The sequence below is a fragment of the Leptodactylus fuscus genome, chromosome 9 (assembly GCF_031893055.1).
Source record: "Leptodactylus fuscus isolate aLepFus1 chromosome 9, aLepFus1.hap2, whole genome shotgun sequence".
In the NCBI taxonomy this organism is placed as follows: Eukaryota; Metazoa; Chordata; class Amphibia; order Anura; family Leptodactylidae; genus Leptodactylus; species Leptodactylus fuscus.
The window spans coordinates 12,505,147-12,631,670 of NC_134273.1; the positions used below are offsets into that span (position 1 = coordinate 12,505,147).

General features: G+C 49.6%; 2 protein-coding genes across 5 annotated transcripts; one reads left to right on the forward strand and one right to left on the reverse strand.

The window, feature by feature from the left end:
• Positions 1 to 80,255: 80,255 nt before the first annotated feature.
• On the forward strand, positions 80,256 to 86,280 carry MRPL37 (mitochondrial ribosomal protein L37). Its single transcript, XM_075287297.1, has 7 exons — positions 80,256 to 80,640; positions 83,181 to 83,364; positions 83,890 to 84,005; positions 84,345 to 84,530; positions 85,227 to 85,381; positions 85,515 to 85,718; positions 85,892 to 86,280. The coding sequence occupies exons 1-7, from the start codon at positions 80,307 to 80,309 to the stop codon at positions 85,967 to 85,969; spliced, it is 1,257 nt and encodes a 418-aa protein (XP_075143398.1). The 5' UTR covers positions 80,256 to 80,306; the 3' UTR covers positions 85,970 to 86,280.
• Positions 86,281 to 89,247: 2,967 nt separating this feature from the next.
• SSBP3 (single stranded DNA binding protein 3) lies at positions 89,248 to 120,112 on the reverse strand. 4 transcript variants are annotated; one of them, XM_075287269.1, is made up of 18 exons: positions 119,789 to 120,112; positions 113,488 to 113,560; positions 112,997 to 113,058; positions 112,566 to 112,650; positions 97,283 to 97,372; positions 96,645 to 96,722; positions 96,303 to 96,362; positions 96,036 to 96,099; positions 95,878 to 95,954; positions 94,615 to 94,694; positions 94,478 to 94,526; positions 94,321 to 94,356; positions 93,870 to 93,924; positions 93,658 to 93,728; positions 92,536 to 92,614; positions 92,412 to 92,440; positions 91,565 to 91,666; positions 89,248 to 90,441 (listed from the first exon to the last, which is right to left on the reverse strand). In XM_075287269.1, exons 1-18 carry the CDS (start codon positions 119,842 to 119,844, stop codon positions 90,412 to 90,414), a joined length of 1,176 nt encoding a protein of 391 aa, XP_075143370.1. In that variant the 5' UTR covers positions 119,845 to 120,112; the 3' UTR covers positions 89,248 to 90,411. The 4 variants fall into 4 exon arrangements, with proteins under 4 accessions (XP_075143370.1, XP_075143369.1, XP_075143368.1 ...); XM_075287268.1 differs by having other exon boundaries at positions 94,321 to 94,359; XM_075287267.1 differs by having other exon boundaries at positions 96,645 to 96,725.
• Positions 120,113 to 126,524: the final 6,412 nt, after the last annotated feature.

Genomic DNA, 126,524 nt, shown 5'->3' on the forward strand with positions numbered 1-126,524 from the left:
CTCTGACCTCTCAGACTGATTCTGGCTCTGACCTCTCAGACTGATTCTGGCTCTGACTTCTCATACTGATTCTGGCTCTGACCCGTCAGACTGATTCTGGCTCTGACCTCTCATACCCATTCTGGCTCTGACCTGTCAGACTGATTCTGGCTCTGACCTCTCAGTCTGATTCTGGCTCTGACCTCTCAGACTGATTCTGGCTCTGACCTCTCAGACTGATTCTGGCTCTGACCTCTCAGACTGATTCTGGCTCTGACTTCTCAGACTGATTCTGGCTCTGACCTCTCAGACTGATTCTGGCTCTGACCTCTCAGACAGATTCTGGCTCTGATCTCTCAGACTGATTCTGGCTCTGACCTCTCATACTGATTCTGGCTCTGAGCTCTCATACTGATTCCAGTTCTGACCTTTCATACTGCTTCTGGCTCTGACCTCTCATACCCATTCTGCCTCTGACCTCTCAGACTGATTCTGGCTCTGACCTCTCAGACTGCTTCTGGCTCTGACCTCTCATACTAATTCTGGCTCTGACCTCTCAGTCTGATTCCGGCTCTGACCTCTCATACTGATTCCGGCTCTGACCTCTCAGACTGATTCTGGCTCTGACCTCTCATACTGATTCTGGCTCTGACCTCTCATACTGATTCTGGCTCTGACCTCTTAGTCTGATTCTGGCTCTGACCTCTCAGACTGATTCTGGCTCTGACCTCTCATACTGATTCTGGCTCTGACCTCTCATACTAATTCTGGCTCTGACCTCTCAGTCTGATTCTGGCTCTTACCTCTCATACTGATTCTGGCTCTGACCTCTCAGACCGATTCTGGCTCTGAACTCTCATACTGATTCTGGCTCTGACCTCTCATACTGATTCTGGCTCTGAGCTCTCATACTGATTCCAGTTCTGACCTTTCATACTGCTTCTGCCTCTGACCTCTCAGACTGATTCTGGCTCTCACCTCTCAGACTGCTTCTGGCTCTGACCTCTCATACTAATTCTGGCTCTGACCTCTCAGTCTTATTCTGGCTCTTACCTCTCATACTGATTCTGGCTCTGACCTCTCATACTGATTCTGGCTCTGACCTCTCATACTGATTCTGGCTCTGACCTCTCAGACTGATTCTGGCTCTGACCTCTCAGTCTGATTCTGGCTCTGACCTCTCAGTCTGATTCTGGCTCTGACCTCTAATACTGATTCTGGCTCTGACCTCTCAGTCTGATTCCGGCTCTGACCTCTCAGACTGATTCGGACTCTGACCTCTAATACTGATTCTGGCTCTGACCTCTCAGTCTGATTCCGGCTCTGACCTCTCATACTGATTCTGGCTCTGACCTCTCATACTGATTCTGGCTCTGACCTCTCATACTGATTCTGGCTCTGACCTCTCATACTAATTCTGGCTCTGACCTCTCAGTCTGATTCCTGCTCTGACCTCTTAGTCTGATTCTGGCTCTGACCTCTCAGACCGATTCTGGCTCTGACCTCTCAGACCGATTCTGGCTCTGACCTCTCAGACTGTTTCTGGCTCTGACCTCTCATACTGATTCTGGCTCTGACCTCTAATACTACTTCTGGCTCTGACATCTCAGACTGATTCTGGCTCTTACCTCTCATACTGATTCTGGCTCTGACCACTCAGACTGATTCTGGCTCTGACCTCTCATACTGATTCTGGCTCTGACCTCTCATACTGATTCTGGCTCTGACCTCTCAGACTGATTCTGGCTCTGACCTCTCAGACTGATTCTGTCTCTGACCTCTCAGACTGATTCTGGCTCTGATCTCTCATACTAATTTTGGCTCTGACCTTTCATACTGATTCTGGCTCTGACATCTCATACTGCTTCTGGCTCTGACCTCGCAGACTGATTTTGGCTCTGACCTCTCAGACTGATTCTTGCTCTGACCTCTCAGACTGATTCTGGCTCTGACCTCTCAGACTGATTCTGGCTCTGACCTCTCAGTCTGATTCTGGCTCTGACCTCTCATACTGATTCTGGCTCTGACCTCTAATACTGATTCTGGCTCTGACCTCTCAGTCTGACTCCGGCTCTGACCTCTCAAACTGATTCTGGCTCTGACCTCTAATACTGATTCTGGCTCTGACCTCTCAGTCTGATTCCGGCTCTGACCTCTCATACTGATTCCGGCTCTGACCTCTCATACTGATTCCGGCTCTGACCTCTCATACTGATTCTGGCTCTGACCTCTCAGACTGATTCTCGCTCTGACCTCTCAGACTGATTCTTGCTCTGACCTCTCAGACTGATTCTGGCTCTGACCTCTCAGACTGCTTCTGGCTCTGACCTCTCATACTAATTCTGGCTCTGACCTCTCAGTCTGATTCTGGCTCTTACCTCTCATACTGATTCTGGCTCTGACCTCTCAGACTGATTCTGGCTCTGACCTCTCAGACTAATTCTGGCTCAGACCTCTCATACTGATTCTGGCTCTGACCTCTCATACTAATTCTGGCTCTGATCTCTCAGTTTGATTCTGGCTCTTACCTCTCATACTGATTCTGGCTCTGACCTCTCAGACTGATTCTGGCTCTGAACTCTCATACTGATTCTGGCTCTGACCTCTCAGACTGATTCTGGCTCTGAGCTCTCATACTGATTCCAGTTCTGACCTTTCATACTGCTTCTGGCTCTGACCTCTCATACCCATTCTGCCTCTGACCTCTCAGACTGATTCTGGCTCTGACCTCTCAGACTGCTTCTGGCTCTGAGCTCTCATACTAATTCTGGCTCTGACCTCTCAGTCTGATTCCGGCTCTGACCTCTCATACTGATTCCGGCTCTGACCTCTCATTCTAATTCTGGCTCTGACCTCTCAGACTGATTCTGGCTCTGACCTCTCAGTTTGATTCTGGCTCTAACCTCTCATACTGATTCTGGCTCTGACCTCTCAGACTGATTCTGGCTCTGACCTCTCAGACTGATTCTGGCTCTGACCTCTCAGACTGATTCTGGCTCTGACCTCTCAGACTGATTCTGGCTCTGACCTCTCAGACTGATTCTGGCTCTGATCTCTCAGACTGATTCTGGCTCTGACCTCTCATACTGATTCTGGCTCTGAGCTCTCATACTGATTCCAGTTCTGACCTTTCATACTGCTTCTGGCTCTGACCTCTCATATCCATTCTGCCTCTGACCTCTCAGACTGATTCTGGCTCTGACCTCTCAGACTGCTTCTGGCTCTGACCTCTCATACTAATTCTGGCTCTGACCTCTCAGTCTGATTCCGGCTCTGACCTCTCATACTGATTCCGGCTCTGACCTCTCAGACTAATTCTGGCTCTGACCTCTCATACTGATTCTGGCTCTGACCTCTCATACTGATTCTGGATCTGACCTCTCAGACTGATTCTGGCTCTGACCTCTTAGACTGATTCTGGCTCTGACCTCTCAGACTGATTCTGGCTCTGACCTCTCATACTGATTCTGGCTCTCACCTCTCATACTAATTCTGGCTCTGACCTCTCATACTAATTCTGGCTCTTACCTCTCATACTGATTCTGGCTCTGACCTCTCAGACCGATTCTGGCTCTGAACTCTCATACTGATTCTGGCTCTGACCTCTCATACTGATTCTGGCTCTGAGCTCTCATACTGATTCCAGTTCTGACCTTTCATACTGCTTCTGCCTCTGACCTCTCAGACTGATTCTGGCTCTCACCTCTCAGACTGCTTCTGGCTCTGACCTCTCATACTAATTCTGGCACTGACCTCTCAGTCTGATTCTGGCTCTTACCTCTCATACTGATTCTGGCTCTGACCTCTCATACTGATTCTGGCTCTGACCTCTCATACTGATTCTGGCTCTGACCTCTCAGACTGATTCTGGCTCTGACCTCTCAGTCTGATTCTGGCTCTGACCTCTCAGTCTGATTCTGGCTCTGACCTCTAATACTGATTCTGGCTCTGACCTCTCAGTCTGATTCCGGCTCTGACCTCTCAGACTGATTCTGGCTCTGACCTCTAATACTGATTCTGGCTCTGACCTCTCAGTCTGATTCCGGCTCTGACCTCTCATACTGATTCTGGCTCTGACCTCTCATACTGATTCTGGCTCTGACCTCTCATACTGATTCTGGCTCTGACCTCTCATACTAATTCTGGCTCTGACCTCTCAGTCTGATTCCGGCTCTGACCTCTTAGTCTGATTCTGGCTCTGACCTCTCAGACCGATTCTGGCTCTGACCTCTCAGACCGATTCTGGCTCTGACCTCTCAGACTGTTTCTGGCTCTGACCTCTCATACTGATTCTGGCTCTGACCTCTAATACTACTTCTGGCTCTGACTTCTCAGACTGATTCTGGCTCTGACCTCTCAGACCGATTCTGTCTCTGACCTCTCAGATTGATTCTGGCTCTGACCTCTCATACTGATTCTGGCTCTGACCTCTCATACTAATTCTGGCTCTGACCTCTCAGACCGATTCTGGCTCTGACCTCTCATACTGATTCTGGTTCTGACCTCTCATACTGATTCTGGCTCTGAGCTCTCATACTGATTCCAGTTCTGACCTTTCATACTGCTTCTGCCTCTGATCTCTCAGACTGATTCTGGCTCTGACCTCTCAGACTGCTTCTGACTCTGACATCTCATACTAATTCTGGCTCTGACCTCTCAGTCTGATTCTGGCTCTTACCTCTCATACTGATTCTGGCTCTGACCTCTCATACTGATTCTGGCTCTGACCTCTCAGACTGATTCCGGCTCTGACCTCTCAGTCTGATTCCGGCTCTGACCTCTCAGTCTGATTCTGGCTCTGATCTCTCATACTGATTCTGGCTCTGACCTCTCATACTGATTCTGGCTCTGACCTCTCATACTAATTCTGGCTCTGACCTCTCAGACTGATTCTGGCTCTGACCTCTCAGTCTGATTCTGGCTCTGACCTCTCATACTGATTCTGGCTCTGACCTCTCAGACTGATTCTGGCTCTAACCTCTCAGACCGATTCTGGCTCTGACTTCTCATACTGATTCTGGCTCTGACCCGTCAGACTGATTCTGGCTCTGACCTCTCATACCCATTCTGGCTCTGACCTGTCAGACTGATTCTGGCTCTGACCTCTCAGTCTGATTCTGGCTCTGACCTCTCATACTGATTCTGGCTCTGACCTCTCAGACTGATTCTGGCTCTGACCTCTCAGACTGTTTCTGACTCTGACCTCTCAGACTGATTCTGGCTCTAACCTCTCAGACAGATTCTGGCTCTGATCTCTCAGACTGATTCTGGCTCTGACCTCTCATACTGATTCTGGCTCTGAGCTCTTATACTGATTCCAGTTCTGACCTCTCATACCCATTCTGCCTCTGACCTCTCAGACTGATTCTGGCTCTGACCTCTCAGACTGCTTCTGGCTCTGACCTCTCATACTAATTCTGGCTCTGACCTCTCAGTCTGATTCCGGATCTGACCTCTCATACTGATTCCGGCTCTGACCTCTCAGACTGATTCTGGCTCTGACCTCTCATACTGATTCTGGCTCTGACCTCTCATACTGATTCTGGATCTGACCTCTCAGACTGATTCTGGCTCTGACCTCTTAGTCTGATTCTGGCTCTGACCTCTCAGACTGATTCTGGCTCTGACTTCTCATACTGATTCTGGCTCTGACCTCTCATACTAATTCTGGCTCTGACCTCTCAGACTGATTCTGGCTCTGACCTCTCAGTCTGATTCTGGCTCTTACCTCTCATACTGATTCTGGCTCTGACCTCTCAGACCGATTCTGGCTCTGAACTCTCATACTGATTCTGGCTCTGACCTCTCATACTGATTCTGGCTCTGAGCTCTCATACTGATTCCAGTTCTGACCTTTCATACTGATTCTGCCTCTGACCTCTCAGACTGATTCTGGCTCTGACCTCTCAGACTGCTTCTGGCTCTGACCTCTCATACTAATTCTGGCTCTGACCTCTCAGTCTGATTCTGGCTCTTACCTCTCATACTGATTCTGGCTCTGACCTCTCAGACTGATTCTGGCTCTGACCTCTCATACTGATTCTGGCACTGAACTCTCAGACTGATTCTGGCTCTGACCTCTCAGTCTGATTCTGGCTCTGACCTCTCAGTCTGATTCTGGCTCTGACCTCTAATACTGATTCTGGCTCTGACCTCTCAGTCTGATTCCGGCTCTGACCTCTCAGACTGATTCTGGCTCTGACCTCTCATACTGATTCTGGCTCTGACCTCTCAGTCTGATTCTGGCTCTGACCTCTCAGTCTGATTCTGGCTCTGACCTCTCAGTCTGATTCTGGCTCTTACCTCTCATACTGATTCTGGCTCTGACCTCTCAGACCGATTCTGGCTCTGAACTCTCATACTGTTTCTGGCTCTGACCTCTCATACTGATTCTGGCTCTGACCTCTAATACTACTTCTGGCTCTGACTTCTCAGACTGATTCTGGCTCTGACCTCTCAGACCGATTCTGTCTCTGACCTCTCAGATTGATTCTGGCTCTGACCTCTCATACTGATTCTGGCTCTGACCTCTCATACTAATTCTGGCTCTGACCTCTCAGACCGATTCTGGCTCTGACCTCTCATACTGATTCTGGTTCTGACCTCTCATACTGATTCTGGCTCTGAGCTCTCATACTGATTCTGGCTCTGACCTCTCAGTCTGATTCCGGCTCTGACCTCTCAGACTGATTCTGGCTCTGACCTCTAATACTGATTCTGGCTCTGACCTCTCAGTCTGATTCCGGCTCTGACCTCTCATACTGATTCTGGCTCTGACCTCTCATACTGATTCTGGCTCTGACCTCTCATACTGATTCTGGCTCTGACCTCTCATACTAATTCTGGCTCTGACCTCTCAGTCTGATTCCGGCTCTGACCTCTTAGTCTGATTCTGGCTCTGACCTCTCAGACCGATTCTGGCTCTGACCTCTCAGACCGATTCTGGCTCTGACCTCTCAGACTGTTTCTGGCTCTGACCTCTCATACTGATTCTGGCTCTGACCTCTAATACTACTTCTGGCTCTGACTTCTCAGACTGATTCTGGCTCTGACCTCTCAGACCGATTCTGTCTCTGACCTCTCAGATTGATTCTGGCTCTGACCTCTCATACTGATTCTGGCTCTGACCTCTCATACTAATTCTGGCTCTGACCTCTCAGACCGATTCTGGCTCTGACCTCTCATACTGATTCTGGTTCTGACCTCTCATACTGATTCTGGCTCTGAGCTCTCATACTGATTCCAGTTCTGACCTTTCATACTGCTTCTGCCTCTGATCTCTCAGACTGATTCTGGCTCTGACCTCTCAGACTGCTTCTGACTCTGACATCTCATACTAATTCTGGCTCTGACCTCTCAGTCTGATTCTGGCTCTTACCTCTCATACTGATTCTGGCTCTGACCTCTCATACTGATTCTGGCTCTGACCTCTCAGACTGATTCCGGCTCTGACCTCTCAGTCTGATTCCGGCTCTGACCTCTCAGTCTGATTCTGGCTCTGATCTCTCATACTGATTCTGGCTCTGACCTCTCATACTGATTCTGGCTCTGACCTCTCATACTAATTCTGGCTCTGACCTCTCAGACTGATTCTGGCTCTGACCTCTCAGTCTGATTCTGGCTCTGACCTCTCATACTGATTCTGGCTCTGACCTCTCAGACTGATTCTGGCTCTAACCTCTCAGACCGATTCTGGCTCTGACTTCTCATACTGATTCTGGCTCTGACCCGTCAGACTGATTCTGGCTCTGACCTCTCATACCCATTCTGGCTCTGACCTGTCAGACTGATTCTGGCTCTGACCTCTCAGTCTGATTCTGGCTCTGACCTCTCATACTGATTCTGGCTCTGACCTCTCAGACTGATTCTGGCTCTGACCTCTCAGACTGTTTCTGACTCTGACCTCTCAGACTGATTCTGGCTCTGACCTCTCAGACAGATTCTGGCTCTGATCTCTCAGACTGATTCTGGCTCTGACCTCTCATACTGATTCTGGCTCTGAGCTCTTATACTGATTCCAGTTCTGACCTCTCATACCCATTCTGCCTCTGACCTCTCAGACTGATTCTGGCTCTGACCTCTCAGACTGCTTCTGGCTCTGACCTCTCATACTAATTCTGGCTCTGACCTCTCAGTCTGATTCCGGATCTGACCTCTCATACTGATTCCGGCTCTGACCTCTCAGACTGATTCTGGCTCTGACCTCTCATACTGATTCTGGCTCTGACCTCTCATACTGATTCTGGATCTGACCTCTCAGACTGATTCTGGCTCTGACCTCTTAGTCTGATTCTGGCTCTGACCTCTCAGACTGATTCTGGCTCTGACTTCTCATACTGATTCTGGCTCTGACCTCTCATACTAATTCTGGCTCTGACCTCTCAGACTGATTCTGGCTCTGACCTCTCAGTCTGATTCTGGCTCTTACCTCTCATACTGATTCTGGCTCTGACCTCTCAGACCGATTCTGGCTCTGAACTCTCATACTGATTCTGGCTCTGACCTCTCATACTGATTCTGGCTCTGAGCTCTCATACTGATTCCAGTTCTGACCTTTCATACTGATTCTGCCTCTGACCTCTCAGACTGATTCTGGCTCTGACCTCTCAGACTGCTTCTGGCTCTGACCTCTCATACTAATTCTGGCTCTGACCTCTCAGTCTGATTCTGGCTCTTACCTCTCATACTGATTCTGGCTCTGACCTCTCAGACTGATTCTGGCTCTGACCTCTCATACTGATTCTGGCACTGAACTCTCAGACTGATTCTGGCTCTGACCTCTCAGTCTGATTCTGGCTCTGACCTCTCAGTCTGATTCTGGCTCTGACCTCTAATACTGATTCTGGCTCTGACCTCTCAGTCTGATTCCGGCTCTGACCTCTCAGACTGATTCTGGCTCTGACCTCTCATACTGATTCTGGCTCTGACCTCTCAGTCTGATTCTGGCTCTGACCTCTCAGTCTGATTCTGGCTCTGACCTCTCAGTCTGATTCTGGCTCTTACCTCTCATACTGATTCTGGCTCTGACCTCTCAGACCGATTCTGGCTCTGAACTCTCATACTGATTCTGGCTCTAACCTCTCATACTGATTCTGGCTCTGAGCTCTCATACTGATTCCAGTTCTGACCTTTCATACTGATTCTGCCTCTGACCTCTCAGACTGATTCTGGCTCTGACCTCTCAGACTGCTTCTGGCTCTGACCTCTCATACTAATTCTGGCTCTGACCTCTCAGTCTGATTCTGGCTCTTACCTCTCATACTGATTCTGGCTCTGACCTCTCAGACTGATTCTGGCTCTGACCTCTCATACTGATTCTGGCTCTGAACTCTCAGACTGATTCTGGCTCTGACCTCTCAGTCTGATTCTGGCTCTGACCTCTCAGTCTGATTCTGGCTCTGACCTCTAATACTGAATCTGGCTCTGACCTCTCAGTCTGATTCCGGCTCTGACCTCTCAGACTGATTCTGGCTCTGACCTCTCATACTGATTCTGGCTCTGACCTCTCAGTCTGATTCCGGCTCTGACCTCTCATACTGATTCTGGCTCTGACCTCTCATACTGATTCTGGCTCTGACCTCTCATACTGATTCTGGCTCTGACCTCTCATACTGATTCTGGCTCTGACCTCTCATACTGATTCCGGCTCTGACCTCTCAGACTGATTCTGGATCTGACCTCTCAGACCGATTCTGGCTCTGACCTCTTAGTCTGATTCTGGCTCTGACCTCTCAGACTGATTCTTGCTCTGACCTCTCATACTGATTCTGGCTCTGACCTCTCAGACTGATTCTGGCTCTGACGTCTAATACTACTTCTGGCTCTGACTTCTCAGACTGATTCTGGCTCTGACCTCTCAGACCGATTTCTGGCTCTGACCTCTCAGACTGATTCTGGCTCTGACCTCTCATACTGATTCTGGTTCTGACCTCTCATACTAATTCTGGCTCTGACCTCTCAGTCTAATTCCGGCTCTGACCTCTCAGACTGATTCTTGCTCTGACCTCTCAGACTGATTCTGGCTCTGACCTCTCAGACTGCTTCTGGCTCTGACCTCTCATACTAATTCTGGCTCTGACCTCTCAGTCTGATTCTGGCTCTTACCTCTCATACTGATTCTGGCTCTGACCTCTCAGACTGATTCTGGCTCTGACCTCTCAGACTAATTCTGGCTCAGACCTCTCATACTGATTCTGGCTCTGACCTCTCATACTAATTCTGGCTCTGATCTCTCAGTTTGATTCTGGCTCTTACCTCTCATACTGATTCTGGCTCTGACCTCTCAGACTGATTCTGGCTCTGAACTCTCATACTGATTCTGGCTCTGACCTCTCAGACTGATTCTGGCTCTGAGCTCTCATACTGATTCCAGTTCTGACCTTCATACTGCTTCTGGCTCTGACCTCTCATACCCATTCTGCCTCTGACCTCTCAGACTGATTCTGGCTCTGACCTCTCAGACTGCTTCTGGCTCTGAGCTCTCATACTAATTCTGGCTCTGACCTCTCAGTCTGATTCCGGCTCTGACCTCTCATACTGATTCCGGCTCTGACCTCTCATTCTAATTCTGGCTCTGACCTCTCAGACTGATTCTGGCTCTGACCTCTCAGTTTGATTCTGGCTCTAACCTCTCATACTGATTCTGGCTCTGACCTCTCAGACTGATTCTGGCTCTGACCTCTCAGACTGATTCTGGCTCTGACCTCTCAGACTGATTCTGGCTCTGACCTCTCAGACTGATTCTGGCTCTGACCTCTCAGACTGATTCTGGCTCTGATCTCTCAGACTGATTCTGGCTCTGACCTCTCATACTGATTCTGGCTCTGAGCTCTCATACTGATTCCAGTTCTGACCTTTCATACTGCTTCTGGCTCTGACCTCTCATATCCATTCTGCCTCTGACCTCTCAGACTGATTCTGGCTCTGACCTCTCAGACTGCTTCTGGCTCTTACCTCTCATACTAATTCTGGCTCTGACCTCTCAGTCTGATTCCGGCTCTGACCTCTCATACTGATTCCGGCTCTGACCTCTCAGACTAATTCTGGCTCTGACCTCTCATACTGATTCTGGCTCTGACCTCTCATACTGATTCTGGATCTGACCTCTCAGACTGATTCTGGCTCTGACCTCTTAGACTGATTCTGGCTCTGACCTCTCAGACTGATTCTGGCTCTGACCTCTCATACTGATTCTGGCTCTCACCTCTCATACTAATTCTGGCTCTGACCTCTCATACTAATTCTGGCTCTTACCTCTCATACTGATTCTGGCTCTGACCTCTCAGACCGATTCTAGCTCTGAACTCTCATACTGATTCTGGCTCTGACCTCTCATACTGATTCTGGCTCTGAGCTCTCATACTGATTCCAGTTCTGACCTTTCATACTGCTTCTGCCTCTGACCTCTCAGACTGATTCTGGCTCTCACCTCTCAGACTGCTTCTGGCTCTGACCTCTCATACTAATTCTGGCACTGACCTCTCAGTCTGATTCTGGCTCTTACCTCTCATACTGATTCTGGCTCTGACCTCTCATACTGATTCTGGCTCTGACCTCTCATACTGATTCTGGCTCTGACCTCTCAGACTGATTCTGGCTCTGACCTCTCAGTCTGATTCTGGCTCTGACCTCTCAGTCTGATTCTGGCTCTGACCTCTAATACTGATTCTGGCTCTGACCTCTCAGTCTGATTCCGGCTCTGACCTCTCAGACTGATTCTGGCTCTGACCTCTAATACTGATTCTGGCTCTGACCTCTCAGTCTGATTCCGGCTCTGACCTCTCATACTGATTCTGGCTCTGACCTCTCATACTGATTCTGGCTCTGACCTCTCATACTGATTCTGGCTCTGACCTCTCATACTAATTCTGGCTCTGACCTCTCAGTCTGATTCCGGCTCTGACCTCTTAGTCTGATTCTGGCTCTGACCTCTCAGACCGATTCTGGCTCTGACCTCTCAGACCGATTCTGGCTCTGACCTCTCAGACTGTTTCTGGCTCTGACCTCTCATACTGATTCTGGCTCTGACCTCTAATACTACTTCTGGCTCTGACTTCTCAGACTGATTCTGGCTCTGACCTCTCAGACCGATTCTGTCTCTGACCTCTCAGACTGATTCTGGCTCTGACCTCTCATACTGATTCTGGCTCTGACCTCTCATACTAATTCTGGCTCTGACCTCTCAGACCGATTCTGGCTCTGACCTCTCATACTGATTCTGGTTCTGACCTCTCATACTGATTCTGGCTCTGAGCTCTCATACTGATTCCAGTTCTGACCTTTCATACTGCTTCTGCCTCTGATCTCTCAGACTGATTCTGGCTCTGACCTCTCAGACTGCTTCTGACTCTGACATCTCATACTAATTCTGGCTCTGACCTCTCAGTCTGATTCTGGCTCTTACCTCTCATACTGATTCTGGCTCTGACCTCTCATACTGATTCTGGCTCTGACCTCTCAGACTGATTCCGGCTCTGACCTCTCAGTCTGATTCCGGCTCTGACCTCTCAGTCTGATTCTGGCTCTGATCTCTCATACTGATTCTGGCTCTGACCTCTCATACTGATTCTGGCTCTGACCTCTCATACTAGTTCTGGCTCTGACCTCTCAGACTGATTCTGGCTCTGACCTCTCAGTCTGATTCTGGCTCTGACCTCTCATACTGATTCTGGCTCTGACCTCTCAGACTGATTCTGGCTCTAACCTCTCAGACTGATTCTGGCTCTGACTTCTCATACTGATTCTGGCTCTGACCCGTCAGACTGATTCTGGCTCTGACCTCTCATACCCATTCTGGCTCTGACCTGTCAGACTGATTCTGGCTCTGACCTCTCAGTCTGATTCTGGCTCTGACCTCTCATACTGATTCTGGCTCTGACCTCTCAGACTGATTCTGGCTCTGACCTCTCAGACTGTTTCTGACTCTGACCTCTCAGACTGATTCTGGCTCTGACCTCTCAGACAGATTCTGGCTCTGATCTCTCAGACTGATTCTGGCTCTGACCTCTCATACTGATTCTGGCTCTGAGCTCTTATACTGATTCCAGTTCTGACCTCTCATACCCATTCTGCCTCTGACCTCTCAGACTGATTCTGGCTCTGACCTCTCAGACTGCTTCTGGCTCTGACCTCTCATACTAATTCTGGCTCTGACCTCTCAGTCTGATTCCGGATCTGACCTCTCATACTGATTCCGGCTCTGACCTCTCAGACTGATTCTGGCTCTGACCTCTCATACTGATTCTGGCTCTGACCTCTCATACTGATTCTGGATCTGACCTCTCAGACTGATTCTGGCTCTGACCTCTTAGTCTGATTCTGGCTCTGACCTCTCAGACTGATTCTGGCTCTGACTTCTCATACTGATTCTGGCTCTGACCTCTCATACTAATTCTGGCTCTGACCTCTCAGTCTGATTCTGGCTCTGACCTCTCAGTCTGATTCTGGTTCTTACCTCTCATACTGATTCTGGCTCTGACCTCTCAGACCGATTCTGGCTCTGAACTCTCATACTGATTCTGGCTCTGACCTCTCATACTGATTCTGGCTCTGAGCTCTCATACTGATTCCAGTTCTGACCTTTCATACTGATTCTGCCTCTGACCTCTCAGACTGATTCTGGCTCTGACCTCTCAGACTGCTTCTGGCTCTGACCTCTCATACTAATTCTGGCTCTGACCTCTCAGTCTGATTCTGGCTCTTACCTCTCATACTGATTCTGGCTCTGACCTCTCAGACTGATTCTGGCTCTGACCTCTCATACTGATTCTGGCACTGAACTCTCAGACTGATTCTGGCTCTGACCTCTCAGTCTGATTCTGGCTCTGACCTCTCAGTCTGATTCTGGCTCTGACCTCTAATACTGATTCTGGCTCTGACCTCTCAGTCTGATTCCGGCTCTGACCTCTCAGACTGATTCTGGCTCTGACCTCTCATACTGATTCTGGCTCTGACCTCTCAGTCTGATTCTGGCTCTGACCTCTCAGTCTGATTCTGGCTCTGACCTCTCAGTCTGATTCTGGCTCTTACCTCTCATACTGATTCTGGCTCTGACCTCTCAGACCGATTCTGGCTCTGAACTCTCATACTGATTCTGGCTCTAACCTCTCATACTGATTCTGGCTCTGAGCTCTCATACTGATTCCAGTTCTGACCTTTCATACTGATTCTGCCTCTGACCTCTCAGACTGATTCTGGATCTGACCTCTCAGACTGCTTCTGGCTCTGACCTCTCATACTAATTCTGGCTCTGACCTCTCAGTCTGATTCTGGCTCTTACCTCTCATACTGATTCTGGCTCTGACCTCTCAGACTGATTCTGGCTCTGACCTCTCATACTGATTCTGGCTCTGAACTCTCAGACTGATTCTGGCTCTGACCTCTCAGTCTGATTCTGGCTCTGACCTCTCAGTCTGATTCTGGCTCTGACCTCTAATACTAAATCTGGCTCTGACCTCTCAGTCTGATTCCGGCTCTGACCTCTCAGACTGATTCTGGCTCTGACCTCTCATACTGATTCTGGCTCTGACCTCTCAGTCTGATTCCGGCTCTGACCTCTCATACTGATTCTGGCTCTGACCTCTCATACTGATTCTGGCTCTGACCTCTCATACTGATTCTGGCTCTGACCTCTCATACTGATTCTGGCTCTGACCTCTCATACTGATTCCGGCTCTGACCTCTCAGACTGATTCTGGATCTGACCTCTCAGACCGATTCTGGCTCTGACCTCTTAGTCTGATTCTGGCTCTGACCTCTCAGACTGATTCTTGCTCTGACCTCTCATACTGATTCTGGCTCTGACCTCTCAGACTGATTCTGGCTCTGACGTCTAATACTACTTCTGGCTCTGACTTCTCAGACTGATTCTGGCTCTGACCTCTCAGACCGATTTCTGGCTCTGACCTCTCAGACTGATTCTGGCTCTGACCTCTCATACTGATTCTGGTTCTGACCTCTCATACTAATTCCGGCTCTGACCTCTCAGTCTAATTCCGGCTCTGACCTCTCAGACTGATTCTGGCTCTGACCTCTTAGTCTGATTCTGGCTCTGACCTCTCAGACCGATTCTGGCTCTGACCTCTCAGACTGATTCTGGCTCTGACCTCTCATACTGATTCTGGCTCTGACCTCTCATACTGATTCTGGCTCTGACCTCTCATACTAATTCTGGCTCTGACCACTCAGTCTGATTCTGGCTCTGACCTCTCATACTGATTCTGGCTCTGACCTCTCAGACTTATTCTGGCTCTGACGTCTAATACTACTTCTGGCTCTGACTTTTCAGACTGATTCTGGCTCTGACCTCTCAGACCGATTCTGGCTCTGACCTCTCAGACTGATTCTGGCTCTGACCTCTCATACTGATTCTGGTTCTGACCTCTCATACTAATTCTGGCTCTGACCTCTCAGTCTGATTCTGGCTCTTACCTCTCATACTGATTCTGGCTCTGACCTCTCAGACTGATTCAGGCTCTGAACTCTCATACTGATTCTGGCTCTGAACTCTCATACTGATTCTGGCTCTGACCTCTTATACTGATTCTGGCTCTGACCTCTCATACTGATTCTGGCTCTGACCTCTCATACTGATTCTGGCTCTGAGCTCTCATACTGATTCCAGTTCTGACCTTTCATACTGCTTCTGGCTCTGACCTCTCATACCCATTCTGCCTCTGACCTCTCAGACTGATTCTGGCTCTGACCTCTCATACTGATTCTGGCTCTGACCTCTCATACTAATTCTGGCTCTGACCTCTCAGTCTGATTCTGGCTCTGACCTCTCAGTCTGATTCTGGCTCTGACCTCTCAGTCTGATTCTGGCTCTGATCTCTCATACTGATTCTGGCTCTGACCTCTCATACTGATTCTGGCTCTGACCTCTCAGTCTGATTCTGGCTCTGATCTCTCATACTGATTCTGGCTCTGACCTCTCATACTGATTCTGGCTCTGACCTCTCATACTAATTCTGGCTCTGACCTCTCAGTCTGATTCTGGCTCTGACCTCTCAGTCTGATTCTGGCTCTGACCTCTCAGTCTGATTCTGGCTCTGATCTCTCATACTGATTCTGGCTCTGACCTCTCATACTGATTCTGGCTCTGACCTCTCAGTCTGATTCTGGCTCTGATCTCTCATACTGATTCTGGCTCTGACCTCTCATACTGATTCTGGCTCTGACCTCTCATACTAATTCTGGCTCTGACCTCTCAGTCTGATTCTGGCTCTGACCTCTCAGTCTGATTCTGGCTCTGACCTCTCATACTAATTCTGGCTCTGACCTCTCAGTCTGATTCTGGCTCTTACCTCTCATACTGATTCTGGCTCTGACCTCTCAGACCGATTCTGGCTCTGAACTCTCATACTAGTTCTGGCTCTGACCTCTCATACTGATTCTGGCTCTAATCTCTCATACTGATTCCAGTTCTGACCTTTCATACTGCTTCTGCCTCTGACCTCTCAGACTGATTCTGGCTCTGACCTCTCAGACTGCTTCTGGCTCTGACCTCTCATACTAATTCTGGCTCTGACCTCTCATACTGATTCTGGCACTGACCTCTCAGACTGATTCTGGCTCTGACCTCTCAGACTGATTCTGGCTCTGACCTCTAATACTGATTCTGGCTCTGACCTCTCAGTCTGATTCCGGCTCTGACCTCTCAGACTGATTCTGGCTCTGACCTCTAATACTGATTCTGGCTCTGACCTCTCAGTCTGATTCCGGCTCTGACCTCTCATACTGATTCTGGCTCTGACCTCTCATACTGATTCTGGCTCTGACCTCTCATACTGATTCTGGCTCTGACCTCTCATACTGATTCCGGTTCTGACCTCTCAGACTGAGTCCAGCTTTGACCTCTGAGACTGATTCTGGATCTGACCTCTCAGACTGATTCTGGCTCTGACCTCTTAGTCTGATTCTGGCTCTGACCTCTCAGACTGATTCTGGCTCTGACCTCTCATACTGATTCTGGCTCTGACCTCTCAGACTGATTCTGGCTCTGACGTCTAAAACTACTTCTGGCTCTGACTTCTCAGACTGATTCTGGCTCTGACCTCTCAGACCGATTCTGGCTCTGACCTCTCAGACTGATTCTGGCTCTGACCTCTCATACTGATTCTGGCTCTGACCTCTCATACTAATTCTGGCTCTGACCTCTCAGTCTGATTCTGGCTCTTACCTCTCATACTGATTCCGGCTCTGACCTCTCAGACTGATTCTGGCTCTGAACTCTCATACTAATTCTGGCTCTGACCTCTCAGTCTGATTCTGGCTCTTACCTCTCATACTGATTCCGGCTCTGACCACTCAGTCTGATTCTGGCTCTTACCTCTCATACCCATTCTGCCTCTGATCTCTCAGACTGATTCTGGCTCTGACCTCTCATACTAATTCTGGCTCTAACCTCTCAGTCTGATTCTGGCTCTTACCTCTCATACTGATTCTGGCTCTGACCTCTCATACTGATTCTGGCTCTGACCTCTCAGACTGATTCCGGCTCTGACCTCTCAGACTGATTCCGGCTCTGACCTCTCAGTCTGATTCTGGCTCTGATCTCTCATACTGATTCTGGCTCTGACCTCTCATACTGATTCTGGCTCTGACCTGTCAGACTGATTCTGGCTCTGACCTGTCAGACTGATTCTGGCTCTGATCTCTCAGACTGATTCTGGCTCTGACCTCTCAGACTGATTCTGGCTCTGACCTCTCAGACTGATTCTGGCTCTGACCTCTCAGACTGAATCTGGCTCTGACCTCTCAGACTGATTCTGGCTCTGACCTCTCATACTAATTCTGACTCTGACCTCTCAGTCTGATTCTGGCTCTGACCTCTCATACCGATTCAGGCTCTGACCTCTCAGACTGATTCTGGCTCTGACCTCTCAGACTGATTCTAGGTCTGACCTCTCAGACTGATTCTGGCTCTGACCTCTCATACTAATTTTGGCTCTGACCTCTTAAACTGATTCTGGCTCTGACATCTCATACTGCTTCTGGCTCTGACCTCTCAGACTGATTCCGGCTCTGACCTCTCAGACTGATTCTGGCTCTGACCTCTCAGACTGATTCTAGCTCTGACCTCTCAGACTGATTCTGGCTCTGACCTCTCAGACTGATTCTGGCTCTGACCTCTCAGTCTGATTCTGGCTCTGACCTCTCATACTGATTCTGGCTCTGACCTCTCAGACTGATTCTGGCTCTGACCTCTCAGACTGATTCTGGTTCTGACCTCTCAGTCTGATTCTGGCTCTGACCTCTCATACTGATTCTGGCTCTGACCTCTCATACTGATTCTGGCTCTGACCTCTCATACTGATTCTGGCTCTTACCTCTCATACTGATTCTGGCTCTGACCACTCAGTCTGATTCTGGCTCTGACCTCTTAGACTGATTCTGGCTCTGACCTCTCAGACTGATTCTGGCTCTGACCTCTCAGTCTCATTCTGGCTCTGACCTCTCATACTGATTCTGGCTCTGACCTCTAATACTGATTCTGGCTCTGACCTCTCAGTCTGATTCCGGCTCTGACCTCTCAGACTGATTCTGGCTCTGACCTCTAATACTGATTCTGGCTCTGACCTCTCATTCTGATTCCGGCTCTGACCTCTCAGTCTGATTCTGGCTCTGACCTCTCATACTGATTCTGGCTCTGACCTCTCATACTGATTCTGTCTCTGACCTCTCATACTGATTCCGGCTCTGACCTCTCATACTGATTCCGGCTCTGACCTCTCAGACTGAGTCCAGCTTTGACCTCTGAGACTGATTCTGGATCTGACCTCTCAGACTGATTCTGGCTCTGACCTCTCAGACTGATTCTGGCTCTGACCTCTTAGTCTGATTCTGGCTCTGACCTCTTAGTCTGATTCTAGCTCTGACCTCTTAGTCTGATTCTGGCTCTGACCTCTCAGACCGATTCTGGCTCTGACCTCTCAGACCGATTCTGGCTCTGACCTCTCAGACCGATTCTGGCTCTGACCTCTCAGACTGATTCTGGCTCTGACCTCTCGTACTGATTCTGGCTCTGACCTCTCGTACTAATTCTGGCTCTGACCTCTCAGTCTGATTCTGGCTCTGACCTCTCAGACCGATTCTGGCTCTGACCTCTCAGACTGATTCTGGCTCTGACCTCTTAGTCTGATTCTGGCTCTGACCTCTCAGACTGATTCTGGCTCTGACCTCTCAGACTGATTCTGGCTTTGACCTCTCAGACTGATTCTGGCTCTGACCTCTCAGACTGATTCTGGCTCTGACCTCTCAGACTGATTCTGGCTCTGACCTCTCATACTGATTCTAGCTCTGACCTCTCATACTGATTCTGGCTCTGACCTGTCAGACTGATTCTGGCTCTGACCTCTCATACCCATTCTGGCTCTGACCTCTCATACTGATTCTGGCTCAGACCTCTCAGACTGATTCTGGCTCTGACCTCTCAGACTGATTCTGGCTCTGACCTCTCAGACTGATTCTGGCTCTGACCTCTCATACTAATTCTGGCTCTGACCACTCAGAATGGTTCTGGCTCTGACCTCTCAGTCTGATTCTGGCTCTGACCTCTCATACCGATTCCGGCTCTGACCTCTCAGACTGATTCTGGCTCTGACCTCTCAGACTGATTCTGGCTCTGACCTCTCAGTCTGATTCTGGCTCTGACCTCTCATACTGATTCTGGCTCTGACCTCTCAGACTGATTCTGGTTCTGACCTCTCAGACTGATTCTGGCTCTGACCTCTCAGTCTGATTCTGGCTCTGACCTCTCATACTGATTCTGGCTCTGACCTCTCATACTGATTCTGGCTCTGACCTCTCATACTGATTCTGGCTCTTACCTCTCATACTGATTCTGGCTCTGACCACTCAGTCTGATTCTGGCTATGACCTCTCAGACTGATTCTGGCTCTGACCTCTCAGTCTCATTCTGGCTCTGACCTCTCAGACTGATTCTGGCTCTGACCTCTAATACTGATTCTGTCTCTGACCTCTCAGTCTGATTCCGGCTCTGACCTCTCAGACTGATTCTGGCTCTGACCTCTCAGACTGATTCTGGCTCTGACCTCTCAGTCTCATTCTGGCTCTGACCTCTCATACTGATTCTGGCTCTGACCTCTAATACTGATTCTGGCTCTGACCTCTCAGTCTGATTCCGGCTCTGACCTCTCAGACTGATTCTGGCTCTGACCTCTAATACTGATTCTGGCTCTGACCTCTCAGTCTGATTCCGGCTCTGACCTCTCATACTGATTCTGGCTCTGACCTCTCATACTGATTCCGGCTCTGACCTCTCATACTGATTCCGGCTCTGACCTCTCATAATGATTCCGGCTCTGACCTCTCAGACTGAGTCCAGCTTTGACCTCTGAGACTGATTCTGGATCTGACCTCTCGGACTGATTCTGGCTCTGACCTCTTAGTCTGATTCTGGCTCTGACCTCTCAGACTAATTCTGGCTCTGACCTCTTAGTCTGATTCTGGCTCTGACCTCTTAGTCTGATTCTGGCTCTGACCTCTTAGTCTGATTCTGGCTCTGACCTCTCAGACCGATTCTAGCTCTGACCTCTCAGACTGATTCTGGCTCTGACCTCTCAGACCGATTCTGACTCTGACCTCTCAGACCGATTCTGGCTCTGACCTCTCATACTGATTCTGGCTCTGACCTCTCATACTAATTCTGGCTCTGACCTCTCAGTCTGATTCTGGCTCTGACCTCTCAGACCGATTCTGGCTCTGACCTCTCAGACTGATTCTGGCTCTGACCTCTCAGACTGATTCTGGCTCTGACCTCTCATACTGATTCTGGCTCTGACCTCTCAGACTGATTCTGGCTCTGACGTCTAATACTACTTCTGGCTCTGACTTCTCAGACTGATTCTGGCTCTGACCTCTCAGACCGATTCTGGCTCTGACCTCTCAGACTGATTCTGGCTCTGACCTCTCATACTGATTCTGGCTCTGACCTCTCATACTAATTCTGGCTCTGACCTCTCAGTCTGATTCTGGCTCTTACCTCTCATACTGATTCTGGCTCTGACCTCTCAGACTGATTCTGGCTCTGACCTCTCATACTGATTCTGGCTCTGAGCTCTCATACTGATTCCAGTTCTGACCTTTCATACTGCTTCTGGCTCTGACCTCTCATACCCATTCTGCCTCTGACCTCTCAGACTGATTCAGGCTCTGACCTCTCAAACTGCTTCTGGCTCTGTCCTCTCATACTAATTCTAGCTCTGACCTCTCAGTCTGATTCTGGCTCTTACCTCTCATACTGATTCTGGCTCTGACCTCTCATACTGATTCTGGCTCTGACCTCTCAGACTGATTCCGGCTCTGACCTCTCAGTCTGATTCTGGCTCTGACCTCTCATACTGATTCTGGCTCTGACCTCTCAGACTGATTCTGGCTCTGACCTCTCATACTGATTCTGGCTCTGACCTCTCATACTGATTCTGGCTCTGACCTTTCATACTGATTCCGGCTCTGACCTCTCAGACTGAGTCCGGCTTTGACCTCTGAGACTGATTCTGGATCTGACCTCTCGGACTGATTCTGGCTCTGACCTCTTAGTCTGATTCTGGCTCTGACCTCTCAGACTAATTCTGGCTCTGACCTCTTAGTCTGATTCTGGCTCTGACCTCTTAGTCTGATTCTGGCTCTGACCTCTTAGTCTGATTCTGGCTCTGACCTCTCAGACCGATTCTAGCTCTGACCTCTCAGACTGATTCTGGCTCTGACCTCTCAGACCGATTCTGACTCTGACCTCTCAGACTGATTCTGGCTCTGACCTCTCATACTGATTCTGGCTCTGACCTCTCATACTAATTCTGGCTCTGACCTCTCAGTCTGATTCTGGCTCTGACCTCTCAGACCGATTCTGGCTCTGACCTCTCAGACTGATTCTGGCTCTGACCTCTCAGACTGATTCTGGCTCTGACCTCTCATACTGATTCTGGCTCTGACCTCTCAGACTGATTCTGGCTCTGACGTCTAATACTACTTCTGGCTCTGACTTCTCAGACTGATTCTGGCTCTGACCTCTCAGACCGATTCTGGCTCTGACCTCTCAGACTGATTCTGGCTCTGACCTCTCATACTGATTCTGGCTCTGACCTCTCATACTAATTCTGGCTCTGACCTCTCAGTCTGATTCTGGCTCTTACCTCTCATACTGATTCTGGCTCTGACCTCTCAGACTGATTCTGGCTCTGACCTCTCATAATGATTCTGGCTCTGAGCTCTCATACTGATTCCAGTTCTGACCTTTCATACTGCTTCTGGCTCTGACCTCTCATACCCATTCTGCCTCTGACCTCTCAGACTGATTCAGGCTCTGACCTCTCAAACTGCTTCTGGCTCTGACCTCTCATACTAATTCTAGCTCTGACCTCTCAGTCTGATTCTGGCTCTTACCTCTCATACTGATTCTGGCTCTGACCTCTCATACTGATTCTGGCTCTGACCTCTCAGACTCATTCCGGCTCTGACCTCTCAGACTGAGTCCGGCTTTGACCTCTGAGACTGATTCTGGATCTGACCTCTCAGACTGATTCTGGCTCTGACCTCTTAGTCTGATTCTGGCTCTAACCTCTCAGACTGATTCTGGCTCTGACCTCTCATACTGATTCTGGCTCTGACCTCTCAGACTGATTCTGGCTCTGACGTCTAATACTACTTCTGGCTCTGACTTCTCAGACTGATTCTGGCTCTGACCTCTCAGACCGATTTTGGCTCTGAACTCTCAGACTGATTCTGGCTCTGACCTCTCATACTGATTCTGGCTCTGACCTCTCAGTCTCATTCTGGCTCTTACCTCTCATACTGATTCCGGCTCTGACCTCTCAGACTGATTCTGGCTCTGACCTCTCAGTCTGATTCTGGCTCTTACCTCTCAGTCTTATTCCGGCTCTGACCTCTCAGTCTGATTCCGGCTCTGACCTCTCAGACTGATTCTGGCTCTGACCTCTCAGTCTGATTCTGGCTCTGATCTCTCATACTGATTCTGGCTCTGACCTCTCAGACTGATTCTGGCTCTGACCTCTCATACTGATTCTGGCTCTGACCTCTCATACTAATTCTGGCTCTGACCTCTCAGTCTGATTCTGGCTCTTACCTCTCATACTGATTCTGGCTCTGACCTCTCAGACTGATTCTGGCTCTTACCTCTCATACTGATTCTGGCTCTGACCTCTCAGACTGATTCTGGCTCTGAACTCTCATACTGATTCTGGCTCTGAACTCTCATACTGATTCTGGCTCTGACCTCTCATACTGATTCTGGCTCTGACCTCTCATACTGATTCTGGCTCTGAGCTCTCATACTGATTCCAGTTCTGACCTTTCATACTGCTTCTGGCTCTGACCTCTCATACCCATTCTGCCTCTGACCTCTCAGACTGATTCTGGCTCTGACCTCTCATACTAATTCTAGCTCTGACCTCTCAGTCTGATTCTGGCTCTTACCTCTCATACTGATTCTGGCTCTGACCTCTCATACTGATTCTGGCTCTGACCTCTCAGACTGATTCAGGCTCTGACCTCTCAGACTGATTCTGGCTCTGACCTCTTAGTCTGATTCTGGCTCTGATCTCTCAGACTGATTCTGGCTCTGACCTCTTAGACTGATTCTGGCTCTGACCTCTCAGACTGATTCTGGCTCTGACCTCTCATACTGATTCTGGCTCTGACCTCTCAGACTGATTCTGGCTCTGACGTCTAATACTACTTCTGGCTCTGACTTCTCAGACTGATTCTGGCTCTGACCTCTCAGACCGATTCTGGCTCTGACCTCTCAGACTGATTCTGGCTCTGACCTCTCATACTGATTCTGGCTCTGACCTCTCATACTAATTCTGGCTCTGACCTCTCAGTCTGATTCTGGCTCTTAGCTCTCATACTGATTCTGGCTCTGACCTCTCAGACTGATTCTGGCTCTGACCTCTCAGACTGATTCTGGCTCTGACCTTTCAGACTGCTTCTGGCTCTGACCTCTCATACTAATTCTGGCTCTGACCTCTCAGTCTGATTCTGGCTCTTACCTCTCATACTGATTCTGGCTCTGACCTCTCATACTGATTCTGGCTCTGACCTCTCATACTGATTCTGGCTCTGACCTCTCAGACTGATTCTGGCTCTGACCTCTCATACTGATTCTGGCTCTGACCTCTCAGACTGATTCTGGCTCTGATGTCTAATACTACTTCTGGCTCTGACTTCTCAGACCGATTCTGGCTCTGACCTCTCAGACTGATTCTGGCTCTGACCTCTCATACTGATTCTGGCTCTGACCTCTCATACTAATTCTGGCTCTGACCTCTCAGTCTGATTCTGGCTCTTACCTCTCATACTGATTCTGGCTCTGACCTCTCAGACTGATTCTGGCTCTGACCTCTCAGACTGATTCTGGCTCTGACCTATCAGACTGCTTCTGGCTCTGACCTCTCATACTAATTCTGGCTCTGACCTCTCAGTCTGATTCTGGCTCTTACCTCTCATACTGATTCTGGCTCTGACCTCTCATACTGATTCTGGCTCTGACCTCTCATACTGATTCTGGCTCTGACCTCTCAGACCGATTCTGGCTCTGACCTCTCATACTGATTCTGGCTCTGACCTCTCATACTGATTCCGGCTCTGACCTCTCAGACTGAGTCCGGCTTTGACCTCTGAGACTGATTCTGGATCTGACCTCTCAGACTGATTCTGGCTCTGACCTCTTAGTCTGATTCTGGCTCTGACCTCTCAGACTGATTCTGGCTCTGACCTCTCATACTGATTCTGGCTCTGACCTCTCAGACCGATTCTGGCTCTGACCTCTCAGACCGATTCTGGCTCTGACCTCTCATACTGATTCTGGCTCTTACCTCTCATACTGATTCTGGCTCTGACCTCTCAGAACTGATTCTGGCTCTGAACTCTCATACTGATTCTGGCTCTGAACTCTCATACTGATTCTGGCTCTGACCTCTCAGACTGATTCTGGCTCTGAGCTCTCATACTGATTCCAGTTCTGACCTTCATACTGCTTCTGGCTCTGACCTCTCATACCCATTCTGCCTCTGACCTCTCAGACTGATTCTGGCTCTGACCTCTCAGACTGCTTCTGGCTCTGACCTCTCATACTAATTCTGCTCTGACCTCTCAGTCTGATTCTGGTTCTGACCTCTCATACTGATTCTGGCTCTGACCTCTCAGACCGATTCTGGCTCTGACCTCTCAGACTGATTCTGGCTCTGACCTCTCATACTGATTCTGGCTCTGACCTCTCATACTAATTCTGGCTCTGACCTCTCAGTCTGATTCTGGCTCTTACCTCTCATACTGATTCTGGCTCTGACCTCTTCAGACTGATTCTGGCTCTGACCTCTCATAATGATTCTGGCTCTGAGCTCTCATACTGATTCCAGTTCTGACCTTTCATACTGCTTCTGGCTCTGACCTCGTCATACCCATTCTGCCTCTGACTTCAGACTGATTCAGCTCTGACCTTCTCAAACTGCTTCTGGCTCTGACCTCTCATACTAATTCTAGCTCTGACCTCTCAGTCTGATTCTGGCTCTTACCTCTCATACTGATTCTGGCTCTGACCTCTCATACTGATTCTGGCTCTGACCTCTCAGACTCTTCCGGCTCTGACCTCTCAGTCTGATTCTGGCTCTGAACCTCTCATACTGATTCTGGCTCTGACCTCTCAGACTGATTCTGGCTCTGACCTCTCATACTGATTCTGGCTCTGACCTCTCATACTGATTCTGGCTCTGATCTTTCATACTGATTCGGCTCTGACCTCTCAGACTGAGTCCGGCTTTGACCTCTGAGACTGATTCTGGATCTGACCTCTCAGACTGATTCTGCTCTGACCTCTTAGTCTGATTCTGGCTCTAACCTCTCAGACTGATCTGGCTCTGACCTCTCATACTGATTCTGGCTCTGACCTCTCAGACTGATTCTGGCTCTGACGTCTAATACTACTTCTGGCTCTGACTTCTCAGACTGATTCTGGCTCTGACCTCTCAGACCGATTTTGGCTCTGACCTCTCAGATCTGATTCTGGCTCTGACCTCTCATACTGATTTCTGGCTCTGACCTCTCAGTCTCATTCTGGCTCTTACCTCTCATACTGATTCGGCTCTGACCTCTCAGACTGATTCTGGCTCTTGACCTCTCAGTCTGATTCTGGCTCTGTACCTCTCATACCCGATTCTGCCTCTGACCTCTCAGACTGATTCTGGCTCTGACCTCTCAGACTGATTCCGCTCTGACCTCTCAGTCTGATTCCGGCTCTGACCTCTCAGTCTTATTCCGGCTCTGACCTCTCCAGTCTGATTCCGGCTCTGACTCTCAGACTGATTCTGGCTCTGACCTCTCAGTCTGATTCTGGCTCTGATCTCTCATACTGATTCTGGCTCTGACCTCTCAGGACCGATTCTGGCTCTGACCTCTCATACGATTCTGGCTCTGACCTCTCATACTAATTCTGGCTCTGACCTCTCAGTCTGATTCTGGCTCTTACTCTCATACTGATTCTGGCTCTGACCTCTCAGACTGATTCTGGCTCTGAACTCTCATACTGATTCTGGCTCTGAACTCTCATACTGATTTCGGGCTCTGACCTCTCATACTGTTCTGGCTCTGACCTCTCATACTGATTCTGAGCTTGAGCTCTCATACTGATTCCAGTTCTGACCTTTCATACTGCTTCTGGCTCTGACCTCTCATACCCATTCTGCCTCTGACCTCTCAGACTGATTCTGGCTCTGACCTCTCATACTAATTCTAGCTCTGACCTCTCAGTCTGATTCTGGCTCTTACCTCTCATACTGATTCTGGCTCTGACCTCTCATACTGATTCTGGCTCTGACCTCTCAGACTGATTCAGGGCTCTGACCTCTCAGACTGATTCTGGCTCTGACCTTCTTAGTCTGATTCTGGCTCTGATCTCTCAGACTGATTCTGGCTCTGACCTCTTAGACTGATTCTGGCTCTGACCTCTCAGACTGATTCTGGCTCTGACCTCTCATACTGATTCTGGCTCTGACCTCTCAGACTGATTCTGGCTCTGACGTCTAATACTACTTCTGGCTCTGACTTCTCAGACTGATTCTGGCTCTGACCTCTCAGACCGATTCTGGCTCTGACCTCTCAGACTGATTCTGGCTCTGACCCTCTATACTGATTCTGGCTCTGAACTCTCATACTAATTCTGGCTCTGACTTCTCAGACTGATTCTGGCTCTGACCTCTCAGACCGATTCTGCTCTGACCTCTCAGACTGATTCTGGCTCTTAGCTCTCATACTGATTCTGGCTCTGACCTCTCAGACTGATTCTGGCTCTGACCTCTCAGTCTGATTCTGGCTCTGACCTCTCATACCGATTCTGGCTCTGACCTCTCATACCGATTCCTGGCTCTGACCTCTCATACCGATTCTAGCTCTGACCTCTCATACCGATTCTAGCTCTGACCTCTCATACCGATTCTGGCTCTGACCTCTCAGACTGATTCTGGCTCTGACCTATCAGACTGCTTCTGGCTCTGACCTCTCATACTAATTCTGGCTCTGACCTCTCAGTCTGATTCTGGCTCTTACCTCTCATACTGATTCTGGCTCTGACCTCTCATACTGATTCTGGCTCTGACCTCTCATACTGATTCTGGCTCTGACCTCTCAGACCGATTCTGGCTCTGACCTCTCATACTGATTCTGGGGCTCTGACCTCTTATACTGATTCCGCTCTGACCTCTCAGACTGAGTCCCGGCTTTGACCTCTGAGACTGATTCTGGATCTGACCTCTCAGACTGATTCTGGCTCTGACCTCTTAGTCTGATTCTGGCTCTGACCTCTCAGACTGATTCTGGCTCTGACCTCTCATACTGATTCTGGCTCTGACCTCTCAGACCGATTCTGGCTCTGACCTCTCAGACCGATTCTGGCTCTGACCTCTCATACTGATTCTGGCTCTTACCTCTCATACTGATTCTGGCTCTGACCTCTCAGATTGATTCTGGCTCTGAACTCTCATACTGATTCTGCTCTGAACTCTCATACTGATTCCTCTGGCTCTGAGCTCTCATACTGATTCTGGCTCTGAGCTCTCATACTGATTCCAGTTCTGACCTTTCATACTTGCTTCTGGCTCTGACCTCTCATACCCATTCTGCCCTCTGACCTCTCAGACTGATTCTGGCTCTGACCTCTTCAGACTGCTTCTGGCTCTGACCTCTCATAACTGGCTCTGACCTCTCAGTCTGATTCTGGTTCTGACCTCTCATACTGATTCTGGCTCTGACCTCTCAGACTTATTCTGGCTCTGACGTCTAATACTACTTCTGGCTCTGACTTTTCAGACTGATTCTGGCTCTGACCTCTCAGACCGATTCTGGCTCTGACCTCTCAGACTGATTCTGGCTCTGACCTCTCATACTGATTCTGGTTCTGACCTCTCATACTAATTCTAGCTCTGACCTCTCAGTCTGATTCTGGCTCTTACCTCTCATACTGATTCTGGCTCTGACCTCTCAGACTGATTCAGGCTCTGAACTCTCATACTGATTCTGGCTCTGAACTCTCATACTGATTCTGGCTCTGACCTCTTATACTGATTCTGGCTCTGACCTCTCATACTGATTCTGGCTCTGAGCTCTCATACTGATTCCAGTTCTGACCTTTCATACTGCTTCTGGCTCTGACCTCTCATACCCATTCTGCCTCTGACCTCTCAGACTGATTCTGGCTCTGACCTCTCATACTGATTCTGGCTCTGACCTCTCATACTAATTCTGGCTCTGACCTCTCAGTCTGATTCTGGCTCTGACCTCTCAGTCTGATTCTGGCTCTGACCTCTCAGTCTGATTCTGGCTCTGATCTCTCATACTGATTCTGGCTCTGACCTCTCATACTGATTCTGGCTCTGACCTCTCAGTCTGATTCTGGCTCTGATCTCTCATACTGATTCTGGCTCTGACCTCTCATACTAATTCTGGCTCTGACCTCTCAGTCTGATTCTGGCTCTGACCTCTCAGTCTGATTCTGGCTCTGACCTCTCAGTCTGATTCTGGCTCTGACCTTTCATACTGATTCTGGCTCTGACCTCTCATACTGATTCTGGCTCTGACCTCTCAGACTGATTCCGGCTCTCACCTCTCAGTCTGATTCTGGCTCTGACCTCTCAGTCTGATTCTGGCTCTGATCTCTCATACTGATTCTGGCTCTGACCTCTCATACTGATTCTGGCTCTGACCTCTCATACTAATTCTGGCTCTGACCTCTCAGACTGATTCTGGCTCTGACCTCTCAGTCTGATTCTGGCTCTGACCTCTAATACTGATTCTGGCTCTAACCTCTCAGACTGATTCTGGCTCTGACCTCTCAAACTGATTCTGGCTCTGACCTCTCATACTGATTCTGGCTCTGACCTGTCAGACTGATTCTGGCTCTGACCTCTCATAACCATTCTGGCTCTGACCTGTCAGACTGATTCTGGCTCTGACCTCTCAGTCTGATTCTGGCTCTGACCTCTCATACTGATTCTGGCTCTGACCTGTCAGACTGATTCTGGCTCTGACCTCTCATACCCATTCTGGCTCTGACCTCTCAGACTGATTCTGGCTCTGACCTCTCAGACTGATTCTGGCTCTGACCTCTCAGTCTGATTCTGGCTCAGACCTCTCATACTGATTCTGGCTCTGACCTCTCAGTCTGATTCTGGCTCAGACCTCTCATACTGATTCTGGCTCTGACCTCTCAGACTGATTCTGGCTCTGACCTCTCATACTGATTCTGGCTCTGACCTCTCATACTAATTTTGGCTCTGACCTGTCAGTCTGATTCTGGCTCTGACCTCTCAGACTGATTCTGGCTCTGACCTCTCAGACTGATTCTGGCTCTGACATCTCATACTGATTCTGGCTCTGACCTCTCATACTAATTCTGGCTCTGACCTCTCAGTCTGATTCTGGCTCTGACCTCTCAGACTGATTCTGGCTCTGACCTCTCAGACTGATTCTGGCTCTGACCTCTCAGACTGATTCTGGCTCTGACCTCTCAGACTGATTCTGGCTCTGACCTCTCAGACTGATTCTGGCTCTGACCTCTCAGTCTGATTCTGGCTCTGACCTCTCATACTGATTCTGGCTCTGACCTCTCATACCGATTCTGGCTCTGACCTCTCATACCGATTCTAGCTCTGACCTCTCATACCGATTCTAGCTCTGACCTCTCATACCGATTCTGGCTCTGACCTCAGACTGATTCTGGCTCTGACCTCTCAGACTGATTCTGGCTCTGACCTCTCAGACTGATTCTGGCTCTGACCTCTCATACTAATTTTGGCTCTGACCTCTTAAACTGATTCTGGCTCTGACATCTCATACTGCTTCTGGCTTTGACCTCTCAGACTGATTCCGGTTCTGACCTCTCAGACTGATTCTGGCTCTGACCTCTCAGACTGATTCTGGCTCTGACCTCTCATACTAATTTTGGCTCTGACCTCTTAAACTGATTCTGGCTCTGACATCTCATACTGCTTCTGGCTTTGACCTCTCAGACTGATTCCGGTTCTGACCTCTCAGACTGATTCTGGCTCTGACCTCTCAGACTGATTCTGGCTCTGACCTCTCAGACTGATTCTGGCTCTGACCTCTCAGTCTGATTCAGGCTCTGACCTCTCAGACTGATTCTGGCTCTGACCTCTCAGACTGATTCTGGCTCTGACCTCTCAGACTGATTCTGGCTCTGACCTCTCAGACTGATTCTGGCTCTGACCTCTCAGACTGATTCTGGCTCTGACCTCTCAGTCTGATTCTGGCTCTGACCTCTCATACTGATTCTGGCTCTGACCTCTCATACCGATTCTAGCTCTGACCTCTCATACCGATTCTAGCTCTGACCTCTCATACCGATTCTGGCTCTGACCTCAGACTGATTCTGGCTCTGACCTCTCAGACTGATTCTGGCTCTGACCTCTCAGACTGATTCTGGCTCTGACCTCTCATACTAATTTTGGCTCTGACCTCTTAAACTGATTCTGGCTCTGACATCTCATACTGCTTCTGGCTTTGACCTCTCAGACTGATTCCGGTTCTGACCTCTCAGACTGATTCTGGCTCTGACCTCTCAGACTGATTCTGGCTCTGACCTCTCAGACTGATTCTGGCTCTGACCTCTCAGTCTGATTCAGGCTCTGACCTCTCAGACTGATTCTGGCTCTGACCTCTCAGACTGATTCTGGCTCTGACCTCTCAGACTGATTCTGGCTCTGACCTCTCAGACTGATTCTGGCTCTGACCTCAGACTGATTCTGGCTCTGACCTCTCAGTCTGATTCTGGCTCTGACCTCTCATACTGATTCTGGCTCTGACCTCTCATACCGATTCTGGCTCTGACCTCTCAGACTGATTCTGGCTCTGACCTCTCAGACTGATTCTGGCTCTGACCTCTCAGACTGATTCTGGCTCTGACCTCTCAGACTGATTCCGGCTCTGACCTCTCATACTGATTCTGGCTCTGACCTCTCAGACTGATTCTGGCTCTGACCTCTCATACTGATTCTGGCTCTGACCTGTCAGACTGATTCTGGCTCTGACCTCTCATACCCATTCTGGCTCTGACCTCTCATACCCATTCTGGCTCTGACCTCTCAGACTGATTCTGGCTCTGACCTCTCAGACTGATTCTGGCTCTGACCTCTCAGACTGATTCTGGATCTGACCTCTCATACTGATTCTGGCTCTGACCTCTCAGACTGATTCTGGCTCTGACCTCTCAGACTGATTCTGGCTCTGACCACTCAGACTGATTCTGGCTCTGACCACTCAGACGGATTCTGGCTCTGACCTCTCATACCCATTCTGGCTCTGACCTCTCATACCCATTCTGGCTCTGACCTCTCAGACTGATTCTGGCTCTGACCTCTCAGACTGATTCTGGCTCTGACCTCTCAGACTGATTCTGGCTCTGACCTCTCAGACTGATTCTGGCTCTGACCTCTCACACTGATTCTGGCTCTGACCTCTCAGACTGATTCTGGCTCTGACCTCTCAGACTGATTCTGGCTCTGACCACTCAGACTGATTCTGGCTCTGACCACTCAGACGGATTCTGGCTCTGACCTCTCAGTCTGATTCTGGCTCTGACCTCTCATACTGATTCTGGCTCTGACCTCTCATACTGATTCTGGCTCTGACCTCTCAGACTGATTCTGGCTCTGACCTCTCAGTCTGATTCTGGCTCTGACCTCTCATACTGATTCTGGCTCTTACCTCAGACTGATTCTCGCTCTGACCTCTCAGACTGATTCTGGCTCTGACCTCTCAGACTGATTCTGGCTCTGACCTCTCAGTCTGATTCTGGCTCTGACCTCTCATACTGATTCTGGCTCTGACCTCTCATACAGATTCTGGCTCTGACCTCAGACTGATTCTCGCTCTGACCTCTCAGACTGATTCTGGCTCTGACCTCTCAGACTGATTCTGGCTCTGACCTCTCAGTCTGATTCTGGCTCTGACCTCTCATACTGATTCTGGCTCTTACCTCTCATACTGATTCTGGCTCTGACCTCTCATACTGCTTCCGACTCTGACCTCTCCTACCGATTCTGGCTCTGACCTCTCATACCGATTCTGGCTCTGACCTCTCATACTGATTCTGGCTCTGACCTCTCATACTGCTTCCGGCTCTGACCTCTCAGACTGATTCCGGCTCTGACCTCTCAGACTGATTCTGGCTCTGACCTCTCAGACTGATTCTGGCTCTGACCTCTCAGACTGATTCTGGCTCTGACCTCTCAGACTGATTCTGGCTCTGACCTCTCAGACTGATTCTGGCTCTGACCTCTCAGACTGATTCCGGCTCTGACCTCTCAGACTGATTCTGGCTCTGACCTCTCAGACTGATTCTGGCTCTGACCTCTCATACTGATTCTGGCTCTGACCTGTCAGACTGATTCTGGCTCTGACCTCTCATACCCATTCTGGCTCTGACCTCTCAGACTGATTCTGGCTCTGACCTCTCAGACTGATTCTGGCTCTGACCTCTCAGACTGATTCTGGCTCTGACCTCTCAGACTGATTCTGGCTCTGACCTCTCAGACTGATTCTGGCTCTGACCTCTCAAACTGATTCTGGCTCTGACCTCTCATACCCATTCTGGCTCTGACCTCTCAGACTGATTCTGGCTCTGACCTCTCAGTCTGATTCTGGCTCAGACCTCTCAGTCTGATTCTGGCTCTGACCTCTCATACTGATTCTGGCTCTGACCTCTCAGACTGATTCTGGCTCTGACCTCTCATACTGATTCTGGCTCTGACCTCTCAGTCTGATTCTGGCTCTGACCTCTCAGACTGATTCTGGCTCTGACCTCTCAGACTGATTCTGGCTCTGACCTCTCAGAATGATTCTGGCTCTGACCTCTCAGACTGATTCTGGCTCTGACCTCTCAGTCTGATTCTGGCTCTGACCTCTCAGAATGATTCTGGCTCTGACCTCTCAGACTGATTCTGGCTCTGACCTGTCAGACTGATTCTGGCTCTGACCTCTCAGTCTGATTCTGGCTCTGACCTCTCAGACTGATTCTGGCTCTGACCTCTCATACTGATTCTGGCTCTGACCTCTCAGTCTGATTCTGGCTCTGACCTCTCAGACTGATTCTGGCTCTGACCTGTCAGACTGATTCTGGCTCTGACCTCTCAGTCTGATTCTGGCTCTGACCTCTCAGACTGATTCTGGCTCTGATCTCTCATACTGATTCTGGCTCTGACCTCTCAGTCTGATTCTGGCTCTGACCTCTCAGACTGATTCTGGCTCTGACCTCTCATACCGCTTCCGGCTCTGACCTCTCAGACTGATTCTGGCTCTGACCTCAGACTGATTCTGGCTCTGACCTCTCAGACTGATTCTGGTTCTGACCTCTCATACCGATTCTGGCTCTGACCTCTCATACCGATTCTGACTCTGACCTCTCATACCGATTCTGGCTCTGACCTCTCATACCGATTCTGGCTCTGACCTCTCATACCGATTCTGGCTCTGACCTCAGACTGATTCTGGCTCTTACCTCTCAGACTGATTCTGGCTCTGACCTCTCAGTCTGATTCTGGCTCTGACCTCTCAGACTGATTCTGGCTCTGACCTCTCAGACTGATTCTGGCTCTGACCTCTCAGACTGATTCTGGCTCTGACCTCTCAGTCTGATTCTGGCTCAGACCTCTCATACTGATTCTGGCTCTGACCTCTCAGACTGATTCTGGCTCTGACCTGTCAGACTGATTCTGGCTCTGACCTCTCATACCCATTCTGGCTCTGACCTCTCAGACTGATTCTGGCTCTGACCTCTCAGACTGATTCTGGCTCTGACCTCTCAGACTGATTCTGGCTCTGACCTCTCAGACTGATTCTGGCTCTGACCTCTCATACTGATTCTGGCTCTGACCTCTCAGACTGATTCTGGCTCTGACCTCTCAGACTGATTCTGGCTCTGACCACTCAGACTGATTCTGGCTCTGACCACTCAGACTGATTCTGGCTCTGACCTCTCAGTCTGATTCTGGCTCTGACCTCTCATACTGATTCTGGCTCTGACCTCTCATACTGATTCTGGCTCTGACCTCTCATACCGATTCTGGCTCTGACCTCTCATACTGATTCTAGCTCTGACCTCTCATACCGATTCTGGCTCTGACCTCTCATACCCATTCTGGCTCTGACCTCAGACTGATTCTCGCTCTGACCTCTCAGACTGATTCTGGCTCTGACCTCTCATACTGCTTCCGGCTCTGACCTCTCAGACTGATTCTGGCTCTGACCTCTCAGACTGATTCTGGCTCTGACCTCTCAGACTGATTCTGGCTCTGACCTCTCAGACTGATTCTGGCTCTGACCTGTCAGACTGATTCTGGCTCTGACCTCTCATACCCATTCTGGCTCTGACCTCTCAGACTGATTCTGGCTCTGACCTCTCAGTCTGATTCTGGCTCAGACCTCTCATACTGATTCTGGCTCTGACCTCTCAGACTGATTCTGGCTCTGACCTCTCATACCGATTCTGGCTCTGACCTCTCATACCGATTCTGGCTCTGACCTCTCATACCGATTCTGGCTCAGACCTCTCATACCGATTCTGGCTCTGACCTCAGACTGATTCTGGCTCTGACCTCTCAGACTGATTCTGGCTCTGACCTCTCATACTGATTCTGGCTCTGACCTCTCAGACTGATTCTGGCTCTGACCTCTCATACTGATTCTGGCTCTGACCTCTCTGTCTCATTCTGGCTCTTACCTCTCATACTGATTCCGGCTCTGACCTCTCAGACTGATTCTGGCTCTGACCTCTCAGTCTGATTCTGGCTCTTACCTCTCATACCCATTCTGCCTCTGACCTCTGAGACTGATTCTGGCTCTGACCTCTCAGACTGATTCCGGCTCTGACCTCTCAGTCTGATTCCGGCTCTGACCTCTCAGTCTTATTCCGGCTCTGACCTCTCAGTCTGATTCCGGCTCTGACCTCTCAGACTGATTCTGGCTCTGACCTCTCAGTCTGATTCTGGCTCTGATCTCTCATACTGATTCTGGCTCTGACCTCTCAGACCGATTCTGGCTCTGACCTCTCATACTGATTCTGGCTCTGACCTCTCATACTAATTCTGGCTCTGACCTCTCAGTCTGATTCTGGCTCTTACCTCTCATACTGATTCTGGCTCTGACCTCTCAGACTGATTCTGGCTCTGACCTTTCATACTGATTCCGGCTCTGACCTCTCAGACTGAGTCCGGCTTTGACCTCTGAGACTGATTCTGGATCTGACCTCTCGGACTGATTCTGGCTCTGACCTCTTAGTCTGATTCTGGCTCTGACCTCTCAGACTAATTCTGGCTCTGACCTCTTAGTCTGATTCTGGCTCTGACCTCTTAGTCTGATTCTGGCTCTGACCTCTTAGTCTGATTCTGGCTCTGACCTCTCAGACCGATTCTAGCTCTGACCTCTCAGACTGATTCTGGCTCTGACCTCTCAGACCGATTCTGACTCTGACCTCTCAGACTGATTCTGGCTCTGACCTCTCATACTGATTCTGGCTCTGACCTCTCATACTAATTCTGGCTCTGACCTCTCAGTCTGATTCTGGCTCTGACCTCTCAGACCGATTCTGGCTCTGACCTCTCAGACTGATTCTGGCTCTGACCTCTCAGACTGATTCTGGCTCTGACCTCTCATACTGATTCTGGCTCTGACCTCTCAGACTGATTCTGGCTCTGACGTCTAATACTACTTCTGGCTCTGACTTCTCAGACTGATTCTGGCTCTGACCTCTCAGACCGATTCTGGCTCTGACCTCTCAGACTGATTCTGGCTCTGACCTCTCATACTGATTCTGGCTCTGACCTCTCATACTAATTCTGGCTCTGACCTCTCAGTCTGATTCTGGCTCTTACCTCTCATACTGATTCTGGCTCTGACCTCTCAGACTGATTCTGGCTCTGACCTCTCATACTGATTCTAGCTCTGAGCTCTCATACTGATTCCAGTTCTGACCTTTCATACTGCTTCTGGCTCTGACCTCTCATACCCATTCTGCCTCTGACCTCTCAGACTGATTCAGGCTCTGACCTCTCAAACTGCTTCTGGCTCTGACCTCTCATACTAATTCTAGCTCTGACCTCTCAGTCTGATTCTGGCTCTTACCTCTCATACTGATTCTGGCTCTGACCTCTCATACTGATTCTGGCTCTGACCTCTCAGACTCATTCCGGCTCTGACCTCTCAGTCTGATTCTGGCTCTGACCTCTCATACTGATTCTGGCTCTGACCTCTCAGACTGATTCTGGCTCTGTCCTCTCATACTGATTCTGGCTCTGACCTCTCATACTGATTCTGGCTCTGATCTTTGATACTAATTCCGGCTCTGACCTCTCAGACTGAGTCCGGCTTTGACCTCTGAGACTGATTCTGGATCTGACCTCTCAGACTGATTCTGGCTCTGACCTCTTAGTCTGATTCTGGCTCTAACCTCTCAGACTGATTCTGGCTCTGACCTCTCATACTGATTCTGGCTCTGACTTCTCAGACTGATTCTGGCTCTGACGTCTAATACTACTTCTGGCTCTGACTTCTCAGACTGATTCTGGCTCTGACCTCTTAGTCTGATTCTGGCTCTAACCTCTCAGACTGATTCTGGCTCTGACTTCTCATACTGATTCTGGCTCTGACCTCTCAGACTGATTCTGGCTCTGACCTCTCATACTGATTCTGGCTCTGACCTCTCATACTGATTCTGGCTCTGACCTCTCATACTGATTCTGGCTCTGACCTCTCATACCGATTCTGGCTCTGACCTCTCATACTGATTCTAGCTCTGACCTCTCATACCGATTCTGGCTCTGACCTCTCATACCCATTCTGGCTCTGACCTCAGACTGATTCTCGCTCTGACCTCTCAGACTGATTCTGGCTCTGACCTCTCATACTGCTTCCGGCTCTGACCTCTCAGACTGATTCTGGCTCTGACCTCTCAGACTGATTCTGGCTCTGACCTCTCAGACTGATTCTGGCTCTGACCTGTCAGACTGATTCTGGCTCTGACCTCTCATACCCATTCTGGCTCTGACCTCTCAGACTGATTCTGGCTCTGACCTCTCAGTCTGATTCTGGCTCAGACCTCTCATACTGATTCTGGCTCTGACCTCTCAGACTGATTCTGGCTCTGACCTCTCATACCGATTCTGGCTCTGACCTCTCATACCGATTCTGGCTCTGACCTCTCATACCGATTCTGGCTCAGACCTCTCATACCGATTCTGGCTCTGACCTCAGACTGATTCTGGCTCTGACCTCTCAGACTGATTCTGGCTCTGACCTCTCATACTGATTCTGGCTCTGACCTCTCAGACTGATTCTGGCTCTGACCTCTCATACTGATTCTGGCTCTGACCTCTCAGTCTCATTCTGGCTCTTACCTCTCATACTGATTCCGGCTCTGACCTCTCAGACTGATTCTGGCTCTGACCTCTCAGTCTGATTCTGGCTCTTACCTCTCATACCCATTCTGCCTCTGACCTCTGAGACTGATTCTGGCTCTGACCTCTCAGACTGATTCCGGCTCTGACCTCTCAGTCTGATTCCGGCTCTGACCTCTCAGTCTTATTCCGGCTCTGACCTCTCAGTCTGATTCCGGCTCTGACCTCTCAGACTGATTCTGGCTCTGACCTCTCAGTCTGATTCTGGCTCTGATCTCTCATACTGATTCTGGCTCTGACCTCTCAGACCGATTCTGGCTCTGACCTCTCATACTGATTCTGGCTCTGACCTCTCATACTAATTCTGGCTCTGACCTCTCAGTCTGATTCTGGCTCTTACCTCTCATACTGATTCTGGCTCTGACCTCTCAGACTGATTCTGGCTCTGACCTTTCATACTGATTCCAGCTCTGACCTCTCAGACTGAGTCCGGCTTTGACCTCTGAGACTGATTCTGGATCTGACCTCTCGGACTGATTCTGGCTCTGACCTCTTAGTCTGATTCTGGCTCTGACCTCTCAGACTAATTCTGGCTCTGACCTCTTAGTCTGATTCTGGCTCTGACCTCTTAGTCTGATTCTGGCTCTGACCTCTTAGTCTGATTCTGGCTCTGACCTCTCAGACCGATTCTAGCTCTGACCTCTCAGACTGATTCTGGCTCTGACCTCTCAGACCGATTCTGACTCTGACCTCTCAGACTGATTCTGGCTCTGACCTCTCATACTGATTCTGGCTCTGACCTCTCATACTAATTCTGGCTCTCACCTCTCAGTCTGATCGTGGCTCTGACCTCTCAGACCGATTCTGGCTCTGACCTCTCAGACTGATTCTGGCTCTGACCTCTCAGACTGATTCTGGCTCTGACCTCTCATACTGATTCTGGCTCTGACCTCTCAGACTGATTCTGGCTCTGACGTCTAATACTACTTCTGGCTCTGACTTCTCAGACTGATTCTGGCTCTGACCTCTCAGACCGATTCTGGCTCTGACCTCTCAGACTGATTCTGGCTCTGACCTCTCATACTGATTCTGGCTCTGACCTCTCATACTAATTCTGGCTCTGACCTCTCAGTCTGATTCTGGCTCTTACCTCTCATACTGATTCTGGCTCTGACCTCTCAGACTGATTCTGGCTCTGACCTCTCATACTGATTCTAGCTCTGAGCTCTCATACTGATTCCAGTTCTGACCTTTCATACTGCTTCTGGCTCTGACCTCTCATACCCATTCTGCCTCTGACCTCTCAGACTGATTCAGGCTCTGACCTCTCAAACTGCTTCTGGCTCTGACCTCTCATACTAATTCTAGCTCTGACCTCTCAGTCTGATTCTGGCTCTTACCTCTCATACTGATTCTGGCTCTGACCTCTCATACTGATTCTGGCTCTGACCTCTCAGACTCATTCCGGCTCTGACCTCTCAGTCTGATTCTGGCTCTGACCTCTCATACTGATTCTGGCTCTGACCTCTCAGACTGATTCTGGCTCTGACCTCTCATACTGATTCTGGCTCTGACCTCTCATACTGATTCTGGCTCTGATCTTTGATACTGATTCCGGCTCTGACCTCTCAGACTGAGTCCGGCTTTGACCTCTGAGACTGATTCTGGATCTGACCTCTCAGACTGATTCTGGCTCTGACCTCTTAGTCTGATTCTGGCTCTAACCTCTCAGACTGATTCTGGCTCTGACCTCTCATACTGATTCTGGCTCTGACTTCTCAGACTGATTCTGGCTCTGACGTCTAATACTACTTCTGGCTCTGACTTCTCAGACTGATTCTGGCTCTGACCTCTTAGTCTGATTCTGGCTCTAACCTCTCAAACTGCTTCTGGCTCTGACCTCTCATACTAATTCTAGCTCTGACCTCTCAGTCTGATTCTGGCTCTTACCTCTCATACTGATTCTGGCTCTGACCTCTCATACTGATTCTGGCTCTGACCTCTCAGACTCATTCCGGCTCTGACCTCTCAGTCTGATTCTGGCTCTGACCTCTCATACTGATTCTGGCTCTGACCTCTCAGACTGATTCTGGCTCTGACCTCTCATACTGATTCTGGCTCTGACCTCTCATACTGATTCTGGCTCTGATCTTTGATACTGATTCCGGCTCTGACCTCTCAGACTGAGTCCGGCTTTGACCTCTGAGACTGATTCTGGATCTGACCTCTCAGACTGATTCTGGCTCTGACCTCTTAGTCTGATTCTGGCTCTAACCTCTCAGACTGATTCTGGCTCTGACCTCTCATACTGATTCTGGCTCTGACTTCTCAGACTGATTCTGGCTCTGACGTCTAATACTACTTCTGGCTCTGACTTCTCAGACTGATTCTGGCTCTGACCTCTTAGTCTGATTCTGGCTCTAACCTCTCAGACTGATTCTGGCTCTGACTTCTCATACTGATTCTGGCTCTGACCTCTCAGACTGATTCTGGCTCTGACCTCTCATACTGATTCTGGCTCTGACCTCTCAGTCTCATTCTGGCTCTTACCTCTCATACTGATTCCGGCTCTGACCTCTCAGACTGATTCTGGCTCTGACCTCTCAGTCTGATTCTGGCTCTTACCTCTCATACCCATTCTGCCTCTGACCTCTGAGACTGATTCAGGCTCTGACCTCTCAGACTGATTCCGGCTCTGACCTCTCAGTCTGATTCCGGCTCTGACCTCTCAGTCTTATTCCGGCTCTGACCTCTCAGTCTGATTCCGGCTCTGACCTCTCAGACTGATTCTGGCTCTGACCTCTCAGTCTGATTCTGGCTCTGATCTCTCATACTGATTCTGGCTCTGACCTCTCAGACCGATTCTGGCTCTGACCTCTCATACTGATTCTGGCTCTGACCTCTCATACTAATTCTGGCTCTGACCTCTCAGTCTGATTCTGGCTCTTACCTCTCATACTGATTCTGGCTCTGACCTCTCAGACTGATTCTGGCTCTGAACTCTCATACTGATTCTGGCTCTGAACTCTCATACTGATTCTGGCTCTGACCTCTCATACTGATTCTGGCTCTGACCTCTCATACTGATTCTGGCTCTGAGCTCTCATACTGATTCCAGTTCTGACCTTTCATACTGCTTCTGGCTCTGACCTCTCATACCCATTCTGCCTCTGACCTCTCAGACTGATTCTGGCTCTGACCTCTCATACTAATTCTAGCTCTGACCTCTCAGTCTGATTCTGGCTCTTACCTCTCATACTGATTCTGGCTCTGACCTCTCATACTGATTCTGGCTCTGACCTCTCAGACTGATTCAGGCTCTGACCTCTCAGTCTGATTCTGGCTCTGACCTCTTAGTCTGATTCTGGCTCTGACCTCTCAGACTGATTCTGGCTCTGACCTCTTAGACTGATTCTGGCTCTGACCTCTCAGACTGATTCTGGCTCTGACCTCTCATACTGATTCTGGCTCTGACCTCTCAGACTGATTCTGGCTCTGACGTCTAATACTACTTCTGGCTCTGACTTCTCAGACTGATTCTGGCTCTGACCTCTCAGACCGATTCTGGCTCTGACCTCTCAGACTGATTCTGGCTCTGACCTCTCATACTGATTCTGGCTCTGACCTCTCATACTAATTCTGGCTCTGACCTCTCAGTCTGATTCTGGCTCTTAGCTCTCATACTGATTCTGGCTCTGACCTCTCAGACTGATTCTGGCTCTGACCTCTCAGACTGATTCTGGCTCTGATCTTTCAGACTGCTTGTGGCTCTGACCTCTCATACTAATTCTGGCTCTGACCTCTCAGTCTGATTCTGGCTCTTACCTCTCATACTGATTCTGGCTCTGACCTCTCATACTGATTCTGGCTCTGACCTCTCATACTGATTCTGGCTCTGACCTCTCATACTGATTCTGGCTCTGACCTCTCATACTGATTCTGGCTCTGACCTCTCAGACTGATTCTGGCTCTGATGTCTAATACTACTTCTGGCTCTGACTTCTCAGACTGATTCTGGCTCTGACCTCTCAGACCGATTCTGGCTCTGACCTCTCAGACTGATTCTGGCTCTGACCTCTCAGACTGATTCTGGCTCTGACCTCTCATACTAATTCTGGCTCTGACCTCTCAGTCTGATTCTGGCTCTTACCTCTCATACTGATTCTGGCTCTGACCTCTCAGACTGATTCTGGCTCTGACCTCTCAGACTGATTCTGGCTCTGACCTATCAGACTGCTTCTGGCTCTGACCTCTCATACTAATTCTGGCTCTGACCTGTCAGTCTGATTCTGGCTCTTACTTCTCATACTGATTCTGGCTCTGACCTCTCATACTGATTCTGGCTCTGACCTCTCATACTGATTCTGGCTCTGACCTCTCAGACCGATTCTGGCTCTGACCTCTCATACTGATTCTGGCTCTGACCTCTCATACTGATTCCGGCTCTGACCTCTCAGACCGATTCTGGCTCTGACCTCTCATACTGATTCTGGCTCTGACCTCTCATACTAATTCTGGCTCTGACCTCTCAGACCGATTCTGGCTCTGACCTCTCATACTGATTCTGGCTCTTACCTCTCATACTGATTCTGGCTTTGACCTCTCAGACTGATTCTGGCTCTGAACTCTCATACTGATTCTGGCTCTGAACTCTCATACTGATTCTGGCTCTGAGCTCTCATACTGATTCTGGCTCTGAGCTCTCATACTGATTCCAGTTCTGACCTTTCATACTGATTCTGGCTCTTACCTCTCATACTGATTCTGGCTCTGACCTCTCAGACTGATTCTGCCTCTGACCTCTCAGACTGATTCTGGCTCTGACCTCTCAGACTGCTTCTGGCTCTGACCTCTCATACTAATTCTGGCTCTGACCTCTCAGTCTGATTCTGGCTCTGACCTCTCATACTGATTCTGGCTCTGACCTCTCAGACTTATTCTGGCTCTGACGTCTAATACTACTTCTGGCTCTGACTTTTCAGACTGCTTCTGGCTCTGACCTCTCAGACCGATTCTGGCTCTGACCTCTCAGACTGATTCTGGCTCTGACCTCTCATACTGATTCTGGTTCTGACCTCTCATACTAATTCTGGCTCTGACCTCTCAGTCTGATTCTGGCTCTTACCTCTCATACTGATTCTGGCTCTGACCTCTCAGACTGATTCAGGCTCTGAACTCTCATACTGATTCTGGCTCTGAACTCTCATACTGATTCTGGCTCTGACCTCTTATACTGATTCTGGCTCTGACCTCTCATACTGATTCTGGCTCTGACCTCTCATACTGATTCTGGCTCTGAGCTCTCATACTGATTCCAGTTCTGACCTTTCATACTGCTTCTGGCTCTGACCTCTCATACCCATTCTGCCTCTGACCTCTCAGACTGATTCTGGCTCTGACCTCTCATACTGATTCTGGCTCTGACCTCTCATACTAATTCTGGCTCTGACCGCTCAGTCTGATTCTGGCTCTGACCTCTCAGTCTGATTCTGGCTCTGACCTCTCAGTCTGATTCTGGCTCTGATCTCTCATACTGATTCTGGCTCTGACCTCTCATACTGATTCTGGCTCTGACCTCTCAGTCTGATTCTGGCTCTGATCTCTCATACTGATTCTGGCTCTGACCTCTCATACTGATTCTGGCTCTGACCTCTCATACTAATTCTGGCTCTGACCTCTCAGTCTGATTCTGGCTCTGACCTCTCAGTCTGATTCTGGCTCTGACCTCTCAGTCTGATTCTGGCTCTGATCTCTCATACTGATTCTGGCTCTGACCTCTCATACTGATTCTGGCTCTGACCTCTCAGTCTGATTCTGGCTCTGATCTCTCATACTGATTCTGGCTCTGACCTCTCATACTGATTCTGGCTCTGACCTCTCATACTAATTCTGGCTCTGACCTCTCAGTCTGATTCTGGCTCTGACCTCTCAGTCTGATTCTGGCTCTGACCTCTCATACTAATTCTGGCTCTGACCTCTCAGTCTGATTCTGGCTCTTACCTCTCATACTGATTCTGGCTCTGACCTCTCAGACCGATTCTGGCTCTGAACTCTCATACTAGTTCTGGCTCTGACCTCTCATACTGATTCTGGCTCTAATCTCTCATACTGATTCCAGTTCTGACCTTTCATACTGCTTCTGCCTCTGACCTCTCAGACTGATTCTGGCTCTGACCTCTCAGACTGCTTCTGGCTCTGACCTCTCATACTAATTCTGGCTCTGACCTCTCAGTCTGATTCTGGCTCTGACCTCTCATACTGATTCTGGCTCTGACCTCTCATACTGATTCTGGCACTGACCTCTCAGACTGATTCTGGCTCTGACCTCTCAGTCTGATTCTGGCTCTGACCTCTCAGACTGATTCTGGCTCTGACCTCTCAGTCTGATTCTGGCTCTGACCTCTCAGTCTGATTCTGGCTCTGACCTCTCAGTCTGATTCTGGCTCTGACCTCTAATACTGATTCTGGCTCTGACCTCTCAGTCTGATTCCGGCTCTGACCTCTCAGACTGATTCTGGCTCTGACCTCTAATACTGATTCTGGCTCTGACCTCTCAGTCTGATTCCGGCTCTGACCTCTCATACTGATTCTGGCTCTGACCTCTCATACTGATTCTGGCTCTGACCTCTCATACTGATTCTGGCTCTGACCTCTCATACTGATTCCGGTTCTGACCTCTCAGACTGAGTCCAGCTTTGACCTCTGAGACTGATTCTGGATCTGACCTCTCAGACTGATTCTGGCTCTGACCTCTTAGTCTGATTCTGGCTCTGACCTCTCAGACTGATTCTGGCTCTGACCTCTCATACTGATTCTGGCTCTGACCTCTCAGACTGATTCTGGCTCTGACGTCTAAAACTACTTCTGGCTCTGACTTCTCAGACTGATTCTGGCTCTGACCTCTCAGACCGATTCTGGCTCTGACCTCTCAGACTGATTCTGGCTCTGACCTCTCATACTGATTCTGGCTCTGACCTCTCATACTAATTCTGGCTCTGACCTCTCAGTCTGATTCTGGCTCTTACCTCTCATACTGATTCCGGCTCTGACCTCTCAGACTGATTCTGGCTCTGAACTCTCATACTAATTCTGGCTCTGACCTCTCAGTCTGATTCTGGCTCTTACCTCTCATACTGATTCCGGCTCTGACCACTCAGTCTGATTCTGGCTCTTACCTCTCATACCCATTCTGCCTCTGATCTCTCAGACTGATTCTGGCTCTGACCTCTCATACTAATTCTGGCTCTAACCTCTCAGTCTGATTCTGGCTCTTACCTCTCATACTGATTCCGGCTCTGACCACTCAGTCTGATTCTGGCTCTTACCTCTCATACCCATTCTGCCTCTGATCTCTCAGACTGATTCTGGCTCTGACCTCTCATACTAATTCTGGCTCTAACCTCTCAGTCTGATTCTGGCTCTTACCTCTCATACTGATTCTGGCTCTGACCTCTCATACTGATTCTGGCTCTGACCTGTCAGACTGATTCTGGCTCTGACCTGTCAGACTGATTCTGGCTCTGATCTCTCAGACTGATTCTGGCTCTGACCTCTCAGACTGATTCTGGCTCTGACCTCTCAGACTGATTCTGGCTCTGACCTCTCAGACTGAATCTGGCTCTGACCTCTCAGACTGATTCTGGCTCTGACCTCTCATACTAATTCTGACTCTGACCTCTCAGTCTGATTCTGGCTCTGACCTCTCATACCGATTCAGGCTCTGACCTCTCAGACTGATTCTGGCTCTGACCTCTCAGACTGATTCTAGGTCTGACCTCTCAGACTGATTCTGGCTCTGACCTCTCATACTAATTTTGGCTCTGACCTCTTAAACTGATTCTGGCTCTGACATCTCATACTGCTTCTGGCTCTGACCTCTCAGACTGATTCCGGCTCTGACCTCTCAGACTGATTCTGGCTCTGACCTCTCAGACTGATTCTAGCTCTGACCTCTCAGACTGATTCTGGCTCTGACCTCTCAGACTGATTCTGGCTCTGACCTCTCAGTCTGATTCTGGCTCTGACCTCTCATACTGATTCTGGCTCTGACCTCTCAGACTGATTCTGGCTCTGACCTCTCAGACTGATTCTGGCTCTGACCTCTCAGTCTGATTCTGGCTCTGACCTCTCATACTGATTCTAGCTCTGACCTCTCATACTGATTCTGGCTCTGACCTCTCATACTGATTCTGGCTCTTACCTCTCATACTGATTCTGGCTCTGACCACTCAGTCTGATTCTGGCTCTGACCTCTTAGACTGATTCTGGCTCTGACCTCTCAGACTGATTCTGGCTCTGACCTCTCAGTCTCATTCTGGCTCTGACCTCTCATACTGATTCTGGCTCTGACCTCTAATACTGATTCTGGCTCTGACCTCTCAGTCTGATTCCGGCTCTGACCTCTCAGACTGATTCTGGCTCTGACCTCTAATACTGATTCTGGCTCTGACCTCTCATTCTGATTCCGGCTCTGACCTCTCAGTCTGATTCTGGCTCTGACCTCTCATACTGATTCTGGCTCTGACCTCTCATACTGATTCTGTCTCTGACCTCTCATACTGATTCCGGCTCTGACCTCTCATACTGATTCCGGCTCTGACCTCTCAGACTGAGTCCAGCTTTGACCTCTGAGACTGATTCTGGATCTGACCTCTCAGACTGATTCTGGCTCTGACCTCTCAGACTGATTCTGGCTCTGACCTCTTAGTCTGATTCTGGCTCTGACCTCTTAGTCTGATTCTAGCTCTGACCTCTTAGTCTGATTCTGGCTCTGACCTCTCAGACCGATTCTGGCTCTGACCTCTCAGACCGATTCTGGCTCTGACCTCTCAGACCGATTCTGGCTCTGACCTCTCAGACCGATTCTGGCTCTGACCTCTCGTACTGATTCTGGCTCTGACCTCTCGTACTAATTCTGGCTCTGACCTCTCAGTCTGATTCTGGCTCTGACCTCTCAGACCGATTCTGGCTCTGACCTCTCAGACTGATTCTGGCTCTGACCTCTTAGTCTGATTCTGGCTCTGACCTCTCAGACTGATTCTGGCTCTGACCTCTCAGACTGATTCTGGCTCTGACCTCTCAGACTGATTCTGGCTCTGACCTCTCAGACTGATTCTGGCTCTGACCTCTCAGACTGATTCTGGCTCTGACCTCTCATACTGATTCTAGCTCTGACCTCTCATACTGATTCTGGCTCTGACCTGTCAGACTGATTCTGGCTCTGACCTCTCATACCCATTCTGGCTCTGACCTCTCATACTGATTCTGGCTCAGACCTCTCAGACTGATTCTGGCTCTGACCTCTCAGACTGATTCTGGCTCTGACCTCTCAGACTGATTCTGGCTCTGACCTCTCATACTAATTCTGGCTCTGACCACTCAGAATGGTTCTGGCTCTGACCTCTCAGTCTGATTCTGGCTCTGACCTCTCATACCGATTCCGGCTCTGACCTCTCAGACTGATTCTGGCTCTGACCTCTCAGACTGATTCTGGCTCTGACCTCTCAGTCTGATTCTGGCTCTGACCTCTCATACTGATTCTGGCTCTGACCTCTCAGACTGATTCTGGTTCTGACCTCTCAGACTGATTCTGGCTCTGACCTCTCAGTCTGATTCTGGCTCTGACCTCTCATACTGATTCTGGCTCTGACCTCTCATACTGATTCTGGCTCTGACCTCTCATACTGATTCTGGCTCTTACCTCTCATACTGATTCTGGCTCTGACCACTCAGTCTGATTCTGGCTATGACCTCTCAGACTGATTCTGGCTCTGACCTCTCAGTCTCATTCTGGCTCTGACCTCTCAGACTGATTCTGGCTCTGACCTCTCATACTGATTCTGGCTCTGACCTCTCAGACTGATTCTGGCTCTGACGTCTAATACTACTTCTGGCTCTGACTTCTCAGACTGATTCTGGCTCTGACCTCTCAGACCGATTCTGGCTCTGACCTCTCAGACTGATTCTGGCTCTGACCTCTCATACTGATTCTGGCTCTGACCTCTCATACTAATTCTGGCTCTGACCTCTCAGTCTGATTCTGGCTCTTACCTCTCATACTGATTCTGGCTCTGACCTCTCAGACTGATTCTGGCTCTGACCTCTCATAATGATTCTGGCTCTGAGCTCTCATACTGATTCCAGTTCTGACCTTTCATACTGCTTCTGGCTCTGACCTCTCATACCCATTCTGCCTCTGACCTCTCAGACTGATTCAGGCTCTGACCTCTCAAACTGCTTCTGGCTCTGACCTCTCATACTAATTCTAGCTCTGACCTCTCAGTCTGATTCTGGCTCTTACCTCTCATACTGATTCTGGCTCTGACCTCTCATACTGATTCTGGCTCTGACCTCTCAGACTCATTCCGGCTCTGACCTCTCAGTCTGATTCTGGCTCTGACCTCTCATACTGATTCTGGCTCTGACCTCTCAGACTGATTCTGGCTCTGACCTCTCATACTGATTCTGGCTCTGACCTCTCATACTGATTCTGGCTCTGATCTTTCATACTGATTCCGGCTCTGACCTCTCAGACTGAGTCCGGCTTTGACCTCTGAGACTGATTCTGGATCTGACCTCTCAGACTGATTCTGGCTCTGACCTCTTAGTCTGATTCTGGCTCTAACCTCTCAGACTGATTCTGGCTCTGACCTCTCATACTGATTCTGGCTCTGACCTCTCAGACTGATTCTGGCTCTGACGTCTAATACTACTTCTGGCTCTGACTTCTCAGACTGATTCTGGCTCTGACCTCTCAGACCGATTTTGGCTCTGACCTCTCAGACTGATTCTGGCTCTGATCTCTCATACTGATTCTGGCTCTGACCTCTCAGTCTCATTCTGGCTCTTACCTCTCATACTGATTCCGGCTCTGACCTCTCAGACTGATTCTGGCTCTGACCTCTCAGTCTGATTCTGGCTCTTACCTCTCATACCCATTCTGCCTCTGACCTCTCAGACTGATTCTGGCTCTGACCTCTCAGACTGATTCCGGCTCTGACCTCTCAGTCTGATTCCGGCTCTGACCTCTCAGTCTTATTCCGGCTCTGACCTCTCAGTCTGATTCCGGCTCTGACCTCTCAGACTGATTCTGGCTCTGACCTCTCAGTCTGATTCTGGCTCTGATCTCTCATACTGATTCTGGCTCTGACCTCTCAGACCGATTCTGGCTCTGACCTCTCATACTGATTCTGGCTCTGACCTCTCATACTAATTCTGGCTCTGACCTCTCAGTCTGATTCTGGCTCTTACCTCTCATACTGATTCTGGCTCTGACCTCTCAGACTGATTCTGGCTCTGAACTCTCATACTGATTCTGGCTCTGAACTCTCATACTGATTCTGGCTCTGACCTCTCATACTGATTCTGGCTCTGACCTCTCATACTGATTCTGGCTCTGAGCTCTCATACTGATTCCAGTTCTGACCTTTCATACTGCTTCTGGCTCTGACCTCTCATACCCATTCTGCCTCTGACCTCTCAGACTGATTCTGGCTCTGACCTCTCATACTAATTCTAGCTCTGACCTCTCAGTCTGATTCTGGCTCTTACCTCTCATACTGATTCTGGCTCTGACCTCTCATACTGATTCTGGCTCTGACCTCTCAGACTGATTCTGGCTCTGACCTCTCAGACTGATTCTGGCTCTGACCTCTCAGACTGATTCTGGCTCTGACCTCTCAGACTGATTCTGGCTCTGACCTCTCAGTCTGATTCTGGCTCTGACCTCTCATACCGATTCTGGCTCTTACCTCTCATACCGATTCTGGCTCTGACCTCTCATACCGATTCTAGCTCTGACCTCTCATACCGATTCTAGCTCTGACCTCTCATACCGATTCTGGCTCTGACCTCAGACTGATTCTGGCTCTGAACTCTCAGACTGATTCTGGCTCTGACCTCTCAGACTGATTCTGGCTCTGACCTCTCATACTAATTTTGGCTCTGACCTCTTAAACTGATTCTGGCTCTGACATCTCATACTGCTTCTGGCTTTGACCTCTCAGACTGATTCCGGTTCTGACCTCTCAGACTGATTCTGGCTCTGACCTCTCATACTGATTCTGGCTCTGACCTGTCAGACTGATTCTGGCTCTGACCTCTCATACCCATTCTGGCTCTGACCTCTCAGACTGATTCTGGCTCTGACCTCTCAGACTGATTCTGGCTCTGACCTCTCATACTGATTCTGGCTCTGACCTCTCATACCGATTCTGGCTCTGACCTCTCATACCGATTCTAGCTCTGACCTCTCATACCGATTCTAGCTCTGACCTCTCATACCGATTCTGGCTCTGACCTCAGACTGATTCTGGCTCTGACCTCTCAGACTGATTCTGGCTCTGACCTCTCAGACTGATTCTGGCTCTGACCTCTCATACTAATTTTGGCTCTGACCTCTTAAACTGATTCTGGCTCTGACATCTCATACTGCTTCTGGCTTTGACCTCTCAGACTGATTCCGGTTCTGACCTCTCAGACTGATTCTGGCTCTGACCTCTCAGACTGATTCTGGCTCTGACCTCTCAGACTGATTCTGGCTCTGACCTCTCAGTCTGATTCCGGCTCTGACCTCTCAGACTGATTCTGGCTCTGACCTCTCAGACTGATTCTGGCTCTGACCTCTCAGACTGATTCTGGCTCTGACCTCTCAGACTGATTCTGGCTCTGACCTCTCAGACTGATTCTGGCTCTGACCTCTCAGTCTGATTCTGGCTCTGACCTCTCATACTGATTCTGGCTCTGACCTCTCATACCGATTCTGGCTCTGACCTCTCATACCGATTCTAGCTCTGACCTCTCATACCGATTCTAGCTCTGACCTCTCATACCGATTCCGGCTCTGACCTCAGACTGATTCTGGCTCTGACCTCTCAGACTGATTCTGGCTCTGACCTCTCAGACTGATTCTGGCTCTGACCTCTCATACTAATTTTGGCTCTGACCTCTTAAACTGATTCTGGCTCTGACATCTCATACTGCTTCTGGCTTTGACCTCTCAGACTGATTCCGGTTCTGACCTCTCAGACTGATTCTGGCTCTGACCTCTCAGACTGATTCTGGCTCTGACCTCTCAGACTGATTCTGGCTCTGACCTCTCAGTCTGATTCAGGCTCTGACCTCTCAGACTGATTCTGGCTCTGACCTCTCAGACTGATTCTGGCTCTGACCTCTCAGACTGATTCTGGCTCTGACCTCTCAGACTGATTCTGGCTCTGACCTCTCAGACTGATTCTGGCTCTGACCTCTCAGTCTGATTCTGGCTCTGACCTCTCATACTGATTCTGGCTCTGACCTCTCATACCGATTCTGGCTCTGACCTCTCATACCGATTCTAGCTCTGACCTCTCATACCGATTCTAGCTCTGACCTCTCATACCGATTCTGGCTCTGACCTCTCATACCGATTCTGGCTCTGACCTCTCAGACTGATTCTGGCTCTGACCTCTCAGACTGATTCTGGCTCTGACCTCTCATACTAATTTTGGCTCTGACCTCTTAAACTGATTCTGGCTCTGACATCTCATACTGCTTCTGGCTTTGACCTCTCAGACTGATTCCGGTTCTGACCTCTCAGACTGATTCTGGCTCTGACCTCTCAGACTGATTCTGGCTCTGACCTCTCAGACTGATTCTGGCTCTGACCTCTCAGTCTGATTCAGGCTCTGACCTCTCAGACTGATTCTGGCTCTGACCTCTCAGACTGATTCTGGCTCTGACCTCTCAGTCTGATTCCGGCTCTGACCTCTCAGACTGATTCAGGCTCTGACCTCTCAGTCTGATTCTGGCTCTGACCTCTCATACTGATTCTGGCTCTGACCTCTCAAACTGATTCTGGCTCTGACCTCTCAGACTGATTCTGGCTCTGACCTCTCAGACTGATTCTGGCTCTGACCTCTCAGACTGATTCTGGCTCTGACCTCTCAGACTGATTCTGGCTCTGACCTCTCAGACTGATTCTGGCTCTGACCTCTCAGTCTGATTCTGGCTCTGACCTCTCATACCGATTCTGGCTCTGACCTCTCATACCGATTCTGGCTCTGACCTCTCATACCGATTCTAGCTCTGACCTCTCATACCGATTCTAGCTCTGACCTCTCATACCGATTCTGGCTCTGACCTCAGACTGATTCTGGCTCTGACCTCTCAGACTGATTCTGGCTCTGACCTCTCAGACTGATTCTGGCTCTGACCTCTCATACTAATTTTGGCTCTGACCTCTTAAACTGATTCTGGCTCTGACATCTCATACTGCTTCTGGCTTTGACCTCTCAGACTGATTCCGGTTCTGACCTCTCAGACTGATTCTGGCTCTGACCTCTCAGACTGATTCTGGCTCTGACCTCTCAGACTGATTCTGGCTCTGACCTCTCAGTCTGATTCAGGCTCTGACCTCTCAGACTGATTCTGGCTCTGACCTCTCAGACTGATTCTGGCTCTGACCTCTCAGTCTGATTCCGGCTCTGACCTCTCAGACTGATTCAGGCTCTGACCTCTCAGTCTGATTCTGGCTCTGACCTCTCATACTGATTCTGGCTCTGACCTCTCAGACTGATTCTGGCTCTGACCTCTCAGACTGATTCCGGCTCTGACCTCTCATACTGATTCTGGCTCTGACCTCTCAGACTGATTCTGGCTCTGACCTCTCATACTGATTCTGGCTCTGACCTGTCAGACTGATTCTGGCTCTGACCTCTCATACCCATTCTGGCTCTGACCTCTCATACCCATTCTGGCTCTGACCTCTCAGACTGATTCTGGCTCTGACCTCTAATACTGATTCTGGCTCTGACCTCTCAGTCTGATTCCGGCTCTGACCTCTCAGACTGATTCTGGCTCTGACCTCTAATACTGATTCTGGCTCTGACCTCTCAGTCTGATTCCGGCTCTGACCTCTCATACTGATTCTGGCTCTGACCTCTCATACTGATTCCGGCTCTGACCTCTCATACTGATTCCGGCTCTGACCTCTCATAATGATTCCGGCTCTGACCTCTCAGACTGAGTCCAGCTTTGACCTCTGAGACTGATTCTGGATCTGACCTCTCGGACTGATTCTGGCTCTGACCTCTTAGTCTGATTCTGGCTCTGACCTCTCAGACTAATTCTGGCTCTGACCTCTTAGTCTGATTCTGGCTCTGACCTCTTAGTCTGATTCTGGCTCTGACCTCTTAGTCTGATTCTGGCTCTGACCTCTCAGACCGATTCTAGCTCTGACCTCTCAGACTGATTCTGGCTCTGACCTCTCAGACCGATTCTGACTCTGACCTCTCAGACCGATTCTGGCTCTGACCTCTCATACTGATTCTGGCTCTGACCTCTCATACTAATTCTGGCTCTGACCTCTCAGTCTGATTCTGGCTCTGACCTCTCAGACCGATTCTGGCTCTGACCTCTCAGACTGATTCTGGCTCTGACCTCTCAGACTGATTCTGGCTCTGACCTCTCATACTGATTCTGGCTCTGACCTCTCAGACTGATTCTGGCTCTGACGTCTAATACTACTTCTGGCTCTGACTTCTCAGACTGATTCTGGCTCTGACCTCTCAGACCGATTCTGGCTCTGACCTCTCAGACTGATTCTGGCTCTGACCTCTCATACTGATTCTGGCTCTGACCTCTCCTACTAATTCTGGCTCTGACCTCTCAGTCTGATTCTGGCTCTTACCTCTCATACTGATTCTGGCTCTGACCTCTCAGACTGATTCTGGCTCTGACCTCTCATACTGATTCTGGCTCTGAGCTCTCATACTGATTCCAGTTCTGACCTTTCATACTGCTTCTGGCTCTGACCTCTCATACCCATTCTGCCTCTGACCTCTCAGACTGATTCAGGCTCTGACCTCTCAAACTGCTTCTGGCTCTGTCCTCTCATACTAATTCTAGCTCTGACCTCTCAGTCTGATTCTGGCTCTTACCTCTCATACTGATTCTGGCTCTGACCTCTCATACTGATTCTGGCTCTGACCTCTCAGACTGATTCCGGCTCTGACCTCTCAGTCTGATTCTGGCTCTGACCTCTCATACTGATTCTGGCTCTGACCTCTCAGACTGATTCTGGCTCTGACCTCTCATACTGATTCTGGCTCTGACCTCTCATACTGATTCTGGCTCTGACCTTTCATACTGATTCCGGCTCTGACCTCTCAGACTGAGTCCGGCTTTGACCTCTGAGACTGATTCTGGATCTGACCTCTCGGACTGATTCTGGCTCTGACCTCTTAGTCTGATTCTGGCTCTGACCTCTCAGACTAATTCTGGCTCTGACCTCTTAGTCTGATTCTGGCTCTGACCTCTTAGTCTGATTCTGGCTCTGACCTCTTAGTCTGATTCTGGCTCTGACCTCTCAGACCGATTCTAGCTCTGACCTCTCAGACTGATTCTGGCTCTGACCTCTCAGACCGATTCTGACTCTGACCTCTCAGACTGATTCTGGCTCTGACCTCTCATACTGATTCTGGCTCTGACCTCTCATACTAATTCTGGCTCTGACCTCTCAGTCTGATTCTGGCTCTGACCTCTCAGACCGATTCTGGCTCTGACCTCTCAGACTGATTCTGGCTCTGACCTCTCAGACTGATTCTGGCTCTGACCTCTCATACTGATTCTGGCTCTGACCTCTCAGACTGATTCTGGCTCTGACGTCTAATACTACTTCTGGCTCTGACCTCTCAGACCGATTCTGGCTCTGACCTCTCAGACTGATTCTGGCTCTGACCTCTCATACTGATTCTGGCTCTGACCTCTCATACTAATTCTGGCTCTGACCTCTCAGTCTGATTCTGGCTCTTACCTCTCAGACTGATTCTGGCTCTGACCTCTCAGACTGATTCTGGCTCTGACCTCTCATAATGATTCTGGCTCTGAGCTCTCATACTGATTCCAGTTCTGACCTTTCATACTGCTTCTGGCTCTGACCTCTCATACCCATTCTGCCTCTGACCTCTCAGACTGATTCAGGCTCTGACCTCTCAAACTGCTTCTGGCTCTGACCTCTCATACTAATTCTAGCTCTGACCTCTCAGTCTGATTCTGGCTCTTACCTCTCATACTGATTCTGGCTCTGACCTCTCATACTGATTCTGGCTCTGACCTCTCAGACTCATTCCGGCTCTGACCTCTCAGTCTGATTCTGGCTCTGACCTCTCATACTGATTCTGGCTCTGACCTCTCATACTGATTCTGGCTCTGACCTCTCAGTCTGATTCTGGCTCTGATCTCTCATACTGATTCTGGCTCTGACCTCTCATACTGATTCTGGCTCTGACCTCTCATACTAATTCTGGCTCTGACCTCTCAGTCTGATTCTGGCTCTGACCTCTCAGTCTGATTCTGGCTCTGACCTCTCATACTAATTCTGGCTCTGACCTCTCAGTCTGATTCTGGCTCTTACCTCTCATACTGATTCTGGCTCTGACCTCTCAGACCGATTCTGGCTCTGAACTCTCATACTAGTTCTGGCTCTGACCTCTCATACTGATTCTGGCTCTAATCTCTCATACTGATTCCAGTTCTGACCTTTCATACTGCTTCTGCCTCTGACCTCTCAGACTGATTCTGGCTCTGACCTCTCAGACTGCTTCTGGCTCTGACCTCTCATACTAATTCTGGCTCTGACCTCTCAGTCTGATTCTGGCTCTGACCTCTCATACTGATTCTGGCTCTGACCTCTCATACTGATTCTGGCACTGACCTCTCAGACTGATTCTGGCTCTGACCTCTCAGTCTGATTCTGGCTCTGACCTCTCAGACTGATTCTGGCTCTGACCTCTCAGTCTGATTCTGGCTCTGACCTCTCAGTCTGATTCTGGCTCTGACCTCTCAGTCTGATTCTGGCTCTGACCTCTAATACTGATTCTGGCTCTGACCTCTCAGTCTGATTCCGGCTCTGACCTCTCAGACTGATTCTGGCTCTGACCTCTAATACTGATTCTGGCTCTGACCTCTCAGTCTGATTCCGGCTCTGACCTCTCATACTGATTCTGGCTCTGACCTCTCATACTGATTCTGGCTCTGACCTCTCATACTGATTCTGGCTCTGACCTCTCATACTGATTCCGGTTCTGACCTCTCAGACTGAGTCCAGCTTTGACCTCTGAGACTGATTCTGGATCTGACCTCTCAGACTGATTCTGGCTCTGACCTCTTAGTCTGATTCTGGCTCTGACCTCTCAGACTGATTCTGGCTCTGACCTCTCATACTGATTCTGGCTCTGACCTCTCAGACTGATTCTGGCTCTGACGTCTAAAACTACTTCTGGCTCTGACTTCTCAGACTGATTCTGGCTCTGACCTCTCAGACCGATTCTGGCTCTGACCTCTCAGACTGATTCTGGCTCTGACCTCTCATACTGATTCTGGCTCTGACCTCTCATACTAATTCTGGCTCTGACCTCTCAGTCTGATTCTGGCTCTTACCTCTCATACTGATTCCGGCTCTGACCTCTCAGACTGATTCTGGCTCTGAACTCTCATACTAATTCTGGCTCTGACCTCTCAGTCTGATTCTGGCTCTTACCTCTCATACTGATTCCGGCTCTGACCACTCAGTCTGATTCTGGCTCTTACCTCTCATACCCATTCTGCCTCTGATCTCTCAGACTGATTCTGGCTCTGACCTCTCATACTAATTCTGGCTCTAACCTCTCAGTCTGATTCTGGCTCTTACCTCTCATACTGATTCCGGCTCTGACCACTCAGTCTGATTCTGGCTCTTACCTCTCATACCCATTCTGCCTCTGATCTCTCAGACTGATTCTGGCTCTGACCTCTCATACTAATTCTGGCTCTAACCTCTCAGTCTGATTCTGGCTCTTACCTCTCATACTGATTCTGGCTCTGACCTCTCATACTGATTCTGGCTCTGACCTGTCAGACTGATTCTGGCTCTGACCTGTCAGACTGATTCTGGCTCTGATCTCTCAGACTGATTCTGGCTCTGACCTCTCAGACTGATTCTGGCTCTGACCTCTCAGACTGATTCTGGCTCTGACCTCTCAGACTGAATCTGGCTCTGACCTCTCAGACTGATTCTGGCTCTGACCTCTCATACTAATTCTGACTCTGACCTCTCAGTCTGATTCTGGCTCTGACCTCTCATACCGATTCAGGCTCTGACCTCTCAGACTGATTCTGGCTCTGACCTCTCAGACTGATTCTAGGTCTGACCTCTCAGACTGATTCTGGCTCTGACCTCTCATACTAATTTTGGCTCTGACCTCTTAAACTGATTCTGGCTCTGACATCTCATACTGCTTCTGGCTCTGACCTCTCAGACTGATTCCGGCTCTGACCTCTCAGACTGATTCTGGCTCTGACCTCTCAGACTGATTCTAGCTCTGACCTCTCAGACTGATTCTGGCTCTGACCTCTCAGACTGATTCTGGCTCTGACCTCTCAGTCTGATTCTGGCTCTGACCTCTCATACTGATTCTGGCTCTGACCTCTCAGACTGATTCTGGCTCTGACCTCTCAGACTGATTCTGGCTCTGACCTCTCAGTCTGATTCTGGCTCTGACCTCTCATACTGATTCTAGCTCTGACCTCTCATACTGATTCTGGCTCTGACCTCTCATACTGATTCTGGCTCTTACCTCTCATACTGATTCTGGCTCTGACCACTCAGTCTGATTCTGGCTCTGACCTCTTAGACTGATTCTGGCTCTGACCTCTCAGACTGATTCTGGCTCTGACCTCTCAGTCTCATTCTGGCTCTGACCTCTCATACTGATTCTGGCTCTGACCTCTAATACTGATTCTGGCTCTGACCTCTCAGTCTGATTCCGGCTCTGACCTCTCAGACTGATTCTGGCTCTGACCTCTAATACTGATTCTGGCTCTGACCTCTCATTCTGATTCCGGCTCTGACCTCTCAGTCTGATTCTGGCTCTGACCTCTCATACTGATTCTGGCTCTGACCTCTCATACTGATTCTGTCTCTGACCTCTCATACTGATTCCGGCTCTGACCTCTCATACTGATTCCGGCTCTGACCTCTCAGACTGAGTCCAGCTTTGACCTCTGAGACTGATTCTGGATCTGACCTCTCAGACTGATTCTGGCTCTGACCTCTCAGACTGATTCTGGCTCTGACCTCTTAGTCTGATTCTGGCTCTGACCTCTTAGTCTGATTCTAGCTCTGACCTCTTAGTCTGATTCTGGCTCTGACCTCTCAGACCGATTCTGGCTCTGACCTCTCAGACCGATTCTGGCTCTGACCTCTCAGACCGATTCTGGCTCTGACCTCTCAGACCGATTCTGGCTCTGACCTCTCGTACTGATTCTGGCTCTGACCTCTCGTACTAATTCTGGCTCTGACCTCTCAGTCTGATTCTGGCTCTGACCTCTCAGACCGATTCTGGCTCTGACCTCTCAGACTGATTCTGGCTCTGACCTCTTAGTCTGATTCTGGCTCTGACCTCTCAGACTGATTCTGGCTCTGACCTCTCAGACTGATTCTGGCTCTGACCTCTCAGACTGATTCTGGCTCTGACCTCTCAGACTGATTCTGGCTCTGACCTCTCAGACTGATTCTGGCTCTGACCTCTCATACTGATTCTAGCTCTGACCTCTCATACTGATTCTGGCTCTGACCTGTCAGACTGATTCTGGCTCTGACCTCTCATACCCATTCTGGCTCTGACCTCTCATACTGATTCTGGCTCAGACCTCTCAGACTGATTCTGGCTCTGACCTCTCAGACTGATTCTGGCTCTGACCTCTCAGACTGATTCTGGCTCTGACCTCTCATACTAATTCTGGCTCTGACCACTCAGAATGGTTCTGGCTCTGACCTCTCAGTCTGATTCTGGCTCTGACCTCTCATACCGATTCCGGCTCTGACCTCTCAGACTGATTCTGGCTCTGACCTCTCAGACTGATTCTGGCTCTGACCTCTCAGTCTGATTCTGGCTCTGACCTCTCATACTGATTCTGGCTCTGACCTCTCAGACTGATTCTGGTTCTGACCTCTCAGACTGATTCTGGCTCTGACCTCTCAGTCTGATTCTGGCTCTGACCTCTCATACTGATTCTGGCTCTGACCTCTCATACTGATTCTGGCTCTGACCTCTCATACTGATTCTGGCTCTTACCTCTCATACTGATTCTGGCTCTGACCACTCAGTCTGATTCTGGCTATGACCTCTCAGACTGATTCTGGCTCTGACCTCTCAGTCTCATTCTGGCTCTGACCTCTCAGACTGATTCTGGCTCTGACCTCTCATACTGATTCTGGCTCTGACCTCTCAGACTGATTCTGGCTCTGACGTCTAATACTACTTCTGGCTCTGACTTCTCAGACTGATTCTGGCTCTGACCTCTCAGACCGATTCTGGCTCTGACCTCTCAGACTGATTCTGGCTCTGACCTCTCATACTGATTCTGGCTCTGACCTCTCATACTAATTCTGGCTCTGACCTCTCAGTCTGATTCTGGCTCTTACCTCTCATACTGATTCTGGCTCTGACCTCTCAGACTGATTCTGGCTCTGACCTCTCATAATGATTCTGGCTCTGAGCTCTCATACTGATTCCAGTTCTGACCTTTCATACTGCTTCTGGCTCTGACCTCTCATACCCATTCTGCCTCTGACCTCTCAGACTGATTCAGGCTCTGACCTCTCAAACTGCTTCTGGCTCTGACCTCTCATACTAATTCTAGCTCTGACCTCTCAGTCTGATTCTGGCTCTTACCTCTCATACTGATTCTGGCTCTGACCTCTCATACTGATTCTGGCTCTGACCTCTCAGACTCATTCCGGCTCTGACCTCTCAGTCTGATTCTGGCTCTGACCTCTCATACTGATTCTGGCTCTGACCTCTCAGACTGATTCTGGCTCTGACCTCTCATACTGATTCTGGCTCTGACCTCTCATACTGATTCTGGCTCTGATCTTTCATACTGATTCCGGCTCTGACCTCTCAGACTGAGTCCGGCTTTGACCTCTGAGACTGATTCTGGATCTGACCTCTCAGACTGATTCTGGCTCTGACCTCTTAGTCTGATTCTGGCTCTAACCTCTCAGACTGATTCTGGCTCTGACCTCTCATACTGATTCTGGCTCTGACCTCTCAGACTGATTCTGGCTCTGACGTCTAATACTACTTCTGGCTCTGACTTCTCAGACTGATTCTGGCTCTGACCTCTCAGACCGATTTTGGCTCTGACCTCTCAGACTGATTCTGGCTCTGATCTCTCATACTGATTCTGGCTCTGACCTCTCAGTCTCATTCTGGCTCTTACCTCTCATACTGATTCCGGCTCTGACCTCTCAGACTGATTCTGGCTCTGACCTCTCAGTCTGATTCTGGCTCTTACCTCTCATACCCATTCTGCCTCTGACCTCTCAGACTGATTCTGGCTCTGACCTCTCAGACTGATTCCGGCTCTGACCTCTCAGTCTGATTCCGGCTCTGACCTCTCAGTCTTATTCCGGCTCTGACCTCTCAGTCTGATTCCGGCTCTGACCTCTCAGACTGATTCTGGCTCTGACCTCTCAGTCTGATTCTGGCTCTGATCTCTCATACTGATTCTGGCTCTGACCTCTCAGACCGATTCTGGCTCTGACCTCTCATACTGATTCTGGCTCTGACCTCTCATACTAATTCTGGCTCTGACCTCTCAGTCTGATTCTGGCTCTTACCTCTCATACTGATTCTGGCTCTGACCTCTCAGACTGATTCTGGCTCTGAACTCTCATACTGATTCTGGCTCTGAACTCTCATACTGATTCTGGCTCTGACCTCTCATACTGATTCTGGCTCTGACCTCTCATACTGATTCTGGCTCTGAGCTCTCATACTGATTCCAGTTCTGACCTTTCATACTGCTTCTGGCTCTGACCTCTCATACCCATTCTGCCTCTGACCTCTCAGACTGATTCTGGCTCTGACCTCTCATACTAATTCTAGCTCTGACCTCTCAGTCTGATTCTGGCTCTTACCTCTCATACTGATTCTGGCTCTGACCTCTCATACTGATTCTGGCTCTGACCTCTCAGACTGATTCTGGCTCTGACCTCTCAGACTGATTCTGGCTCTGACCTCTCAGACTGATTCTGGCTCTGACCTCTCAGACTGATTCTGGCTCTGACCTCTCAGTCTGATTCTGGCTCTGACCTCTCATACCGATTCTGGCTCTTACCTCTCATACCGATTCTGGCTCTGACCTCTCATACCGATTCTAGCTCTGACCTCTCATACCGATTCTAGCTCTGACCTCTCATACCGATTCTGGCTCTGACCTCAGACTGATTCTGGCTCTGAACTCTCAGACTGATTCTGGCTCTGACCTCTCAGACTGATTCTGGCTCTGACCTCTCATACTAATTTTGGCTCTGACCTCTTAAACTGATTCTGGCTCTGACATCTCATACTGCTTCTGGCTTTGACCTCTCAGACTGATTCCGGTTCTGACCTCTCAGACTGATTCTGGCTCTGACCTCTCATACTGATTCTGGCTCTGACCTGTCAGACTGATTCTGGCTCTGACCTCTCATACCCATTCTGGCTCTGACCTCTCAGACTGATTCTGGCTCTGACCTCTCAGACTGATTCTGGCTCTGACCTCTCATACTGATTCTGGCTCTGACCTCTCATACCGATTCTGGCTCTGACCTCTCATACCGATTCTAGCTCTGACCTCTCATACCGATTCTAGCTCTGACCTCTCATACCGATTCTGGCTCTGACCTCAGACTGATTCTGGCTCTGACCTCTCAGACTGATTCTGGCTCTGACCTCTCAGACTGATTCTGGCTCTGACCTCTCATACTAATTTTGGCTCTGACCTCTTAAACTGATTCTGGCTCTGACATCTCATACTGCTTCTGGCTTTGACCTCTCAGACTGATTCCGGTTCTGACCTCTCAGACTGATTCTGGCTCTGACCTCTCAGACTGATTCTGGCTCTGACCTCTCAGACTGATTCTGGCTCTGACCTCTCAGTCTGATTCCGGCTCTGACCTCTCAGACTGATTCTGGCTCTGACCTCTCAGACTGATTCTGGCTCTGACCTCTCAGACTGATTCTGGCTCTGACCTCTCAGACTGATTCTGGCTCTGACCTCTCAGACTGATTCTGGCTCTGACCTCTCAGTCTGATTCTGGCTCTGACCTCTCATACTGATTCTGGCTCTGACCTCTCATACCGATTCTGGCTCTGACCTCTCATACCGATTCTAGCTCTGACCTCTCATACCGATTCTAGCTCTGACCTCTCATACCGATTCCGGCTCTGACCTCAGACTGATTCTGGCTCTGACCTCTCAGACTGATTCTGGCTCTGACCTCTCAGACTGATTCTGGCTCTGACCTCTCATACTAATTTTGGCTCTGACCTCTTAAACTGATTCTGGCTCTGACATCTCATACTGCTTCTGGCTTTGACCTCTCAGACTGATTCCGGTTCTGACCTCTCAGACTGATTCTGGCTCTGACCTCTCAGACTGATTCTGGCTCTGACCTCTCAGACTGATTCTGGCTCTGACCTCTCAGTCTGATTCAGGCTCTGACCTCTCAGACTGATTCTGGCTCTGACCTCTCAGACTGATTCTGGCTCTGACCTCTCAGACTGATTCTGGCTCTGACCTCTCAGACTGATTCTGGCTCTGACCTCTCAGACTGATTCTGGCTCTGACCTCTCAGTCTGATTCTGGCTCTGACCTCTCATACTGATTCTGGCTCTGACCTCTCATACCGATTCTGGCTCTGACCTCTCATACCGATTCTAGCTCTGACCTCTCATACCGATTCTAGCTCTGACCTCTCATACCGATTCTGGCTCTGACCTCTCATACCGATTCTGGCTCTGACCTCTCAGACTGATTCTGGCTCTGACCTCTCAGACTGATTCTGGCTCTGACCTCTCATACTAATTTTGGCTCTGACCTCTTAAACTGATTCTGGCTCTGACATCTCATACTGCTTCTGGCTTTGACCTCTCAGACTGATTCCGGTTCTGACCTCTCAGACTGATTCTGGCTCTGACCTCTCAGACTGATTCTGGCTCTGACCTCTCAGACTGATTCTGGCTCTGACCTCTCAGTCTGATTCAGGCTCTGACCTCTCAGACTGATTCTGGCTCTGACCTCTCAGACTGATTCTGGCTCTGACCTCTCAGTCTGATTCCGGCTCTGACCTCTCAGACTGATTCAGGCTCTGACCTCTCAGTCTGATTCTGGCTCTGACCTCTCATACTGATTCTGGCTCTGACCTCTCAAACTGATTCTGGCTCTGACCTCTCAGACTGATTCTGGCTCTGACCTCTCAGACTGATTCTGGCTCTGACCTCTCAGACTGATTCTGGCTCTGACCTCTCAGACTGATTCTGGCTCTGACCTCTCAGACTGATTCTGGCTCTGACCTCTCAGTCTGATTCTGGCTCTGACCTCTCATACCGATTCTGGCTCTGACCTCTCATACCGATTCTGGCTCTGACCTCTCATACCGATTCTAGCTCTGACCTCTCATACCGATTCTAGCTCTGACCTCTCATACCGATTCTGGCTCTGACCTCAGACTGATTCTGGCTCTGACCTCTCAGACTGATTCTGGCTCTGACCTCTCAGACTGATTCTGGCTCTGACCTCTCATACTAATTTTGGCTCTGACCTCTTAAACTGATTCTGGCTCTGACATCTCATACTGCTTCTGGCTTTGACCTCTCAGACTGATTCCGGTTCTGACCTCTCAGACTGATTCTGGCTCTGACCTCTCAGACTGATTCTGGCTCTGACCTCTCAGACTGATTCTGGCTCTGACCTCTCAGTCTGATTCAGGCTCTGACCTCTCAGACTGATTCTGGCTCTGACCTCTCAGACTGATTCTGGCTCTGACCTCTCAGTCTGATTCCGGCTCTGACCTCTCAGACTGATTCAGGCTCTGACCTCTCAGTCTGATTCTGGCTCTGACCTCTCATACTGATTCTGGCTCTGACCTCTCAGACTGATTCTGGCTCTGACCTCTCAGACTGATTCCGGCTCTGACCTCTCATACTGATTCTGGCTCTGACCTCTCAGACTGATTCTGGCTCTGACCTCTCATACTGATTCTGGCTCTGACCTGTCAGACTGATTCTGGCTCTGACCTCTCATACCCATTCTGGCTCTGACCTCTCATACCCATTCTGGCTCTGACCTCTCAGACTGATTCTGGCTCTGACCTCTAATACTGATTCTGGCTCTGACCTCTCAGTCTGATTCCGGCTCTGACCTCTCAGACTGATTCTGGCTCTGACCTCTAATACTGATTCTGGCTCTGACCTCTCAGTCTGATTCCGGCTCTGACCTCTCATACTGATTCTGGCTCTGACCTCTCATACTGATTCCGGCTCTGACCTCTCATACTGATTCCGGCTCTGACCTCTCATAATGATTCCGGCTCTGACCTCTCAGACTGAGTCCAGCTTTGACCTCTGAGACTGATTCTGGATCTGACCTCTCGGACTGATTCTGGCTCTGACCTCTTAGTCTGATTCTGGCTCTGACCTCTCAGACTAATTCTGGCTCTGACCTCTTAGTCTGATTCTGGCTCTGACCTCTTAGTCTGATTCTGGCTCTGACCTCTTAGTCTGATTCTGGCTCTGACCTCTCAGACCGATTCTAGCTCTGACCTCTCAGACTGATTCTGGCTCTGACCTCTCAGACCGATTCTGACTCTGACCTCTCAGACCGATTCTGGCTCTGACCTCTCATACTGATTCTGGCTCTGACCTCTCATACTAATTCTGGCTCTGACCTCTCAGTCTGATTCTGGCTCTGACCTCTCAGACCGATTCTGGCTCTGACCTCTCAGACTGATTCTGGCTCTGACCTCTCAGACTGATTCTGGCTCTGACCTCTCATACTGATTCTGGCTCTGACCTCTCAGACTGATTCTGGCTCTGACGTCTAATACTACTTCTGGCTCTGACTTCTCAGACTGATTCTGGCTCTGACCTCTCAGACCGATTCTGGCTCTGACCTCTCAGACTGATTCTGGCTCTGACCTCTCATACTGATTCTGGCTCTGACCTCTCCTACTAATTCTGGCTCTGACCTCTCAGTCTGATTCTGGCTCTTACCTCTCATACTGATTCTGGCTCTGACCTCTCAGACTGATTCTGGCTCTGACCTCTCATACTGATTCTGGCTCTGAGCTCTCATACTGATTCCAGTTCTGACCTTTCATACTGCTTCTGGCTCTGACCTCTCATACCCATTCTGCCTCTGACCTCTCAGACTGATTCAGGCTCTGACCTCTCAAACTGCTTCTGGCTCTGTCCTCTCATACTAATTCTAGCTCTGACCTCTCAGTCTGATTCTGGCTCTTACCTCTCATACTGATTCTGGCTCTGACCTCTCATACTGATTCTGGCTCTGACCTCTCAGACTGATTCCGGCTCTGACCTCTCAGTCTGATTCTGGCTCTGACCTCTCATACTGATTCTGGCTCTGACCTCTCAGACTGATTCTGGCTCTGACCTCTCATACTGATTCTGGCTCTGACCTCTCATACTGATTCTGGCTCTGACCTTTCATACTGATTCCGGCTCTGACCTCTCAGACTGAGTCCGGCTTTGACCTCTGAGACTGATTCTGGATCTGACCTCTCGGACTGATTCTGGCTCTGACCTCTTAGTCTGATTCTGGCTCTGACCTCTCAGACTAATTCTGGCTCTGACCTCTTAGTCTGATTCTGGCTCTGACCTCTTAGTCTGATTCTGGCTCTGACCTCTTAGTCTGATTCTGGCTCTGACCTCTCAGACCGATTCTAGCTCTGACCTCTCAGACTGATTCTGGCTCTGACCTCTCAGACCGATTCTGACTCTGACCTCTCAGACTGATTCTGGCTCTGACCTCTCATACTGATTCTGGCTCTGACCTCTCATACTAATTCTGGCTCTGACCTCTCAGTCTGATTCTGGCTCTGACCTCTCAGACCGATTCTGGCTCTGACCTCTCAGACTGATTCTGGCTCTGACCTCTCAGACTGATTCTGGCTCTGACCTCTCATACTGATTCTGGCTCTGACCTCTCAGACTGATTCTGGCTCTGACGTCTAATACTACTTCTGGCTCTGACCTCTCAGACCGATTCTGGCTCTGACCTCTCAGACTGATTCTGGCTCTGACCTCTCATACTGATTCTGGCTCTGACCTCTCATACTAATTCTGGCTCTGACCTCTCAGTCTGATTCTGGCTCTTACCTCTCAGACTGATTCTGGCTCTGACCTCTCAGACTGATTCTGGCTCTGACCTCTCATAATGATTCTGGCTCTGAGCTCTCATACTGATTCCAGTTCTGACCTTTCATACTGCTTCTGGCTCTGACCTCTCATACCCATTCTGCCTCTGACCTCTCAGACTGATTCAGGCTCTGACCTCTCAAACTGCTTCTGGCTCTGACCTCTCATACTAATTCTAGCTCTGACCTCTCAGTCTGATTCTGGCTCTTACCTCTCATACTGATTCTGGCTCTGACCTCTCATACTGATTCTGGCTCTGACCTCTCAGACTCATTCCGGCTCTGACCTCTCAGTCTGATTCTGGCTCTGACCTCTCATACTGATTCTGGCTCTGACCTCTCAGACTGATTCTGGCTCTGACCTCTCATACTGATTCTGGCTCTGACCTCTCATACTGATTCTGGCTCTGATCTTTCATACTGATTCCGGCTCTGACCTCTCAGACTGAGTCCGGCTTTGACCTCTGAGACTGATTCTGGATCTGACCTCTCAGACTGATTCTGGCTCTGACCTCTTAGTCTGATTCTGGCTCTAACCTCTCAGACTGATTCTGGCTCTGACCTCTCATACTGATTCTGGCTCTGACCTCTCAGACTGATTCTGGCTCTGACGTCTAATACTACTTCTGGCTTTGACTTCTCAGACTGATTCTGGCTCTGACCTCTCAGACCGATTTTGGCTCTGACCTCTCAGACTGATTCTGGCTCTGACCTCTCATACTGATTCTGGCTCTGACCTCTCAGTCTCATTCTGGCTCTTACCTCTCATACTGATTCCGGCTCTGACCTCTCAGACTGATTCTGGCTCTGACCTCTCAGTCTGATTCTGGCTCTTACCTCTCATACCCATTCTGCCTCTGACCTCTCAGACTGATTCTGGCTCTGACCTCTCAGACTGATTCCGGCTCTGACCTCTCAGTCTGATTCCGGCTCTGACCTCTCAGTCTTATTCCGGCTCTGACCTCTCAGACTGATTCTGGCTCTGACCTCTCAGTCTGATTCTGGCTCTGATCTCTCATACTGATTCTGGCTCTGACCTCTCAGACCGATTCTGGCTCTGACCTCTCATACTGATTCTGGCTCTGACCTCTCATACTAATTCTGGCTCTGACCTCTCAGTCTGATTCTGGCTCTTACCTCTCATACTGATTCTGGCTCTGACCTCTCAGACTGATTCTGGCTCTGAACTCTCATACTGATTCTGGCTCTGAACTCTCATACTGATTCTGGCTCTGACCTCTCATACTGATTCTGGCTCTGACCTCTCATACTGATTCTGGCTCTGAGCTCTCATACTGATTCCAGTTCTGACCTTTCATACTGCTTCTGGCTCTGACCTCTCATACCCATTCTGCCTCTGACCTCTCAGACTGATTCTGGCTCTGACCTCTCATACTAATTCTAGCTCTGACCTCTCAGTCTGATTCTGGCTCTTACCTCTCATACTGATTCTGGCTCTGACCTCTCATACTGATTCTGGCTCTGACCTCTCAGACTGATTCTGGCTCTGACCTCTCAGACTGATTCTGGCTCTGACCTCTCAGACTGATTCTGGCTCTGACCTCTCAGACTGATTCTGGCTCTGACCTCTCAGTCTGATTCTGGCTCTGACCTCTCATACCGATTCTGGCTCTTACCTCTCATACCGATTCTGGCTCTGACCTCTCATACCGATTCTAGCTCTGACCTCTCATACCGATTCTAGCTCTGACCTCTCATACCGATTCTGGCTCTGACCTCAGACTGATTCTGGCTCTGAACTCTCAGACTGATTCTGGCTCTGAACTCTCAGACTGATTCTGGCTCTGACCTCTCAGACTGATTCTGGCTCTGACCTCTCATACTAATTTTGGCTCTGACCTCTTAAACTGATTCTGGCTCTGACATCTCATACTGCTTCTGGCTTTGACCTCTCAGACTGATTCCGGTTCTGACCTCTCAGACTGATTCTGGCTCTGACCTCTCATACTGATTCTGGCTCTGACCTGTCAGACTGATTCTGGCTCTGACCTCTCATACCCATTCTGGCTCTGACCTCTCAGACTGATTCTGGCTCTGACCTCTCAGACTGATTCTGGCTCTGACCTCTCATACTGATTCTGGCTCTGACCTCTCATACCGATTCTGGCTCTGACCTTTCATACCGATTCTAGCTCTGACCTCTCATACCGATTCTAGCTCTGACCTCTCATACCGATTCTGGCTCTGACCTCAGACTGATTCTGGCTCTGACCTCTCAGACTGATTCTGGCTCTGACCTCTCAGACTGATTCTGGCTCTGACCTCTCATACTAATTTTGGCTCTGACCTCTTAAACTGATTCTGGCTCTGACATCTCATACTGCTTCTGGCTTTGACCTCTCAGACTGATTCCGGTTCTAAACTCTCAGACTGATTCTGGCTCTGACCTCTCAGACTGATTCTGGCTCTGACCTCTCAGACTGATTCTGGCTCTGACCTCTCAGTCTGATTCAGGCTCTGACCTCTCAGACTGATTCTGGCTCTGACCTCTCAGACTGATTCTGGCTCTGACCTCTCAGACTGATTCTGGCTCTGACCTCTCAGACTGATTCTGGCTCTGACCTCTCAGACTGATTCTGGCTCTGACCTCTCAGACTGATTCTGGCTCTGACCTCTCAGTCTGATTCTGGCTCTGACCTCTCATACTGATTCTGGCTCTGACCTCTCATACCGATTCTGGCTCTGACCTCTCATACCGATTCTAGCTCTGACCTCTCATACCGATTCTAGCTCTGACCTCTCATACCGATTCTGGCTCTGACCTCAGACTGATTCTGGCTCTGACCTCTCAGACTGATTCTGGCTCTGACCTCTCAGACTGATTCTGGCTCTGACCTCTCATACTAATTTTGGCTCTGACCTCTTAAACTGATTCTGGCTCTGACATCTCATACTGCTTCTGGCTTTGACCTCTCAGACTGATTCCGGTTCTGACCTCTCAGACTGATTCTGGCTCTGACCTCTCAGACTGATTCTGGCTCTGACCTCTCAGACTGATTCTGGCTCTGACCTCTCAGTCTGATTCAGGCTCTGACCTCTCAGACTGATTCTGGCTCTGACCTCTCAGACTGATTCTGGCTCTGACCTCTCAGACTGATTCTGGCTCTGACCTCTCAGACTGATTCTGGCTCTGACCTCTCAGACTGATTCTGGCTCTGACCTCTCAGTCTGATTCTGGCTCTGACCTCTCATACTGATTCTGGCTCTGACCTCTCATACCGATTCTGGCTCTGACCTCTCATACCGATTCTAGCTCTGACCTCTCATACCGATTCTAGCTCTGACCTCTCATACCGATTCTGGCTCTGACCTCTCAGACTGATTCTGGCTCTGACCTCTCAGACTGATTCTGGCTCTGACCTCTCATACTAATTTTGGCTCTGACCTCTTAAACTGATTCTGGCTCTGACATCTCATACTGCTTCTGGCTTTGACCTCTCAGACTGATTCCGGTTCTGACCTCTCAGACTGATTCTGGCTCTGACCTCTCAGACTGATTCTGGCTCTGACCTCTCAGACTGATTCTGGCTCTGACCTCTCAGTCTGATTCAGGCTCTGACCTCTCAGACTGATTCTGGCTCTGACCTCTCAGACTGATTCTGGCTCTGACCTCTGTCTGATTCCGGCTCTGACCTCTCAGACTGATTCAGGCTCTGACCTCTCAGTCTGATTCTGGCTCTGACCTCTCATACTGATTCTGGCTCTGACCTCTCAAACTGATTCTGGCTCTGACCTCTCAGACTGATTCTGGCTCTGACCTCTCAGACTGATTCTGGCTCTGACCTCTCAGACTGATTCTGGCTCTGACCTCTCAGACTGATTCTGGCTCTGACCTCTCAGACTGATTCTGGCTCTGACCTCTCAGTCTGATTCTGGCTCTGACCTCTCATACCGATTCTGGCTCTGACCTCTCATACCGATTCTGGCTCTGACCTCTCATACCGATTCTAGCTCTGACCTCTCATACCGATTCTAGCTCTGACCTCTCATACCGATTCTGGCTCTGACCTCAGACTGATTCTGGCTCTGACCTCTCAGACTGATTCTGGCTCTGACCTCTCAGACTGATTCTGGCTCTGACCTCTCATACTAATTTTGGCTCTGACCTCTTAAACTGATTCTGGCTCTGACATCTCATACTGCTTCTGGCTTTGACCTCTCAGACTGATTCCGGTTCTGACCTCTCAGACTGATTCTGGCTCTGACCTCTCAGACTGATTCTGGCTCTGACCTCTCAGACTGATTCTGGCTCTGACCTCTCAGTCTGATTCAGGCTCTGACCTCTCAGACTGATTCTGGCTCTGACCTCTCAGACTGATTCCGGCTCTGACCTCTCAGACTGATTCTGGCTCTGACCTCTCAGACTGATTCTGGCTCTGACCTCTCAGACTGATTCTGGCTCTGACCTCTCAGACTGATTCTGGCTCTGACCTCTCACACTGATTCTGGCTCTGACCTCTCAGACTGATTCTGGCTCTGATCTCTCAGACTGATTCTGGCTCTGACCACTCAGACTGATTCTGGCTCTGACCACTCAGACGGATTCTGGCTCTGACCTCTCAGTCTGATTCTGGCTCTGACCTCTCATACTGATTCTGGCTCTGACCTCTCATACTGATTCTGGCTCTGACCTCTCATACCGATTCTGGCTCTGACCTCTCATACCGATTCTGGCTCTGACCTCTCATACCGATTCTGGCTCTGACCTCTCATACAGATTCTGGCTCTGACCTCAGACTGATTCTCGCTCTGACCTCTCAGACTGATTCTGGCTCTGACCTCTCAGACTGATTCTGGCTCTGACCTCTCAGTCTGATTCTGGCTCTGACCTCTCATACTGATTCTGGCTCTTACCTCTCATACTGATTCTGGCTCTGACCTCTCATACTGCTTCCGGCTCTGACCTCTCCTACCGATTCTGGCTCTGACCTCTCATACCGATTCTGGCTCTGACCTCTCATACTGATTCTGGCTCTGACCTCTCATACTGCTTCCGGCTCTGACCTCTCAGACTGATTCCGGCTCTGACCTCTCAGACTGATTCTGGCTCTGACCTCTCAGACTGATTCTGGCTCTGACCTCTCAGACTGATTCTGGCTCTGACCTCTCAGACTGATTCCGGCTCTGACCTCTCAGACTGATTCCGGCTCTGACCTCTCAGACTGATTCCGGCTCTGACCTCTCAGACTGATTCTGGCTCTGACCTCTCAGACTGATTCTGGCTCTGACCTCTCATACTGATTCTGGCTCTGACCTGTCAGACTGATTCTGGCTCTGACCTCTCATACCCATTCTGGCTCTGACCTCTCAGACTGATTCTGGCTCTGACCTCTCAGACTGATTCTGGCTCTGACCTCTCAGACTGATTCTGGCTCTGACCTCTCAGACTGATTCTGGCTCTGACCTCTCAGACTGATTCTGGCTCTGACCTCTCAAACTGATTCTGGCTCTGACCTCTCATACCCATTCTGGCTCTGACCTCTCAGACTGATTCTGGCTCTGACCTCTCAGTCTGATTCTGGCTCAGACCTCTCATTCTGATTCTGGCTCTGACCTCTCATACTGATTCTGGCTCTGACCTCTCAGACTGATTCTGGCTCTGACCTCTCATACTGATTCTGGCTCTGACCTCTCAGTCTGATTCTGGCTCTGACCTCTCAGACTGATTCTGGCTCTGACCTCTCAGACTGATTCTGGCTCTGACCTCTCAGACTGATTCTGGCTCTGACCTCTCAGACTGATTCTGGCTCTGACCTCTCAGTCTGATTCTGGCTCTGACCTCTCAGACTGATTCTGGCTCTGACCTCTCAGACTGATTCTGGCTCTGACCTGTCAGACTGATTCTGGCTCTGACCTCTCATACCCATTCTGGCTCTGACCTCTCAGACTGATTCTGGCTCTGACCTCTCAGACTGATTCTGGCTCTGACCTCTCAGACTGATTCTGGCTCTGATCTCTCATACTGATTCTGGCTCTGACCTCTCAGTCTGATTCTGGCTCTGACCTCTCAGACTGATTCTGGCTCTGACCTCTCATACCGCTTCCGGCTCTGACCTCTCAGACTGATTCTGGCTCTGACCTCAGACTGATTCTGGCTCTGACCTCTCAGACTGATTCTGGTTCTGACCTCTCATACCGATTCTGGCTCTGACCTCTCATACCGATTCTGACTCTGACCTCTCATACCGATTCTGGCTCTGACCTCTCATACCGATTCTGGCTCTGACCTCTCATACCGATTCTGGCTCTGACCTCAGACTGATTCTGGCTCTGACCTCTCAGACTGATTCTGGCTCTGACCTCTCAGTCTGATTCTGGCTCTGACCTCTCAGACTGATTCTGGCTCTGACCTCTCAGACTGATTCTGGCTCTGACCTCTCAGACTGATTCTGGCTCTGACCTCTCAGTCTGATTCTGGCTCAGACCTCTCATACTGATTCTGGCTCTGACCTCTCAGACTGATTCTGGCTCTGACCTCTCATACTGATTCTGGCTCTGACCTCTCATACTGATTCTGGCTCTGACCTCTCATACCGATTCTGGCTCTGACCTCTCATACTGATTCTAGCTCTGACCTCTCATACCGATTCTGGCTCTGACCTCTCATACCCATTCTGGCTCTGACCTCAGACTGATTCTCGCTCTGACCTCTCAGACTGATTCTGGCTCTGACCTCTCATACTGCTTCCGGCTCTGACCTCTCAGACTGATTCTGGCTCTGACCTCTCAGACTGATTCTGGCTCTGACCTCTCAGACTGATTCTGGCTCTGACCTGTCAGACTGATTCTGGCTCTGACCTCTCATACCCATTCTGGCTCTGACCTCTCAGACTGATTCTGGCTCTGACCTCTCAGTCTGATTCTGGCTCAGACCTCTCATACTGATTCTGGCTCTGACCTCTCAGACTGATTCTGGCTCTGACCTCTCATACCGATTCTGGCTCTGACCTCTCATACCGATTCTGGCTCTGACCTCTCATACCGATTCTGGCTCAGACCTCTCATACCGATTCTGGCTCTGACCTCAGACTGATTCTGGCTCTGACCTCTCAGACTGATTCTGGCTCTGACCTCTCAGTCTGATTCTGGCTCTGACCTCTCAGACTGATTCTGGCTCTGACCTCTCAGACTGATTCTGGCTCTGACCTCTCAGACTGATTCTGGCTCTGACCTCTCAGTCTGATTCTGGCACAGACCTCTCATACTGATTCTGGCTCTGACCTCTCAGACTGATTCTGGCTCTGACCTGTCAGACTGATTCTGGCTCTGACCTCTCATACCCATTCTGGCTCTGACCTCTCAGACTGATTCTGGCTCTGACCTCTCAGACTGATTCTGGCTCTGACCTCTCAGACTGATTCTGGCTCTGACCTCTCAGACTGATTCTGGCTCTGACCTCTCATACTGATTCTGGCTCTGACCTCTCAGACTGATTCTGGCTCTGACCTCTCAGACTGATTCTGGCTCTGACCACTCAGACTGATTCTGGCTCTGACCACTCAGACTGATTCTGGCTCTGACCACTCAGACTGATTCTGGCTCTGACCACTCAGACTGATTCTGGCTCTGACCTCTCAGTCTGATTCTGGCTCTGACCTCTCAGACTGATTCTGGCTCTGACCTCTCAGACTGATTCTGGCTCTGACCACTCAGACTGATTCTGGCTCTGACCACTCAGACTGATTCTGGCTCTGACCTCTCAGTCTGATTCTGGCTCTGACCTCTCATACTGATTCTGGCTCTGACCTCTCATACTGATTCTGGCTCTGACCTCTCATACTGCTTCCGGCTCTGACCTCTCAGACTGATTCTGGCTCTGACCTCTCAGACTGATTCTGGCTCTGACCTCTCAGACTGATTCTGGCTCTGACCTGTCAGACTGATTCTGGCTCTGACCTCTCATACCCATTCTGGCTCTGACCTCTCAGACTGATTCTGGCTCTGACCTCTCAGTCTGATTCTGGCTCAGACCTCTCATACTGATTCTGGCTCTGACCTCTCAGACTGATTCTGGCTCTGACCTCTCATACTGATTCTGGCTCAGACCTCTCAGACTGATTCTGGCTCAGACCTCTCAGACTGATTCTGGCTCTGACCTCTCATACTGATTCTGGCTCTGACCTCTCAGACTGATTCTGGCTCTGACCTCTCAGACTGATTCTGGCTCTGACCTCTCAGACTGATTCTGGCTCTGACCTGTCAGACTGATTCTGGCTCTGACCTCTCATACCCATTCTGGCTCTGACCTCTCAGACTGATTCTGGCTCTGACCTCTCAGACTGATTCTGGCTCTGACCTGTCAGACTGATTCTGGCTCTGACCTCTCATACCCATTCTGGCTCTGACCTCTCAGACTGATTCTGGCTCTGACCTCTCAGTCTGATTCTGGCTCAGACCTCTCAGTCTGATTCTGGCTCTGACCTCTCATACTGATTCTGGCTCTGACCTCTCAGACTGATTCTGGCTCTGACCTCTCAGTCTGATTCTGGCTCTGACCTCTCAGACTGATTCTGGCTCTGACCTCTCATACTGATTCTGGCTCTGACCTGTCAGACTGATTCTGGCTCTGACCTCTCATACCCATTCTGGCTCTGACCTCTCAGACTGATTCTGGCTCTGACCTCTCAGACTGATTCTGGCTCTGACCTCTCAGACTGATTCTGGCTCTGATCTCTCATACTGATTCTGGCTATGATCTCTCAGTCTGATTCTGGCTCTGACCTCTCAGACTGATTCTGGCTCTGACCTCTCATACCGCTTCCGGCTCTGACCTCTCAGACTGATTCTGGCTCTGACCTCAGACTGATTCTGGCTCTGACCTCTCAGACTGATTCTGGCTCTGACCTCTCAGACCGATTCTGGCTCTGACCTCTCATACCGATTCTGGCTCTGACCTCTCATACCGATTCTGGCTCTGACCTCTCATACCGATTCTGGCTCTGACCTCTCATACCGATTCTGGCTCTGACCTCAGACTGATTCTGGCTCTGACCTCTCAGACTGATTCTGGCTCTGACCTCTCAGACTGATTCTGGCTCTGACCTCTCAGACTGATTCTGGCTCTGACCTCTCAGTCTGATTCTGGCTCTGACCTCTCAGACTGATTCTGGCTCTGACCTCTCAGACTGATTCTGGCTCTGACCTCTCAGACTGATTCTGGCTCTGACCTCTCAGTCTGATTCTGGCTCAGACCTCTCATACTGATTCTGGCTCTGACCTCTCAGACTGATTCTGGCTCTGACCTCTCATACTGATTCTGGCTCTGACCTCTCAGTCTGATTCTAGCTCAGACCTCTCATACTGATTCTGGCTCTGACCTCTCAGACTGATTCTGGCTCTGACCTCTCAGACTGATTCTGGCTCTGACCTCTCAGTCTGATTCTGGCTCTGACCTCTCAGACTGATTCTGGCTCTGACCTGTCAGACTGATTCTGGCTCTGACCTCTCATACCCATTCTGGCTCTGACCTCTCAGACTGATTCTGGCTCTGACCTCTCAGACTGATTCTGGCTCTGACCTCTCAGACTGATTCTGGCTCTGACCTCTCAGACTGATTCTGGCTCTGACCTCTTAGACTGATTCTGGCTCTGACCTCTCAGACTGATTCTGGCTCTGACCTCTCAGACTGATTCTGGCTCTGACCTCTCAGACTGATTCTGGCTCTGACCTCTCATACCGATTCTGGCTCTGACCTCTCATACCGATTCTGGCTCTGACCTCTCATACCGATTCTGGCTCTGACCTCTCATACCGATTCTGGCTCTGACCTCTCATACCGATTCTGGCTCTGACCTCTCATACCGATTCTGGCTCTGACCTCAGACTGATTCTGGCTCTGACCTCTCAGACTGATTCTGGCTCTGACCTCTCAGACTGATTCTGGCTCTGACCTCTCAGTCTGATTCTGGCTCTGACCTCTCATACTGATTCTGGCTCTGACCTCTCATACTTATTCTGGCTCTTACCTCTCATACTGATTCTGGCTCTGTCCTCTCATACCGCTTCCGGCTCTGACCTCTCATACCGATTCTGGCTCTGACCTCTCATACCGATTCTGGCTCTGACCTCTCATACTGCTTCCGGCTCTGACCTCTCAGACTGATTCTGGCTCTGACCTCTCAGACTGATTCTGGCTCTGACCTCTCAGACTGATTCTGGTTTTGACCTCTCAGACTGATTCTGGCTCTGACCTCTCAGACTGATGTTGGCTCTGACCTCTCAGTCCGATTCTGGCTCTGACCTCTCATACCGATTCTGGCTCTGACCTCTCATACCGATTCTGGCTCTGACCTCTCATACCGATTCAGGCTCTGACCTCAGACTGATTCTGGCTCTGACCTCTCAGACTGATTCTGGCTCTGACCTCTCAGTCTGATTCTGGCTCTTACCTCTCAGACTGATTCTGGCTCTGACCTCTCAGACTGATTCTGGCTCTGACCTGTCAGACTGATTCTGGCTCTGACCTCTCATACCCATTCTGGCTCTGACCTCTCATACCCATTCTGGCTCTGACCTCTCAGACTGATTCTGGCTCTGACCTCTCAGTCTGATTCTGGCTCAGACCTCTCATACTGATTCTGGCTCTGACCTCTCAGACTGATTCTGGCTCTGACCTCTCATACTGATTCTGGCTCTGATCTCTCAGTCTGATTCTGGCTCAGACCTCTCAGACTGATTCTGGCTCTGACCTCTCATACTGATTCTGGCTCTGACCTCTCAGACTGATTCTGGCTCTGACCTCTCAGACTGATTCTGGCTCTGACCTCTCAGACTGATTCTGGCTCTGACCTGTCAGACTGATTCTGGCTCTGACCTCTCATACCCATTCTGGCTCTGACCTCTCAGACTGATTCTGGCTCTGACCTCTCAGTCTGATTCTGGCTCAGACCACTCAGTCTGATTCTGGCTCTGACCTCTCATACTGATTCTGGCTCTGACCTCTCAGACTGATTCTGGCTCTGACCTCTCATACTGATTCTGGCTCTGACCTCTCAGTCTGATTCTGGCTCTGACCTCTCAGACTGATTCTGGCTCTGACCTCTCAGAATGATTCTGGCTCTGACCTCTCAGACTGATTCTGGCTCTGACCTCTCAGACTGATTCTGGCTCTGACCTCTCAGTCTGATTCTGGCTCTGACCTCTCAGACTGATTCTGGCTCCGACCTCTCATACTGATTCTGGCTCTGACCTGTCAGACTGATTCTGGCTCTGACCTCTCATACCCATTCTGGCTCTGACCTCTCAGACTGATTCTGGCTCTGACCTCTCAGACTGTTTCTGGATCTGACCTCTCAGACTGATTCTGGCTCTGATCTCTCATACTGATTCTGGCTCTGACCTCTCAGTCTGATTCTGGCTCTGACCTCTCAGACTGATTCTGGCTCTGACCTCTCATACCGCTTCCGGCTCTGACCTCTCAGTCTGATTCTGGCTCAGACCTCTCATACTGATTCTGGCTCTGACCTCTCAGACTGATTCTGGCTCTGACCTCTCATACTGATTCTGGCTCTGACCTCTCAGTCTGATTCTGGCTCAGACCTCTCATACTGATTCTGGCTCTGACCTCTCAGACTGATTCTGGCTCTGACCTCTCAGACTGATTCTGGCTCTGACCTCTCAGTCTGATTCTGGCTCTGACCTCTCAGACTGATTCTGGCTCTGACCTGTCAGACTGATTCTGGCTCTGACCTCTCATACCCATTCTGGCTCTGACCTCTCAGACTGATTCTGGCTCTGACCTCTCAGACTGATTCTGGCTCTGACCTCTCAGACTGATTCTGGCTCTGACCTCTCACACTGATTCTGGCTCTGACCTCTCAGACTGATTCTGGCTCTGACCTCTCAGACTGATTCTGGCTCTGACCTCTCAGACTGATTCTGGCTCTGACCTCTCATACCGATTCTGGCTCTGACCTCTCATACCGATTCTGGCTCTGACCTCTCAGACTGATTCTGGCTCTGACCTCTCAGACTGATTCTGGCTCTGACCTCAGACTGATTCCGGCTCTGACCTCTCAGACTGATTCCGGCTCTGACCTCTCAGACTGATTCTGGCTCTGACCTCTCAGTCTGATTCTGGCTCTGACCTCTCAGACTGATTCTGGCTCTGACTTCTCAGACTGATTCTGGCTCTGACCTCTCAGTCTGATTCTGGCTCTGACCTCTCATACTGATTCTGGCTCTGACCTCTCAGACTGATTCTGGCTCTGACCTCTCAGACTGATTCTGGCTCTGACCTCTCAGACTGATTCTGGCTCTGACCTCTCAGACTGATTCTGGCTCTGACCTCTCATACTGATTCTGGCTCTGACCTCTCAGACTGAGTCTGGCTCTGACCGCTCAGACTGATCCTGGCTCTAACCTCTCATACTATTTCTGGCTCTGACCACTCAGACTGATTCTGGCTCTGATGTCTCATACTGATTCTGGCTCTGACCTCTCAGACTGATTCTGGCTCTGACCTCTCAGACTGATTCTGGCTCTGAACTCTCATACTGATTCTGGCTCTGACATCGCATATATATGCGCTCATGCGGGTGTCCCATATATATATGTGCTCATGTATGTATGTATGTATATACACTCACCGGCCACTTTATTAGGTACACCTGTCCAACTGCTCTTTAACAGTTAATTTCTAATCAGCCAATCACATGGCGGCGAGTCAGTGCATTTAGGCATGTAGACATGGTCAAGACAATCTCCTGCAGTTCAAACCGAGCATCAGTATGGGGAAGAAAGGTGATTTGAGTGCCTTTGAACGTGGCATGGTTGTTGGTGCCAGAAGGGCTGGTCTGAGTATTTCAGAAACTGCTGATCTACTGGGATTTTCACGCACAACCATCTCTAGGGTTTACAGAGAATGGTCCGAAAAAGAAAAAACATCCAGTGAGCGGCAGTTCTGTGGGGGGCGGAAATGCGTTGTTGATGCCAGAGGTCAGAGGAGAATGGCCAGACTGGTTTGAGCTGATAGAAAGGCAACAGTGACTCAAATAGCCACCCGTTACAACCAAGGTAGCCAGAAGAGCATCTCTGAATGCACAGTATGTCGAACTTTGAGGCAGATGGGCTACAGCAGCAGAAGACCACACCGGGGGCCACTCCTTTCAGCTAAGAACAGGAAACTGAGGCTACAATTTGCACAAGCTCATCAAAATTGGACAATTGAAGATTGGAAAAACGTTGCCTGGTCTGATGAGTCTCGATTTCTGCTGCGACATTCGGATGGTAGGGTCAGAATTTGGCGTCAACAACATGAAAGCATGGATCCATCCTGCCTTGTATCGGTAACGGTTCAGGCTGGTGGTGGTGGTGTCATGGTGTGGGGAATATTTTCTTGGCACTCTTTGGGCCCCTTGGTACCAATTGAGCATCGTTGCAACGCCAAAGCCTACCTGAGTATTGTTGCTGACCATGTCCATCCCTTTATGACCACAATGTACCCAACATCTGATGGCTACTTTCAGCAGGATAATGCAATGCCATGTCATAAAGCTGGAATCATCTCAGACTGGTTTCTTGTACATGACAATGAGTTCACTGTACTCCAATGGCCTCCACAGTCACCAGATCTCAATCCAATAGAGGAGCATCTTTGGGATGTGGTGGAACGGGAGATTCGCATCATGGATGTGCAGCCGACAAATCTGCGGCAACTGTGTGATGCCATCATGTCAATATGGACCAAAATCTCTGAGGAATGCTTCCAGCACCTTGTTGTATCTATGCCACGAAGAATTGAGGCAGTTCTGAAGGCAAAAGGGGGTCCAACCCGTTACTAGCATGGTGTACCTAATAAAGTGGCCGGTAAGTGTATGTGCAGGAATGTTTATTTCCTGTATTCTTATTGATAATCATATACATATACAATGTCTCTCTTGGCCAGTTATGGCGCCCCCTATAGACACTCCACTCTAGCTGCTCCTGTAGTGAGGGGACTAGATTGGAGTTGCTGGAGGGAGGACCTACCATTCTTAGACGCAACCGTGGTAAATCTCGTCTCCCCTATAGTAGCATACAACACCAGAGCTGTGTACAGGGCAGGACTCAGGCTCAGGTCCGGGCCCCGCACTCTACTCACACCGGATACGGCTCCGCTCCTCCAGACATTGACAGGACACTACACTACCCATCATCCCTAGCGCGCCAAGATGGCGGCCTCCGTACTCACACACTCCGTGTCAGCGGCCGGTCTGCCCTGTGCCCGGAGAACGGGTCTCCGATGTCTGAGCGTCAGCGCCAGCCGCAGCAGGAAACAGGTGCCTCCGCCCCGGCAGAAGAAGGAGCCGCTGGAGATCCCGGGCCTGGAGCGGATCACTTATGCCGAGCGCGGTTACTATGTCCCCTGGCTGGCCCGGCCCAACTTCCCCGAGTTCAGGATGGACTGGAACCCGCGGTATTACCGCTCCCCACCCGCCCAGGAGATGGCGCTGTATAAGGAGCAGCCCTCCTACATCTTCAACCCCAAGTGCCGGCTGCTGGGAGGTATGGAGGGGCGGCAGGACCCCGAGTGAGCCCTCAATGGAAGGTCACTGTGCCCAATGAGCAGAGTGGGGGTGTACTGGGGGCTCTGGGTATATACTGGTGCAGGGTGGGGGGTGTACTGGGGGCTCTGGGTATATACTGGTGCAGGGTGGGGGTATACTGGGGGCTCTGGGTATATACTGGTGCAGAGTGGGGGTGTACTGGGGGCTCTGGGTATATACTGGTGCAGAGTGGGGGTATACTGGGGGCTCTGGGTATATACTGGTGCAGGGTGGGGGTATACTGGGGGCTCTGGGTATATACTGGTGCAGGGTGGGGGTATACTGGGGGCTCTGGGTATATACTGGTGCAGGGTGGGGGTGTACTGGGGGCTCTGGGTATATACTGGTGCAGGGTGGGGGTGTACTGGGGGCTCTGGGTATATACTGGTGCAGAGTGGGGGTGTACTGGGGGCTCTGGGTATATACTGGTGCAGGGTGGGGGTGTACTGGGGGCTCTGGGTATATACTGGTGCAGGGTGGGGGTATACTGGGGGCTCTGGGTATATACTGGTGCAGAGTGGGGGTGTACTGGGGGCTCTGGGTATATACTGGTGCAGAGTGGGGGTATACTGGGGGCTCTGGGTATATACTGGTGCAGAGTGGGGGTATACTGGGGGCTCTGGGTATATACTGGTGCAGAGTGGGGGTGTACTGGGGGCTCTGGGTATATACTGGTGCAGGATGGGGGTGTACTGGGGGCTCTGGGTATATACTGGTGCAGGGTGGGGGGTGTACTGGGGGCTCTGGGTATATACTGGTGCAGGGTGGGGGTGTACTGGGGGCTCTGGGTATATACTGGTGCAGGGTGGGGGTGTACCGGGGGCTCTGGGTATATACTGGTGCAGGGTGGGGGTGTACTGGGGGCTCTGGGTATATACTGGTGCAGGGTGGGGGTGTACCGGGGGCTCTGGGTATATACTGGTGCAGGGTGGGGGTGTACCGGGGGCTCTGGGTATATACTGGTACAGGGTGGGGGTGTACCGGGGGCGCTGGGTATATACTGGTGCAGGGTGGGGGTGTACCGGGGGCTCTGGGTATATACTGGTGCAGGGTGGGGGTGTACCGGGGGCTCTGGGTATATACTGGTGCAGGTTGGGGGTGTACCGGGGGCTCTGGGTATATACTGGTGCAGGGTGGGGGTGTACCGGGGGCTCTGGGTATATACTGGTGCAGGGTGGGGGTGTACTGGGGGCTCTGGGTATATACTGGTGCAGGGTGGGGGTGTACTGGGGGCTCTGGGTATATACTGGTGCAGGGTGGGGGTGTACTGGGGGCTCTGGGTATATACTGGTGCAGGTTGGGGGTGTACTGGGGGCTCTGGGTATATACTGGTGCAGAGTGGGGGGGGCTCTGGGTATATAATGGTGCAGGGTGGGGGTGTACTGGGGGCGCTGGGCATATACTGATGCAGGGTGGGGGTGTACTGGCAGAGCTGGGTATGTACTGGTGCAGGGTATGGGGTACTGGCAGAGCTGAATATATACAGGGTGGTGGTGGGTATTCTGGTCGAGCTGGGTATATACTGGTGCAGGATGGGGGTGTACTGGGAAAGCTGGGTACATACTGGTGGGTATTCTTTTGGAGCTGGATACATACCATGTGAAGGACCGGTGACAGTAGGGTGACTGGGAAACATGGCGATTACAATGCCTGCCTACTACTGTCAGCCGCTGGTGATTGCACCGTTATACTGTATAATTCTGCCATCTTTGGTTGCCAGTACATGTGTATGGACCCTTGTAGTGTGACATATGCAGCAACATTGGTCACATGACTAACATTATTGTGCTCAGTCTACGACTTGCTGTGAATTGTGTGAAATTTAGAATTTGCATCTCTCGCTGGCCTACATGGCGGCTTTGCAACATTTGCAGTCTTGAAGGGGTTTTCCAGGCAGTTCTATTTTTTATTTATTTTTCTTCTCCCGTGTTTTTTTTTTTTTCTCCCATGGTTTTCTGGGCTCAGGTGATCAGAACCAGCACCTGTCCCTTTCCTATTTTCGTACATCGTGTGCCATGGAGTCTGACATACACCCCCATAGCACAAGTAACTAGTGGTGAACAAGAGAGCGAGGGGCCCAGAACTGCCTCCAGTCCTATGCCTCGAGCTCTGTCCCTGAAAAACCCCTTTAATGCCGCAGACCCTAGATCAGGGGTAGGGAACCTTCGCCTCTCCAGCTGCTGTGAAACTACAACTCCCAGCATGCTCCATTCACTTCCATTGGAGTTGCAAGAACAGCAGAGCAAGTAGGCATGCTGGGAATTGTAGTTTTGCAACAGCTGGAGAGCCGTACGTTCCCTACCCCTGCCCTAGATGCTAGAGGGGAACATCTCTTGTTCTGGAGGACTCGGCACGTTCATGCATTGCACAGACAGATGTCCTGTGGTGGAGCTGCAGGGAACTGGACGCACAGATCCCAGTAGTAATAGCACTTAGTCCTATCTTCTCCTGTGTCAGATACCTCATGGAGTGACATCTTTTGTCCGTCTCTGTATTCAGGTGTGAAGCAGGCGCTATGGCTGACAAAGTCCAAGCTAATTGAAGGACTGCCGCAGAGGATCGTGACCCTGTCTGAGGACCCGGCCTATACATTCCCCAATCACGAGGAGCTGGTGCACAATGCTATTTCCAATGCCTGCCTATGGAGCACCACCGGGGAAATAAGAGAGAGAGAAGAGTACTGGTGAGTGACCGATAACAAACACTCCTGGTTGTCGGGTCCATCAGAGGACACGTGGAGACATCCATAGGGGGGTGGGGTTGTCAGAAGAATCCGATAACTTCCCCTGGTACTGCTCCTAGCAAACAGCCTGGGATTTTTCCTTGAGCAGCCGCTGGTAAGTAGTCGGTGACACTGTGTGGATTTTTCTCTTTTTAAGGGGTTTTCCGACAAAACAAGATCTGACCGTTAACACCCCCACTGATTAGGAGATCGGGGGACATTTGTACCCCGTTCTGAATAGAGCCCGGTGGTCGGGTAGCATGCACACAGCTCCATTCATATCAGTGGAGGTGCCGCAGACACTTCAGTCAGATCAGGGTACAAAAATCCCCCGTTCTCCTGATCAGTGGGGTCTGAGCGGTCACAGATCTGCAGGATATCTACGATCCTATAGGTAGGTGATGATTTATTTTTCCCCACAAAACAAGTAAAGATAAAAAAGTAACATCATTACATTTTAATATTTATTCCTTTTGCTTGTTAAAGTCCGAAGCTGCTGCAGAGCCTCTTGCATTTGTGCCGTACACAGAGCTGCTCGTACCCTTCACTAACACACAGGACGTTTGTGGACAACTGGAAATTGTCAACTTTTTGGCATAAGGGTAAGCGCCATCTCTGTACACCTATTCTATAGAGGGGTATAGGATGATTAATATCCAATGAATGGGGGTCCGACACCTGGAGCCCCCAATGACCCGCGGATTAAAGAGACTGGGCAGGAACTGTGGCCTCATCGTTGTATACAAGGCACAGCCCTTGTAGTCCCATTCACATGACGGATAAGGGGGGGCTGATATTGATAACTTACCCTAGAGATAGACCATCAGTAGTATAATCCTGGAATACCTTTTAATCCACGATAGGTAGATATGACCTGACTGATGTATCCTGGGTCTTATTTGCCGTGCCCTCCTCCATTCCTACCTTTCTCCATCTTGCAGACTCTACTATCTACCATGTGAGGGGTACTAATAGTTTACTGATGAGCGCTAAGACCCCGCTAGATCCTTTGGCTTCGTCTCCTGAAATCCAAGCCACCGAGCAGCACGTCCTGGACTCCCTCTATCCACTGTCTCCGGCTATTGATCTACAAGAAGTCAACGTGTACGAGGAACGAAACGATATCGGTACGTCCAGTCATTGGCTGTTCTGTATGGGACGTGGAACAAAGTATTCCTGGTTTTGAGGTCAGAGGGGTCCAACCGCTCAGGATAGGGGATACATTGCTTTGGTGGGACTACACTTTTTTATTTTTATTTTGCAGAATTGTGACACTTTATAGAATAATCAGTCACATGACATGTCATTGGGATTGGCTTAAGCTGTTCCCTTTACAGCAGGGGTAGGGAACGTACAGCTCTCCAGATGTTGCAAAACTACAACTCCCAGCATGCATACTTGCTCTGCTGTACTTGGAACTCCGATGGAAGTGAATGGAGCATGCTGGGAGTTGTAGTTTCACAGCAGCTGGAGAGCCGAAGGTTCCCTACCCCTGCTTTACAGTGTCTGCAGCAAATTCAGAAGCCAACACAAAGATTTCGGTGGCAGAGATGCATGGGGGTTATTAGCCTGCTTACCTATGCGTGTGAACAGGGTTGCAGAAACCATATTCATATGCATGGCATGGAGAGTGCACCAAAACCCTTGTGAAATCTTGTTGAGTTGAACATAACCTTAGTCTAACAATCAGTAGTAATGACATTACCTGTCAGCAGAACATCACTATGTAATGCTTGTATAGGTGCAGGATACAGGTCAATGTGTCCACTTACGGTTGCAGATTTTTGTTGCTGTGTAATATAATTTTCCCATCTCTGCTGCAGGTTTTAAGGACGGGTTCCCTTACCCCCACCTGCACACTGTATACGTCACTGAGCCCTGCGACACCAGAGCAAAATGCCTTCCAGACCAGCTGAGGGCGAAGATGATTATGATCGCATTTGGAGGTGCAGTGGCCAAAGCCAAGATCCTCTTTGGGGTACGTCTGTACTTACTGCGCCACGTGTATTTGGTGGCGTTGTACAGACTTCTCACACCGTAGCAGTTTTATCCCACGTCTTTATATAAGCTGCAGGACTGGATAGATGTAGTAATGGTTTGCTCTTCCTCAGGAGGATGTCAAGACTTTGCCACAACCAATCGTAGTTCAGAGCGTTGGCACCGACGGCCAGTTGTTCCATTTCATGGTGCTGCAGCTGAACACATTGGATTTGGCCTCTAATGATGGCATCAAGAACATCGTCTGGATGGATGGAGACCAAGCGCTGTACGACACGGTGGCGTTCAAGCCAAAAATTAAGAGGAAAGTGGTTCTGGTAAGTAACCTGAGCAGGAAGGTAATAAATACTGGAGGTGGAAGCGATTGGAGTACAGCGGTGACCACAAGCAGGAACTATCTATTTGGGGTGATAGAGGATATTTTACTGTAGTTGGACACTTGTTGTTCAGCTTATATGAACATACGCTTTTCCTTTTTCTTTCTTTCTAGGTTCCCGCTGGCATCGCCGGTTTCAAGCCGGAAACCTTTGTGAAATTTTGGTCCATGTACCTGAATGGAGCAGTTTAAGTTACTAGAGAAATATCTGTATATACAAGTTACTGAATAAACCGGAATATTTATAGGAGATTGTGAGTATCGGTCATACTCTGTATGTTATAAGGCAGTGGAAATGGCCCGTTCTGAAATGGGGCTCCGGCCAGAGGTCAAGACCTCAAACTCTAGAGAGAAATGGAACAAGTTTGGGCCACACTGGAAAAATAGAGACTGCAAAATCTGGTTCATATATCAGTTATTTCCAGGTCTGAACCCAGTCAGACCATCGGGAGTCTCTGCATGTTATACAGCGTGATGGTGGAGTCACAGACTACGAGTATGGAGTCCACAGTCAGTCCTGGAAAATGCAGACAATAAAAATCTGAACTGAAGTTGTCAGTGTGTCTGGGTCCTTAGGACTGATGATGTTGAATTGTTCAATGCTTAGACATAAAGAAACAGCGCCACCCCTGCCTACAGGTTGTGTATGATATTGCAGATCAGCTCCACTCACTTCAGATGGTGCCATATCTACTTGAAAGCAGTTAAATTTCTCTAAGGGCCCCTTCACACATATACGCTTGCTGATTCTCAACGTCTAACACGTTCCGAAGCAGCGGCGTTAAAACAGATCCCATTGCTTTCTATGGGAGCCGGCATACGCGCACATCACATTGAAAGCAATAGGGGAAAAAAAGTAGCCCATTTATTTCTATGGGGAGCGCACGTACGCCGGCTCCAAGGAAAGCAATGGGATCTGTTTTAACGCCGCTGATTCGGAACGTGTTACACGTTCAGAATCAGCGAGCGTATACTCCGTGTGAAGGGGCCCTAATTCTGTACAACTCCTTATATAACATGACACCCAAAGGCACACATCTGTCCCCATACACCATGTCCTGATTTAGTCTCTGCACTAATCGTAGGGCTTTCTGGGAAGGTAAGAGCATGTCCTGGATGTTGCGTGAACACCAGTGCTCTCCATTCAGTTGTAGTACCTATGGCACAAAGCAGAGTGTACCCTACATCAGACATCATGGCTGTGCTCCTTGCAACTGGTGAGGCAGAACAGAACTGGGAAAAGGTGCAATGTATTAAAGGGTTGTTTTTTTTTTTCCAGGACCAGATGAATTCTTCATACTGATGACTTATTTACAAGATGGCTCATCAGTATGTGATCTGTGGGGTCTGACACAGAGACCCTGCACAAATCAGGGTCTGAGCACCAATAGGAGCAGCGCTTTACTTCCCCGAAACATCTGCTGTATTACTCCAGTGCACAGGTCATCAGTATGAAAAGTCTATTTGGGCCTGGACCATACTTGTCTGGATTTCAGCACTTTCAATTTTAGGATCGGTGAGGGCACCAAAAGTCAGAAACCATTTGAAGTGATAACATAACTTAGGTTCACATGTGCACCAGGCTCTCAGTCATTCAGGGCTGCCGGGGACCCGAATAATGGAGAGTCAGACCATTAAACCAGTGGTTACCCCATAGACTATAATGGGGTCTGCTAGGTGTCCTCCATGCAGGACTTTTCTCCACAGATTTCTGCAGCGTGCAGATGTGAACTTTGCCTTATCACCATATAAAGATGGAATAAACCTTTAATACTGCAGCTGTGGCAATCATCTACTAACCCAACAGAATACACAAGACAGATGCAGGACGTAACACAATGTGAGGCCTAATACAATCCACTTCTGTATGGAAAAGATTTTGCAAAAATGAGGCTGAGCTAAAATAGAAGGGCTCTTTCACATCTGCGCCCGGGGTCTCCGTTCTGCAGGTTTCTGTTCCCTGCACGAAACTGGACAGGAGACAGAAACCTGCAGTCATGTTCCAAACCCATTCATTTGAATGGGTTTGAAGTGTCCGGCCGTGAGCGTTTTATGCTCTCCACGGCGAAAGTTTTTTTTTTTAACCGGACACAGAGTCAGACATGCAGTACTCTGTGTACAGTTTTTAAAAAAAAATGGTTTCGCGGCAGAGAGCATATAATGCTTACCAGCGCTCACGGCCGGACCTGATCTGACAGGTTTCCGTCTTCTGCATGCAGAAGACGGAACCCTCAGAACAGAGATCGAACGCTGGTGTGAACCCAGCGTCAGTCTTTAGACAAAAAGCCAGGATACCCTAAAACACAACTCCTTTGGTGAGAATCTATCACCACCTTGCTGCGGCCCGCTCTGAGCATGCTCTATTGTAGGCCAATAGACCAAGCCTGTGCAGTTTAAAGATACATGAAATACAAAGAAAAATCCATCTAGTTACCATAATGGTAGATGAACACTGGACAGAAGACAGCCATAAAAGTAATAAGGACGGTGTGCTGCACATGGAAAACACCAAGAGTGTGAATAAGCCCTTACACTGGGAGGGAACCAAACTAATCCCCATCACTGCCGAATCTATCAGGTCCATTCAATGTCTATGGGGCCAATAGAGTGAGAACTTGGCTATCAGTCCCGTAACATTGAGTGACTACACCCATCCTCGACCAGTAAGGTAATCCAGTAAGGAGGAATGGGATGTTTGGGACCCCTGGTAGTCAAACATTTATCACGATAAGTCTATTGTTAGACGATCCCCTTAAGAACATTTAGGCCTCCTGTATTAGGGGCAATATTAACCAAAAAGAATCCAGCCTGATCAGGAGACGAGGACGCAAAGCAACACAGTCATGTACAAGGCAAGGAGTCTCCCTCCCCGCAGCTCCACTGACCTATACTGTATATAGTAGGGAACATACGGCTCTCCAGCTGTTGCAAAACTACAACTCCCAGCATGCGTACTTACTCTGCTGTTCTTGGAACTCCCATGGAAGTGAATGGAGCATGCTGGGAGTTGTAGTTTCACAGCAGCTGGAGCGCCGAAGGTTCCCTATCCCTGGTATATAGCATGGGACAACAGAGCTGCGCGGAGGGAGAGACTGTCATCGGCACGGCCCATAAACCGCCATCTGGTTTATTCACCAGATCTAGGGTCATCTACAATGGGTCCTAATGCCGTCATACTGTCATCCATTAGACTCTGCATTGTGGATGTGACTGTCGCCGGTGAATAAATACAGAAAGGAGATCTGCACAGGGTCTTACACAGAATATAAGATTATACATAACACTGTATATACATATATTGGTCAATATTATATATAAAACTATTTAAAAAACCAAAAAAGTGCCGTGACAATTCTTTGAATTTATTAAATTTATTACAGCATGGAGGCGGAAAAATTAACCATATCATTCCAAGCTGTCCCATATCAAGAGACAATAATTTAACTATCCCTTTTTGAATACACAAGGAATTTTTCTTGTAACAATGTCCTGAGAGGAGCTGCTAATGTTCCCTCCTTCAGTTACTCCTGACAAATAAAATGAGGAAAAAAAAATAAAATAAAAATACAAAAAAAACCCTGGAACACGAGACTTTGATCGGAAACTCAGCCGCCAGCTTACGCGGACTGTCCCTTTTCCTAAGCACACAAGCAAATAACCCCCGAGAGTGTCGCCGCTTGTAAAGTTTCTCATTTCAGACTGAAGGAAAGTAAAAAAAACAAAACAAAACCTAAAAATTACAGTGTCGAGTATCAGCCGGACTTGTTCTGGGGTCAACGTCGATAGGATGGAAACCAGAGCAGGCAGTGGTTATGCAAAAGATGGCGGGCGTTTCATTCTGCCAACCAGCGCCGCCACTTAACTCATCGAAGTCTGCAGCGTGAAGCCTTGACACCAAACCTGTCCATGGCGCGATCCTATAAAACATCCCTTTCTGCAGCGAGGGGCTTCCTCTTGATTCTAGAAGTTTCTAGTAAATTATCGCTCTTGTAGAGGTAAAAAGGAAAACAAAAAATATATATATAATATATAGAGTCTTAGGTGTTTAAACAAATATCAAGTGTTGTATTGTATGAGGTAAAGAGAAGGGCGCAGGGCCGACCGGAGCACCTGCACAGTGGAAAAAAAAAACAAAAAAAAATATAAAAAAACAAAAATTTCCAGAGGTGTTGCACGAAACAGAAAATCTCTTTGGAGGGACGTGGGCGTCTGAGGATCTCAGTTCATCTTTGAAAGGAAAATAAAGCTTTAAAAAAAAAAAAAAGCACAAAGTTTCCTATTTCAGCTATTTCTCCTCGAATATCACGTCACAGACATAGAACATTTGGGGGGCAAAAAAAATTTAAAAAATAAAGACACAGCAATCGGGTTTATATCTTGAAGTCTCCTTCTCTTGGAAACAAAAAAAAAAAAAAAAAAAAAAAAATTCTGTACAGGTAGAAATCCCCAGAGCAGGATTTTCTTGTCTTGACAGTTTTTAGTACTGTGTTTGATGGAATAAAAAGTTTTGGCTTTTTATTGCATGAAACTGAACTGAGGGAGCGGTTGTAGACGTCTCCGCCGCTCCAGACAATTCTCTTCTCCAATCACCGACACCTTCTGAGCAGCAGCTGAGTCAAGTCTTGTCCCCGTTGTCACACGCTCATGGTCATGCTGGGAGAGTACTGTGAAAACAAGTGGCGAGGGTTAATGGTTTGGTCCACGTTACGATCATACATATTGGCTCAGCCGACATCGATTCCTCCAAACCTCCCCAGTACAAGTGGTTGCAGCTTATCTCCTGTGACGGCAAAGGATTGGGCATGTTGAAATCCAACATGTCCGGCCCAACACAGTAGATTAATATATGCTGAACAGCTGACTGTCTAATGTGTACGGCCACCAAGTTTAAGAGCTTGTTCCACGGTAGATGTTAGAATGGAGTAAATAAAAGTGGATCCAGTAGGTGGCGCTGCAAGTCCATGCTGCCCTCCTATGACTGTTAGGGGGAGTTCACATGGAGTAACATGCCGCGTGATGTGGCACCTATATGGCATGAGACTTTGAGCACCGTATACGCTCCCATTGATTTCAATGGGAGCTAGGATCGTATATGCAGCGTTATTTTGCAGCCGCAAAATCATGGCCGCAAAATAACGCCACGTATACGGCGCTCAAAGTCTCACACGCTGTATACGTGCCACATCAAACGGCACGTTACTCCGTGTGAACATACCCTTAGGCTGCGTTCACGCTGAGCTTTTTGGTGAGGAAACTTACTTAAAAGCACACGGACCTCATTATAGTCTATGGGGGTCCATGTGCTTTTACTGCAAGCTGCTTGCAATTGCGTTTGGTATTCCGGTCGGGGGGACTCCATGCAGACTCCCCCGGACAGAATACCAATGCAGATGTGAACCAAGCATAACACCTGGAGCAACACCAGGGAGAACTTACTATGTCCTACCTCCTCTACTACAGTCTGCCAGCCCCCGCAACAATGGTAACTGCCTAGGAAAACCGAGAGAGGTGGGAAGCGATAGAGCGACCCCGAGGGGCTCAGGACTTCTTCCCATTACGTGACCTGGGGTCATAACCAGCCTAGAACCTTTAGGCCCAGCCTAGACCGAAACCCTGTTGGGGCTCCACCATATACTACATTCATTTCAATCAGCCTGATGTCCAAAGCTGTAGACATATAGGATATGGCAATGTGTCATGCAGCCATGGTCTGAGACTAAGTGACTATAGCACTGACAGGACAGACACTGTGTATATGTGTGCGTGTATATATTTGTAAGGACTTACATTATCATTTTGGAAGGAATGAAGAAAGTTTCCTCCTAACTCTCCGTCGTCTCGCGGTGTCCCAGGAGGGTTACTAATGCCACTTATGTTATTTGGGGAATTCTGGAAGAGAGAACATAAACTAGGTTTATAATCCATACCAGTATTCACCAGGGATCAGTTATAAAGTAATATATACTATATACATAGTAGGCACAGCACCGGGCATAGTATAGCAGCTGTGCCTTGTATGAGATGGAGCTGCAGAAGGATCATGTGACCGGCAGACATGACTGTGTCCTCCAGGCTCTTCGTACGCTATGGCCGCCTTCAACCAACTATAGGGTGAGCCACTGACGTGGTACTAATGACCTATCCTTCATCGATTCAAGTCATGGAATACCCCTTTAAATACCAATATGTCATATACCTACGACCACAAGGGGGAGCTAACTGCATACAGTTTAACTAAAGACTACGTAACGTGCTCCTTTGTTCCAGGTTGTCTATGAGGATCAGCAAAAGAGCAGCACAAAGCCATGGTGGTCTTGGCATTGTATGGAGGGATTCTAAGTTTTCCACGGCTTTCATGTTCTCAAAGACCAATACGGTTAAAGTTGGGAGAAATTCCATAAGTAACTGCAGCCTAGAAGGAGTTTCCCCCAAACAAGGATATGAACCTACAGACCATTAGGTTATTGTACACGTTTCAATATAGCTGCAATTCAGAAATCCATTCCCTATACATCACAATGGGGCGTTTGCAGCAAGTACATGGATTTCTGCAGCCCCATCTGATATAGGAGACAGTCCTTGTGCCATATACTCTGCATGATAAAGCGTGACCAGATTACATGTGATGCCTCACCTTAGGGAGCCCGTCCATGTCTCCAGACCCTACCAAGGAAAAAAGAGGAAGACACAGTGAGTCGATAATATCGGGGCATGTACACAGTAGATGGCAGCTCTTCCTACCAGCTGCGGCCACCTACCTAATGACCCGTTCATATGATGAGGTTCCATGCCGCCCATTCCTCCCATAGGTCCATCTGAGCCCGGTCCCATAGGGAACTAAAGAGAACAGAAACTAGATTGACACTTCCATAGACACTTTATTGGCTCACATATTATCAGTACATTATGTATGGAGCTGATCAGTGGGGGTGCAGGACATACAGACCCCCACCATCTATAGATCAATATTCTACGCCAGGAAAACCCTTTTAAATATCAACGATATTAAACCCCATGTACATGACGGTGTGCGCATCTGAGGGGGGGGGGGGGGGGGGGCCAAGTTTATGGTGGAATGAACTCAATGCCATCCAAGTATATTGTGTGATGTGTCATCTCTATGGGGGCTTCCGAAATATCCCATTCCGATGATTATAGAGCAGGTCTTATCCCGATCTGAGTCATGAGAACAGAATGAATCGGAAACCCCCATATAGGGCCTTAGGATACATCGCTAATATCAGATAAGTTGGGTTCTGACACCTGGCACCCCGCCGATCAGCTGAAGAGACTGTAGACTATCAATGTGGCCTCTTCACTAGTTACTAAGCTGAGCACCGTGCAGTGTATAGTGGCCATGCTTGGTATTACAGGTCAGTCCCGTTCATATGAATGGCAGGTGACCAAACAATGGGAGGTCAATGGCCTCTGAAATGGAGTTGATCAGGTAGGCTGCTGGTTGTCGGATCGCTGCCAAATAGCGATGACTTATACTAGAGACAGGTCATGAACAGAGATGAGCGAACACTATTCGAAACAGCCTTTCCGAATAGCACGCTCCCATAGAAATGAATGCCGGCGGCCAGCCGCTTAACCCCCTGCGTGCCAGCCGCGTCCATTCATTTGCATTGGAGCGTGCTATTCGAAACAGCTGTTTTGAACAGTGTTCGCTCATCTCTAGTCATCAATATTTAGTCCAAAAACAAAACGAACACTTAGTACAGCTCGAAACACTGTCACCTATGACCCACAAGCACGGCTCTAGCTGTTCACAAAAAAACCCCGCACCACCCCTCCCCCGTCCCCAATGCTGCAGGTTGCAGCCACAGGTGATCAAGTAGACTCAGTGAGTGTAAGACGTCGGAGACTTGTGTACTTACATTTGAGCGGTTCCCGGTTGGCGGACCCGGATTTATCATTGTGTATATGTTGTCACTCGAATTTGTGGATTCTGTAATAAAGGAAAATTAGAGGTGAAGTGATTATTGTAGTATCGTATGCAAACAAAATCAGTCGGCAGGGTTTCCCATTCTGAGATTTGTACAAAAAAGCAAAATATATATTACAAAAAAACCAGAAATCAGTTACGTACCTGCAGGACTGGGCATGATGGGTGTCCCTGGAGGTCCTCCGCCACCAGGTGGGCCCTGCAAATACAAGCAATGTATTAGAAAGTGAAAGCTTCAATCACATTGCAACCTAATGAAACAGATGGAAGTAAATGGACAGTGTGTGCCCATAGTCAGCTACAATAAAGGGTTAAGAGAAGTTTTTACTGGACTCTATATTTCTGTGCAACCTAGGACGGGGTCACCTCTGTCTGTCTGGCACAGATCACTCATATTCCTGCACCAAAATATGCTCCAAGCCTGGCTATGGATGGATCCCAAAAACCCCAGACCCTTCTTTCCCAGGAGCTCAGCTGCCATTCACCTCTTGCAGGGGCCACTAGCTGTGGTGAGACTACATCTCCCAGCATGCCCTGCCCGCACCTATGGATGCTGACCCCTCTGATGTGTATGTGTAGATTTTCTATCACTTACCACGTATGTGCCGGGCGAGGACGAGGAATATGGAATCTGCTGGTGAGAAATCAGAGATCACATCATTAGAAACAAAACATTACTTTATTTTACTTCACAGTCAAATTCTACAACATGGCTACTTTGGCCTCTGTTCACACTACAATACTGCACGTACCGAATTTGCACTATTTGGATTTGGCCACGGCCTTCCTGCCCCCGGGCCCCTATAGAGGAAATATGCAAAAATCAAACCACTTCCATTCCCAGAAAGCTTCCACTATGACCCCTGTAACCCCGAAACCCCCCGCTTACATGTTCATGCCCGGCCCTAAGGAGTTGGGTGGTGGTCTCATCCCGCTTCCATAATTCTGCAATGATAACCAAGGATCAGACTACGGTAGCGAGGGATCATCCGGAAAGAAATGGAAGAGAAGAAAAACGAGAGGGTTAGTAACACAGGATAACAGCCATCGGGTACAGGCACATTTACAGACCGCGCAAATGTGGGAAACGCGCGGCGGGGTGACCCTTATTATTAGTGGAAGCAAAACGTGCCCCATGACCGAACCCAAGGCACTGAGGACTACAAGCACTGAGGGGCAAGGGCTCTACTTCCCTGATCCTAAAGGACTATATCAGCTGCCGCTAGACGTGTTTATTTCTAGAAGCGATGCCGTGTTACTTACAGATGTTCTCTGGGTGACCCATCAACATGGCAACCTGCAACGCAACAGCAGGAACTACAAGTGAGTGAGAGCTGAGACACTAAGCTGCAGTACCTGACACAGCCACTACATCCTGTATGGAGCCGTTTGCTGCTTAGCCAGAAAACCCCGCTAAATGGATCGGAACCAAATTTAGGAAGTTGCAACTAAGTTTAAGGGATGTACCCAATTTTACTGAATATGCTGCAGAGTCATGGCCGGGTTTCCAACAAGTCCAAGACCATAGAAAGTTGTGGCATTCAATGAACCAATGAAGACCACAGATGTCAGCACTAAGATGGTTACAGGAAATCTGCAAAAAAACCTTTATATTTGCAAAAACTGATAATGGTCTGCAATTCTAAATCCGGTCGTGTTTGTGGGAAACCCCTTGAAGGAGTCTTGTTTTTGCAGGCCCCTTTTTTTGGTGCACAGTCTTACAGACCATGCACACTCTGCTAGGAATTCTGGGACAGAGTATGCAAAAGGAAAAAGCACTCTAGTGCCGATATCTGGAAAACCAGGCATGGATCTATAGGGGGCTACCCTACCCTTCCAAAGGGTGGCGCTAGAGTAAGTTTTCCTTTTCTCTAACTTATTTGTAAATGAATTGACCCTCTGCTGTTTTTGTCGCTTTACACTGGAGATATTTGTACCTGTGCTCCATCTATGCTCAGGGTGCACCCTATCCTACAGAGCAGATCTAGATATTTTATGATGCGTACAAGGCAAAAGATTAGGAATCAATTTGAGAAGAAAAAAAAAAGGAGCCGAGACTTAGCATGTTGTACTCTTGTTAAAGGAAAGGAGGGGAAAATAAAGCATGGGCTGAGAAGGCGGAGGGCCCGAAGTATCTTTAGAAGAAGCTCACCTGAGGTCCCGGACCCATGGGGCCCATTGGTCTAGGAGGATTCATCCTCTGCATGGGTCCTCCCATACCGGGGTGTCCTGAAGTAGAAATAGACAAGCTGTTAGGATTCTCCACGTGCACGGACGACACAAGCACGTGCAGCTTTATGACAGGGTTACCTTGCCGGGTTGGATCCATGGAGTTTGGTAACAAGGGCTGAGATCCTGGGACTCCCCCTGGTGGCTGCAGGAGAGAAGGTACATTAGATACAAGAGGATAAGGCCAGGGAAGAAGTTTCCCAAATTGACCTGACAGGGTCCGTTTAAGCTTTATCTAATGTTCTGTAAATGCTGATGAAGAGGAGGATGTCATGTGTTGGTTGAGGATGATGAGGTCATGTGTTGGTTGATGACGATAACCACATCAGTCATTAATAAACTTCTCACCTGGCTCGCCATTCTTATGTGAGGCCTGGGTCCGCCACCATATCGAGGAGACATAAAAGGCTGTAAGAGGAAATGACCGCATTAAAAAACACACACGTGCTTGTACAAATCAACTCATGTAAATAGCAGATGTAGCAGAGCTCAGTTGGTCCATTGCACAGCTCAGCAAGCACAACCACTATATAAACTATATGGCTTGGTTAAGCTCATCCTAATGCTGAGGTCTCTTCAAACAGCCCTGATGATCTTCAATGGATGCACTGCAATACCAGACACCGCCTCTACACAAGAGTGGCGCTGTTACTGGAAGTAGATTCTTATAAGTAAACCATGGCGACTTACCTGACTGTGAGGACCCATCATATTGGGGTTGTGGGGAGGTGGCTGTGCGTGGGGAGACGGCTGTGACCCAGGTGGACCCTGCTGATAGAATATAGAGAAGCACACAGCTTAGTGACAGTGGCACCGCCATCAGAAAGCATTGGCGCGCTGTGGATAAAAGCTCTTGGCGTCTTCCTCCAGATTAGTAATATTTATCCATTTAGAGGCCGGTGAGCGCAGATGGAGCAGCTCGCGCTCGGCGCTGTGTGAGGACGCCAGATCAGGGCGCTCTCGGTGGAGCAGACTCTGCAGCTGTGCTGCATCCCCCCCGAACACCGCGAGCAGACGCTGGTCCCGTAACCCTCTGCCAGAGACAGCACGGCTACTTACCACCAGCAGTTGTCTTAATTAAGAGAAATTAATTAGCCATTTTGTAAGCGTTTGTTTAACAGCTTTGCTAAACATTAAAGCCGCTGATAATTCCTGCTGATTAGCGAGTCCCCTAATTAGCAGCGGAGTAACAGAGGGAGGACGAGGACGCCGCCACCGCACCTGTACGCCCACTGATGGCAGAGCGGCACAGGGCTCCGTGCCCACACCAAGGCTGCCGCTCCTAATATCAAGGCTGAGGAAGGACGGACAAGGCGCAGGGATCTTACCTGGAAGAATCCAGGGGGAATTGGCCCTCCCGGCATGCCGTCACTTGGAGGAATGTTACCCAGCACTGGGCTCGGGGCGGCGGCTGCGCTCTGCGGGAGAGAAATGAGAAAGTCAATGGGCGGTTCTAGGGTAGTTGTGGAACTACAATGCCCAGGAAGACAATACGGTGGATACGCTTCATTTATAATGAGATGCCCAACAAATAATAAATCCCGTCCCCTGCACCCTCTCCGCTAGATGTGAGAATGGGCAGCACAGGGACCCTCAGACTGACTGCAGAAATATGGGCACCCGTGACACCGGCTAGAACCGCACCGACAAGTGCTATTACTGCAATGCTTGTGTTCATAGCCGCGCGGTGTGGTAGGTATACAGCCATGAAAGTGCTTGCCCAGGCTAAGAAAAACAAGGCTGCTTTCTCTCAAAAAACAGTGCCCCACCTGTCCATGGGTTGTATCAGGTATTGTAGTTTCCTTCTGATGCGAATGACACTTCGTTGCAATACCACGTACGACCTATGAAAAGGCGTGGAGCTGTTTCGGCAAGAGCAGCCCTTTAATAATCAACTGAAAGGCCGCGCCAATGTATGAAGAGCCAAGTATTAGACTAATGCGGACCGTACCGACCCCACGTAATAAGGAGTCCCACTCTTCATGATCACACAGATATTGGCAACGATGGGAGTGATTGTCCGAGAAATGTACAGCGGTATGGCAATAAATCAACTGCTGCCGTGTCCGAATATATTACTACCCTATACAATAGATAGATAGAGGATAGATAGATGATAGATAGATAGATAGATAGATAGATAGATAGATAGATAGATAGATAGATAGATAGATAGATCCTACAGTCCATGTGTATACAATATATTATAAACAGATTATATATACTGTATAGAATATAACGTATATATCACATATATACACACCTAGAGGTTACGGATTCTCTTATATACACAATTTATATAAACAGATGATATATTACATATTCTATAGAATTTGGCGTCATGCCCCCCTTCCGCCTATGACCGCTATCACAAGCTCAGAAATAAACCGCCAATCCTCCTTCTCCCAGCAGAGGGCGCTCTTGTACCAGTTTGTGTTCCCCTCTAGGTCACAATGCCAGAGAGCGCCCATCAGCATAACAACAGGGGGCACAGAATGGCCTGGGGCGGACATACCCCTCACCCCCCCCGGCCTCTTTACATTACAACACCTTGAATTATCATGGCGAATGACTTGTATTTGTGGCATCCCCTCCACGCCAAGCTGGCATTCCTGCACTACATGTACATGGGCACTGAGGAAGGGGCAGGGGGGCATTTTCACTTCTAAATCTAATTCACAAGCCTAAATTAGATGGCGGTCTGGGGTCCACCGGGGGGCACTACCACACGGGGCCGTCTGACCGCAGAGGAGGAGATGGCGGCTGACAGGTTAGGCGGGCGGTGCGGTCAGGTACGTTTAATTGGAATCCCGCTAAGTCTCTTATCTAATTAAAGTAATCACATCATCTTCAGTGGGTGAGAAGTGTCACACCTGCTGCTCGCCCAGCAGACGGCCGACACCATAACGTCACCTGATAGTACGCCCAAGAGCTGGGGGCCACAGCGTCCCCCCATTTGCATAGTAAATTTCCACAAACCATAAAAATCATATACGATTATACTAGAAATAAGGGCGTTTAGTCGTTGTATCCTGGCAGTGAACGTTCAATTTCTTTGCAGCACCTCCACAGGAGAGATAAGGCATTACACAGCGTCCTTCCACATCAATGGGTTGACCATATCATTGAGATGGTAAATAGGACGAGATAAGCGTCGCCACAGCCGCGAATGATCAAAATGTGTAAGTTCAGCCATTTTTGGGTTAATAGTTTGGCCCACGGTAAATATGATGAAACCAAAATTTTGTACACCCCACCAGGGGACGAAAAAAAACGTATAGTGAATGGGTAAACGCGCTACTACAATGCAGAACGTCTTTTGTGTCATGGTAGAGATTCAACCCCATATACAACATGGAATGGATTTTCAGGGGGGGGGGGGGGCGATCTGCAAATCTGTGAATGGCGGAGGGACCAAGTAAACAAACAAAGCAGGTGTGAAGAGAAAAGACGTCAGACTCCGGGCTGGCCCCGCTCTTTGTTCACAGGGCTCCTATTATTATGGGCTACAGGGTGTCCCGGGGTGCGGGGGCATCTGTTCCAGCCCGGATGCTTGACAGCCATCAATCAGATACAATATGATGAGGAGGGGGCGCCGCCGCGGCCGCAGTTACCACAAGCAAAAAAAATTAAAAATCACACGGTGAAAGCCAAAGTCGGACTGGTCGCCGGAACTTCGCGGATCTGTCCATCGATCTGTCTTGTATTGTAATCATTTCAGTGGGACTATTCACAAACCGCTTTTTGGGTGCGTACTCGGCCATTGCTAAGTCTACCAGGGATCCGTAAAAACACGCAGATGAAACGCGGCCGTGAAAAAGGTTCAGTCAGACGGCTGAGTATGGAAACCGCTGTGAAAAACGGATGTAACGGGCTGCTGTTCGCGGCCATGGGGCACCCCTTTTTCAGAGATCTGCAAAAAATGAACAGAGTCTGAGGGTATGAACCACACACCGCCAAAACGCAAACCGATTTTTATTTTAACTTCTGAAGCCGCCATGTCTGCCGGTCAAATCTCTGGGGCCCTCAATGAACTGTAGTGCTGTAAACTGATCCACTTCCTGTGATGGTCTGTCCTCCATGCTTTATACTCCAGCTATGCTCCGTCACTTCACAGGCAATGGACAATGCACAAAAGTGTCATGTAGTTGACTAAAGGATCTGACCCAAAGACCTTGTGGCTCTGTATACAGCCGTGGAGATATATATATATATCTTACGATCATCTATAGAGTTTATAGTAAATGTTTGATGAATAAAAATAGAAAAAAAAATTGGAATTTGGGACTAGGGAGGGTGAAGGAGACAGGAGGGGGGTTTGGATGTGCCCATTCAGGGCAACAGAAATGCTTAGGATGCCAGAAATTCTATAGGGTAAGTCAGGAGCCCCGTCCCGCAGCCAGTGGGTCACCTATAGAGCCGTATCCAAGGAGACCATAGTGATCCTGCGTGCCACCGTTAACCCCATCACCGCCAATTCACTCCTACAATGTATAGCGGATAGCACTATTAGGAGCGAGGCCCAACGACACTCTATATAAACATATATATATATATATATATACTGTACACGTCAACAACACGTATACATCTCCAGTGCACAGATGTATCCAGCGCAGGGGTCAGCCCTGGAAGAAATTCCTGACAATAAAGGGCATTATAGGGGAATGCGGAGTATCTGCATCCTTTGTAGCATCCATTGTACCATCACCAAACCCTCCCCCCCCCCCTTTTGCCAGTAATCCCCCTGAAGGCCTTAATCAGCTATGCAAATACTGCCCTCCCCCACCCCATGCATCTGCTCAGGGTCCTCCACCACAGTGCTTGCCCTATTCTGAACCACAGGGCGTTAACCCCTGAACTGCTGCACTGACACAAATCTTAAAAAAAAAGACCAAGAGCGAGGCAACAAGAAACAAAGCCAAGGCCCGATCTCCCACCCAGGCCCTGAAATAAGCCGAAAGAAAATAGACGTGACCTAATAAGGAAGCTGCCCCAGACCCTTGCTTCGGGGCAAACAAATAAATATATATATAAATACACACTGTATATGTTACAGGGTCTCCAAACAGCAGCCCAATAAAGTATTGTACCTCAGAAGTGATCATGGGGACTTTTATGGAATATTAAAGAATAAACCTCCATATTAGAGGACCACAGAGGTACATCAAGAACCCCGTAAACCGCTAGTAGTGCCGTATTCCCTCTATGCACACCTTGAAGGCTGTACCGCGGCCTAAAGACCCCATGCACCTGAACCCACCCGTTACCTCCCGACTATCCCCACACAGGACTGGGTATGCCAAGTTTTAGCCCAAGTCTTCGGTTTGGTAGATAAGTCTTTGGCAGGGGTGTCAGACCACTCATACGTGGTCTGTCCCGTACGGTCAAACCTCCAGAATTCCAGATATCACCTTATAGGACGGGAAGTCGCTGCCTGACACTCACTTCTTGTCAGCCATATTATTACGACAGCCATGGAGTCATACAGAGTGATCTCGGAGTCAGTGACCATCGCCTTTACCATCATGTTCCTATTCCTTGGTTCAATCTATGCCCAGAATTTCTGAAATAGGATCGGACCAAACCGTGTATGGGGCGACCAGAGATATTTTAGAAATATTAACTCGTTTAACATGGAGGATTGCCAGCGTCCTCTGAGCCTTCCCCTCTGTATCACACAATGAAACCGATCTAACCATTTAGGCCGCAGAGTCGGTGGACTGGATAGCGTCCAGTTTGGTGGATTATCCTGTGACCAGCGCACCCAGTACAACCCTGCCAGCAGCTTGTGTGCAGAAGGATAACAATCGCCTCGGCCGTGTAGGTCGTCCTTCAAGTATCTCCAGTTCACGAGCTGTCAGGACTCTGCAATATATACAAAGCTGGATCCATTATATACGTGACCCCAGACTTTACCTAACAGATGGTGTGGATATTCAGAAGTGTCACTGGTACCAGACGAGCGGCAGATCTATGGGCTGACTAATCATGGCGCACGGCCGAGATGCGTTCCCATGCAGCGGACAATGTAGGAAGCCTTTGTACCCTCTCCCATATGCTCCATGACCCCACAGGCAGCCCTGGTACTAACCCTGCACTGCAAAGTGGACAAGACTGGAACATCCGCACTTTGCAAGAAATGTCTGCGCGGAAACGGATTTTACACCAGCAGCTTGTCTATTATTACCGCGTATTTTACCCTTTACATTACTTATATACTCCTTGTGTGAAACAGGAAGATTTTGCAAAAAATAAATCCTTATACATGTCATATACGTTTGGCTTTTGTCAGCTGCTTGTGGCCACGTAAGAAGGATCCTTACGGTATGCTCATATGGTGGAGTTTGGGATTGTCTTCCGCCTCATAGTCCTCTCCCATTGTTTATAATGAGGAGCAGTCATGGACGCTTCTATCAGAAGAATCCTTCACGATCAAGATGCGGTTTCTGAATGACTGTGAAAACCACAGCGCACGTCCTCATTAGCCCCATTGTATAGGAGACTGATCATGCATGTAAACCTGCGGCAGAATACACCAGCACGACTTTAGCTTTGTGCTGTGGACTCCACATGGCCTGCTTGCAAAGCGGATTTTGACCAAGTCTCCAAATTCTATCATGTGAACACATTGTTGACAAAAAAAAGTACTGGGACCTCCACTGATTCTGATTCATACATGTGCAGGCACTCCATTGGGAACAGGAAAACAACAAAGCAAGTTTTCAAACCGCTATAGTGGAAGAAAAGCCAAATTTTAGGCCTAATGTACACGACCAAGAGTGCAGGCTGTTTTGGTGAATATAGAGCAGGTCATATCCTATAACAGAATGGATCAGAAGCCCCCATAGAGGCGAAAGACACTCGGATGACACCATGGCCTCATCCAAGTGCATTCCATTGCAAAAATCGTCCCCTTCACACCCCTCTTGAACGGCACACTCTTGTCGTGTGCATGGGACCTTACACGGATACGTGAAAATATTCATGTCCTTGCACAACATCACTACATGGCCACCTCAGATCTAAAGCAGGCCCTGCAATACAGATTTTGGATGTGCAAAAAGATCAGTCCTGTCAATGGAAGTCCAGACCAGGGACGGGAACGTGGTCGCGATCGATCTTTCATTTGTCACTGTAAACTACGGCATTGTCCCCGCTACAGGCCTTCAGCTTCACTGATATCTCCATATATTAACCTATTCTATAATCTCCCACCAGCGCTAAATCTCTGAACAAAGGGCCGCACTTCCATAGGTTATAAACTACTGACAGGGTCTTGTAAAGCAGGCGCGCAAGCAGCGTCTGACTGTACACGAGGGGTAGCAGCATCCTGCCGTATTGTCTTATTCACTAGAGATCATGTCTTCAGATTACCAGGAGCAGATGGTCTGGAGGAATCATAGGCCCTTCCAGAAGCAGGATGGATATCTGGCGGGTATCCAGGAACGTGATCATGGACGCCTGACTCATACATCAGGTTGTGGATTGCCCACCATCGGATCCCACGTGTCAACAGGGACCATCACTGTATAACATAGGGATAGATCTACACGGGGCCCAGGATAAATCCACGTGATCTGTATCACATAGAGGTCAAGGATTTGGTCTACAAAAAGTTCCCTATGGGAAAGTAGGGATCAATAGCAGGCAGCGAGGACTGTCCCATGACATGGTGGGCAAAGACGACTTGTAATCCGCTCGTGGGTCATTGAAATTAGAAAACCAACATGTGCGGAGACTTCCATATCGTTATCTGAGGTCGCCATTATGCTACACCGGCATGACCAAACTATCGGACATTATACCCTATACTGAGCTTGGTTCAGGGCTTGTACCGAAACACCACGTTCTCAATCCAGTCACGCGCGTATGCGTTTTGACTGGCGCGAGGGGCATAATCTGCCGTAGGATACCTCCGACAAGAGCTTGGCTTCCATGACAACAAAAAGGACGAACGCTGATATTCAACATGGCCGACTTTTCTGTCAGGGAAATGTAGTCCTCATTACAGATCTAATGTATATAGTTTGTGAGGAGAAAAAGAGGACTGGACAGGTCGGATTTTACCCAAATCTGGCATTCCCTATGGAGATAAGCGACGCCATAGGGAGTGTATGGGCTACATAAAACTAGCCATTACTGGGATGGACGAAAAGTCCTGTTTACAGATAGCGACCAATGGCCGATAACCTGATCGGCCATGTTGGATTTTTTTCAGTCATGGTCAAGAGTTGTTGGGCATGAACTACATTTCAGATCCCCATTACAAGGATATGGGCCCCGACCAGGACACAGATCGATCACAGATTTTGTCCGAAAATGAACAACAAGGTGTTCAGAAAATGGCATCCAGATTGATTCCTTAAGGAGAAGAACTGTGGAGCGTCTTCCCTTTAGGAAGTGTCTGAGGTGGACGGAGGATGGGAAGTTCAGAGTCTCCAGGCCCTAATCGCCCGGGATTGTTCTCTGACTCCAGATGCATGAGGGGGGGAGGGGAGGCTAGCATTCATTTTTATCTCCTCAGCACAAAAGAATGTCATCCCTACCTTTGTCCTGACATACCTCGCACATAGACACATCGTCCATGTCCCAGCACTTGGGTTACATTATACGCATGCACCAACTACATAAGGGAGCGCACGCTGCACATATGTACGGGTTAGCCTTAGGAGGACTATACCGCCTTCCTATACATACATGCACCTACAATGTTCGGTTGCATTATATCTTCCCACATGGCGACTTTTGGTCGACTACATATTGCAATCAAAATCTGAGTATTCAGCAGCCTAAAGTTGTCCCACTGTGTGCAAGGCCTCCAAATAGAGGGTGCAGCAGTAGTCACCGGGCCCTACAAATCATCCCACTACTTTAAATAGGACATTGTCAGTAGGGGCCCCAGCACAGACTTTGCGTTGGGACCCAGGAGCGTCACGTTACACCTCTGCTCCAAACAGATTACATCATGGGAAGGAAGTGATCACGCGTGCTAAATGTCAGGATCGTGTCAGATCCTTCTAGCACAGGGGAGAGGGTCTGGTAGGGGGCTACAAGAAAGATCACGGTGCAGTTTACTGGCTTATCCCATAGACCGCACATGCATGCTCCGCCAAACTGAGCATGCATGTTTATTGGAAAGCCAAGAGGAATAACTGCTGGCCATGGCTAATATACACCGATACCATGGCCGATCCAGCTGCAGATTCTATGGCGTGGGGCTCGCACTGATACGCCCAGGCTTACAGCGTCCAACCCAGCCAGAACTCGACTTCAGTTTTCTGCCGCAAGTTTCACAAGGCTGGTATTTGGAGAGCAAACGGAGGTGGAAGACTGCCTCAAATTCCTCTGTGTGAATGTGCCCTAAGAATCCCCACCATCAGGACGCCAGCCACTGAACAAGAGGTGCTTAGCCTCATGCACATTTTATTAAGGATTCTCCCTAGTTGTGAAAGTTCGCAGCAGAAATTGAAATAGATTTCTGCACGGAAAAAGATTTTTTACAGATTTTAGCAAATTTGCAGCAGATTGCAAAAGTGAAATTTGGCAAACAAACATGGACATGTTGCAAATTTTAAAACCTGCACGGCATGCCAATTTCTATGCAGAGGTAGTCGGCGGCACGTAGGGGAGACCTAGAAAACCTCGTCCACTCACCTAAGACTGTAATCCTCGGCTTTCCTAAGTGCACTACAAGAGAATAACCCTAATAAATGCGGCTATAACGAAGGACCTGTGTACACGCAGCGAACCTGTCGCCAGGCAGTGATGTATTTGCCATGTTGGAGACGTCTGTTCAGCTCCCCAATTAGAATTGTTCTCTCTGGCACCACCGCAGACAGGTTATGTTACGGCCATGTTTACTCAGCAGCGCAACCACTTGTTTATTTCAGCTAAGGAGTGACAAGTGAATCCTGCGCCTCCACGGATACCAGTGAGGACACTTGTACACCCGGCCTCCCCACACATCCTGGGGGGAATTGTAAATGAAGAACCCGACCCTACAATAAAGGTTGTGCATATCCTGTCCAGGCTACTTACACAGTAAATAACAGGGAATTGCACCTACTGTGGCTACTATTTTACAAGGTCATTTCCTGTGTAGTTCAAGGGGTTATCCCAGGACCAAAAGCCCTGAAAGTATCTGATTATAGTCACTTACAGTACAGAAAAAAAAAACCTCCCTCATCATTGGCTTTCAATGGTGATGCCAGGGCTAGCTCTGTGCAAAATCAGTCTCCTTCCCCCTCTAGAAACTTAGAATTCACTCCCTTCTTATTTGATCTGGGTCGAACCAGACCTGAAAAGTAATTTCTATGGCTGCCTAGATCACTATGCAGACCCCAGGCTGTGGAGACCTACTGAGCATGTGTGACCACCAATAGACATCCTAGAAGGTGGACATTCTATGATATTTAAAGGGATGTTCTGCAGCCCGCCCACGAAAAAAAAAAAAGAAAAAGGAACGGACATGCCCTTTAATGGTGGAACAAAACTACTACACAGCCAATGCTCATGGGACGGTTTAGCATAGGTTTACTTGTATAGGAGCTGATCTGTGCGGGCTCCGGGTGTCAGACCCCACAGTGACAAACTGAGGACCTATTCTGTGGTTAGGTCCTTAGTATAAATCATGTATTGAGCCCAGAATCCCCTTTAATACCGTATCCCCCAGATTCATGTATACCTTACTAGATTCTTACCCGATATATATATACCACGATACGATATATTTTGTGGCGTGGGATAGGAGTCCTTAGTCGTGCCATTCACTATTATCACTGCAGCCTATACATAAATTATGCACAATATACCTAATACTGAATGTAACCTACAAGCTTTAGAGACTGCAGCTTGCCTCGCTACGTCGCGCAGGATACCTTAATGGACAAGGAGTTTATCTTTCCACATCTTATCGGCCACATTTCCATCAATTTAAAGGCCGGATTTACATGTAGCGCGAACCATACCACATGTATATCTGAAAAGCGATTGGAACAGGCCCCAATCCCCGCCACGTATGGCCCTGCACACCTCCATCCTTATCGTCTAGAAGTCCCGGGTACGCCATAAGGAAAGCTACGGTTTGGTCAGGGATGTGCGCGGCGCTGTACAGAAGGCAGCAGCGGCTTAATCCACATCTGCTCCACAGGACACCTGTGCGCCGAGTCCAGCTAATCCTCCATGGCTGTATAGAGGAGCTACAAAACATTGTGAAGGATGAAGACCTCAGCGCTCCGGGGGAGGAGGGGGGGGATGGGGGGAGAATGGCACGTCACGTTACAATATGATCGGCCACATCCTATCCGTGTAACATGCCACAATGTGATCATATCAGAGTGTTCGGCTGTATCCAGGGGTGTCACATGGTGAGGAGCCGGGCCCTAGAGACAACACAAAGCTGGTAATTAGCAGACGGCGGGCGAGGGGCCCCCATGACGGGCGAGCGGACGATACTGGGGCAGAGGTGTTCCAGTCTGCTTCACTGATTTATTGCTGTCCGTTACCTCCCATGTAAAAGAGGCCTTTTGTTCTTAGCAGTATGGAGGCACAGAATTGCTAATGTGAATGGCTTTGTGGCCCTTTTGTTTCCTTGACCAAGAACAATAAAAACAGATAAGTGAGGTTTATGGGCCGGGAGGGCGGACTCACCCCCCCCCACACACCCCCCCCCCCCTGGGTTGAAGATTTCCAAGCTTTGGTCACTGAAGACATAAAAAAACCCAAGAGTCATATACATATACCCCCAGTAAACATGTACCACTGAGGCCAACCCTCAGGAAACCCAATATAAAGGTAGTAGGGGTATATTCACATGTGGCCGTACGGTGCCGAACCAGTCACAGCACTGATTTGTGGCAGAACATGTGAATTTGCACATTAGTGGGCTGGTTGGTGCCTACTACAGCTATAGAGACTTAAGGAGGACATTTCATCACCTTCCACTTCTTTTCATCCCGTAATTGGCTTCGCTCTGCAGATTCCAATACTGTTGTCATTTTTTCTCTAGCCCCCACCATTCCCCAGTAATGAGTGCAGTAAATTTTGGAGATTGATAAGCGAACTAGACTCCCTAATGGCAAGTGGGTGATGGGAGGCCGGAGCAGGGAAGGGGGTGTGATTCAGAGTACTGAAGCTATGAGTCACACCCACTGGCCTCCTCCACCCAGGTAAGAGAGCCTAGTGGGGACTTTTTCTCTAGCCCCCACCACCATTTTTGAGCAGTCAGTGCTGTTAGAGTTGGTGTTTGATAGACTAACTAGATCTTCTAATATCAAGTGGTGTCAGGAGCGAGCGAGCAAGCAAGGGGGCATGACAGTCCAGAATCTCACCCGACACCACCCACTTGATATTAGGGAGTCTAGTTCACATACCACACACCAAAACTAACTACACCGATTGCTCAGGAATGGCAGGGTGTAGAGAAAAAAAAGTCCAACTGTGCTGGAATCAGTCAAGCGGCGACTATTAGGGGGCATTCACACGGAGTAACGCCGGGCGTGTATCACAGCCGTACACGCCGGCGTTACGGCAGACTGCCGAACACTTCCCATTCACTTCAATGGGAGCGCTCATAACAGTGGCGTTTACGAGCGCTCCCATTGAAGTGAATGGGAAGTGTTCGTCAGTCTGTCGTAACGCCAGCGTGTACGGCTGTGATACACGCCCGGCGTTACTCCGTGTGAATGCCCCCTTAGGTGGTGAAAGATCCTCTTCAGTAACAGACTACAAACCCACCCGGTGTAGTCTGATCCTGCAATAACAACCCCCCTTACGTCACATCCACAGACAGATGGTAACAGGACTTCAGGTTCAGGCTACACAAGGGTTAATTGTAGCTATAAAGATGGAGCTAGATCCACCAAATCCTACTCTTAGTATAATACCTCCTATTTGGGATAGATGGAATAGTTGCGAGCTCTGCAAATGAGCGCGAAATTGCGTACAACGGCGACAGACTGATTCCTACACTTCCTCTCGGACAACCCCACGCGTTTGCCCGATCATTGACCTGTGTGATCGAGCGTTTAGGGGCACTCTACAAATCTCCGACATGAGGAGCGACGTCACATCTCCCATCTTTCGGAGGAGTATAATGTTCTTTTATAGCGGCAGTAGAGTACCCAGCGTTCGGTCACAAAGAGAATTAATTAGGATTTTTGGTGCTCTGGCGATGACTAAGCGCTGACTCATCACCTAAAATGTCAACTCACCCTCAGGAAGAGTCATTTACCAGTGCGTCAACAAGTAATACGCTAAAAAATGGTAGAAAATGGGGAAAAAAAAAAAAAAGAGAGAACAAGACATCATTGTATACAGCAGATAATGTCGTTCGTTTATAGGGGCGGCCATGACCTCGTGATTTCCACATAAGTCGGCACCTATAATAGATTTGGCTCCTTGGCTGAGCTTCATCAGGACGGCGCCGTGACTACAGCTTAGCTAAAGTGTCTACAGGGAGCTTGTGGTAGTCACAGACACACCCCCTGTCTTTTCATTGGTTGAGGCTGCTGCTTTCTCCGCCCCGTTGCAGCTCCGCCTCCTCAGCCTGATCGTTGAAGAGTCCGACCACAAAAGTTCCATCTTTTTGAATTCACAATATTGTTTTCAGGCCGTTTCCTGTATCTCTTACATTAATATTTCATGGCAAATAAAAAAAACACTTAAATATTAAAAAGTTTTCTTGCAATGGACAGACAGAGAGAAGGCCAAGGCTTTATCAACACTACTGATTCTCTTACTAATTCATGGACCCAACACGAGATTCTTTATAAGGGAACAATATATATATATATATATATTAAACGCAGTATAATAAAAAGGCCGTACCTTCTACGGTTGCACCCCAGGCTTGAAAAACAAAACAACAGTATGGCTTGGCCACCCACCAGGTTGTCCATGAAGGGCGGGAGCCTGACACATGACCCCTCAGGTCACACCACCGGATCACTAATGAAGCCTATTAGTGTGGTCATATGACCGTGCCCTCGAGAAAAAAAACAAAAAATAACACCGACTCCAAGGAATCTCCTACCAGATGACATTTTCCTACATGGCCGACCACCTCACAGCGTCACGTAATCCTCCACAGTCTGGCGGCCGCTAACAATATTCCTTCATTTTAATTCCGCCGTTAATCTCTTAAAGGTTCGGCACGCTTTTGCAAATTTTAATCCCACCGACAACGACGGAACAAACAACTTTGCAAATTGTTTCAATGAAGATCTAGGTGTTACTATGTTGACAGACTACAAACGAACCCAGACAGTAGACGCCGTAGTCAGGTATTAGGAAAACTTTTAGGGAAAAATAAAAAAAAACATCCAGTAACATGGACAGGAGTTTACGCAGCCCCACGACACCAGATCACCTGAGAATTTATTTTACGTTCCTACAGGATAAAAACACGGAGAGGCGCAACAGGAAAGTGGGACTACAAATCTCAGCATGCCTACTCCCTTTGCAGTTCTTGCATGGAAGAGAATGGAGCATGCTGGGAGTTGTAGTCAAGGAGGGCTGAAGGTTGATACAGATTTTTGTTGACATAGAGATGAGCGAGTCCTATTCGAATAACACGCACCCATAGGAATGAATGGACGTGGCCGGCACGCAGACTTTGCCAGATGGCCGGCCGCTTAACCCCCTGCGTGGCCACGTCCATTCATTCCTATGGGTGCATGCTATTCGAAACGGCTGTTTCGAATAGTACTCGCTCATCTCTAATTATAGTATGATCCTCTTCTCTTGTCCAGAGATCAGTGGCACCCAAAAAAGTCTGGCAGCTGCTTATATCCCTAAGTCTACTGAAATATCACGTATGGGTGTTGGATCCAAAAATGGAAGACCTTACTTACCGCAGACCAGAACATCGCAGCACATAAACCAGTGAGTCTAACATCAGAGCCAAGAACCGCCATATTCTATTCAGTACGAGAATCGAACATTTTCAGGGTTTACAAAATATGGCACAACACTGCCACGTACGACACGGCAAACCGCTGCCAATTACGACACGGCACACCGCTGCCACGTACGTCACGGCACACCGCTGCCACGTACGTCACGGCACAACGCTGCCACGTACGTCACGGCACAACGCTGCCACGTACGTCACGGCACAACGCTGCCACGTACGACACGGCACAACGCTGCCAATTACGACACGGCAAAACGCTGCCAATTACGACACGGCACACCGCTGCCACGTACGTCACGGCACACCGCTGCCACGTACGTCACGGCACACCGCTGCCACGTACGTCACACCGCTGCCACGTACGTCACGGCACACCGCTGCCATGTACGTCACGGCACACCGCTGCCACGTACGTCACGGCACACCGCTGCCACGTACGTCACGGCACAACGCTGCCACGTACGTCACGGCACAACGCTGCCACGTACGTCACGGCACAACGCTGCCACGTACGACACGGCACAACGCTGCCAATTACGACACGGCAAAACGCTGCCAATTACGACACGGCACACCGCTGCCACGTACGGCACGGCACACCGCTGCCACGTACGTCACGGCACACCGCTGCCACGTACGCCACGGCACACCGCTGCCACGTACGTCACGGCACACCGCTGCCACGCACGACACGGCACACCGCTGCCACGCACGACACGGCACACCGCTGCCACGCACGACACGGCACACCGCTGCCACGCACGACACGGCACACCGCTGCCACGCACGACACGGCACACCGCTGCCACGTACGACACGGCACACCGCTGCCACGTACGACACGGCACACCGCTGCCACGTACGACACGGCACACCGCTGCCACGTACAATAAGGATTAGTAACAGAGGAAGCAATACTGAGCAATATCAGACGACCAATCACGGACAGCGCCATAATGCAAACGTCATATAGAAAGCACACTGTACCGATAACCAGGAAATCACAACATCTACAATCGGACAGCAAGCTGCTATACAAACCACATGTAGCGCAGAGAAGATTCTGAAAAAAACTCAGCATACCAAAATGCTCAGGTCAGGCCCCATACACATAGGGGAATCTGGGCCGGTCAGTCCGAACCTGTTCAGGTGAGTCTTTGCACCCCAGTGATCTATGAGCTCACGGCTCCCCCGTACATAGTATGGACAGTAGAGGAGCAGGAAGCTGGGACTCCTAGTATAGAGTATGCAGGGAGCCCTACTGGGTCCAGACTGGCAAATCTGGCCAATATACAGATTGTATTGTGTGGCCTTTACTCTCCCCATACGCACGGGGCCGCAGAGTGATGTGTGGTAGACCAAACATTGTGGTGTTTCTTAGAAATGATAGGTTACATGTTACACTATTAAAAGTACAGCCACTGTATACACCACAATGTCGTCCACATGAACCACATAAGTGACACCATTGCATGTACAGCAGCGGACCCATTAGACGCGTGTCTGTCTCTCTAGGTCATGTAAATAATGAAGCAGACCATGACCTGAAACATCCTTAGTTCTGAGCAAATGATATCCAAAGGATCTCTAGGTCAAAAGACCTGCTGCAGAGAGGATCACCGGTGCAAAGGGATCCCGACAGCAGCCAAATGAGTAATATCCAGAATAATAGACCACAATCTGGGGTTACTTACATAGTCGTGGAAAGCCTTCGCTTCACTCGAATGTTCACAGGTGTCTCTGCGCTCCGGCGCAGCACAGTACAGGTCCCAAAATACACTGCGAGCAAACAGAGAAAGAGTTAGAGAATGAACCATAGAAGGAAGAAAGAAAACCTATGACAAGTCACTATACAACACAACAGGGGGCGGGATCACTTTTACAACCATTTTTATTACTCCGAAACTTTGCCAAAATTTCTTAAAATTTGCATGGTAACAGATTACAAACCGACCCTGTGTAGTCTGATCCTACAATCATTCTCCCTTTAACCTACTGAATATACAAGGCAACCTCTCTATAACCCGCACAGCTGACAAGTCGCTAATGCGTCACGTTTGGACAAGGTAGTTTTCACGCAGCAGGAAACAAATAGGCAGCAAAACACGGACAAGGCGCTACTCACCACCACCATGAATGTAAGAATCCTGGAGGTTCCCCTAATGTGATGTTCTTCTCCCACCTTATCTGTAAAAGCAATGAACAAAGCATTAAAAAAATAAAATACAAGAATACACATGGCTGATGCTGAGTGGCCCAGGCAGGGGTATATAGGGGTATACAGGTTCCAATCAAAACCCTGACGTTGATCCGAGGCGTATGGTCAGCATGAAGCTCAGGTCTTGGCCACTTTCTATTATCTATAAATTCCCATGGTAAGACCAGGGATCCATAGCAATGTTAACACTCGGTGACAGTGGTGGATGACCGTGGATGATAGTGGTATGGCACACTGTCCGAAATATTGTCATTGTTGCTAATGTTAACCCATAAGGTACAGAAAATAGTATGTACATGTGCAGCGTCCCAGGCAAACATAGGGATGATGGCTGAACCGTGACCGTGCAATAATTGCTGACACTGCCATGGCCTACGAGATATCAACAAAGAGCTCACCTCTGACAGGAACGTCTGTGCAGATTTCTGGGCTCCTACATGAAGTAGATATTCATATACATAAAGAGCAAGCCTGCAAAAGAAGAGAGGAAAATATAAGGAGGAATCCATCAAAGCGGCAAAGACCTAAAGATCAGAAGACGTGGCAATATAAAGATCAAGACATCAAGATCAACCATAATCACTGTCTATAGGGGGCGAAGTGTCAAGGAAAGAGACAGACATTACATTAGTTATACTGTATTATACTCCAGAGCTGCGCTCACTATTCTGATGGTGCAGTCACTGTGTACATACATTACATTACTTATCCTGTATTATACTCCAGAGCTGCGCTCACTATTCTGATGGTGCAGTCACTGTGTACATACATTACATTACGTATCCTGTATTATACTCCAGAGCTGCACTCACTATTCTGCTGGTGCAGTCACTGTGTACATACATTACATTACTTATCCTGTATTATACTCCAGAGCTGCGCTCACTATTCTGCTGGTACAGTCACTGTGTACATACATTACATTACTTATCCTGTATTATACTCCAGAGCTGCGCTCACTATTCTGCTGGTACAGTCACTGTGTACATACATTACATTACGTATCCTGTATTATACTCCAGAGCTGCACTCACTATTCTGCTGGTGCAGTCACTGTGTACATACATTACATTACTTATCCTGTATTATACTCCAGATCTGCGCTCACTATTCTGCTGGTACAATCACCGAGTACATAAATTACATATGCTGTACTGATCCTGAGTTATATCCTGTATCATACTCCAGAGCTGCGCTCACTATACTGCTGGTACAATCACTGAGTACATACATTACATATCTTGTACTGATCCTGAGTTATATCCTGTATTATACTCCAGAGCTGTGCTCACTATTCTGCTGGTACAGTCACTGTGTACATACATTAAATTACTTATCCTGTATTATACTCCAGAGCTGCGCTCACTATTCTGCTGGTGCAGTCACTGTGTACATACATTACATTACTTATCCTGTATTATACTCCAGAGCTGCACTCACTATTCTGCTGGTACAGTCACTGTGTACACACATTACATTACTTATCCTGTATTATACTCCAGAGCTGCGCTCACTATACTGCTGGTACAGTCACTGTGTACATACATTACATTACTTATCCTGTATTATACTCCAGAGCTGCGCTCACTATTCTGCTGGTACAATCACCGAGTACATAAATTACATATCCTGTACTGATCCTGAGTTATATCCTGTATTATACTCCAGAGCTGCGCTCACTCTTCTGCTGGTACAGTCACTGTGTACATACATTACATTACTTATCCTGTATTATACTCCAGAGCTGCGCTCACTATTCTGCTGATGCAGTCACTGTGTACATACATTACATTACTTATCCTGTATTATACTCCAGAGCTGCGCTCACTATTCTGCTGGTACAGTCACTGTGTACATACAGTACATTACTTATCCTGTATTATACTCCAGAGCTGCGCTCACTATTCTGCTGGTACAGTCACTGTGTACATACATTACATTACTTATCCTGTATTATACTCCAGAGCTGCGCTCACTATTCTGCTGGTGCAGTCACTGTGTACATACATTACATTACTTATCCTGTATTATACTCCAGAGCTGCGCTCACTATACTGCTGGTACAGTCACTGTGTACATACATTACATTACCTATCCTGTATTATACTCCAGAGCTGCGCTCACTATTCTGCTGGTACAGTCACTGTGTACATACATTACATTACTTATCCTGTATTATACTCCAGAGCTGCGCTCACTATTCTGCTGGTGCAGTCACTGTGTACATACAGTACATTACTTATCCTGTATTATACTCCAGAGCTGCGCTCACTATTCTGCTGGTACAGTCAATGTGTACATACATTACATATCTTGTATTATACTCCAGAGCTGCGCTCACTATTCTGCTGGTACAGTCACTGTGTACATACATTACATTACTTATCCTGTATTATACTCCAGAGCTGCGCTCACTATTCTGCTGGTGCAGTCACTGTGTACATACATTACATTACTTATCCTGTATTATACTCCAGAGCTGCGCTCACTATTCTGCTGGTACAGTCACTGTGTACATACAGTACATTACTTATCCTGTATTATACTCCAGAGCTGCGCTCACTATTCTGCTGGTACAGTCACTGTGTACATACATTACATTACTTATCCTGTATTATACTCCAGAGCTGCGCTCACTATTCTGCTGGTACAGTCACTGTGTACATACATTACATTACTTATCCTGTATTATACTCCAGAGCTGCGCTCACTATTCTGCTGGTACAGTCAATGTGTACATACATTACATTACTTATCCTGTATTATACTCCAGAGCTGCGCTCACTATACTGCTGGTACAGTCACTGTGTACATACATTACATTACTTATCCTGTATTATACTCCAGAGCTGCGCTCACTATTCTGCTGGTGCAGTCACTGTGTACATACATTACATTACTTATCCTGTATTATACTGCAGCGCTGCGCTCACTATTCTGCTGGTGCAGTCACTGTGTACATACATTACTTATCCTGTATAATACTCCAGAGCTGCACTCACTATTCTGCTGGTACAGTCACTGTGTACATACATTACATTATTTAACCTGTATTATACTCCAGAGCTGCGCTCACTATTCTGCTGGTGCAGTCACTGTGTACATACATTACTTATCCTGTATTATATTCCAGAGCTGCGCTCACTATTCTGCTGGTGCAGTCACTGTGTACATACATTACTTATCCTGTATTATATTCCAGAGCTGCGCTCACTATTCTGCTGGTACAGTCACTGTGTACATACATTACATTACTTATCCTGTATTATATTCCAGAGCTGCGCTCACTATTCTGCTGGTGCAGTCACTGTGTACATACATTACATTACTTATCCTGTATTATACTCCAGAGCTGGTGGAGTTAGGTAATGTACTAGTGTTACAACCGGTGTTATACTGCAGAGCTGCATTAATGACTCTGCAGGCTGCAGAGCTGTAATCTTCCAGCATTATTTGCTGGCTCGGTGCCTATTTGGATAATTTGCAACCTAGGAACATACCAGGAACTACAAATCTAGGAGAGGATTAGCTTGGGCCATAGGGAAGATCACAGAGTGGACAAGACACTGCTGGAGAGAGTGCACAAAAAATAAAGGGGGGGGGGTGGATCCATGAAATACTAGGGAAACAGGAAAGGAAGAAACCTGAACCAAAGAAGACAGGACATGGGAAGGAGCAGAGAGGAAACTAACAAGATGGAGACGCACATGGACACCAGGAAGAGTTTGAAGTCTACAGAATTATATATAAAGATGGGGAGAAATAATGTGCAGGACCTACAATATCCGAGTACCCCGTGTCCGCACAATACAGGCGGCCATGTCTGGCTGTAGAGAATCCGCAGACTACCAGCTTGTTTTGCGCAGGCCTGTAGTCTGCTGACAGGTCAATCACAGCAAAGCTAAAATGCAGCACCTCTACCCATCCATACTAAGCACTAAGTGGGTCCATGACAGGGTCACACCCCTTAGGAGCAGATTTACCAATTCAATCTGGTTTTACATTATATTTCCCATCTAGGTCAACAAGGGGCGGGGCTTACTGAAAAGAGGGTGTGGCTTTCAGTGCACCATTTTGTGCAAAAACCTTGGCACAATCCAGGCCGAGCAACGAGTGGTGCAAAGTCTTAGGCAGTCTATGGAGTTTTTTTGGACAGACCAGGTGAATGTAGCCTAAAAGTGAGGTCTAGTTTTGGGTTCCAGGTCCAACATGTGAGATGAGCACAGATCCTGAGAATGAGGGGGCTGCAGGGTTTGCATCTCCTCCAGAGCAGCGCTCCTGCCCACCCAGCTGTGAAGGGAATTGCATCTGACCCCTTGGTCAGGAAAGACTGCTGCCCCTTCATTCTCAGGACCATCGGGGGTCCCACAGATCATATCCTACAGAGATGGGAATACCCCTTTAAATACCGGTGGCAACAGGCGCCATTCTATGGAAAAGTGTTCCCTTAAATATATAATACTGGGGGAGAGCAAACAGCGATGGGGCAGATACCAGCTGGGCACGGGTCATAGCCAAAAAGAGGTCAGGTAAGAGTATACAGGGCCTTATGTAAATCAGTGCCAGGTGTACCCACGGAGTGTACACAGCACAGCGGGGAGGGGCAAACATAAGACAACAAGGCGCACGTGACGGGACGGAACTGAACTCCTCCATGTAAGAGGAGGATATAACCAGCGGCTGTGCACATGGGAGGACAACTCGCCAGAAACAGGGGGCACACGTGGGCACTGGCATAAGAGGCGGCCAATGGGGGCAGGTGACCACTCAAAAAGTGACAAAGCGAGGTGTCGGATCGGGACACTTATTACAAGCCATGACACATTATAAATATTTAGAAGGGGGGAGGGGTATACAAAAACATATCCATATGCCCCACAGAGGCTAAGGGGGTGGGGTGGGTGCATAAATCATACAAACATATGGGGAAGAGGGGTGCATGACGTAGGAAAATAAGGTAACGGGGGTCAGCAGGTATCCCGACGGAGATGCTCAGGTAAGTTATGACTGGGGGGCACATACATGTTATCTTGGGGCAACACACATTGCAGGGAGGGGAGGATTAGGAGGACCACAACCATCCTGCTGGGGTACACAATAGATTGGTGGCATCATGCAGGTTTAAGAGTAGGGGGCAGCAGGTAAGAACAGGTACGTAACGGAGAGATGGCATCAGACATGAAAAGGGGCTGCAGAGCTTGGAGGGGCGCAGCCGTAAACATTACGGGGGTCAAAACATTACTCAGAGAGCTACATAAAGGCAGTCATACTTATATGGGACACATAAAGGGTAGGAGGCAGAAGAAAACATTATGGGGAAGACTTCAGGGGGAGGGGAAGCAGACAGCATTATGGGGGTGCTGGACAATATTCAATGGCAGTCATGGTTAGGGGGCACAGACATTTAAGGGCTTCATATAGGTAGTGGGGCATTTATCCGGTCTATATAAAGATTGCGGGTAGCAGATGCTGTTATGGGGGCACATTAACATGGAGGTAGATGTGGGCTGGGCAAACATAAAGGGGTAACATTAAGGTGGCGGAGTATCAGTTCTGTCTCTATAGAGGCTGGGGGAACGTGCCAGTGCATAACTATGGGGGGGTCTTTGGTGGGCAGAGGGGTACACGGAGGCAGAGGAGCAACAGTCATTATTATGGGGGTACCATGAGACATAATGGGTGAGGGGCCGCAGACACTATTGTGAGGGTACATGTGGGTTGGGGGAAGACATAAAGGGGTTACATGAAGGTAGGGGGGCATCAGTCCAGCTTGTATACAAGCAGGGGCATTACTATGGGGTTACCAGGCACATAATAGGTGAGGGGCAGCAGACATGAGGGTACATGTGAGTTGGGGGCAGACATAATGGGTTCGATTAAGGCAGGAGGGCATCAGTGCAGCCTGTATACCAGCAGGGGCATTACTATGGGGTTACCAGGCACTATTATGAGGGTACATGTGGGTTGGGGCAGACATAGAGGGGTTACATCTAGGTAGGGGGGCATCAGTGCAGCCTGTATACCAGCAGGGCATTACTATGGGGTTACCAGGCACATAATAGGTGAGGGGCAGCAGACATGAGGGTACATGTGAGTTGGGGGCAGACATAATGGGTTCGATTAGGGTAGGGGGGCATCAGTCCAGCCTGTATACCAGCAGGGCATTACTATGAGGTTACCAGGCACTATTATGAGGGTACATGTGGGTTGGGGGCAGACATAGAGGGCTTACATCTAGGTAGGGGGGCATCAGTCCAGCCTGTATACCAGCAGGGGCATTACTATGGGGTTACCTAGGGTACATGTGGGTTGGGGCAGACATAGAGGGGGTTATATCTAGGTAGGGGGGCATCAGTGCAGCCTGTATACCAGCAGAGGGGCATCAGTGCAGCCTGTATACCAGCAGAGGGGCATCAGTGCAGCCTGTATACCAGCAGAGGGGCATCAGTGCAGCCTGTATACCAGCAGGGGCATTACTATGGGGTTACCAGGCACTATTATGAGGGTACATGTGGGTTGGGGCAGACATAGAGGGGTTACGTTAGGGTAGGGGGCATCAGTGCAGCCTGTATACCAGCAGGGCATTACTATGGGGGCACCAGGCACATAATAGGTGAGGGGCAGCACAAAGACCCCGGCAGGCAGTACTAATCGAGGACCCACGAGCTCCCCCCGACCCCCAGCCCAGGCCCCACTTACTTCTCCCGGGCCTGCCCGTCAGACGGCACCGCTGAGCCTTTCCCTTTGGCGAACATGACGAGCGAGCGGCCAGGACCGAGGCGGCCTCTACCGACACCCGGAGCAGACTCCCTGTCCGGGGGGAGGAGCGCGGATTCCGTGCGGCCGGTGTGTAGTCACTCGGTGCAGTGAGTGCAGGCGGCGGCGGTGTGCTGGCTCAGTCCCGGGCTGTCCTCACGCTTGTCCCCATGTCCGTGTGTCCGCGCTGTGTATGTCCCGGGCCTGGCCCAGGTCTCCCCCAGTCTGCTGCATGCACTGTGTGTATGTGATGAGAACGTGTCCTGGAGGAGGAGGAGCCCGGACCTTCCGCTGCCCCTCACCCACCCGGCCGGCCAATGGGAGGGGGAGCCGTCCCCTGTGTGCACGGTGCATGGAGCCCCCATTGTGTGTACCAGGCTTTGTGTGCCAGCCGAGCTCCTGTACACACAGACATGGGCCACCATGGCTGCACCCAGAGACAATAGCACTGCTGCCCCACATTATATACAGGGTAGGGGGCCGGGGGGCAAGTAACATGGCTACCAGGAGCCCACTGTGCCATCACCAAGGTATTAGGGCAAAGGAAAGCCAAGCAACGACTCTGAATAATGTCAGAGGAAGCCACTGGTACCGCCATATTGATAACCTAATACTGCCATGTCAATACTATACACCGCCATATCTATACACTGTACACCACCGTATCAAATAACCTAATGCTGCCATATCAATAACCATACACCGCCATATCTATACACTGTACACCGCCATATCTATACACTGTACACCGCCGTATCTATACACTGTACACCGCCGTATCTATACACTGTACACCGCCGTATCAATAACCTAATACTGCCATGTCAATAGCGTACACCGCCATATCTATACACTGTACACTGCCATATCTATACACTGTACACCGCCGTATCAATAACCTAATGCTGCCATATTGATAACCGTACACAGCCATATTCATAACCTAATACTGCCATATTGATAACCGTACACCACATCAATAACCATAGTCTGCCATATCAATAGCGTAAACCGCCATATTGATAACTATACACCGCCATATCAATAATGTGCACCGCCATATCGATAACCATACGCCGCCATATCAATAACCATACACCACCATATTGATAACAGTACACCGCCATATCAATAACTGTACACAGCCATGTTGATAATCATTCAACGCTATATCGATAACCATACACGACCATATTGATAACCTACCGCTGCCATATCGATAACCCTACAGCGCCATGATCCTGGCCACGATCTACAACCTTTTAGATATTGTAAGAGGAGCTTAAAGGGCACATCCAGTTTCGAACATTGTTAGGATAGGCCATCAATATTAGTTTTGTGAGGTGCGCTGCCCCCAGGACCCCCCACAGATCTCATATTGATGGCCATTATTGTTACAAACAGGATAACCCCTTTAAGGTCGGCTTTACATGGTTGGGTTCATTCCATTGATATACGCACCATATGTCGGCCTTATTTCTGGACCCGGTCTCCCAGCGTCATAGTCATCATAGGATGTCGGCCATCTTTCCCAAATCAAATGCTGAGCCAGGACCAAGACACCCAGTATAACGGACATTATAGGATGGCGGCCATATATCCTAGACAGAACACTTGGCCGGGACGTAGACTGCCCACATCATAGTCATCATCACAGAGTGTCAGCCATAGCTCCCGAGCTTGACCGAGACTCCCGTCATAGTAGGATGTCGGCCATATTTCCTGGATTTCCAGCCTTATAGTCATCATAGGATGTCGGCCATATTTCTGGGGCCAAACTGACTCCCCACATCATAATCTCCATAGACTGTCGGCCATAAATCCAGGACCCTGAGCCAGGGCCTGGTCCTCCAGCATCATAGGATGTCGGCCATATTTCCTGGACTGAACACTGAGCCAGGACCTGGACTTCCAGTCTTATAGTCATCATAGGATGTCGGCCATATTTCTGGGGCCAAACACTGACTCCCCGCATCATAGTCTCCATAGACTTTCAGCCATAAATCCAGGACTGAACCCTAAGCCCGGGTCCTCCAGCATTATGGTGATAGAGGGGGTCAGTCATAGTCCAGCTAGAAAATGCCCCAGTGGTCCATCAACCCGCTGATATTTGTGGGAATCAATGACACATTTTCTTATGTGCAGTCATGTAGACAGGAGGGGGCGCTATTATTTTATCTTTTGGGGGTAGCAGTGGTACAAGTCGCACATTTGGCATGTCTAACCCTGGTCAGGGGTGCTATATTAATATGGAGGTCACACTTGAAAGTTTCTGGGTCCCAATGCGATATCGGTAACAGGGCCTGCACCTACCATGTGCCATTTATAATCCATTTTGGAGGGTATCTGGGGCCCCCCAGGCACTGTGGGTGCAGCTGTTGCCCCTGTACCCCTTATAGTCATACCCCTGATAATGGGTAGTGAAGGGGGAACTGGGAATGGGGATTCATAAGAATAGTGGAATTGATTTGGAGGTCGCACATCTAATGTATATGGGGTGCGCTGAATGTTCCCTGCCAGAAGATGTGGGGACGGATGGATTGGGCTGTTGGATTCCCTTTTACTCTTGGGAATAGGTAAGCTTTAGCCAAATGCTTACACCCCTCCTCACACATGCAGACTTGGCCGGGCAGAGCATGCATGTGTATTGGGGGTCGGAAGGAATAGCTGTTGGCAGAACAGAACTGATATCAGGTTGTGCCCTCCCTGGAACCGCCGGAGGGAGCTGAGAGTTGTGCAAAGTGCCCGATTCCCATGATCATTGCGGGTCCCAGCCGTTGGACCGAGACCGATCAGCCTATTTGGATAGGGGGTTATATATATACTGTGAGTGGAATACCCCTTTAACTTTACAGGTGAAAATTACTTAACATGTTTCAACTGTAAAAAACATTGTTGCAAATTTTATTTTACCCAAACCCCCATCCTGTGCCCTGGAGGGCTGCGGGCAGGAAGTGGACTGGTTACAATGAGCCTCTCTGGTACTTGTGGTGCGCCCCATGGCCTATGGCGCCTTGACAGGCCGTGTGTTGTGTATACACTGGGCTTTGTGTAGTGTATACAACACCCCACACTCCGCCTGTGCGGGTTACATTCAGACACTGGTGGAATTACCCCTGCAGAGAAAATTCTGCCCATTAAAGGGGTATTCCAAGGAGTGTCCGGGGTCAGTCCTATGAGCGAGAGGTCAAAACCCTCGCCCGATCACAAAAATGAGCGTCCCATGTGACCACAGGTCGCCATAGTGTATTACACAGGCTGACAAAGGGTTAACTAACGCTGGGGCAGGTATAGCAAACGCCTGATGTGAACAGTGACTTGCGGCTCTCTGCATGCACACAGATCACACAGCCTCTCATCTGTTATTTGATCCAGATTATTGACTATGGCAGGGGTTAGTCTGACTGGCCCTCTCTCCCCCTCCTTTGGGGCCTCGCTCCCCCCCTCTCCTTCCTCCTTCTGGTGGTGCTGCCCCTTTAAGAGAAGTAAAGCCGGGCTTCCTGTCTCTTTAAATTGTCTGAGCTACGCCGTGTTCTGATTGGCTGATTTCCGAGGGGAGCCTTGAAACTGCTCAGGCCGGCCCTGGTGATGATGATGATGAGCGCCGCTGTTCCAAGAAGAGACACAACACCCCCCCCCCCCCCCTATACTGGAGGACTGACCGGGGGGGAGGAGGGGAGAGACACAACACCCCCCAATACTGGAGGACTGACCGGGGGGAGGAGGGGAGAGACACAACACCCCCAATACTGGAGGACTGACCGGGGGGAGGAGGGGAGAGACACAACACCCCCAATACTGGAGGACTGACCGGGGGGGAGGAGGGGGAGAGACACAACACCCCCAATACTGGAGGACTGACCGGGGGGAGGAGGGGAGAGACACAACACCCCCCAATACTGGAGGACTGACCGGGGGGAGGAGGGGAGAGACACAACCCCCCCCCTCCCCCAATACTGGAGGACTGACCGGGGGGAGGAGGGGGAGAGACACAACACCCCCAATACTGGAGGACTGACCGGGGGGGAGCAGGGGGAGAGGACACAACCCCCCCTCCCCAATACTGGAGGACTGACCGGGGGGAGCAGGGGAGAGACACAACCCCCCCTCCCCAATACTGGAGGACTGACCGGGGGGAGCAGGGGGAGAGGACACAACCCCCCCCTCCCCAATACTGGAGGATTGACCGGGGGGAGGAGGGGGAGAGACACAACACCCCCCAATACTGGAGGACTGACCGGGGGGAGGAGGGGAAAGACACAACCCCCCCCAATACTGGAGGACTGACCGGGGGGGAGGAGGGGAGAAGACACAACACCCCCTCCCCAATACTGGAGGACTGACCGGGGGGGAGGAGGGGAGAGGACACAACACCCCCAATACTGGAGGACTGACCGGGGGGAGGAGGGGAGAGACACAACACCCCCAATACTGGAGGACTGACCGGGGGGGAGGAGGGGGAGAGACACAACACCCCCAATACTGGAGGACTGACCGGGGGGAGGAGGGGGAGAGACACAACACCCCCAATACTGGAGGACTGACCGGGGGGAGGAGGGGAGAGACACAACCCCCCCCCTCCCCAATACTGGAGGACTGACCGGGGGGAGGAGGGGAGAGACACAACACCCCCCCCCCCTCCCCAATACTGAAGGACTGACCGGGGGGGAGGAGGGGAGAGACACAACACCCCCAATACTGGAGGACTGACCGGGGGGAGGAGGGGAGAGACACAACACCCCCCAATACTGGAGGACTGACCGGGGGGAGCAGGGGAGAGACACAACCCCCCCTCCCCAATACTGGAGGACTGACCGGGGGGAGCAGGGGAGAGACACAACCCCCCCCTCCCCAATACTGGAGGACTGACCGGGGGGAGCAGGGGAGAGACACAACCCCCCTCCCAGGAGGGGAGAGACACAACACCCCCAATACTGGAGGACTGACCGGGGGGGAGGAGGGGAAAGACACAACCCCCCCCAATACTGGAGGACTGACCGGGGGGAGGAGGGGAGAGACACAACACACCCCTCCCCAATACTGGAGGACTGACCGGGGGGAGGAGGGGAGAGACACAACACCCCCAATACTGGAGGACTGACCGGGGGGAGGAGGGGAGAGACACAACACCCCCAATACTGGAGGACTGACCGGGGGAGGAGGGGAGAGACACAACACCCCCAATACTGGAGGACTGACCGGGGGGAGGAGGGGAGAGACACAACACCCCCAATACTGGAGGACCTGACCGGGGGGAGGAGGGGAGAGACACAACCCCCCCCCTCCCCAATACTGGAGGACTGACCGGGGGGAGGAGGGAGAGACACAACACCCCCCCCCTATACTGGAGGACTGACCGGGGGGAGGAGGGGAGAGACACAACCCCCCCCTCCCCAATACTGGAGGACTGACCCGGGGGAGGAGGGGATAGACACAACACCCCCTCCCCAATACTGGAGGACTGACCGAGGGGAGAGACACCATTCCTCCTCCTCCTCCCCCCCCCCCCCCCTATACTGGAGGACTGACCCGGGGGAGGAGGGGAGAGACACAACCCACCCCCCACCCCCAATACTGGAGGACTGACCGGGGGGAGGAGGGGAGAGACACAACCCCCACCCACCCCCCCTCCCCAATACTGGAGGACTGACCAGGGGGAGGAGGGGAGAGACACAACACCCCCCTCCCCAATACTGGAGGACTGACTGGGGGGAGGAGGGGAGAGACACAACACCCCCCAATACTGGAGGACTGACCGGGGGGAGGAGGGGAGAGACACAACACCCCCAATACTGGAGGACTGACCGGGGGAGGAGGGGAGAGACACAACCCCCCCCCCCCCAATACTGGAGGACTGACCGGGGGGAGGAGGGGAGAGACACAACCCCCCCCTCCCCAATACTGGAGGACTGACCGGGGGGGAGGAGGGGAGAGACACAACACCCCCCCCCCCTATACTGGAGGACTGACCGGGGGGAGGAGGGGAGAGACACAACCCCCCCTCCCCAATACTGGAGGACTGACCGGGGGGAGGAGGGGAGAGACACAACCCCCCCTCCCCAATACTGGAGGACTGACCGGGGGGAGGAGGGGAGAGACACAACCCCCCCTCCCCAATACTGGAGGACTGACCCGGGGGAGGAGGGGATAGACACAACACCCCCTCCCCAATACTGGAGGACTGACCGAGGGGAGAGACACCGTTCCTCCTCCCCCCCCCCCCCCCCCGCAATACTGCAGGACTGACCGGGGGGAGGAGGGGATAGACACAACACCCCCTCCCCCTATACTGGAGGACTGACCCCGGGGAGGAGGGGAGAGACACAACCCCCACCCACCCCCCCTCCCCAATACTGGAGGACTGACCGGGGGGAGGAGGGGAGAGACACAACCCACCCCCCACCCCCAATACTGGAGGACTGACCGGGGGGAGGAGGGGAGAGACACAACCCCCCCCAATACTGGAGGACTGACCGAGGGGAGAGACACAACACCCCCCCCCCCCCGCAATACTGGAGGACTGACCGGGGGGAGGAGGGGAGAGACACAACCCCCCCCCCCCCATCCAATACTGGAGGACTGACCGGGGGGAGGAAGGGAGAGACACAACCCCCCCCCCAATACTGGAGGACTGACCCGGGGAAGGAGGGGAGAGACACAACACCCCCCCCCCCCAATA

Bases quoted from the DNA above. Each gene is read 5' to 3' on its own strand.
- MRPL37 (XM_075287297.1), top strand. From the start codon at position 80,307: ATGGCGGCCTCCGTACTCACACACTCCGTGTCAGCGGCCGGTCTGCCC. The intron at 84,531-85,226 runs GTACGTCCAGTC...TCTCTGCTGCAG, and splicing joins CGAGGAACGAAACGATATCG to GTTTTAAGGACGGGTTCCCT. The intron at 85,719-85,891 runs GTAAGTAACCTG...CTTTCTTTCTAG, and splicing joins TTAAGAGGAAAGTGGTTCTG to GTTCCCGCTGGCATCGCCGG.
- SSBP3 (XM_075287266.1), bottom strand. From the start codon at position 119,844: ATGTTCGCCAAAGGGAAAGGCTCAGCGGTGCCGTCTGACGGGCAGGCC. The intron at 94,360-94,477 runs GTACGTGCAGTA...ATTTCTCACCAG, and splicing joins ATCCAAATAGTGCAAATTCG to CAGATTCCATATTCCTCGTC. The intron at 90,442-91,564 runs GTAAGTCCTTAC...TTGTTTTCACAG, and splicing joins ATTCCTTCCAAAATGATAAT to TACTCTCCCAGCATGACCAT.